The sequence below is a fragment of the Coturnix japonica genome, chromosome 4 (genome assembly GCF_001577835.2).
Source record: "Coturnix japonica isolate 7356 chromosome 4, Coturnix japonica 2.1, whole genome shotgun sequence".
NCBI lineage: Eukaryota > Metazoa > Chordata > Aves > Galliformes > Phasianidae > Coturnix > Coturnix japonica.
This window is the reverse complement of record NC_029519.1, coordinates 2,381,299-2,520,872: the sequence shown is the minus strand read 5'-3', so window position 1 is coordinate 2,520,872 and position 139,574 is coordinate 2,381,299. Positions and strand designations below refer to the sequence as shown.

At 50.3% G+C, this 139,574-nt stretch overlaps 6 protein-coding genes and 1 long non-coding RNA gene across 26 annotated transcripts in view; 3 read left to right on the top strand and 4 right to left on the bottom strand.

Moving 5' to 3' along the window:
- The first annotated feature begins 23,447 nt into the window (after positions 1–23,447).
- Positions 23,448–39,507, top strand: GDPD2 (glycerophosphodiester phosphodiesterase domain containing 2). Of its 4 annotated transcripts, none has more exons than XM_015860238.2 (16): positions 23,449–23,856; positions 31,511–31,654; positions 32,565–32,668; positions 32,756–32,849; positions 33,033–33,092; positions 33,449–33,547; positions 33,842–33,935; positions 34,369–34,514; positions 34,680–34,762; positions 35,305–35,455; positions 35,930–36,145; positions 37,056–37,207; positions 37,509–37,656; positions 37,845–37,927; positions 38,302–38,330; positions 38,617–39,507. In XM_015860238.2, the coding sequence occupies exons 2-16, from the start codon at positions 31,541–31,543 to the stop codon at positions 38,667–38,669; spliced, it is 1,626 nt and encodes a 541-aa protein (XP_015715724.1). In that variant the 5' UTR covers positions 23,449–23,856; positions 31,511–31,540; the 3' UTR covers positions 38,670–39,507. The 4 variants fall into 4 exon arrangements, with proteins under 4 accessions (XP_015715728.1, XP_015715724.1, XP_015715726.1 ...); XM_015860240.2 differs by lacking the exon at positions 23,449–23,856 and adding an exon at positions 25,958–26,060; XM_015860239.2 differs by lacking the exon at positions 23,449–23,856 and adding an exon at positions 29,344–29,514.
- Positions 23,865–25,909, bottom strand: LOC107312627. Its single transcript, XR_001554525.2, has 3 exons — positions 25,820–25,909; positions 24,938–25,225; positions 23,865–24,312 (listed from the first exon to the last, which is right to left on the bottom strand). It is a non-coding gene; the product is annotated as an uncharacterized LOC107312627 (long non-coding RNA).
- Positions 39,508–39,740: 233 nt separating the features above from the next.
- Positions 39,741–96,580, top strand: DLG3 (discs large MAGUK scaffold protein 3). Of its 14 annotated transcripts, none has more exons than XM_015859975.2 (24): positions 39,741–39,844; positions 41,538–41,669; positions 44,255–44,373; positions 45,200–45,343; positions 65,787–65,840; positions 70,376–70,426; positions 72,497–72,621; positions 73,006–73,175; positions 73,402–73,538; positions 73,643–73,787; positions 73,929–74,088; positions 76,334–76,490; positions 76,587–76,689; positions 81,194–81,308; positions 85,272–85,448; positions 85,627–85,702; positions 86,298–86,397; positions 89,553–89,594; positions 89,971–90,021; positions 90,678–90,779; positions 90,860–91,032; positions 91,507–91,616; positions 92,358–92,449; positions 94,163–96,580. In XM_015859975.2, the coding sequence occupies exons 1-24, from the start codon at positions 39,829–39,831 to the stop codon at positions 94,267–94,269; spliced, it is 2,658 nt and encodes an 885-aa protein (XP_015715461.1). In that variant the 5' UTR covers positions 39,741–39,828; the 3' UTR covers positions 94,270–96,580. The 14 variants fall into 14 exon arrangements, with proteins under 14 accessions (XP_015715461.1, XP_015715459.1, XP_015715456.1 ...); XM_015859973.2 differs by lacking the exon at positions 39,741–39,844 and adding an exon at positions 39,929–40,080; XM_015859969.2 differs by lacking the exon at positions 39,741–39,844 and adding an exon at positions 40,146–40,880.
- A 3,552-nt stretch (positions 96,581–100,132) lies between these two features.
- On the bottom strand, positions 100,133–124,690 carry TEX11 (testis expressed 11). Its single transcript, XM_032443972.1, has 29 exons — positions 124,610–124,690; positions 124,387–124,499; positions 122,875–122,959; positions 121,702–121,781; positions 121,171–121,251; positions 120,968–121,087; positions 119,197–119,277; positions 117,696–117,781; positions 116,246–116,303; positions 115,466–115,561; positions 114,175–114,256; positions 113,676–113,754; positions 112,806–112,957; positions 112,009–112,094; positions 111,351–111,488; positions 110,930–111,032; positions 109,682–109,806; positions 108,874–108,959; positions 108,489–108,536; positions 108,237–108,277; positions 107,849–107,935; positions 106,921–106,991; positions 106,341–106,457; positions 105,551–105,623; positions 103,952–104,098; positions 103,426–103,534; positions 102,332–102,452; positions 101,829–101,993; positions 100,133–100,450 (listed from the first exon to the last, which is right to left on the bottom strand). Exons 1-29 carry the CDS (start codon positions 124,638–124,640, stop codon positions 100,379–100,381), a joined length of 2,733 nt encoding a protein of 910 aa, XP_032299863.1. The 5' UTR covers positions 124,641–124,690; the 3' UTR covers positions 100,133–100,378.
- Positions 124,691–124,743: 53 nt separating this feature from the next.
- Positions 124,744–127,883, top strand: LOC107312499 (nuclear cap-binding protein subunit 2). Its single transcript, XM_015859990.2, has 4 exons — positions 124,744–124,958; positions 125,209–125,390; positions 126,078–126,216; positions 126,861–127,883. Exons 1-4 carry the CDS (start codon positions 124,872–124,874, stop codon positions 126,957–126,959), a joined length of 507 nt encoding a protein of 168 aa, XP_015715476.1. The 5' UTR covers positions 124,744–124,871; the 3' UTR covers positions 126,960–127,883.
- A 1,132-nt stretch (positions 127,884–129,015) lies between these two features.
- On the bottom strand, positions 129,016–131,504 carry LOC107312498 (serine protease 23-like). The gene is given in 3 exon segments (XM_032443967.1): positions 129,016–130,878; positions 131,054–131,267; positions 131,343–131,504. Coding segments are annotated over 2 exon segments (1,245 nt in total). The 5' UTR covers positions 131,236–131,267; positions 131,343–131,504; the 3' UTR covers positions 129,016–129,815.
- A 1,153-nt stretch (positions 131,505–132,657) lies between these two features.
- The window catches only part of SLC7A3 (solute carrier family 7 member 3), a 23,483-nt gene continuing 16,566 nt past the window's right edge, over positions 132,658–139,574 (bottom strand). The window contains exons 1-12 of one of the 4 annotated variants that reach the window (XM_015859987.2): positions 138,902–138,977; positions 137,185–137,579; positions 136,805–136,963; positions 136,547–136,727; positions 136,325–136,437; positions 135,493–135,715; positions 135,219–135,358; positions 135,037–135,139; positions 134,399–134,610; positions 133,843–134,009; positions 133,523–133,631; positions 132,658–133,396 (exon numbers count right to left, since the gene is read on the bottom strand). In XM_015859987.2, the coding sequence (XP_015715473.1) occupies positions 133,260–133,396; positions 133,523–133,631; positions 133,843–134,009; positions 134,399–134,610; positions 135,037–135,139; positions 135,219–135,358; positions 135,493–135,715; positions 136,325–136,437; positions 136,547–136,727; positions 136,805–136,963; positions 137,185–137,554 (1,914 nt within the window). In that variant the 5' untranslated portion in view covers positions 137,555–137,579; positions 138,902–138,977 and the 3' untranslated portion in view covers positions 132,658–133,259. Of the gene's footprint in view, positions 133,397–133,522; positions 133,632–133,842; positions 134,010–134,398; positions 134,611–135,036; positions 135,140–135,218; positions 135,359–135,492; positions 135,716–136,324; positions 136,438–136,546; positions 136,728–136,804; positions 136,964–137,184; positions 137,585–137,753; positions 138,694–138,901; positions 138,978–139,574 lie in introns of those variants that run through there. The other 3 variants (XM_015859988.2, XM_015859985.2, XM_015859986.2) reach the window with 3 other exon arrangements.

Sequence of the window (139,574 nt, the reverse complement as noted above, 5' to 3'; positions counted from 1 at the left end):
GTATTCATTGGAAAGAGAGTCACAAGCATATTATTTTTTCTAAAAATGGCACTTGACATAATATTTTGTCACGGTACCAAATGTCAATTTAATAGACAGACTGCATCAAAATCAAAACCTCTCTTCTGTTAACAACCAGGAATTCCTGCCCTTGAGTTAGACAAACAAAGCACTTGCTTCTGAGCGTGGGGGAGATAACAGAAGAAACCACATGCATTCATTCAGCCAGCCCTTAGAGTGCGCGTGATTAGAATGATAAACCCTGCTTCACTCAGACTGGGTATCAGGAAGAATTTCATTTGAGAAAGAGATGTGATGCATTGGCACAGGCTGTAAAGGGAGGTGTGGGAGTCATCATCTCCGGAGGTGTTTAAGAAAAGGACAGATGTAATACTTTGGAACATGGTTTAGTGGGCAATATTGGTGGTAGGTAGATAGTTGGACTATAGTATCTTAGAGGTCTTTTCCAACCTTAATGAGTCTATGAATCACCACAGGTATGACACACAAGTACGACACGTTGTTCTCAGGGAGTTCCCCAAAAGAAAGCAGTTGTTTCTCACTTGTATTTGGCTTACGTGACAAGTTCTGGGTTATACTGGGGGTATAGGGAGCAGGTTCTGTTAACAGAGAATAAAAACTGCCCCGTGGAAGACACAGCAGTTCCACCCTGCTCCAAACAGACCCACTGTTGACTTCTGCAAAGCTTTTGGTAACTAATCATTTGGAGAAAGAAAAAAACATGGATTTGAAGTCTAGACTATTTGGTTGACAAAGAAAAGTTTTGATGGTCACAGCCAAATGGTTATCACCAACAGTTCTATGTCCACGCAGAGCTTGGTCACAAGTGGTGCCCCTCCCCCCCAGGGATCAATCCTAGGACCAGCATTCTTCAATATCTTTATCAACAACACAGACATTGGAACTGAGTGCACCCTCTGCAAGTCTGCTGATGAAACCAAGCTGAGTGGTGCAGTTGATACCATCTGTTGAATAATGTATTGCTTAGTGTGCATGCTAAGGTACATTACAAAAGGAGAACATCAGATTGGATGCTCTGTGAGAGAAAGAACAATACAACAAATGCGTACAGTTGCATCTGCTGGCCAAATGGGCTTATATGGAGATTGTCATTGGTTGAGAATACCTGTTTATAAACTGGAGGGATTTCCACCCAACACTCAAATACTTTTGTTCCTGAAACTTGGTTTTATACACTCAAAAAATAACAGCCAAATACAAATTCCAATTTAACTCAGCCCTGGCAGACAAACCTTCAGAGCTGAGCTGCAATTGCCACAAAGGGGCACTAGAAAGACCTATTACAGCTTGAGAAATTAGTCCCAGCAATCATTCACACCGCAGCAGTGCCAAGGAACTTCACTGAGTGTACCTTTGTGCTGAGCTTGTCTCAGGAGTGCACTTTTGAACTCTGTTTCCCAACCATCCCTATTTAAAATGATTTGGTGCACGCTGTGGAGTCTCAGAGCCCATGAGCTGACTTCCTTCCAGCTGAGCATCACCAAGCTGAATATCCTCACCTGCAACAGGATGGTCACAAGCACTGGGATGACCAGTGTATGGCAGGAAAGTCATGTTCTGTAGCATGCTAAATAAGGGACTCCATTGTACAGACACAGCTTGACAGAGCCACAAACTGGCTTTCCAATAATAATGGCTCTGAGCTATTAGCTGGATTTGCTAAGAAAAACTACAGTCAAGATAAAGCCCTATGAAATAATTTAGTCTCCTCCTTTATCAAGTTTATCCTTACAGATTGCAACAAATCCTAATTACTCCAGCTAAGCCGGTTTAATTGAAAGCACAATCCCAGCCTGCTGGGTTAGTGAAAGAGGAAATAAATCATACGTTTGCATGTAGGATTTTCTTTTTAATAGGACAACAGAGAGGATTTGTTGCAGATATTCATTATTTTTCTGCAGTTCATCAGTAGTCATTTACGTTAATAGTGTGCTCCCAAATTTGGGGGAAAAAAAGGGTCAGAAAGCCACGAACACACCCTCATAAAAAGAGAAACTGGCAACTTCATCTTGCTGTTGGCAAGGAATGTTAGAGCAGAAAGAACAGGGGGAAAAACAGGTTAAGTATGGAGGTAGGGGAAAAGTTACCAGTGCCAAATAGAAGTTATCCATTCAAATACACATACCAAGAGAACTAAAAGCAAACCAACGAGACATCAATAACCAATACAATTAGAGAAAGGAAATTAACAAGAGAACCTTCTGAGGTCTTGCATTCAATAAATCCTAGAACTTAGGAATTGCACAAGTATTTAAAGACTCCTCGTGTAGTCTCAAGATGTAAAAGTGGCAAGACAGATGCCCAGAGTGTTACAGCCTAAATAACATGGCTTTCCTGCCACGGAACAGCTATAGGTTGAAATGTAATTAACAATAGTCAATATGGCTTCCTAGGAAAGCACTTAAAACTTGTATAGATGGGAAGATTATTCATCTGGTTGACTGAGGCAGCTGTTTTGACTTACTACATTTTAATTCCTTCAAAGTGTTAGGTCATCATACATAAGGCAAGCTGGGGAGACAGCAGTGAGTATGGTTTGTTTTTAAATAAGATATCATGTGGTACCAAAAGGATACAAGATAGACTTAAAAACTGACTTAGCAACCGGTCTTAATTGAGTTCCTACTGAGAAAGCCTCAGTTATAATACGGACATCAGTGGAGGTTGCTACAGAGATTAGTGCTCACACCAACACTGCTCAGTATGGCAACAAGATGCTCAAGGCAGTTCAGTAGGGTAATGCATGAACATAGGAAGTGTCCAAACTGCCTATGGAAAGAGTTACAACACAACCACATTTTACCACAGCCAAGTACCAGGTAACTGTTAAGATTACAGAGCACACCTCCACTGTCTCAGAAGATACAGGAGTTACTCATCAAGGTCAATTTCCTTGTGACAAAAAAAGACACCTGAAAGATATGAAAGGGTTACGTGACTATTGCATGACAATTTCACAGCAAAGTAAATATAGCAGTGAGGAACTTTTCCATCTGATGAAAATAACAAAATCCAATGCTATGAAGTTCAAGCTTGAAATTCAGATTTAATTTGCTAGTAAGGAAGGCAAAGAGCTGCATTGATAATGCTCTGGAAAAGAACTTTATCTATTCAGATCCTCAAGGCAGTCAAATTGGTTTGCATTCATCCTCACTGATGTGTGTAAATTGAGCAAACTGGTGACTGAGTTAAGGAAACCTGAGCATGGATTGAACATAACTGAAAGCAGCAAATGACACAGGAGAGGATGGGCAGTGGATGTGTCACTGCACCACACAACTTTCAGTGCTCTTTCAGTAAGGCCTTGTATCTGCTGCTGTTTGTATTTAGGATTCGCCATTGCAGACACTTAGCAAAGAGATTTAGCGTGTTTTGTATTGCTCTATAAAAGGGTAATCACAGCTGAGGGAAATAGGCACGTAACATCTGATTCCAAAATACCTTCAAGCAATTAACACCCGTGTCAATTGCTGCAGAAATGCTGCCACCCAGCTGTAGAAAAGAATAGGAAGACCTCATTGCAGCACACTTCAGCTGGGGGGATGTTCCACCCTGCTCTCTAGAGCACTTCCTTTCCCCTTCCCAGCCCCAGCAGAGTCTCCACACATTGTCTGTTCTCTGCTTTCTCCATCCAGCCCCCTGAGCAGCAGTGGAGCAGTTCCCATCATCCAGTCTGCACAAAATGAAGGGGTACAGCTATGACATTTCTCCATGAAGTCCATTACACATAATAAAGCCCACGCTCTTTTTTTATTTTTTAGGCTAGAAGACATTCTAATCACAATACTCACTGTATGGTAAACAATCAAATTCATTTCACAGCTTATTCCACCAAGTGGAAATCATCTGCAATAGGTTTATGTCACAGAGGTACACAGAGGGCTACAAACCTAAGTGGAAATGATTTACTCACTGTGACGCAGCATGAATAAAGCTAATGATGCACCTACTCAATTACTACCTTTTGCATGAGAGTTTAGTCATGTGGTTGTATCCGCTCAGACAGCATCACAGCAGCATAGAATGGCTGAGCCATATCTGGACCTTTTGCAGAGAGCAGAGTCTGGTTCCATCTTTATTTCCTTCCCTGCCATCATGCATTTATGCATCTGGATGAGACTCTCTCCCCACTCCCTGTATCTTCTTTTCCCCAGGTTGAACCGTTCCAACTCTATCAGCCTCTCCCTTTATGCCATACACTTCAGTTTTCACCTTCAAAACCCTTTGCTGGGCTCATTCCAGTATACCCAATGGTTCTCTTGCACTGGGGATCCCAGACCTGGACACTGCACTCCAGCTGTGGCTTCACCAGGGCTGAGCAAAGAGGAAGGGATCACCTCTTCTGGTCCACTGGCAGCATTCTTCCCAATGTAACCCAGGAGGTTCTTGGCTTTCCCTCCCACAAAGACACACTGCTTGCTCACAGTCATACTGACCCCCCATAACAGGCCATTGGTAACCAGCCTCCAACCAGACTTCCTGCTGCTCATCACTACTCTTGCAATTCAGGCTGAACTTCTGATTTGCAAGCCACATTTTCTTTACTTTCCAAAAGGCACTGTGTTTCCAGCAAGGCAGATGACAAATGCATTTCACCTCCTCAGAAACCAGCTTCATGGATACTGACTACACCCGTGTCAGCACTATATACATGGCAGCCCCATACATAACAGTTTTGTTGGTATCTCAATTGCTTCCCAGCAGTTAAGAAGTAACCTGTAAGTATCAGGCAGCTTTAAACTGTTATTGCTTGAGAACCTGCGTTATTTAATTCCACAAAAACACCAGGTGTTTACAACTAGTGACAGCTTTTGTCCTGTGAACAGTTATCCAGACACAGCAGTTCAGTACAGAGTCAGTGGGATGATAATGACAGGCAATGACACCTGGGCACAGCACAGAAGAGATGGATTAAGCCCTCCAGAATCTGTGTAATTCCTCAACAGCACTCTACAGCGAGGAAATCCCACAGCAGCTTCACGTAAATAGGGAATAGGGGGCACATCCGGAGGTGGTGCTGTCCCTGTGGACGTCTGGAATTTCATCAGTTATTGTTACACAATATTTTCATTGACTGAAAAAACACAATAACTGTTCTGAAGACAACTTTCTCTTACTGGGTAAAAATAATATCAGGACTTTTTTCCTAGTTCAGAAATACACAACCACTTCATTTGCAAGACTCTGTTTTTTGAACTACAAAATACCTTTAACAAGGTATTTTACTAGATACAAGGATTGTACTAAATACAAGGAACCTAGCAATGGGATACTGCTCAACCAGATTGCCCACGTGGCTTAACATAGCACCTCAATATATGTCTATAACCACAAATATCCATATAGGAGAAGCAGAAAGATGCAGCCATGGAAGATAAGGTATAGCAAAAAGCAGAAACTAATACAATAGGGAGACCATGTCAGAGAACAGCTAAAATACTGTTGTTTTCTCTAGCCAAAGCTGTGTTGCAAACCAATCCATTTTCTGAACTTGTTTTCATTATAACTGAATTTATTTAGCCAAAGGAAATAAAGGTCAAATGACATATGGTTCCACATGACACAACCCAGATGAGTTAGAGAAAGCAAGTTCTTCAGTTTGGTCGACAAATGACATTTTTTAATCTCATTTGTTGATCTCATGCCCTTTAACATACACAATGGTTTTAGCTAATGAAGCTAAGGGTGTAATGAGAGAACTGAGTTGTATTCAGGCTTAGAGCCGAGAGAGAACTGTTGCTTTTAGGAGTGCTCAAATACAGCATCTTAACCTATTTCAGCAGTAACAACCCCCCAGTACACCAATCATCAAAAAGCACATCATACTGCTGTTGAAGCTGTTCTGCTAAACAAAAGATGTGCAATAAAAGATGGAAGAACAACCATCTTGGGCCTGAAAGGGCTCTCGTTACCAGGAGATGTACATGATGGAGCACCATATCACAGCAGGACCTTCTGCAGTGAATACCTGGCAATTCACACTGACCCAACCACACCAACCCAGCCCTTTGCACAACGGCTTGAAGCTTCCAAAACTGCTTACCTTCTGCAAACCCCATCAAAAAGTTTTCATCATTCACATTTCAGCAGCCAGCTCCTCTATTATGCTTAACCTGTCACAACTTCCAGGCTAACAATCGCAATTCTTTCTTTGACAGGTTCTTCAGATTTACACGTACGTGCGTGGCAATAAACCAAAAGAATCCACCAATTTCTACCTACTGCTCTGTTCACCAGCTCTGCCATTGTGTTGCATAACTTCTATTCCTTGTTATTTCACTAATTGTTTCTACCAGATATTCACAAAGTTCATTTTGCACAGCAGCTGGAGGATTGCGTTAGGCTCCCACTGATTATTACTAATTGTTTTCTACTATTCACAGTGAGAAAGCTAAGAGCACAAAAATACACTGCACTCCTCAGGGACTCGTTTCTTCAGCACAGTGTATGAGCGGTCTCCTATTAGAAAAATTAGGACCGCATTTGGAAACAAAAATTGGAGGAAGAAAATGAGAGCTCACCTCCGTGCCACTGTACACAAACCCTGAAACAGCATTTTAAGCGTCCTTAATGCAAGTCACGTATCTGCCTGACAGAGGAGTATGCAATCTCAAATCACATCAGGAGCAAAACAACGCTCCTACTGCATGCAGTTCTTTGCTGATGAAGTATCTTGGCTGTATTTGTCTTCTTGACAGAGTAACTGGGCAGTGCGCTGAGCACCGGCACCTCCCAGCTGACTTCCACTGAGCTGCCATGGTGCCACACTGCACATCATGGCTCTCTTCAATTGTCCTGCCCCTCCACCAGCACTGCAGGTGTCTGTACTATGGACCTCTAATGCCTTCCATCACTTCTGACCCCCTTTGTTACACAAGGAAATTCAAAGGTCTAGGCTGAATAAAGAATCCTTATCTACTGAAGAATGAGTGACTTGAACAGCAGCAGCCATGCCCAGAAGATGGAACCAACATGCTGTGGGACCAACCAGGTTCACTCCCATCAGTCCCCATTTAATGCGTCCATGCACAGGTAGGCAGCTAAGGAGCATGCAAAACATCTAAGGAAGTGGTTTCCTCATCCTGGCTGAAGAAGTGAGAACTTTCACCTGCCCCTACAGAAAGCCATATCACAAGAGAGCACAGCTGTGTGGTCAGAAGCTACTGGAGCCTGCACCCCTCACACACTGCTCACAGAATGCAGTGCTACCCACAGCCAGCCCAGAGCTGATGGCACTTGGCCATCCCCTCTGCCCCTCTGCACATTGAACCAGTTTCTAAGCAGCATGTATGATGCCTTGAAGTATTTCTCCTTTAGATCCTCCCTCTGTTGCATGCATTAGAGCCAAGTGCTTTTCTTCTGATTACTTTAACATTTACACATCCAATCATAAACTTAGGGGAGGAAGAACATAAGAGGCTCATTCATAAGCCTCTTTTAAGATCACAGCCCCTGAGCAGTCCATAACAGCATGCTCGTCTCCAGGCTGCAGTAAACAAAGTTGGCCGAGCCATCCCACTGCCCTTCATCCATAATGGCTCACATTGTGTCAGAGAATATGTAAGAGCCCAGGGAGTGAATTAAAACCCACATTTCTTCTGCTAAACTTCAGAAGAGGGCTATCAGACAACAAGCCTTATTGGCTCCAGAAGGACTCTTCAGCTGGTTCCAGCTGTGCTTAATGAAGGAGGGAAAACTATTGTTATTCTGCACTGCTGTTTCAAAAAGTGCAGGGAATGAGAGCAAGATTAGCATCTTCTATGATTGCTGCGGCCAGATGCTGTTGACAGCGATGTTTTACTGCCTATTTTACTTTTAATAGTAACAGAAGCATTTGCAAGGCACTTAAATCTTTGCATTTCTTTCCCAGACCCCAGCCCAAAGTTCAACTCTAATTCAAAGGTCAATAAATGAGAGTTCTTTAGCCTACAGATCCCCAGCAGATACTGGCTGTCACTGTCCAGAGCTGCAGGATTTCCCAGATCCTGTGAGTCAACACTCACTATTGCAGGCACGATATCATACCCTCCTTTTCATGAACTCCACATAACATCTAAATGCTATCTAAATTCCATTTCAAAGTCAGGTAAATTTATGAACCCATTGCCTTTATTGGAAGTCTTTTCCAGACTTTATTGTGCCAATCTTCCCTCTTAGGCTAATTATTAGGGAATAAAGATTTAATCATGCCTTATTTATTTGTACCCATCTGTTCCTGTGCAAATGTCCTCTCACTGCACTTTTTTCTCTCTCTGGTACTTAACTCCTTGATGTAACAAAGAAACCAATCCAATTCTACTCCTTTCTTTTTGCTAAGATTTTTCCAGACTCTTACAAAGCAAGCAATTCATTCATCTGCCTCTGTGCCTGTTCACGTTTGAAGCTGACAGTCCTTCACCTTTGCATCCACCTCCTTACAGAGTCACATTTCACTAAGTAAAGAGACCTCGCTCTTGAGGAATGCACTCACTGTCCCATCCAGCACACCATATTGCAGTATTCCTATGGTTACAAGGAGCAGTTGAGCAGCTTGTACCTTCAAAACATCTCTCTCAGGCACACATTACAGAAAATAAAACCAGAGCCTCACACATCATGTGCAAAGCACATCCCTCAGATCACCTGAGAATAAGAGCTTCAATGAATATGCTCCCAATTTTACAATAGTCATAGAACCACAGTGGTTGAAAAAAACCTCTAAGATCACTTATTAGCCCAACCATCCACCCGCCACCAGTATTTCCCTGCTAAGCCACGTGCCTTAGTATAACATCTAAATGTTTCTTGAACACCGCCAGAGACAGTGACTCAACCACCTCCCTGTGCAGTCTGTGCCAGCACCTGAACACTCTCTTAGAGGGGAAAAAAAAAGATTTCCTAATTAACCTGAAACTCCCCTGGCACAACTTTTGCTTTCAAGCAAGCGAAGGATCTGCCCGTAAAGCACTCACTACCAATATGATCACTGCTGTTAACTCTTAAGCACTGACTTTACCTGCCCACAGCCATCATTACTTATAAATGAATGCTGACACCAGATCTATCTCCAGCCTAACACACACAGTGAATGCCTAATAGCATGTAGGCCAACAGCAGCATCCCTCTGTGCTCCCATGTGTCACAAGATCCCATATTGAACATGTAGGAGCTCATTTCTGAGACTAACATTGGTGTAAACCAATTGATGGTTGGACTTGATGATCTTTTCCAACCTTCAAAATCCTATGATTCTATAAACATGAGTAAAACATTGTGCCACGTTATTTCCTCATCTCAGCTAAACCATTAAACTGTTGAGTATTTCTCTCACCAAAAATTAATGCAGTCATACAATTTGACAACAGAATGCAAGGAGAGAGTTAACAGGGGGGTTTACCCAGGTAGAGTGCAGGGTTCATTGACTGTGCTGTGCCAATTTCTTCACTAACATCAGTGAGGACAAGGTGCTCTCCTTTACAGTGAACCTGTCCACATTCCTGGGGAAAATACATCTATCTATTTTATTGTGGACTGCAGGAAAATATACTACTGAGAATTCACTGCGAGAAATGGAAAAAAATTGTCTTATACTTCAAAATGACAGGAAAGTAACAACATTGATTCAATGGGCACAGAAGAAGGATCTCAAATCTTCTCAGTCACATAACACTGCATTGCTCCTGACTGAAATTTTGGCTATCCTTCTATTTTTATAAGAGACCTGAAAACCCTTCCATGTTCTTCTCCTCCCAAGGTTCACATAAAGGCTTTAAGATGGAATTCTAGACCAACAGTAATAAGTAGTAAAATTCTTATCAACTCTTGTACAAACAAAAGAAGTACTCAAGCCTTTGTTCAGCTCTGTGGTCATCCACGCACACTGAGGTTACCTAAGGACTTAAATAGCAACCTATAAAAATAATTAAGCATAATTGGAAGGAAAAACCAACTTGGGCACAATGCAGCCAACACAAGTTCTGTTATCTGGGAGTGTGATGTTTATAACCCCACTGCTTATCACATTGTTATTCACCACGCTGTTTGGATATCCATATGGACTTCCTAAGTTCTTTAAAAGGCATTTAATGCAGACTGTAGGATTTATATTTTATTTTCAGTGATCAATCAAGCAGTATCTTGTTTAGTGATACGAGAGTTTTTGAGTTCAACCTACCCATGTTACCGCATCCCTTGTATATGCTTGTTTGGGCTTTCTGCATCACTTAGGCTTGTGCTGCCATAAACAATAGCCCCTAAAATACAGCTCCACTTCCCCTGAACTATTAAGTTCAAAATGGCAAAGAAAGCCAATGGTGTGAAATCAAGGAGGAGACAGAGAAAGAACAATTAGAGTGAATCTGCAAAATGCAGAGATTAAAAACAGAGGAACATGAAAAGGGCACCAACTTGGGCTAGACAAATGCAATAAATAAGAAATGGCAATGCTGTGTTCAGTGACTTTCCATCAGTACACAGCCAGCTCACTTCTACCACTCTTAGAAATGGGGATGTCTCTCCATTACTGACACCTTCACATCCTTCAGGTTCAGCCTCACTCCATACATCAGCTGAGCAGACACATTCACTTGCAGCTGGCCCAATGCATCACTGCATTTTCCCTGGGCCATTTGTATTTTTCTTTTAACATCTCAATCGAGGCCCTGCATTTCTTTCTCATCTTCCCTGTGTGAAGCCTGAAAAAATCTAATTGTGAAAGAACTCATCTTTCAGGTTATGTGCAGAACTAAACTCTCCAGAAAGAGAGTTGGACCCCCCAAAAGAAGAAGTTCTCCCAGATTTAATTGGCAAAATACTGATCACACCAGAGAGATACTTTATCTACTGTGAAAAATGTCTTCCATTGCGACATATACTAGCCTTACCTACAGCAAGAAGTATGTCTCCCCTGAATGTACCTGGAAGGATGCCCACATTCAGTGTTCTACAGACTTCCCACTGAAGCCATGCATTAGCAGCTGCCCTCTCCATTTCTATCAGACATCAGCTGATGTGGTTAGAAAGTGCACATTTTGAGCACGGGCTAATCAACAGGAAGCTGTTAGCACCACATGGAGAGGAAGAAATGCACTGACTTTCTCACATTTCTATCACATGCCTACAGACCCATCCCTGCTGGGCAACAGATGATGAAAGGGCACCACTACCCAACTTAAATCACAGCAGAGGAATTTTGAATTCAGTGGGGTTTTGGTAGTCTCTGTGTCTGTAAAATAAAGGGTTTTTATAGCTTGGTTATAGGATGTGTTGCCCTAGATCAGCAGCAGAGAAAGGCACATGCACCAAATAACAAAACTAAAAGATCTCTGTCCCAAAAAGCTTCTGGTTCTTCTCCATGACCAAAGTCCTGCTCAAAATTCGTTTTCGGCAATTCTGTTTGCTTCTTTCCACCCTCTGTGAAGGCTGTGAGGATTTCTTGTCTATAGATGCTTCTTACAAAAATAGGTACCTGCTTGTATTCCCTAGGCTGGGAATCAAGCAGACGCACACAGCAAGAAACTGCAGTCTCACAGAGAGAAGACCCTCAGGTACCCAGTGGTTCTACTCAGTTCACAGCCAGATGGAGCTGCGAGCCAGAGGCAGGATGCTAAGAGCTGGTGGCTGACATTTTACCTTTTAAGAAAGGCAAGTTGTTAAGTAGTGCAGAGGTGTCTAGAGCTGCACAAGTATGCATGCAGTATGATGGGCACGCCAAATGTGTGTTATTTGCTGTGCAGGCACCTGCAACATTGCTTACAAACAAGCACAAGAGCATTGGAAGAACCAGAGTACACGCTGTCCACAGAGATCACTGGCTGGACAGAACACAGCCACTGCCTTTGCTTTGACCCCAAGTACAACCACTCTTTGCTCCAGCTTCTTTAGGAAACAAGCTTTATACAAATGGAAAAGCTAAAAGTAAACAAGAGTATGAATGGCCATCTCCTCTGCATTTTCCAGAAAGCACCATTCCCCTGTTGCATCCTGTGAGCACCTTCTTGCTCAAGCTGCTCCCTCAAGAGTCCGTATACTCAGCAGAAGAAAACCTCAAGCACAATAAATGCTTGCTTGAACCACCCCCCACCCCATCCTATCTAAAGATGGAGAGTAGCAACCCTTTCAGGGCATGTATATCCTCTAGCAGCTGTTATAGCCACTCACTGAAGACCGTCACTACCTCCCCAAGCTGGCTACTCAAAGTCATGCCATTTGTGCTATGGGATCTGGTTTAGTAGCTTAGTGGCAGTAACAGTGATAGGAAGACAGTTGGATTAGATGGTCTTGTAGGTCCTTTCAGACCTTGTAATTCTATGATTCTATAGCAACTCACTTTGGGATGGTGCAGTCTGCAATAAAAACAAGAGCTGGCCCAATGCCCAAAGCTGTCCTGCAGCTCAGTGCCATGGAGAACCACCCAGTCAGAGATAAAGTACCTTACTACAGAAATCAGAGCTGAGAAATGTAGGAGCAGTTGTGTAAATTTAATCACTGGATGTTGGAAGGGCTGAAGAAAAGCTTCTTCATTTGTTACTGGATGTTTCAAGAGGAAGAGAAAAAAAGCTTATAAATTACAGCATTTCAAACACCTTGTAACTTGTTCTGTAAATTCAGCACATTTCATCACATTTTCATTATCGTTTCATGACTCAAAGCCACTGCCAGCTCAGGTGGGAACAGCCTGGTACCACTTGCCATGATTCTTCTAGGAAAAGCAGCACATTTTTCACTCACATCAGGGTTTTTGAATTAGCACAGTATGGCACAGCACAAACATTCAATAAAATGGAAAGAAGGACAAATAACTAAATGCTCCCAAACCTCCTGCTAATCCTAATAAAAATATCAAAGTAATACATAGGTATGCCTTTTTATTCGGTCATCCAGCAGTGCAGTTTAAGCATGCAATTTATTCAACAATTTCTTCCACAGAGACTCCTGAGATAGCAATATATCCAGAAACCCCTGAGACATTCCCACCAGGGGCGTTCAGAAATTGGCTATTTATGATGCTTTACAACTGCTTAATAGAACTGAAGTTAAAATCCCTGCCTTAAAAACAGGGGAAAACTGTATCAGTGCTGCCCTGAAAGTGGCTCCCCACTGCAGGACCAACAGCAGCTCACACTGCTGCAAAGCTGAGAAACAACACAGGGCTCTGCTGATCAGCTTCAATGGTTCAAAACACTTTGCCGAGAATGAGGTACATCAAACAGCAGTTTAGCAGCAGTTCTCAATACTGATACATGAGGTTAAAGAGAAAACTAACTAGATGCCAAAGGAAAAATAAAACAGGGGAGCTGAGATGGACCTGATGAACATGGCAGAACAGTGAGTAGCATCCATGGTGTATCATCACAACCTGACAGCAAAACCAAGGAGAGAAGCAAGCAGGGCCTGCACTTTTCACTGTTTATTACCGTTTTTTCTGCTGCCTCTTTATGGGCTTTAGCACACTGCAAGTACATTCAGCCTTTATCCTGTCATTACATTAACAGATGGTATATTTCACCACCATGCTCTGACTGCAGCGCCATGGAGCAGTGCTGGGTTCAGGGCTCAGCCAGTTTCAGTTTTTATGTCATTAATAACCCATTTATGCCGTTCTCTTAGTAACAAGTAGACCACATGCTCCAGGAATTGGAGCCATGCTCTAGGATACCATATGTGTCTAAGGTTTGTCTACTGTCTGCACCCAAGTACACAGGTAACTTAAGGAGAACAGTACTCTGCTGAAAGCACAGCCTGATCAGATAGGAAGAGGTACAAGTCTCACTGCTCCCAACAGCAAAGAGATTCAGACTGTTCTTAAGCACCTCTTAAAATCCCATTGAAGAGATTTAACCTTTAGTTATCTAAAGAGACTCAAGGATCAGATGTTTGGTCATTTGCTGGCATGGGTCCCAGGTAGTGTCTGTACCCTGATGGTTACTTTGAGCTGTGGAGTTAATCATCACCATCTGTCCATACTGCAGGACACCTGGCAGCACTCACTAGTAGCATCCTTCCCAAAACCATCCCCTGGCACTGCAGTTCCTACACTGACACATTACCAGCGGCAGCTTGCACTCCCAAACAGGTCATTGCTGCCCTGGACCACTTTCTGAGCACAAGAGAGAAGTAGCTTCCAGTGAATACCCCCCACTGATCTGATGGTAAGACACCTGATGCTGGTACAGAAACATTACCAACTAAGTCACTAATCCAGTAGCCTCTCTACCAGAAAATTCTGTTCCCAGCTCTGGAGTCCTTTCATTAAAGTTGTTCACATTTAATTGTCTTGAGGTGAATTCGCTGCCCCAAGTGTTTACAGGGAATAGTTAGTTCTCCAACATGGTGGTGATGCTCTGCAAGTCGGGAGAAGCTGCATCTCACAAACCTGCTAACACTCAGAGTACCCAGGAGCACCAAGACTACAGGAGAGTCCATCTGAGGCTATAGCAGGTGCTCACCTCTCTGCTCTGAGACCGACTTCTAGGCATGTAGAAAGATCATAATTTGCACAAGAAAACTACCAAGTACCCCTGCAATTATTCATACCTCTGTCTCAAACACCAACATGCAGTCAAACCCATTAGCCTATCACATACAGTGAGCTAAAAAGCACAGCTGACATCAGATTGCTTTTAATGTAAAAGACTCAGTTTCTCTATGAATTATCATAGCTGAGTTGTGCAAGTACCCTCCTCGCTATATATCATTTCAGGTGGTTTCATCTTATTAATTTTCAGGCAAGTGCAATCAAGTGATAATGCAAGTGATAACACATGCTGAGCCTTCAAGTACTGAACTTTCTGAATTAAAACCTGCACTTCGTCATTAAGAGCAAATGTTTTCTCAAAAATCAGATGAATCAAATGTATTTTCCAATGCTGCACTGGTACCTAAGGAATGAATTGCTCAGTCTCTTTTAGCTCTTTAATCTCTCTAATTTAAGACCATGGCAGCCTACCAAGATGACATACCCCTTCCCAGTTACCTATGTCTGAAACTTCCTACCCATTCCCATTTTAAAGTGCTCCTATTCAAGCAGCAGACAGGAGTTGCAACTTCCTGCAAACAAGAGCAGGCGTTATTCATCTTATTGTTTAATGATGAACTGAAAAACTAAACACCCAACGACAAAAGTTTTGTCAAGACACCAAACATTGGTTCCTCCCTTCCTGGCAGTGATTGATGAGCCTGGAATTTATTATTTGTTTATGAATATCCTGTTACTGTAAAAGAATGCATAACAAGTATTGCTCCTTGTTGTTGACTCTCGCTGCAAGGAGTGTCGTTTATTTTGCCAGGATCTATGCACGTTTGTCTTGTGCCATCTGGCAACCTCATTTGCACATATCACACTGTCTGTGGAAGCATCACTGAGTATCTGTTTAAGTTTCCTCAACACGGTACTTCATTTTTATTATCAGAAACTGTTCTCACCCTGCTCACCGGCAGTAAATCCACACGTTTCCCAGATAGACATTATTTCACATCCCATTTAATCTCAGGTGAGTTCCTTCCAACGTGCTCAAACAGATTGGAACTTTGTACGCGGATATCATTAATTTTAGGGCCTTCACTTTCAAACAGTTTTATATGCACAAGGGAGGAAGTCAATGGCTTAACAGATTCGAGGTGCCTGGTGTACATCAGGAGCCTCACAAAACATTTCAAGAGGTACCACAGAAAGACTGAATACATTCACTGCCAACACAGATTGGCACAAACACCCCTTTGACTGTTGCCTTATGCAAGGTAACCTTAAGAATCACATCCCTCATTGATAATGTGCTTTTGACGGCCCCCTGACCAAGTTACACGCTGATTACACCAATATGGTGAGCTGTAAAATGGTGTTTATTTGATTGAGTGAGTCCCTTATATAGGTTTCATTTACACCTCTTATACATATGCATGACCCCTTCTACATATACATGACTCCATCTACATATGCATGACCGAGCAGGGGAGGGCCTGTCGCATTACAATACATCTCCCCCTCCCCATGCTTAACAAAACCATGCCTCATTACAACGCGAGCACCAATAAAGTGAGGTATACAAGTAAGTGGTGCAGTGTATAATAATGTTAGTGGTTCTTTAGTTAGTATTTTCAAGGCATCTTGGGCTATATTATACAGTTCATCCTTCTACTCAAGGCTTCTCATATCCGCTGGAACTCCATTTTCTCATTAAACACTCTTTCCATCATATATTGTCAATGATTCTCGGTTGCCAGCGTTTTTGTATCGGGGTGCGCTTCCTTGCATAAAGCGCTGCGCCGATACTTCTGCCTGCTGGGCTACCGGGATCCTACCTCTGTGTGTATGACCAAGGAGCAAGTGGCGAACACAGAAGAACAAATGGCAGATAGCCAAACTGTGGACAAGGATCAGATGGAGGATTCTCAAATCATGGAAAAGGAGCAGAGGGAGCAGAATGCAAATTCTCAAATTCTGGATGACCCCATAACCTACACATGGAACCAGCTCTATGACGTCCCAGCCTGGAGCAGACAGGGAAGACGACCTGCACAGAGGAACCCCAAAATCAATCAACATCTCACGCAGGAATGGTTCCATGGCAGGCTGGGAGCAGGGTGCGGTGGGCGGCACATTGCTGAGTGGCTGCTGACAGAGTACTGCACTGAGATGGGGGCACCTGATGTCTCCTTTCTTGTCAGGAAGAACTAAAAACTCATTGGGGAATGCATTCTGTCCATCTGGCGTAATGGAGAGGTGCAGCACTGTCGCATCCACTGGTGGCAGGATGCCAGCAGCCACAGGTACTTTCTGACTAATAACCGAATATTTGACAGCCTTTACGACCTCATCTCCTATTACCGGGAGACACCGCTGAGGTACAACAACACGGAGATGAGACTGACAGAGCCTGTGCCTCGTTCCAAAGACTGGGTGCCGTGGGACAGCGCCAGAGGAGCAAGTACAGCTCCAGCGCCATCTTCCTCAGGGCAGGATGGAAGATCCAGCACTGCCACACGTGGAAAGAGAGTCATGTTTAATAAGGCACTTGACCAAGTTCATATTATTTAAGTTCATCATTCACAATAAAAGTTTTTGTTCTGCACTAACCACAGAGTCCGTGTCTAATTACTACAGGTAAACCTTGATCGTATTCGCCTTTCTCAACCTGTATGAGACATAGAAGGGTTTTACCAGTGTTCCACTGTTGTAGGTGACACCACCTTGTCATCCCTTGGAAAGTCTGGAGCTTCTTAGCTGTTTGTGGTTCCGGAGTCTGGCAGCTTGTTTTCTTCCTCGCTGTTCCCAAAGGTTCGGGATCCAGCAGTGATTCCATAATGCAAACGGGTTACTGGTGGCTGTGCCACATGGGTTTTCTGTGGAGAAACTCGATAGCCATTAAGTCTGAGAAAGTTTAGTAAACTAATTGTCCATGTTATGCATTATTTCCTTTGTTTTGGTAGCTATCAGGTAATCAATGTCTTCAAATTCAAGGAGTTTCCGTTTTATCTGAATCAGCTGAGTTCTCTGCCTCACTCTGAATGCAAGTGAATACCTCGGGCCTCTACTACCCACACCAAATTATCACTTACTTTGTCTGTAATTCGGGTCCCAGCAGGGGTAGTGATTAACACTAAACTAGGGGCAGTTGCACTCCCAATGTTTTGCTTTTGTCCCCATTCGGAAGTAACGATTTGTTTACTTTCACAAGCGGCGGAGGAGGGGGGTAGGCAGTGAGGGGGTGCGATCTCTTGCTGACACTTAACTGCTCTGGTTAGAGCAGATCATGTTACTATTTGCATTTATATTTTCATATACTATAAACATTTAACAATCACAAAGACAGTGATGACGGAGCAGGGGAGAGCCTGTCGCATTACAATACAACATTTGACTTGGAGCAGTATCAGTTCTGACCTATGCTTTTGTATAGAAAAATCACCTCTGTTCTGATCCCATTTGCACTCCTCATAAGGTTTCCTTCGACATCTATAAAACGGGTAGCTGGGCCCTTCTCCAAAGGCAACAAGAAAGGGCAGTTTTTCAGTATTTTGCAACAGGACATGGGTGGAAAACTCACAAAGAGCCAGAACGAACCATCTGGGTTACCAGCCCCCTGCCATTTAGGAAGCTGTTCCAAATGCTTCATCCCTCTGTCACTGAACGCAGATATTCTTTTCTTGAAACAGAAAAATCACCTGAAGTAGCATTCACAATAAGACTGTCATCTCCCACTGCTGCCTGAGTCACTTCCAACCAGAAAGGTTGGAAGAGACCGCTATGATCATTTAGAGTCCAGTGTTTAGAACAAGGCTGTGTTTGTAGGAATATTCCAAGTCTTTGCCCACATACACACAGTCATAAAACACTCACAGAAAACTTGCCCCTCCTGCAATAAAAACAGATTGTGGATTATAAGTGGTTTAATGTCAACAAAAGGCTACAGCAACCTGAGCTTGTTGATTGCATGCATGAATACTATAGCCAATCAGCAATATCAATTAATATTACAGAACTTTTTTGGCAGCAGTGCTGTTAAACAGAAGCTCAACACAAGCTTTAAAATCCCACTGGTCATACCCTGTTCCTTCACAACATACACCTCCGCAGGATTAGCTACACAGCTCCCATCCACTTAACTCAGAAGCACATGTATAGAACCATAAAGGTTGGAAGAGACCACTATGATCATCTAGTCCAACCACCAACCTGCAGTCCAACCACTGATCATCACATCAATCCATTTGCCATGCATTAAAATATCACCATTTCTATTCACATCATCTATCTGGAGCTTTCTGGTTCTTAAACAGAAAGTGTAATGGAATTACCTAAGCCTCACACAATTAAAATGAAACATCTTCATAAGCCATTAAGAGTATTTCACAGAATTAATGGTGATGTTAAACAACTACCAGTCTGTTGATTCTCAGAGGAATTCTAGAGTGAGCAAACAGGAATAGATTTATTCCTTTCATTTAAGGAAACTGTATTTGAGACTGTCCCAGGGTATCTTCTTTAAGCACAGAGATCTGGCTAAGGAAAACCAACAGAAAGATTTCCAGCCATATCAATTTGCCTCATTTGGAGTTCTAATTATTTCAAACTTGAAAATATTGTGACCTTTTAAGATACTTTTTGTAAGGTATACTATGAAGAGTGAATATTCAAAATAAAGAGCATCACCTACCATTCATAGTGCCTTAAAGAACTAATTCTTAACTCCAACTTAGGGCACCATTACAGGTAAGAAAATGCTTCAGTCTGGCTCATGGGCCAAGTATGACACATAATTAGGAATTAGTAGGGCCGTAGATTCCATACCTCCCTCCAACTCATGACTAAAGTGCAGAAATACCATCTTTAATTGTTTTACCCACTGCCAATTAATAAATTGACAACATAATTTATTAAATTCCCCCCCATCAGTTTTCTCAGTCATTTGACTCAATTCAAACAATCACAGCTGATTTATCACAGGACTTAATTTGGGTTTTTTCCCCCCCAAGATGCATTTTGCAAGTAAACAAATTTATATTCCATGTTCAGCATTCTGATGTTACCCTTAACACCAACATACCAGTTCCATGTCAGGCATTTCTTTATCAGCTATGTCAACATCAAAGAATTTGATCTTCAGATAAGGGGGGTTAGAACAAAGGAAGGAAAGAATAAATCACATCAACATGCAGAACCCAAGTGCCCAGGCTGATACTACAGCTGTGGCTGAATTAATGGATGACTGCATTCCTCAGCCATGAGGCAGCAGCTTCCCTCTTTATTCTAAGTTGGCCACATTCATCAGCGCCAGATGTACCTCTGTATATCTGGATTTAGACTGCTCAAAACTATTCTAAACCAGCTCATCTGTTACTACCACGCTAAAAAGCAGGAAAGCCCACCAGATACAAGATGAACCTAAAAACTTGCTGCCTCTCCATGCTGGCTCAACAGTTGTCCTCTCACCACCTCCACCATTAGGAAAGAAGAGACAAAGGGACAGATTTTACTTGCAGGTGTTACACATTCAGAATAACAAGCACTGGATTATATGTAGCTGCAAAGCAAGATAATTTAACCTACTGCACAACCATCCATCATCCCTGGCACAAAGCTTTTACACTCTGATGTCCCCTGAGCACAAGCCAACAGGCAATACTACAGCAAGAAGTGGGATCCCACCTGGTTGGTACTGGGGCTATGGGAGAACTCAAATGAAGGACTCCCTCACTCTAAACAGAGACTGCCCACTCACAGTAAGCAGCTTGCTCTTTGAGGAATATCATTTAGCACTAAATAGATTACTGCTGTATGAAACCGTTTTTATTGTTGAGTCATGTGGGAATATCCCCTTCTGAATAATGTTTCAGGCTCCCAGCATGATGCAATAAGGTAATCAATACATACATCAACAAGACATATAGTTTTCATTAACAGAGCATAATCAAACTGTTTGGTGAATTCCATCACACTTTCACTTCTTGGACATAAAAACTACATTAATAATTTCATGCAGCATTTGGAGCTACTTGATGGGTATCACAAATACAGTGAGAAAAATCCTACATAAGCAGCCTGCCAAGACTCCTCCCCTATGCGGCGATATAAGTAGTTTGCATACTATAATGTGATGGAAAGCACAGCAATAATAGCAGAGGGGCGAAGTCCCAGGATGCAGCAAGTGAAGATTAACTTAAGTGCATCAACCACAGACACAGAAACAAAAGGAAAAAGCTGCTTACCCTTGGAAGGCCTCAGGCATGCAGGATCTCCAGCAAGATACCTTTTTGCCTCCACTGCCAGCCTTTAAATGAGGTCTTAAATGAGGGGTGGATCCTTGATTGCATGCACCTGAACTCCTCTGCCTTCCATCGCTGCTTAAAGCTGTGACTTAACCTTTCTACTGCACATATACAGTGTAACATTTAAACAGCAGGATACGTCAATACAACCCATTTTGTACCTTGGATTTCAAAAGGACTTGGTCTTTACATTGCAGGAACCTAGCAATCCCACTGTATATATAGTTGATAACACTAAAAAAACCTGATACATCTTCCTGTAGAGTTCCAGAAAGACACAAGTCCATCTACATTCCTTTTCAAAAGGATATCCACACAGGCAAAAAACAGACAGGTTTAGGTTTAAGTATCATTCAAACTTAATACAGGAAAAAGAAAGACACAACTGGGATAGCTATTTCTGTGCACTGAAGCTTCATATGACTTTGTAGTTTTCAAAGCATTTAGAGATATCTCTTGAGTTTAGCTGCTCTTGGGGACTCCAGTAGCCCAGGCACAATGCTTACAGCAGGAATGGGGACATATTTATCTTCTATCCATCAAAGCAAAGAACTGAGCACAACAAGGAGGAAATTAAGACAACTAAGATCAGTGTCTCAGATCACCAGCTCATTGGCAAGCCACCTGCAGTCACCCAAGAATGGATTTGCCACTGGATTGCAAACACTTCTTACAGCTACTTCTACCCTTACTGTTTGCATGAGTTACTGGGCAGGTCTCCAGCCTCTTGCTGCTCTGCTGACCTTGCTCATTTAACCCACTGAATCTGCAGCTCTTTATGGCTAGCCATAATCCAACCAAAGAACCTCAACGCTTTCTCCCATTCTTACTGCATACTGCTATGCGCAGCTAATATCTATGCCATTCATCCCTCCTAAGCATGTTTCCCCCTCCAGCTTCCAGACAACACAGCCATTTACACCAATTACATCAAGGTTAAGACTTACATCTTCCAGAACACTCTGAGGCTCCATAATCAGAGCAGCTTTTCCCACCACCAGCCAGAGCACAACAGTACTGCTTCCCAAGGGAAGGCTACTTGCAGCCCAAGTAACAAGATGCTGATCACTTCCACTTACTCTTCTGACCTTTTAGTTCTATTGAATTGACTGCTCCTGAGCCAGGCACCACTTTCTTCTCCTCTCCCTCATTCTCTGCCATTATATTATTAAACTTCCACAAGCAAAAAAAAATTCTCTCAGTAACACTTATGAATCTTTGTAACACCAACTGAAAATTAGCCTAGGTTAGTCTCCCTTTCTCACCTGTGACTGTTTCTGAGAAAGCAGCTGTAATACAATGGAAAAACACAGCAATAACAACAGAGCAGTAAGGTCCTAGGCTGCAACAAGCGAGGATTTGCTCAAACACAACAGCCCCAAGCACAGAAATAACAGAAAGAAACCACTTACCTTTAGAAGGCTTCAGGTACACAGAGATCTCCAGCAAGATCCCCTTGCCTCCCCTGCCAACCCTTAAATGAGGGCTGGGAAGGGGTGGATCATGGCTTCACTCCTTCCATCACTCAGGTACATTGCTTGCACCTGAGCTCCCCTGGGTTGGCCCTGCCTTCCACCAGGTGCTCCATCACTGCTTCAAGCCCTGACTTTGTATTTCCACTACAGCAGCACAGCTTGATAATTTGAGCAGGACTGATGTAATAACATGCTTGTAATGAGGAAAAGATTTCTTCAGCAGCAGAAGAGCTGATTGCTGTTAATGTCACCAGAATACAGCCATTCAATAACTTGCAGAAATACATTTCTGGTAGCAGCAACCTGCTCAAGCAGTATTCTCATCAAAGTATAGCCAGGATTTCAGGGAGTATAAAATTAGACACCTGAGGTAGTTTATATATCACAAAGTGACCATTAGAACAATGCAAATTAGCACAAGTACTTGTATTACAACAGAACTGAATATCAATAAGCATAAATCAGAGCTCACAGTTAACACTAGTTAAGTGATTCTTTTCCTGATTTGTGTAAAATGATTCCAGAAATTCATTCTGTTGTCAGATTTCTATCCTTGAACAAGAACTGATGGTCACAAAAGTAAACACATAGGGAGAACGCAGCAAATACCCCCTGTAACTTTGCTGTAGTGGGAAGCATACAGCCATCTCTACTACCAACAGAGCTGGTCAAGGCTACATTTCATCCTCAGTCTGCACAAGTCTCTAGTAGGGCTGTAACACCACAACAGTTCCGTCAGCTCTTCACTTTTTTTCCCCCCTTCAAACTATTGATTACCAACAGCATTCAGAAGCAGAATTATCAGTGCCACAGACTGGCTCCAACAGCCTCCATATGCAGTTCCCAATCGATTCATAAGAGTTTACCACACACTGAGCTCTCTGCTTTTCAGCTACTATTGCATCCCTCCATTGAGCTTATTCTATTCACAGTCACTCTGATCGTTCTCCTGCATGCTCCTCTTTCCTCACCGCTTCTTTTGTTTCTCAAACAATCCTGTTTTGTTTCCTTCCATCCTAGCCCGTGAATTCGAGGACTGGCTCCAACACATGCAGTACTTGCTTGGCTTTGCATAGTTCTACAGAACCCAGAAACAAAGCCTGACAGTGAGTAAACAGCTAGAGTGCCAAGACAAATGCCCTTCATGCTGAGCTATGCATATTCTCAGCTCCTCATAACCATCTGTCTGTAGCCATAAAACAGATAAGTACAAGTACGAGAGGGTAGGATTGCTATCCTATAGGTGTATAGCATCCACTGCAATGAGGTATAATCTGAGATGTTAAGCTTTGAGTATAGTGGCAACTCTGATATTAGAAAGTGGTATTTTGCATCTCAACTGCTGAAACTCCTCTCCCAAGGCTTTTTCCAAGCACACTTCCTTAAATCCTAATGCTGGAGTTCAAGACTTTAGGCAACAGAACCCCACAGCTCACAGCTCAGCATCACCCTGCAGCAACTGGGAAAGAAGAGAACCTACTTCTTGAACCTCACAAATCCTAAAAGCCCAGGGCACTTCTAGGGCACAGACCAGCTCAGTTCTGACAGACAACACCATCTCTTCTGAGTATCCAGACACTTCCTCAGAAAGAAGGTAAGTCCTGTGAATGGATGTTAGATTGCTGTGTAAGTATATTACCTTGCAAGCACTTTACTGGCATGCAAAGAGTGCACGTCGCTTAAACAGAGAAGACAAGAATTACAAGTCTATTTTTATTTCTTAATACAAATTACATTCTCTTCTTGACACAGGATTAAACACTTTATTTAGCAGCAATTGTAATTTGACAAAAGCCATAAAAATGAGTTATGATCGTATCAGTCTACATTATGAAGGAAAGCAATTGGCATGTCTTAACTGCACAAGCTTGTTAGCTTGCATGAGCTTTTCATTTGACTGAGATATAAGCAAGCCAGAAGAAAAAGGACCAGACAAAGCAACAACCATCATCTGTGATCAGAACAATAACTCCAGCTGCTTGGAAATCACAGAAGTTCTTCAGATCCACAGCTGGCTGCAAGCTGGTCCATGGTAAGACATCAATTAGCACTAGCAAAAGAAATTACAACCAGTTAGGCAAATGACCACCTAATTGACAGCCAGACAGTACACAACCAAAAGCTTGTGATATTTCAGGGAGCTGAAAGAAAACCTTGAAAGGATTTGCAAGTTGTACATACATTACTTTTAATCCTCCAACCTTTTGGAGCAGTTAAGCAAAAATAAAGCCCGTGGATAACAAAGCTCATTACAGGTGGATGGTTAGGTCATACTCCCGTGTATTTCACCAATCTGAACCCAGTGGACAGTCTTAGAGCAAGAATGTTGCCTCCACAATTATTGTTTATGTAGTCTTAGTACCATCTAGAACTATAGTGCTCTTACTGATTCTGAAACAGAACTAAAGAACATGCATTCCTTTTATTTTAGCATCATTTCCAATCATGGGTTACAATTCATCTGCATGAAGCAGCTAAGAGTAAGCCTCCTCCAACAGATAGCCTATACATCCATAAGTTCAAGATGCATTACCAGCCATGCAAGGTGTTCATATATACTCACAGCATGTGTTCTGTATTCAGCAGAAAGAGCATTTGGATATTCTAAATGTTCACACACCACCCATCCCCTCCCAGCACTCCATAGAGAAACACCAGCTTTGTGCAGCATATACCTGTGCAATCTATAAGATCTAGTCCTAATTTGCCAGAACAGATTGTTTGCAGCAGGTCCCTCGGGCAGCTGAAGCTTTTTACATGTGCAAGCTCTGCCTTTCAGAAGAGCCCCTCCAGTTCCTTGCCACAAGGTTAACAGCAGTAACAGAGTTGTTTTCTGCTGTGCTTTCCTCTACACTTTCCAGCAGCAACCCCTCAACAGAACTGCTCAGCTACATTATTCAGTCTCTCCATGTTGCCACTCACTGCATATTTAAAACCAGCACCTCTTACAGCTGGAGGGAAACCTCACAGGAGAGGAAACAAGAACAGGAATTACTTTTAATCTCTCCTACTTCTAATGGAGGAAAAAAATCTTCCCCTGCCCAAACCAAAGTGTGAATTCAAGAGAGTTTTCTTGCTGCTGCACAAACGCTCCCTGCAGCTCAAGCTGGCTGTTTTTCCCTACAAGCCATAAGCATTTTGATAACAATCACTAAACATAAGAAACCACAATTAAAGTCCTAGAGATGTTGGTTGCACTGTAACTCTGGGGGGGGGGAAACCTAAGTACGGACAACTAACTAGAAGCCCTCTAAAGCTTCCTATAGCAGTTAAAGGCTCAGGAGAAGATTTGACATAGTAGCTACCAAAATAAAGCAATTACAGACTTAAAGGAAGCGTATCTAACAGATGGGCAGCATAAAAAGAATGGAGAGAACTGAAGTTTTGGGGGCTGTTTTTTTAGTTATAGCAATTTAGGCACATAAAGCAATTTAATAAAGCATTAACCTCAGCAAAAATATTTATTACTGAAAAAGACCTTGAACAAGAGCAACAAAAAAAGTCATAAATAATTGCTATAATAAATAAAAGAATTGACAAAACTATTAAAGATCTACCTTCAAAGGAAAAGCTAATTAACCTTCACAGAGCTTTTCTATGAAACTATACCCAACCACTACCTAAAAAGGCCCAAGCACCACCTCCCATCACATCACTCCCCACTCTTTACCAAGGACCTTTTATACAGACCTACCCCAGCACAGTGCTCCAGAGGCTGGTCATATAAATTTGGCTATGGCAGACAGCTGCTGCTTGTATACACTTGGGGAGGTTGGAATAAGGAGCTGCTTCTGTCTGGTGAGTGTGCTACTTTTAAGGGCTTTTCTTTCCAATAGTTCAGCTGGTTGCTCATACTGTTTGTAATATACAAGCTGTAGTCAAACTATACGTATTGTAAAAGTTCCTTTTGAAGAGATATAAATGAGCTGCCTTCCTTAAAACAGTAAGAAGTGTTCTGGTATCTTTGAAAAGCTCTCTAATAACATAAGTTTGTAGTTATGTTGAATAATGTTATGGACATGCAAGTACTATAGGAGTATAAAGATCTTATAGTGTATTCTGACCCTTTAAAGTACTTTTTGTCCTCTAACTACCTATCTGAGGATAAAGAAGTGATAGTGAACTAAACACCTTTGTTCTCTTTCTCTGAGTTTATAGAGGAGACAGTATCCTATATGTTGTGATACTCTTAAAGCAAGGGCAACTTGAATTGTTACCTACATTAATGCTTAAATACAAAGCAAAGTCTTCTAAGTGCTTGGGAGCTGTATCTTAGCAGGTATTTGTTGTTGAAGGCTTTTTGTGGGCTTCTTAAGCTAGTTTTTGACTAAAACACTGATTTAGAGTCTGGTTCTATCTAGAGTTCAGTCTTTAGCGATACTATAACAAAACATATGGCTTAATAGTAAAATTAGCGAGTCATAATGATTTCATGGGAAGCATCTGAAACAATGGGGAAGGGCAGATAGCGTAAGTAACAAACAAACTTTTTGTTCTATGCTGTGCCTTAATATTGTGAACTTGTATCAAATTCTCTATCCTGAAAGGGGGAAACAAAACCCCATGGCTCTACTGTAACCATGACTCTAAACAGAAGATAGAGGCGTGCCAGCAGCAAGCACACCACTGTAAGGGTTTCTCTCCAGTGTAACTGTAATGATATGTCTTAAAAGTTAATAAACAATGGAAACAGAACTCTATACACACTTAATACTGTAGAGGAGCAATTGAAATGGTAGTCATGAGGGGTTTATTCTTACAAAGGAAATGCTGTATTTTTTTCTAAGGAAAAGACATAAATATTGACTAGGAAATAACATGAATCACTGCTACTGCTGTAGGATGTGCTTCAGTGTAGAGCAAGAGGGGCTGGTTCTGCAGAGTCTCTGTGCTGCCTCATTCAGTAAGTTATATGTAGTAGAACTCCTAGTAAAGCAGCTACCCATGCAGAGGAAGGGAATTAACTACTAACATGGCTAATTGGTTTTCTCTATAGAGGAAAAAGAAGCCAAAGATTCAGAAAGAGTCAAAGTTACACATGGGTATATTCTGAGTATTGTTTTTTCATGTCTCCAGTGTAACACTTAAGATTTGGCTTTTGTTTATAATCTTGTGGCTTCAGTTAATTATGCAATAAGGCAAATAGGAAATGAGGAATGATAAACATCTTCAAATCCTAAACCAGTCTAAGTCCCCGATGTAAAAGCTGCACCTAAACCAGAAGGTTATTTCAGCTCAGTGTGTAGAGCTGGGAGCAGATCTATGACAGAAATATCAGCATCTAGTTGCAAAACTGTTTCTAATGGAAGCAAGACTTCCTTGGTTGGATTCTTCTTGCTTGTATCTGCTTCCACTGTGGAGGAAAGTCTTGCATTATGGTGACTTTAGATATGCCGTGCTACCATTCCCTACAAGCCATTTCCTGTTTATCAGCATCCAGCCTGAGGCTCGCCATGGTGTGCAGCATGAACTCTTACTATTTGCTTGCACTTCATCCTCAGAGCTCCTATCATTAATCTCAATTACTGCCCCGAATGATCCCAAAGATCAGCTCCGTGCTGCTTTCACGTGCTTTGGGAGCAACAACCATAAGGACCACCCATGAAAGTTGTGCTCCAGTGTGTTTTCTTCGTATTACATGGGTTTAGTGCTGGGGGCTGAAATAAACGAGGTTCTGCAGAGGTTTTCCCTTATATTTACTGATAACCCTCTGGTGGGGCTGCACCTCGTGTGTTGCGTTCAGCTTTTCAGTGGGTGCAAGAAACACTTGGAGGTGTTAGAGAGGGACCGGAGTAGGGCAGTGTAACTGGGAAGGGGATGGAGCATCGGGCTTATAGGGAGCAGCTGGGGGGGGTGGGCTGGAGGGGGGTCATTAGGGGGACCCTATGGACCCTGGTTAATTGAGATTAGTGCCATGATCCGAACTGACTGTCACAGGTGAGGGAGAGCGGCGGGCCGAGCGCGCCCCCTAGCGGCAATGAGCGAGCAGGCCCGGTGTATGTGCCATTACCCAACATGGCTTCCACCCCTTACCGGAGCTAGGTGACGCCGCCGCCCTCACGCAATATGGAGGGAGTCTGCTGCCGCTAGCGCCCCCTAGTGGCAGGAGGTCTGCACTGCTGCGCGTCCCCGTTGCTCTTTTCCGCAGTGATCGTAGCCCCTGCTCAGGATTTTCCTGCTTACCTGTGTTGTTTCTGAGTTTCAATGCTCCTCTGTCCCTCCCTGCTGCCCGCAGTCATCCACTTGTAACCTGCACCCCTGACCCTATGTCTGATACCTGCTCCTTTGCCCCGCTCCTGCTCTCAGCAGTGCTATCTGCCTGCTCTTACGGGAGTGGAGCAATTAAGAGTATTACAGTGCTGCCATGCTCCGATCCATCTGCTGATAAGGCCCTGCAGATGGACTCAATCAGCACGTTTTGCAGAGCAGTTTACTGGTTAGTTGCCAGAGCTATAAATGATGGTGGAGAACAGCTGTGAGCAGTGCAATGTCAGGCAGGTCTAGAAGATGGCACGCTGCTGCTGGAAGCTTTGATCATCACGCTTTGGTGCCCTCAGCTCAGTGCAAGCTGCAGGCCGTGATGGGAAAACGTGGCTCGTCCTTGAGCTGCATTGTGAACTACAGATAAGGACACAGCTGTGGGAGGGTGGATGCCATAGATGGCTGGCTGTGTCCATCTGCAGGTGGCATCAGGTTGATGTCTGGGAACCTCCTTTACTCGAGTGTGGATGCATTACCTGCAGCCTAAGACAAGAAACTGCTTTTACTCTGTGCTATCATGCCCTAATGCCTGCTGTGTGAGGGCCAGCCCTGGTTGTGTCTGCCCAAGGGATGGGAAAGGAGAAGCCCTCCTGGGCTGCGGGCTCAGAGCAGCTCCTTACTGTGAGACCCAGCAGTGCCTCCATCCTCCCTCCTGCAGCCTTAATCCTCGCTGTGCGTGGGCTGCCTGCAAACTCCCCCGTGCTCCCCCCTAGGGCCCCTTCCTCGCTTCCCGAGCAGCCACAAAGCCTCGGGCACAAAAGGCTCCCCCGTAGCCCTCCCTGACCACCCCCCCGCCCCCTCCTCCCGCCCTCCCTCGTCGGCCTGTGCGGGCCTGCAGGCGGCACCGACAGCCCCGCCGGGCCACGAACACACCCAGCAGGGTGTGAGCGGGCGGCACGGAGCCGAGCTGCACACCGGCATCCGCCTGGGAGCTCAGCCCAGCGCTCACCTGGCTGCTCGGTGCCCGCTGCCGAAACCCGACGGGGAGCAGGTATTTCCCCGCGGGAAGCACCGAGGGGGCGGCCGCGTGGTTGGCAGGGAGGCAAAAAGGGGGTATTGCCTTGAATGGAGGGTGGGGAGGGGAGAGGAGGGGTTGTGCCGCTCCTCCTGGTTGTGGGGATGGAGAGCTCAGGGGGATGCGGAGTGTGAGGCTGGGAGTGGGGTCTGCGGAGCTCTAGAGATGCCCTGGGGGGCTCTGTTCACCTGCCCATGGGGACAGCAGGGTTGAGCTGTGGGCTCACACGGTGGATGTGTGGATGGCCCCCTGCTTGTGCCCACCTGGTTGTCCTATGCCAGCACCCCCAGAGGTGCAGCCTCCCAAATCCCCCCAGGGCTGTGGGTATGTACACTGCTGTTCCAGCAGTGTTATGTGCTGCCATCAAGCCCCCTGTGCTAGGGCTGGCAGTACACTGAGCAGATGCCTGCTGTGAGCTGAAGGAGGACTTCTTGAAGTCCCAATGGTCCCCCAGATGCCCTCCTACGAAGCTGTAGCCAAAGCTGTGCAGCATCTGCTGGCTGTCCAGCCCTCCTCTATTTGGGACCTGTGCCCCGTGCAGGGGTGTTGTGTGGCTATTTCTGGTGCTGCTGCTTGCAGTCCAGCTTCCAGCTGGGGGGATCAGGGTGGCATTTTCCCTCTGAAAATGCTTTCAGCACCCTGCAGACCATGCCAGCAGTGTGGGCATGTGGCCAGCCCCGTGCTGCTACTGCCATGCTTGGGTCCCTGGCCAGTCCTGTGCTGTTCATGTGCAGTAGGCTCAGCTGTGCAGGGCTGAAGTTCAGCTGTAGCCACTCCTGCTGTACTTCATGCCCTGCGTGGAATCCAGCCTGTGTGTGTCAGGGTTTCCCTGGGCAGGGCTGGCACCAATGCTCAGATGCTAACAGTGGGGGGCTGGGAGGAGGATGGGGGCAAGTCCCAGGGGATGCTGGCTGAGCCCACTGCTCCCTGGTAGAAGTGACCTCTATCTGTGAGCTCCAGGGCTTTGGCATCAGTGAGGGGAAACTGCCTGGTCCTTGGGGTCCAGCTCTCCTCACAGGGGATTGTGGTGATGGTTGTGTCATCTCCTAGTCTGTGTAACACCAGTCAGTTCTCATGGTGTGGGGACTGTCCCAGGAATGTGCTCCTAAACAAGTGGAAATCTTGCACTGTATGGGGGTCATGCCTGGGACTTGTGCAGGAATATAGGTATGTGCATTGCCAGGTTGGAATGGAGCTGGGCCCTGCTGGACTGCCTACCCCCCCAGGCTTGGAGAGGAGGCACTGTGGTGAGGGCTGGGAGCATGCCACATGCCATCTCCTGGCTCTCACACTCAGTTCTAGGGTCCAATGGAGTTGCAGTGAAATGGGAATCTAGCTCTGCAAGAGTGATGGTGCTGCTTGGGGTGGGTTGCAGGCTGCCCAGCTCATTAAAGAGGTTGGGTTTGGGGGGAGGGGGGCGGGCAGGGTGGTTCTGCAGCAGGGCAAGCAGTAGTGAAGGTGGGGTTTCAGGGTGTACCTAAAGGCAGACCCTGTTTGGGGCTCTCTGCTTCATCCAGCCAAGAACCAGGAGCATGGGGACCACAGCAAAGCTTCCAGTCCTCTCTCCCATTCCTGGGTCACTAGCAGCCCTGCATTCAGCTATGGTCCTGCAGCTGTGGGGTGCCAGCACTGCCAGAGCCTAGATACTGCATTATGTCCTTGCTCTCAGGCAGAGCCCCGAACCCTGTGCTGGAGCTGGCCCTGCTCCCCGTCAGCTCTGGGCTTGCTGTAGCTCGTTGTGCATAAGGTGCTGGGGCAGCCTGCTGAACTAGTTGGGCTGCATTGCCTGCTCTGCTCCGCTGCCCTGGCACAGTGCCTCACCTGAGGACATGGCCAGCAGCCCCGCTATGTCCCAGGGCTCTGGGGCAGTGGCTGCTACCTGGAGCCAGGATGCTGCAGGGCCCTGTCCTTGTGGGGCTGAGTTGTTTTTGTGGGGAGGTCTGTGCCCACATGCTATGTGCATCTCATGCAGGACTCTGACCCACTGTGACAGCCCTGCACCATGGCAGACCCTCCTGGCTGCTGCCGCCCATGTTCCACCTGCCTGCTGTGCCTCTATAGCTGCCAGTGGATCACTGCCAAGAAGGAGAAGAGGAGGGGTCTGAGAACCACCAAGGTGATACTGTGGGTGATGCTGAGCTGGGGTTGGTTCTGAGCCCCATGAGAGCTTGGGGTGCCCTGGGACCCTCTCTGTCCAGGGGATGCCATGGGAGCAGTGAGAGGGAATGCATAAAGGCATCAGGGTGAGGATGAGCCCTCTTCCTGCTAGGTAACAGTACGGGCAGTGCTGCAGCATGAGGCTGAGCCCATTCCCTGCCCCACTGGGCACGCGTTTGTGGCTGGTTTTGCACGTGTCTGGAACTGAGCACGGTGTGGGCATGTGCTGGGATGCATGGTGCCCAATGAGGCACGTGGGAGGCACAGTGCCTGGGCAGGGTGCGGCCCCCCCTGGGGTTACTGGCAGGGGGTGTCCCCAGTGATTTGTAACCCAGCACAGGGGTGAGGCCCTGGGATTCTCTGAGGTCTCCCACTCCCATGGGAGTGGCTGTGCCATAGCTTGTCCCATCTTGCCAGGTATGTGAGAGTTGGTCCAGGCTGCAGGCTGTCCCGCTTGGCACTTGGCACATCCCTGCACATGTGGGGCTGGGGATGGAGAGCCTGGAGCTGGACCTGGCTTTGGCTGGGTGAGCAGGAGCAGCCTGGGAGCTCTTGCAGATGCTCAGCCCTTCTAGTTAGACTAGTCCATGCTCAGCCCAGCAAATGGGATGGCACCTAGCTCCTTGCCCTTTCCCATGCACATAGTCTTAGCTTGCTCCTGAGGCTGCTGCACGTGGACAGGAGGCCATATCAGCCTTAGGGCTGCTCCCCAGCTTGGCATTAGCTGCTTCTGAGCTTGTTGTGGGAGATGTTTGTTCCCAGAAGAGCTCTCCTGGGTAACTCAGTGCTTGGGTTCTTGCTCCCTGCACCTGGCTGTGGTTTGGATGCCATGCAGATGTGTGCATACATGTCCTCTCTCTGGCTTTCAGTGTGACTGCAGCTGGTTTTTCTTCCTCTTCTGTGTCTTCCTCTTCACACTGGTGTGGCTCTACATTGCCATCATCATCCTCAATGACTTCCACAACTTTAATGAGTGAGTAGGATCCCACATCCAACCTGACCTCCTTAATGGCCCCCAGCCCATGCCACCCATCCTTCTGACCATTTCTTTTCCTTGCAGGTTCATCTTCAAGCAGCAGAAGCTGTGGCTGGACTGGTCCCTAGTTCTGCTGATAGCAACAGCTGTGCTCATCACTTACTCAGCTGCATTACTGGTGAGCCCTGCTGATCCCCTCTGTGTTGGCAGGAGTATAGATCAGTGCTGGGCATGAGCCAGCTGGAGCCTGAAGACCCTGTATGCATTGGGGGAGGGAGGCAGGGCTCCAGTGGGAAGGCTGTGCCCTTTGAGAGTTACATATAGAGCACAGACAAGTTCTGACATCTCCTCCTTCTTTCAGGTCCTTGCTTTGTGCTTACAGCTCTGTGGCCAGCCCTTGAAGCTGCACTGGCTGCACAAGGTGAGGCTGTTGATGCAGGAAGATGATGCATGCCCTGGTTGTCTGCATGCTGGGCATGTAATCTGCCTGGTCCTCCCCCACTGCCTTCTGATCCTTGGCAGCTCCCTGGGCTCCTGCTCCTTGCATTTATGAAACTGAGGCCAGTCTGCTGGGGCTGTGTGTGGGCAGCAGCTGTTGGTCCTTCAGCCCCAGGTCTCTGGGATGGGACTATTCTTGCTCTCAAGTTCAGCTGTGAATCAAGATGGGGGGAAGGATGTCTAAAGAATGGGGGGCGGGGGAGGCTTGGGAGAGAGGGCCTGCTGGTCTAGAAGACATTGATGTGTACAGCCCTAACTGCCCTGTACTGCTCATCACAGATCCTGCTGATCATAACTGCCCTTGTGGTGGCTGCAGCCTTCACTGGGCTGGGAATAAAGTGGGCAGAGGAGTGGAAGAGTGCACGCATCTCCCTGCAGGTGAGTTGGTTCGTCACCAGGATCTCCCCTGCTGTCCTACTGTAGAGGTTTGTGGGGATGAGATGCAGGATGGCTGCGTGCTATGAGGGTTAAGCCCTCTCCTGGCTTGCTCTGTGCAGTCCTGGCTGGAACAACTGCAGTCAGGGTTGGGGGACTGAAAGGGGACCTTGTCCATTTCTCCCTGGCACTGTGGCTGTTCCAGTGGTGCTGGCTGTAGTGGTAGGTCCTTGCTATTGGATTTTGAGGACAGGGTCTGGGCTTGTGATGTGTGACACCCTGCCTTTGTCTTCCCAGGCAACTGGTCCCTTCCTTCACATTGGAATTGTGGGAGGAATGACGCTTCTTGCCTGGCCATTGGCCAGCGTCATCTACCGCACCCACAACACAGGTAACCCCCACCCAGGGTCTCTACCTCTCCCTGCAGCTGGGTGCTTTGTTTCCTGCACCCCACTGAGGCACTGGCAGTAGAGCAGTACAAAGGGACTAGTGATGCAGTGGGAAGGATCGAGTTCTGGTATTGATGTATCACCCCTGCTCCTATTTGCTGCTTTTTATACCTGGGTGCAGCTCTAGCCCACGCTGCTTTATAAATGGAGGAGAGGTGCAGATGGCAGACTGGACCTTGCAGAAGTCCTCTGTTGGGGAGCAAGAGCATGTGGTGGGCCAAGAAGAAACCTGCAGTGTTCTTGAGGCCAGAGATGCAATGCCTGGCCTAAGGCAGCTATAAGAGAATGCTGAAAGAAGCATCACCTTGTTCCCAACAGCCTGCAAAATGCTTCCTATGCAGCTCACCCCTGCACTCCCCCCATGTCTTTCTCCAGGCCTCAAGGTTTTCCTGCTGCTTGCATACTCTGCAGTGATGATTGCCCTGTACCTGGCTCCACTGGGGATCACCTCGCCCTGCATCATGGAGGAGAACCAGCTGCCCCCCAAGCCAGCCCTGATCGGCCACCGAGGAGCCCCTATGGTGAGCAACAGCACCTTCCCAGCACTCAAGGTGTGACGCAGAGCTGTGGAGCACCGGGCCACAGCTTGTGCATGGCTGAGGGAGGTGCCTGGAGCAGCATAGGGCTGCAGGGTATGGGTCGAGGGGGTGCTGTCTGCCCCTTCCTGACACTTGTTCCCTTTCCAGCTGGCCCCTGAAAACACCCTCATGTCTCTGCGCAAGGCAGTGGACTGCGATGTGCAAGTCTTTGAGACAGACGTCATGGTGAGGTAAAGGGGCAGCAGGGCTCAGAGGGAGGAAGGGACCTGTGTGTCCTGGGATGTCGTCTTCTCTGTGGGCACCTGGGGAGGAAACCTGCAGGACTGGCACAGTCCTCATTTGGAGTCTGCCCTGTTTAAAGGGCTCTGCCAATGTCACCACCCCAGCATGGCCCTGGCTCTAACTGGGTGTCCCAACAGCTGTGGGGGGAGGTTCTGGGTTTCTCCTGTTTACCCAGGCTGCCTTCCTGGCCATTAGGAAGGAGGTCCCATTGGGGAGGAGGGCACTGCTTGGAAAGCAGCCTTTGGGCTCTCATCTTATGCAATCCTCTTGTGGGGAGAGCTGTTGCAGGGAGCAAGGAACTATGTGATTCCTGGCTTGGCTTCTTGATGCTCTCTGCTTCCCAGAGGCTGACTCCTCAGTGCAAAGACTCAGAAGTAGGCATGGGGTGGAGGTTACTCTGACAAAGTTGTTGGGAGAGGGTAGAAATGGCAGGGCAGCGTTAGGTGGCAAACAGCTTGTGATGCAGCTTTCCTCTCTGCCCTTTTACTAGTGCTGATGGGGTCCCATTCCTCATGCACGATGAGAAGCTCACCAGGACCACCAATGTGCAGACCGTGTTCCCTGAGAGAGCTGCCCTGAACAGCACTGCCTTCAACTGGACAGACCTCCAGCAGCTCAATGCTGGCAGCTGGTTCCTGGAGGTCAGGATACAGGAATGGGTGCATTGAGGAGGAGAGAGGGGGTGGGGGGAGGGAAGCAAGAGCCCTGCTCTGAGTTGTGCTCCCTCTGCAGTCACTTGAGCAGTGTGCAGGAGCACTTTTCATGCCTGTGTGGATCCCTGGGGTGCAGTTACACCCTGTGCTGGGTGCTGCACCTGGGGTTTGCTCTGAGTCACAGGGAGGTTAGGTTGCAGGGAGATGTCTCATGCTCTGCTAGTGCTCGTGCTGAGCTGCACAGCCTGCCTGGGCATGGATGCAGCTGGGGCAACGTTGTTCAGGTGACTAATGACCTGCTGAATGCCCACAGGTGCTGGGGCTGCTGGAAGAGAGCCATTAGTGCGCAGCAGGAGGGAGGTGCCCTGTGCCCATCCCATAGTGGGGAGGCTGGAGCAGCACTGGTGGGAGGTGAAGGCTTGCAGGCTCTGCCTGTGGTGACTGACTCTCTTTCCCTCCTAGCGGAGACCATTTTCCAGTGTGCAAAGTCTTTCACACAGAGATCGCGTGCAGGCGACTCGGCAGAAGATCCCATCCCTGGAGCAGGTGCTGGATGCAGCCAAGGAGAGCAATATCTCCATCATGTTTGACCTCCGGCCAGAGAACCACAGTGATTACCAGAGCTTCGTCAATGCCACCCTGGAAGTCATCCTACATTCTGGCATCCCACTGCAGCAGGTGAGCTGCCCACCAAGTGCTGGACCCTGCTGTCACACTGAGCATCTCTATCTCCCCACGTGCCCCATTGCCACCTATGCTTCCTGCTGGCCCATCCTGTTGTACAGCAACCCCATGTGCAGCTGATGGTCAGTCCTTGGCATGGTAGCATAGTCCTGAAAGAGATCTCAGGGTTCTGTAGCTGGGAGAACTTGCCAAGAGTTGGGGGTAGTGCATAAAGCTGCAGTTTGTGCAAATACTTGTTTCTCAGAACTGGCCACTCTGGTGTGTAAACAGTGACTCACTTGGTCAAGGGAGGGGAGAATGGGTACAAGTGCATGAAATCGATGCTCCCTGCGCTGCACCACACCTCTCCCTGCAGTTCCTTGACTTGCTGCAGCCACCTCGGTTTCCTTTGCACTTCATTGGCCTCAGCAGTGTGAGTCATGTGCTACCCTGCAGGGCTGGAGCAACACCCAAACTGCTTTCCCTGTAGGTACTCAGGGCATACAGTACAGTAATGCTGGCCTGGGATGCATTCTTGCTGCAGTGTTGTGGCTGAAAGTGTGTTCTGCTCAATCATTCTGGGACCCAGAACGATGTCAGTGCCCTGCAGTGGCTTTCTTAAGCTGCAGTTACTTTCTCCTTTCAGTGGGGTTTGTGCTCACTTCTTGGTTGGGATGAGTTCTTAGGAGACTGCCCTGGCTGAGATCATTTGGGGAGATCGTAGAGCCATAGAATCATATGAGTTGGAAGGGACCCTTAAAGGTCATCTAATCCATCTCCTCTGCACTGAATGGGGACACTTACAGCTGAGACAGGTTGCTCAGAACCTGCTCCAGTCTGACATCCATTGTCTCCAGGAGTGGGGCAGTGTCTGCAGAGCCCTGGAGTGTTTCTTCCTTACACATATTCCCTGGCTCTTTCCCAGGTCCTGTGGCTGCCGGATGGGTTCAGGGAGCAGGTCAAACAGCAGGTCCCAGGTATTCAGCAGATTTATGGCCGGAAGAGACACCAAGATGAGAACGAGACACTGCTGCATGTCAACCTGCCCTACCAAGACATGAGCTCTGATGAGATCAAGTGAGAGCCTGGGGGGGGAAGTGGCTTATGAGTCTGGGGTTCAGAAGAAGTGAGGCCCCAGCAGGGCTGGGAGCTGGACAGAGGCTGCAGCCTGGCATGCCCCAGGGCTGCTGCAGGGGTTGGAGATGGCTGCAGCTTTCTGTTTGGCCAGCAAGTCTGCCCTGGCTCTGGCTCTCCAGACAGTTGCTCTACGTGGCTGCAGTTGCTGGATCGCATCCCAGACATGCAGGCCTCTCTGCCATGAGCTGAGTGTGCCGGCACCTCGCTGTCTGCCATGCTGACCACGGCTCTCCCTGCACAGGCAGTACCGCCAGGACAACATCTCAGTCAACCTGTATGTGGTGAACCAGCCCTGGCTCTTCTCTGTGCTGTGGTGCTCAGGGGTGAGCTCTGTCACCACCAATGCCTGCCAGGTGTTGAAGGAGATGAAACGCCCCATTTGGTTGCTGGTAAGCAAAACCTCTGTCCTGGTGCAAAGCTTCCTGGTGTGAGTGGTAGATCTGGTCCTACAGCTGCATGCAAGGTGGGCTTTGCTCTGTGCTGTGCTGATGTGCAGCATGACCTTGCAGACCTTGCTGGTACAGTGGGCAGGACTTTGCCAGCAGTGGTGCTCAAAGCTTGGCTTGTCACCTTGCAGCCCAGCAGCACGTACCTCATGATCTGGCTTGTTGTAGACTGTGTCTCCTTCCTGATGATCCTCTGGGCCTTCCTCTTGATGAAGTAAGTTGGACCGCTGGGATAGGTGTGGGGGAGGCTGCAGGGTGGTGAGCCCCCATGCGTGTGCCATTTGCTGTCACCCACCTTGGTCTGATGTCCCCCTGGTTGGGAGAAAAACCATTGCACAAGGGCAGCTCTTAGCACCACACTGCTGCTAAAAGCATGGCCTGGCCCTTTCCAAAGCAGCTGCGCTCACCAGCTTGCTGTGCACCCCAGGGCTGAGGTTAGGGGACCTTGCTCTACCCCAGCACCACACACTGAGAGCAAACTGTTGTGTGCTGTGGGGCCCCGCAGTCTGTAGCTGGGAGCTTGTGGGAGGGAAGGAGGAGGGGGTGCCCAGACTGACGTGCTAACATCGATCCTGCTCCATCTCCTAGGAAATGTTCCCAGCGAAGGCGAACGGCTGGTGAGTGCACAGACGCCGGTTCCTCTGTCCCCAGAGGCTCCCTGCAGGCAGACAGCCTGCCCCAATGGAGTGTGACTGAGCCCAGCAGACTTTGAGATGGCTGAGGGAGGGAAGGGAATCCCAACGCAGGGAGTTCCTGCCCTGCCCTTAGCAAACAGCCCTGTGGGATGGTGCTGGGGATGCCCATGTTCCCTATCTCTCCTCCAACCAGCTTATTGGGCAGGTCTGCCTGCCGCTGTGGTGTGGTGGCTGCAGTTAATGACTGTTTGCTTTCTCTTCTCTCCAGAGTCTGAGACGGACGTGCTGCTCACAAAGATCAACAGCCTGATGCAAGACTGACCCCTCCAGCCTGCAGCAGCCGTGGGGAGGGGCAGCTGGAGAAGTTCACAGCTCAGGCAGGGAGCGCTACCCTGGCTGGCTCCAAGGCTCCTTTCCTTTGCAGCTTTCCTGAGCTTGCAGCCTTCCTGGCTCCTGATGTGGTGCAGAGCTGCTCTCATCCACAAAGACCTGGAACTGGTTCCCTTGCTCCTGCAGGCAGCGAGGGAACAGAGCTGGGGCAGGGGGCTGCTGGTGCTGCCTTGTGCTCTGAGAGCTGAACTTTTCTCCAGGACCAAGACCTCAACCCTGGGGTGCTCGGTTGGAGGCTGGTGGGGGTCTGAGTCACTGTTTGGTGCAGGGGTATGGCAGCCTGTTATCAGCAACAGCACTGGTGATGGGGAAGCCTTGTTTAAAGTGCTGCTGCCCCATGGCAGGAGGTAAATAAGAAGGGGAGCACACGACGGAGGGGGAGCAGAGCCCTTTGCTCCCCTGTGCTGGGGATGGCAGCCTCGCCCCCTGCTGCTGCTGGCTTTGTGCTTGCTGGCCGGGCTGCCCGCTCCCCCCGCAGCCAGTCCTGCGGTGCTGGGGACGGGAAGCGGGGGCTGGGGGTGGAGGGAGCCTGGATCCACGGTGCCCCTATGGGGCTGCACAGCGGCAGGGGGTGCGCCAGGGCCGGGAGCAGTGTTACTCAGCATCGGGCACTTTAGACTTGGAGAGGGGAGTCCGTTTTACTTGCTCCTTCCTATTTATGTCAATAAATCAGCTGAGTGGTAGACAGTCCCTACAGCGGTGAGTTCGGCATAACTCCCGTTTCCAGTTCCTCCTCCTCGACTCGGCGTAAAGCAGCGATACGCGGTGTGTCCGTGCCATCTAGTGCCGACGTGGGGAAGCGCCGTCGGGGCGGGGGGAGCGGAGGCATAACTGGATCGGGTCCCTCCACCTCGGGGAGCGGACCGGCTGCGGGGCTCCGAACCGGGTCTGAGGCCGTCGGTACCCGCGGTGGGGGACGACTCGCAGCGAAACGCCCCGGGGCTGGAAGGGTTGCGGGGCTCTCCGGGAGGCGGGGCGGGGGCGGGGGTGGGGGCGGCTCCTCGGCCGGTTCCCGCTGGGCGGGGCAGGCGGCGGCTCGGCCGCTCGTGGGTTGGCACCGAGCGGAGAGGCCGCCGGCCACGGCGGAGCGATGATCCGCAGGGAAGGTAAGGAGAGCCGAGCCCTGCCCTGCCCCGCCCAGCCCGCAGCTCCGGGAACCGCGGCCCGCAGAGCTCAACAAGTGTCCGCCCCGCCGCACCTTGAGCGAGCTGTGCCGGGACGGCGCCCGCGGCTCCCCCGGCGTGGGGAGCTGTATAAGGGGTGCCCGGCTCCGTGCCCTCCCCAGGACGTGGGATGCGTCCTTATAGCAGCGTGGCCGTGGGGTGCTGCGCATCCTCTGCGGGTAGGGAGGCCGTTAATGTGCGGGTCAAGTGAGGAGAGACCCTCTGTAAGTGGGGTGCGCTCCTACAGGTGCTGTGAGGATGCTCAGGCTGTCCTTTGGGTTTGGTATGCAGAGCCAGCACTCCCTGCTCCCGTGTCACCCTCCATGAGGGCCAGCACGGTGCGTGCTGTGCTTCCTGCACGGCTCAGTTGGGTGGGATGGTTACACCGTGTTCAGTCTGCGTCCCAGTGTGGTGGCTGCAGTTCTCCACCTGCTTCTTTAGGCTCTGCCGATGAGGTCAGGGACGAGCGGTGAAGATGACTCACAGGATGCTGGGCAGTGCCTGGAGCTGCTGTCTGATGTTGCAGGGGAAAAAAAAGTCCTCAGTGTTGATACGGGTCTGGGATGCCTGTAAAGCCCAATGAAGGTGGAGCCCTGGAAAGTCCCTGCTCTTCCCAAAGCTGCTGCAGAGCCCAGCTTTGAGCAGGAGCAATTCACACTTCCTTTGGCTCCTTTCTCTTCTGCTCCAGAGATGAGTCAGTGTGGCCTGGTGAGGGGGCAGGACCCCAGCAGGGTGAGCTGAGACAGCAGGTGGCACAAGGCCTGGCAGACACAGACCCCCTTGTTTGGTGACCTGAATTCCCTGTCGAGAGCCCCGGGACAAGCAGGACCATCCTTTCTGCATGAGTTCCTGGGTCAAACGATGAGCCTCAGACAGCAGCAGGACGCCTCCCCCGCCGCCTCGCACAGACTCCCTTTGTCTGTGGGCTGCTGGGGTGACAAAGGGAAATATTCAGCAGCAGGGCCGGGCCGGGTTCAAGGTCTGTGGGAGCTCCCCACCCATCTGTATGGGTCACATCTGGGGTTGGTGCTGGGTTTTGCTCAACTATAGAACTGAGTTGGCTGGAAAAGCATAGAGCTATCCTGGCACAGTGAGCTCACAGCCCTGTTGTTTTAGGGCCAAGGTTGTCCCACAGCTATGGGGAGCTTGGTCACAGCAGCCTCATGGCCAGCATCCCTCTTTCCCAGCTGTATTTCCCACTGCATGGAGCAATTCTCACCCTTCACCTTGTAGAACTGCAAGATTTTCTGCCTGTGGAGCTGAGCTATTTGCAATGCCTTTGCAGCTGCCCCACTTGCATGGCCCACTGTGCTCATCTCTGCTGTGATCCTCTGGCCTTGCACAGGAGAGCTTGTGTTCCTCAGGGTCACACAGCCCTATGCAATGGGGATGCGTCCAGCTCCCAAAAACTCCTCTGTTTGGGAGGTATCAGTGGTTGGGCTGCCTGCAGGGACACCTGCATAGGAAAGCTGCTTTAGTGGCTGTCCAGCTCTTAGAAGTCCAGAGCTGGAAGGCAGTGGAGGTATTGCATGGATGAATGAGCTCTTTGTACTCAGGGGTGCACTCAAGCTTTCCTAGAGGATTTCTGTCCATCTCCCAGCATTAATGCTGTGTTATTCCTTTGTCCTCTCTGCAGACACCGAACGGGCAGTGGAAATCCTGACGAGATACCAAAGCACCCTGCACTCCCCAGAGGAACAGGAGCTGAAAGCCTCCATTGGAAAGATCTCACACATCTTCCAAAGTGAACTCTTCCAGGCTCTGCTGGGTAAGTCTCTTCCTGCTGTTCTCTAGGGCACTGAGGTCAATGGGTGCTCTTGGCCAGAGCAGTCCCACTCCTGGCTGCGTGGTTTCTCTTAGGACATAAATTCTGGAGCTATGACAGAGATGATCCCAGTACAACCCAGGCTGCTGTGAAGGCACAAAGCAGAGGATTTGTGTATTAGAGCACAGATGTGATGTGGAGAGAATAAAGCTGGAAGGGTTGGGTCTATGCTCAGTGTCATATGGGGAGGGAGGTGGCACAGCAGTCCCGCTGTCCTGTCAACACCAACAGCGGGGAGTGCCACTGGGTTGCTGGTGACCTTTTCAACTGGTTGAGCAGGATATTAGTTCCCGGGACAGAGCCAGCTTTCACTTGATGTGTTTACCTAACGAGGAATTTGCATTAATTGCTTCCTCCCCCGTCCCTTGAGTGCGTGTTTGTGAATTCCTCCGTCCTTGTGCAGCCCTGTGTGACGCTGCTGCTCCCTGTGCTCATACGTGGACCACTCGGTGTCCTCAACCCCATCCCCATGGGCACACAGGTGCAAGTGACACTGACACATGGAGGGTGGAGTGCTCCCATTCCATCTGCTTTTCACCCATCCTCCTCCCAGTGGGCTGCTGGAGTTTGCTTGGAGCCGCAGGGCTGGGTCGGGGTGTTTGCAGGGTGTGCTGCGCCTACGCCTGCACCTGTGCTCCTCTTCCCACAGCATGGGGTGCTGCTGCTTCTGTCCTCTCTTGTGCTTTCAGCAGCACCTGCCTGGTTAGTTTTGTTTTGGGGGGGAGGCACAGTCAGGCAAACGCATGGGGCTGATACACAGTCATCCTCAACTTGAGCTCCTGCAGGTAACGCTCTCCTAGACATATGTTGAGTTTGAGCACCAAAGTGCGTTTGTTGGTAGCAGAGCTACTGGAAGTGCCAAATGTTGCAGTGTTTCACATGTTGTTCCACATGAAATATGCAAGGGGTGGGGCCTCCCAGGCACTTCTTTAGAAATAAGCTGCTTTGTGAACTCAGATGCGATGTGCACAGGGCCAAGCACTGCACCGGTGCCCTGTGTTGCCGTGCCTGTGCTCTGCTGGATGTTGTTCCCTCAGGCTTCCCCTGCAGCTTCTTGCATCCTAACAAAAGGTTCATCTGTTTGATGCATGGAGCCCAGGAGGGAAGTATTCGGCCATGCCTGATCTCTCTTCTTCTGTGTCAGTCTGGAGTTTTCTTCCTTATTGGATTCAAAGTGGACTTACGCAGACATCAAATGGGCACCAGCCTGTAAACAGAACATGGGACTCCCCAGGACCCCATCCCCAAGGCTCCCCACTGCCCATGGTGACATTCCTGCCTCAGACAGGGACACCAGCAGTAGTGTTCCACTGCGACAAAACCATCCAAATCCTGTGTTCATTTTTGGGAACTCCTGTGCATTCCAAGCCTAATCCACGCAGCCAGGAGCCCCTGGTATCCTGTTACGCAACGACTATTTTCATAAGCAGAAGGAGAGATGTTTTTGCACAAAAACAAAGTCTGTCTGTCCGGCTGTGAGCCAAACACTGGCCATGACCTCAGGGCTGATCAGTGATGGCTTCAGGAGCAGCTTTTGCCACCAGAGGTGCACCTGGGGCTGGTGCATCCCTCCCTTCTCTTCCCATGGCCTTTGGGTTTCCTGCAGGGCACCCTTTGCTAAGCACCAGGTTCTGGAAAATCTGCTAAAGATGTAGTTTGACAAACCCTCCTGAAGCCTTTGGTTCCCTTTGGGGGTTGCTGCAGAATCACAGTATCACAGAACCAGTAAGGTTGGAAAAGACCACAAAGCTCACCTACTCCAACCCATCCCCACAATGCCCAGTAACCTGGGGCTCCCCAGGCTCCTCTGCAGCGCACACAGAAAATGAATTTGTTTTCCCTGCTGTGGTTTTCCTCCTTCTGAGTGCTTCTTTCCGCCCAGCCCCTTTCTGGCCCCGCAGCCCTGACTGCTTCCAGTCTTCTGTGTGCTGTCAGGATTTATGACTTTGCCATGCTGCATGCAAGGCGTTCACCAAACCCCCTCAGCCAACCTCTTGGAGTGGTACATTTAACCTGGCAGCGTTTACCATCCTATCTGGTTTTCTCATTTGGACACTGTTTCAGCTATTTAGGGGCATGCCTTCTCCCTTCCAAAGCCCCCTTTCCCGCAGTGCTTTTCTCCTTTTTGCTGTGTACCATCCACAAGCCAACGCTGCATGTGTGCTCTGATGTCATGATGCGGAGCCTCTAAATAGGCTTTGCTGCTTCCCACCCTCTTTGTCACCCCTTCCAGTTTCTTTCTGAAGAGCTCCTTGCTTTTTCTGTAGCTCCCCTTATGAAACTGAACACTGAAATGTGGTGATGTGAGATTTGTTGCTCCTGCAGCACTGGGCTGGGGTTGCTGCGTGTTTCCATTAGGAAGTGCAGCAGCCCCACTGCTTCCTGTAGTGCCCCGTGGGTGGGATGGAGAGGAGAAAATGCTCCTGGCAGGGCTGGGAGGAGGGACCTGCAGACCCTGCACCCGATGCAGGACATTGGCACTACACTCCCTGCCCACTCCTGATGATGTTTCTGGTGCTGTTTTGTAGATATCCATGAATTCTATGACTTCACGCTGCGCTCGGCTTCCCTGCAGCCTTCCAGCCCAGCAGTGCATCGTAGCCCAGCCAGGCACCGCAGCCCCAGAGAGACCCACAGCCCCCCCGAGGTAAGAGCCGCTCCGTTTCCTGCAGTGGGGACAGGTTGGCACCAGCTGCCATGCCAGCAGTGTGTTTCCACACCTCCTCTGTCAGAGATTCCCTCGATAATTAGGAAACGTCTCTCATTCATGAGCGCTAATTGAATTATTCCTAATGCAAATGAGTTCAGCTCTAGCTCTGCTTTCTGCTGTGGATGTACTGGGACTCTGATCGAGCCACCTCACAAGCTGCTTTTGATAACTGGAGTTGGGCCTTTCAAGTTTCCTTTCTCAGGATTTTTTCCAGCTCTCTGATAACTTCCACGTCTCTTATTTGCATTCTCTTTAATTTCCAACAGTCTTTTAAGAGATACAGCACCAGACAGAGAGGCAGTGACTGAACAGTAGGATCTGAGTTATCTCCTAGGCACAAAAGCTAATTGAATTGCCTTGATGGAGTGGGGGCAGTTTTGACTTTCCAGGGCTGCTCCAGTCCTTACCTCACAGCTCTCGATCTGGTCTATGGCAATGGATCCGTTTTCAAGTGGGCTTACAACCTGTTTCTGAAGCAACAGGCACCGGGATCCTATTTAGTTTTCTGGGGCTGCAAGAGACTCATTTTCAGCAGTGGGGTCCACCTGCCCGAGCACGCAGACACCATCACACCACTCCTTTCTCTAAAGAGATGCGTGGAGACATCTCATATTGCTGGAACATAGAATGGAACGGGTTGAGTTGGAAGGGACCTAAAAGATCACCTGTTCCCAGGCCAGCAGTGGGATCCCCCTGTCCTGAATGGCATCCCAGGGGCTCGCAGCTCTCCCTACCCACTTCTGTGTCCTGGGTCTCATTGCAGCCACCAGCCCAGGATGATGAGCAAAGGCTGCTCGCGGTGACGCCGGCAACGCCCCCAAGGCTGGTGAGGGTGACAGCACGGCGGACGGAGGTACCAACCAGCATCTGCAGCCTGGTGCTGGGCTCCCGCAGTGCCCTGCCGCAGGTGAGCCCCCGCACCGCGTCCCACCCGGCCGCCGGCTGCCACCGCGTGGACAGCACCGGGGCTGCGTGCCCGTAGCACTGTGGGATGGTGCTGGGGAAGTGCCTGGGGCTGGTGTTTCCTCGGGCTCTTCCCGTTGGTGATGCTCAGGCTGGGAAACGTGGCAGTAACACCAACAGCATCCCCTGTGCGTTAGCACTCATGTGGTCCAGCGTCAGCATTGGGAGGGCAGATGGATGTGGTACAGGATGGAAATCCTCCCAGCCCCATATCTCCATCTCACTCCCACCTCGCAGATTTCCACCTTTTTCTCTCTCCGAGCTCCTCAATGGCAGGTCCATTCCTCAGCATACCAGGAGCTTTTCTCTGCTGTTTGCCATCTATCTGGATGTGGGTCGTAAATCTCAGCTCCCTCCTGGTGTGAGCGCATCGCGTGGGCTCCGTACCTGATGTTGGTTGTAGGGACGAGTGAAGGGCAAAACACACTCTGAGCCTTTAGGGAGGGATGGAGTGGCTGTGATGGATGGAGCTCACCAGACGTAAAATAACATGAAGGCTTTGTTTTCCTTGGCACAGCTTTAATCAGTCCTCGTTTGCTAGGTTGGATTCTTCTTCCAAAGTATTTTAAACGTGAAGATCACGCTGCTGCTTTTCTCCCCATTTTAAGTGTTTCCCTTCTCGCTTTAGACTCCAATAAAATGGGTGATGCCCCATTTTTTTCCTTACTGTTGAATTTCTCCTTTTCCTCTCCCTGCTCTCTCTGCGTCTTCAAACACTCACCAAATCCTTACCATGGAACAGGGGGGGGACTGTGGTTAAATGGAGACAAGAGGTGCAGTTTGCAATCAGCCCAGCCCTGGTGGTGGTCATTTCAGCAGTGAAAACTTTGTGTGTGCTGGGAATCCACCTGCTTTTATTACTTCATCCACTGGGATTTTGGATGGAGCCCTTCCCCCTTGTGTTCCACTCTGGCATCCCTGGGCTGCACTCGTGGATGTGGGGCTCTCAGGGGCAAGAACCTACAAGCACAGCATTCAGCCCCACACACCTGGCTGAGATGCAGACACCTCCCCTCTACTTTGAGGTTTCACACGGTGGGGAATCTGCTCTGTGATAGTCCGGCTCTCCTGATGGTTATTTATCCTTTCCATTAAAAACGTGCACTTTACTGATAGCCTGGATTCCTCTTGCTTTAGCTCCCAGCCCCAGGAGGTTTTGCTGCCTTTGTTTGCCAGGATAAAGGGCCGCAGCCATCAGAACAGTTCCCAACATGATGGTATTTATAGATGCGTCTGAGTTCCCTTTTAACTTTCCCTTAGCTAAACTAAACAGATTGGCTTCCTCACTCACTCGGTGTTGTTCCAGCCCTGAAATCATTCCTGTCATTCTTTTCTGAAGCGTTCCTTTTCTTTTTAGCCTTCTCCTTGTATGGGGTCAGGTCAGGGTGATGGGCACCTTTCAGCCAGATCAGTATACCCACAGCTATTCCCTCCCAACCTGAAAGGGTGCAGAGCAGGGGTCTGGAGGAAAGACCTTTGGGATGATGATGTGCAGTGGTTGGCCATGCTTGGGGCTCTTCTGTCCACGGGGCAGCTCTCCTGGACCATGGGAACAATCAGTGCTGGAAGCTGCAGGCTTGGAGCTGCTTCTCTCCAAGCTGGGACATGGCAGGTTGGCCATGGAGGTGAACCCTATCCACCAGTTGTCCTCATCTGAACATCGTGATCATTGCTGAAGACCTGTTTTGTCTTGCACCTCCATGTGCAGGATGTCATGGGGCTGGATGACCCTCCACACCCAACTCCTGCCCAGCTCCTTGGTGGCTTCTTGTTCCTGGCTTTTGGTGCTGTATTTCTAAAGCACTTGAGTTGCAAATGGCACTCAGAACTGAGAAAGCTTTTATAATAGATTATAGTCAACGATAATAGGGCACTTGGGCACCAAGGCAGAGCGGAGCTGCTGCCTCCCTTGTGTTATCAGCCCACGAGCAAGGGGCACCAGTGGATACCTCACTGCTGAGAAGAGGCCTGGAGACGAGCTGGCATGTCTTGCCTGCCTCTCTTATTGCATCCATCATTGTAAATAAGTTTTCTCTTGTCCTGGCTCCTGCCTCTCCCCTGCCTGCAGTGGTAATGGCAGAGTGAAAGTCACCGTAGGCTGCCTTAATCGGGAAGGTGCACGAGAAACGAATGGCCTGTCTGCACAAATGCTTCCAGGAACAGGAAATGTTGTGTCTGCTGGCACAGCTCCGTGCACTCCGAGTGGCCCCGCTCAGTGCAAATGGCTGCTGCTCAGGAAGCAGGACCAGCACACAGAACTGTGTGCTTCGGGGGCTGAAGGCATCCCTGCATGGAAAAGCCGTGTTCAGCCCACAAAGGGGGATGCATGCGGATGGCTGCAACACCCCGTGGAAGCACAGTCCTGCAGGCTCTTTTGGGTTTGATCAGCCAAATCCTCCACGTCAGCCTCTCTCTGCTTTAGTTTTTGGGGCTTCTTGAGGCTGCTCCTGCAGCGCTGCCTGCCTGTGCCCAGGGGGTGGCAGGAAGGCTTCGTCTCTCTGAAAGCATCATCCTCACACAACCCTCCCTCCCGGCTCGGGGAGCAGAGAGCAGCCAGCTGGAGCGATGAATGCAGGAGGAACAATACCGTTGATGAGCAGAAACGCTTCGCCTGCGAGGGAGCGCTGCTCGGCCCCCCGCGGAGCCGCGTTGACTTCATCTCTGTCACTGTGCCACCGCAGCCTGCCCCGCACGTCGCTCCCCGCACCGCGATGCCGATCCCAACAGCCAGAGCTGAGTGCCAGCAGCTCTCAGAGTGATGGAGGGGCTGCTGCAGCAAGCGGTTGTGCCTTGAGTGCTTCTGCGTTGAAGCTGGATGGGAAACCGTGCCGGCTGAGGTGCTGCCTCTCACCCAGCCGTGTGTGCATGGGAGTGTGTCTCCGTGTGCCAGGTGGGGGCTATTTCGGTAAAGGCCAGCAATGTCCCCTTCCTACCATTGCAGGGAGGATGTGGCCCAGCCCTGCAGGCTCTCAGGAGCCCTCCCTGCTGCTGTCAGTGCTGAAGAAGATACACGCGCCTGCCCTAACCCCCAGCTCGGGGGGCTGCCCCATCGGTACCATCACGCCTGTCTGCTTTGCTTCAAACACCAAAGCACTGAGGCCAAGCCTCAGTCCATCTGTCTGTCCGTCTGTCTGCTGTAACTCGCTCCAACTCAGCCACACACATCAGCCCTTGCAGCACAGACACCCAGCTGGGCAGCTGCTGCCAGTGTCTCAAGGATGCTGCTGTGCAAAGAGGATTTCAGCATGGGCTGTGTCAGGGAGAGCTGTCACTTCAGTGGACGTTTTGGGGTTGAATGGCCTCAGCTTTACTAGAGGCTCTTGCTATTCTTGCTGCAGAGATGAACAAGGAGATGCTTAGACTTCAGTTCTCCCAGCTCGATGTACAGCTTTAGCAGATGAATTTGATGGAGCCACCAGCCTGTCAAACTCAGATCACGTGCAGCCATCTGTTCCTGCTCTATTCAGGGACTTTATGCCTAAAACCAATGGCAAAAGGAAGATCCACAGCAGGCTGCAAGGCTTTTCTGGCTCTGCAGCACAGGAGGGTTCTGCTGGAGATGGGGCTGTTGGTCTGTCCATTCATTCAGGTCATCATTGCTGTTTGGGAGTTATTTTGTTTGGTAATAGCACAAGCATGTGCAGTGCAGGGGCTGTCCCATAGACAGCCATGCTCTCATCACTCAGCTGCATTCTGAGTCCATCTTTCCTGATCCATGCTTCATTGGCCTCCTCTTTCTACCCCAGCAGAGCAGGGCTGCAGGCGTTGTGTGCATTGAGATTCAAGCTTTGCCAGGGCTTAGCTCTGAAAGCGGGAGCTGAGACCACCTGAGCAGGATGGGGACTGAAACACCTTCAGTGCTGGTCGCTGGAGGCTGATTATAAATCTCCCGGGTGCGTTTTTGCAAAGCAAATGGGCTCCCCTCTCCATTTTGTTAAAGGAACAAACCGAGCTGGAAGGCAGAGCCTGGCAGGCCAGCTGCTTCCTAGCTGGAGCCGGGAAAACGTCGCTGCATCTTAATGGTGTTGGGAAGGATGGAATCAGAATGGTGGTGAAAGAGGCATCACCAACGCTGTTATAAATAGAGCAGCCGTGATATCTGCTCAGGAGGGTTTTTTAGTCTTTGGGATTTGGAGGATAAGCACTGAGCTGTGCTGAGAGGTCCATTATCTGTGGCTTTTGCAGGCGTTAGGAGAATCTGCAGGGGAACAAGGGCAGTGGATGAGTGCAGGTTTGGGAATCGTCCTTCTCTTGAATCCGAGTGTGACCCCGTTTTAAGGCTTTCTGCTACATGCTGCTGCCTCTTGCACTGCTCTGCCTGCTCTGAGGTGGTTGTATCATACGTGGCTGCAGTGGTGGTTTCTGGCCAACCCAGAGCCCTGCTGCAGGAATGCACAGACCCTCTGCAGCATCCTCTGTAACCACGCAGCATCATGCAAGAACTTTGCTGGCATTACACCTAAGGAATGATTCCAAGCATTGAGATTCAGGCGAAGGACCCCTGTGCTCTGTGGCCTAGATAGCTCTCAGGGCTGGCACAGCTCAGTCATTCTGGTGCCCGCAGCACTGGCATATGGAGCATCGTGCCCAGCCTCACCACCAGGCACCCACCTGTGTGTGCCCAGAGCTGGGCTCAGCTCTGCCAGCATCACAGCCGTGTCCTGCCACGTGTCACTTCCCCTTTCAGGGTCATTTTCAGACTGGGTCACTTCGCAGCCAGGTTCCTGCAGACCGCATGCAGGAGAGTTTGCAAAGAGCAACCAAGTGGGAAATGCACTGCAGTACTGGGGAGGCACAGCCTGCTCATGGGCTGGTGTCATCTCTGATACCATCAGGTCCCTGCATGCTATGTTGCCGTGTCACATGCATGCAGGGACGTGTTTTGTAAGCTGAATCTTATACGGTGTTTTTGCAGGGGGTTTTGTGCCTTTTTGATGCTGCGGGAGTGTGTTCATGAGGCTGCATTGGTGTAGGAGTGTGGCACTGTCCCAGTTCTTTGCTGTCACCCATCCATGATCCCCCCACAGCAGCCAGACCGTGGGACCTGAGCAGCCTTGTCCCAGCCTGCAGGTGGGGAGAGTCACCTGTAACCCCAGGTTTGTGCTAGGTGGGTCAGTGCTGACATGCAGCTGTCAATGCATCCGTGCCTCTGTCAGTCTGAGCTGCATCTTCTGCCTGACCAAGGGTGGGCACACGTTTCAAGGTCACCTCAGGGCTTCCCAAACAGTCCTGTTCTCGGCGTGCAGACGGCGTGGGGCAAGAGTTTAAAAGAGCCACTGCGCCTTTAAGAGAGGCCCGTGAGCCGGCTGCGGCCCTACGGCACGGCCGCTGATTGGCTGAGCGGCGGGCAGCCGGGCGGGGGGCGGGGACAGCCATTCAGAAACTCGGAGCTGCACTCGCTCCCTTAAAGGGGACGCGGCGGTGTAAAAGGTAGGGCCGAGCTGGGGCGGGCGGCCACCCCCGGTTCATCACGGCTGGCTCTGGTCACCACCGGGTCCCCGCTGCTGCTCTGGATGGGTGAACGCCCCGACCTGGTTGCAGGGACAATGCGAGTGGGCACCCCAAGCCCATGGGACATTCCAGTGCTTTATTGCCGTGCTTGTACAGAACTGAATCATGTTAATGTTTAATTCGAGGTAAGGGCCTTTTCCCTGTTTTTATGGGCTTTCCAGCTGTGCCTTTGATGCTTAAAGCTGCAGTTGAGCTCTGAAATGCATGATATGATTCCCCTGTGGCTATGCATTGCAGACCCCCCAAAAACCCTCTGTCCCATGAGCAGGAGTGGGAGCTTCAGGGCAGGAGCTGAGCACAGTGACTGTGTCCACGCACGATGCCCACTGCAATTGCTTGCTGCTAAATAGAAGCCTCAAAGTGCAAAGAGAACTCGTGCTGTTCCATGGGGACTTACTGTTCATCCCCAACGTGAAGCTGTGGCACTCGCCCCATCAGCTCACCAGGGAATATTTCATAGTTCATTTGCTGCAATTGCAACTGCAGCAAAGGCAGATTGATCAGCTTGGTGCTGATCAAAGAGCCTGCTGCAGTCGCTGCCACAAGTGAGGAGATGGAACTGTGGCACTGGGCAACGGATCAGCTCTCATTAATAAAATGAAAACATTTTTGCCCTGGAGGAGAATTAATTTGTTTGGCAACTGTGCCGAGAGCACTGAGAGCTCAGGATTCCATCGTCCCCAGGGTTACAAGGGTGAGACCTTCCATCAGCCCCTATGCTCTGGCTATGCCGCTATGCAGCGTCTGTCACACTGGGGGCTCTGCACACTAGGAAGGCTGCAGGTTCACCAAACCCTCCTGAGCTGGCTCCAATCCCTTCCTTCACGCTGACCTTGTGATGGTCGGTGCCCATCCCTCACACCTGCCTTCCTCTCCCCGCAGGACTTCGTGTGAGAGCAGCGCCCACTAAAGCCGTGCCACCTTCATGCCGTGTAAATAGCACCAGCTCTGGGATTTCTTGATGCTTTGCTGAAATTAGCACCTGAAAAAAAAAAAAAAAAGAGAGCAGCTGCCAAAGCCACATTTAAATGAGACGGGCAGGTTTGGGGAGGAAGAGGAGAGCGGATCGGAGTGCTTGAGTTCCTTCTTCAAGGAACCCCTTGGCCCCGCACCAACCTCCTCCTGTGCCTGGTAATGCATCCTGAGCCCCTCATGGTTCTATAGGGAGCAATGCAGGCAGCAACCAGGGTTATATTCCTCTTGGTTGGGGCTGGCAGATGACATGTGTGGCTCATTGTAAATGAGGAGGAATGAAGCAACACTTGCACCAAAGACAGAGCAGAGCTAAAGCAGGATATGCAGGCAGGGAGCTGCAAGATGGGGAGGACCTTGTGAGGTTCAAGGGAATTATGGGGCCTCCTTCTGTATGTGGCAATGGGATACCCATAGATAAGTGAGCTGGGGGAGGAAGCAGGAGGTGCAGGCACGGACTTGCCAGGGGAAAAACAGAGTTAATGCTTCTCTGAATTGTTTGTTCCATTTCTTATTAAAGCATTTTTTTCCCTACCAGGTCTCGTCCTTTGCTTTCATGCTCCCTCCTCTAAGTGAAAGCCCATGTCCTTACCTGTCCTCACTGCGGGACTGAGTGAACAGAGCCACACCAGGAGCAGGGCAGCGTGCACATTCTGGGCATATCTCTGATGCTGGCGTGACCCAGATCTCAGAGGTGCTGGGTAGCCAATATGGACTTTGTTCCTCAGTGCTCAGGCAGGAGGTGCTGACCACCTGCCCCTTCCTACAAGGCTTGTTGTGGTCTGTGTGCAGCAGTCCCCTGCCCCTTACAGCTGCCCTAAGCTTAGAGCCAGGGGGATTTCAGTGTGAACACATCACAGCTCTGTGTCGTCAAGAGCAGCACATGAGTGTGAGCATCCACACTGTAACAGGAGCAACTTGGACAGCTCAGAGGCAACGAATTGCAGGCAGTGCTGGGGAGGATGGACTGCACCACACAGTGGGGATTGTGGTGCTCAGGGCTTCTGGGGCAACATAGATCTTAATACAGCTGTTAATAATTAGAAGGTCAGGCTCAGCTTTTCCTTAATGAATCAGATAAGGTCTTCTGCAGTGGTTTTCTTTTCTACCCTTCGAGTCTGTGATGGTGACTCTCTTCCCATCTTTTGTGCCAGAGGTGTGGAACCACTGAGCTGCCCTTCTGCTCACGTAGGGATTTCAGCAGCCCCCAATGCTCTGCTCTTACCATACCCTGACAGCAGTGGTTGGAAGGCCCAGCGAAGGCCTTAGGCATTTCTACAGCCCACAAAGGGCTCACGGGCAGCAACCCCAGGATGTGGTGCTGGAGCGCACGGTAATAGAGCAAAGCATGATGAGAGCTGATGTGGGGATGCACCCGTGTGTGATGAGCTGGGGGTGGGGACAGAGCGAGGACAGCTGCAAGCGAGACAGGGAACTGTTGAGCAAAGGGTTTCTAGATTCCCACAAGCACGAGGTGCTGGGGAGCAGCAGGGCTCGCGGTGGGGCTGAGCGGGCCGTGGGGCTGCACAGCACGGCGTTTTGAGGGCGGCTTTTGGCACCGCTGCCGGGGGAGAAATTGCCCTTTGGTTGCGGGAACCCCCCGGCCGCGCTGCCCCGCATCCCCCGCCTTTCCCCAGCGGCACTCCGGGGGCGGCGGTGCGGGGCGGTGCGCGGAGGCTCCGTGGCTCAGATTGGCGGGGAGCGGCGGGGAGAGGCGGAGGATGCTCCGCGCCGCCGCCGCAGGTGCCGCGCTCCGCGCTCCCGCGCCGTGCCGGACCGGGCTGAACCGCGCCGAGCCGGACCGGGCTGAGCCGCCCCATGCAGCCGAGCGGAGCGGAGCCCGGCGCTGGGACTGAGCTACGCCGGGAGTGAGCCGCGAGACCCCGCGGAGCTCCCTGCGCCGTAACCCCTCCTGCATCCCGGGCCCGGGGGCGCGCCTGGCGCGGGGCGGGGGCCGCTGCCGCCCCCCGAGCATCCCTCCCTCCCTCCCTCCCTCCCTCCCTCCCTCCCTGTCTCCCTGCGCGCATCCCTCCGCGCCGCCTCCCGCTCCCTCCCTCCCTCCCTCCCACCCTGCCGGCTCTATGGTGTGAGGGCAGCGATGCACAAGCACCACCACTGCTGCAAGTGCCCCGAGTGCTACGAGGTGACGCGGATGGCGGCCCTGCGGCGCATGGAGCCTCCCTCCTACGGCGAGTGGCAGCACGAGCAGTACGGCTACGGTGGCTACGGCTCGCAGACCTTGCCGGCACCGGGGGGGGCCGCGCCCGCTGCCCGCGGTAAGGCCAAGCTGGGGCCCCCTGCCCGCGATGCCGCTGCGTTGAAGCCTCCGCCGCCGCCACCGGGGAAGAGCGCGCCCAAGGTGAACGGGAGTGGCCCGGGCTGGTGGCCGGAGTGCACGTGTTCGAGCCGCGACTGGTACGAGCAGGTACGGGCCGGCACCACGTTGCGGTTCCGTGGCACCTTGGGATGGGATGGGGCGGATGGCTGCTGGGGGAATCCTCTAAGGAGCAGTGGGGCCGTGGTGGGCGATGCCGGCATATTGGATTGTCGTGGGTGGACGCCGTCGTCGTTGCAGTTGGTGGCCATCATCATCATCACTTGGGTTGTCCATCATCATCATCATCATCATTTGGGTTGGCCATCATCATCGCTTTGGTTGGCTATTTCCATCTCTCAGGCCGAGCGCTGCGATCCCGCCTAACTTAGGTGTTGTGTGCTGGAGAGCATCCCTGGGGCACAGCTGGGATGGGGCAAGGCTGGGTCTTGCCTGGCACAGAACAGGTGGCAGGTATAATGGATTTGGGGCACCCACCTACCATCCTTGCTGCTTACAGTGCCGTTGCCTGGAGCCATGGTACCATTGAGGGCGTCCCGTGGTGTTGCATTTTGCAGGTGTGGGGCACGCTGCCACCAAGCAGCCTCATGGGCTCACAGACCGGCACCCTCTTGCCGTTGAGTTGTGGTTTCCTCGCTCTGCTGCTACGTCCCTGCTCCCAAAGATTATTACGTAACCCTTCTCTGGTCGCCAGCATGCTGTGTGCTTTCTGCCCCATTTCACTGCCTCCATTTCTTCCCACACGCATTCATTTTATTAGTGTTCTCCTCCAGGACCCGTTTCCAGGCTGTGTTTCTCCTCTAAATGGAGAGACCAGTCTTGTTTTGAACCCACAAGCAAGCTCAGAAAATGGTTGGAGCTGTTTGCAAAGCATTAAAATGGAGGCTAGACCCTGCCTGAAAAACAATTTACTCTGCTTTAGTGAAAGGCATTTCAGTTTGCTTCTTCTGCTGCTTTCATTCATTATGTTCAAACCTCACATGATTTCTTATTGATCCTTCTAATTATTATTTCAAGACGCTGAGGCAGGCAGGCACACAGTAATCAATGGGAATTCTCTCTTCCTTTCCCCTTGGAAAGCACAACCTCCTGCTTCCCTTCCCGTGTTTTTCTTCATTACTGTCTCAGTCTGTAGCTCTGGTTGAAATAATCTGATTCCAGGCTGATATGCTCAGAAGACATTTACGGAGAGTCTCCCAAACCCCGGCACCTTCCTATCAGCCCTCTCCTGCTGCTCTCTGCTTCTCTGCCACTCTTTGCATCAAAATCAGCCTCGTCTCTCTCTCGCCTGCTGATTCCTGGCCAATGCTTTTCAGCTTCCCTTTGCTTCTTTCTGTCCAGCGCAGAGCATCCACTGCAGAGCATCCACCCCTGGGCAGGTGCAGGGAACTGGAGCCGGGTGCTCCCTTCCTGCTTGCAGGGAAGGTCTGGCCCAGGGATGATTGCAGGGGAGGCGGTGGCAGCTGCAGCACAGCGCGGCGCTGGGCAGGGGAGCTGTCGTGTGCTGCAATGGTGGAAGGGAAAGCATTGTCTCTTTGTGGTGCTGCCATCGAGCCCTGGGTCCACAATGGGGACCTCTACTCAGCCTTAGCATTGATGTGAAGGAATCAGTGCCTCCTCGCTGCACTGCCAGTGACAGAGGATGCCAGCGTGTGAGGCTGTGTGAGCATAGTGGGGGTCTGCGTGTGTACCATGTTGTGTGTGCTGTGTGCACTGCCTGTGTCAGAGCAGACAGGACTGCTCCCTGGTGTGTAGCAAATGTATGCATTGAGCAAAGCTTGGCCATGCTCCCCTTCAGATCCATACCCCGAGAGCTCTGGGGAGAGGCAATCTGCCACCTCCAGAGCTGCCCCTTTAAGTGGTGTCCCTGGAAGCTCTCCCAGCAGGAGAGGTGGGAGACAGAGCCAGGACCTGCTCTCCTCCCTGCGAGCTCCCTTACTCCTTTTCTCCCCTTCCCTGCACCCAGTGCATGTGCCAGCGTGGCCGCATGTGCAGATGCTCTGACACAGGGAACGTGCTCATGGCTGCGTATGGTGCTGCATGCTCACTGACATCACACATCCTCACGGAGCCCGTGTGCAGCCCCACAGCATGCAGCCGTGCCCACACGTGCTGCCCAGCACCCAGCACAGCTCCAGCATCAACCCATGCCTCCTGCTGCTGCCTTTTTCCTTCTCCAGGACACAAATTAGCTTGCTCAGGCAATGCCAGTAATTGAGAACCCCTAATCCTGACTACAGGGAGAAAGGAAATCTCCCAGCTCTGGGTTTCTCATTTCTTTCTGCTTTGCTTTCCTTCCCCCTTCCTTTCTCCCTTTGGAGATCTCTTCCATTTCTCCTCTCTTATCTCATCGTTTATTACTCCCCGTCTCCTGCGCTTGCTGCCATCACCACTCCCCATTGTTCCCTTCTCCACCTCTATACATCCATCCCCGCACCCGCCTCATCCCCCTCAATTGCTGCTTGGGGACACGAGCCCCCCCTCCCTGCCATGCTGGGGTGAGAGGAGGACTCCGGCTTTGGGGGAGGAATGGCAGCGCGGTTGGTGCCGATGCGCAGCAGCGAGAGGAGCCAAGTGCTCCAAGCCCCTCCTCTCCCCGCAAAGTGCCGCCCACGGATGCTTGGGAGCGCTGTGCCAGGATGCTCGGCCACATTGAAACCCCTTATCCAGGGCTGGTCCATAAGAAAAGGGCCATCCCTGCAGCTTGGCTCAGCTCATGTCCCCAGTGCAAAGCAAGCAGTCAGAGCAGAGTCCCCCATGGGGCTTCAGAAGAGCTGGCTGGCGTTCTGGTGTATATCTAGGATGGCTCTGGGCATCAGCACCTCCTCTCCAGGAAGGGTATGGCTGTATAAGGTGGGAAGTGGCTGGTATGCATTCTGCAACCATAGGAGCAGCTCCAGCTGCCAGCCATACATGACTAGAGATGGCCTTCCTGCAGCCAGATTGCATCCTGCTGTCTCCCTTCTCCCCTCTCCTGGGATCAGGGTCACACAGGATGGTTGGAGCAGCTCTGGAACATGCTGGGCTTTTGTGGACCTCCTGGACAGAGGCATTTTGTGGATGAGCAATGGAAAAAAGGAAAAGGACCTCACTGCCTGTCCAGGGCTGCAAATGTGTCACCAAGGGCGGTGTTTTTCCATGCACTAAAACTGTTGTTACAGCTCCTCCCATGCACCAGGAAATCACCTGGAGGAGGTGGACATGGTCTTGGTGGAAGCAGCAGTACTTGGTGGGCATAGCAAAGCTCTGGGGCTCTTGTGTTATGGGAGGTTGGGGAGAAAGAGCCTTGGGAAGGAGGTGGCCTTCACCTGGTGGTCAGGCCAGGTTAATGAGCAATGGGGTGGGGAAGGGCTGGAGCCCCAGATGTTCCCTGGGGAGGTGCGAGGGAGGGTGAGAGAAACGGGGTGCTGGGGACACGGAGGCAGTGGAGGTGGTGAGGTTGGCAGGGTGATGTTGCTATGGCTACTCGTGTGCTATTCATAGAAGAAATTAGCTAAATCTTTGCACTGGAAGGTGGAGGAGGAAAGAGAAGGAAGGCGTTCTTGGTGTTTGGAGGGAAGGAAGGAGGGGAGCCAAAACAGGAAAGGGGGTCCGTTTCCCTCCTGTGCTCTGAGCCCGTTCCATGCGGGAGTGACTGTGGAAAGCACTGCCCAGGGTGCAGGAGGATGCACGTCGGGATGAGCTGCCCATGGGACGGCCCCCGCGGTGCCGTGCAGAGCCCCGTGAGCAGGGCGAGCTCTGCGTCACGCCGGGCGGCAGGAGACATCCTTTTAATTAAAGACATCCAATCTGCGGGGAGGTATTTTTGGCAGCCTAAATGTAGATACAACTCTAGCGAAATCTGCCATTTGCAGCTGGCTCCTCACGCTCAGCAGGACTTCTTGGATGCTGGTTGTCCCCCGGCCACCCCCAGCATCTGTCCCCACGTGTCCCCTCACCATCCGGAGTCCCGCAGGGTCTTCCCTCACCACACCGTCATCGCACCCCACTCTTCCCTCATCACACCCCGCTCCCTCGTGAGAGTTTCATTCCCATCCCACGGACCCGTTTGTCACCTCCTCACTCACGATGTGTAAATCTGCGTGTCTGTTCCTAATATATCTCCTTCCATCTGATTTCACCTCTCAGCTTGTTTCTCGGGCATCTCCGCCTGGTGATCCTGCCGTCACTGAGCTGGGTGGCTGGAACCAGGTGCTGAGCTGCTCTCCTTCCCCCAGACTCTGCCTCTCCATCACCCTAAGCCCTCACCCCCATAGACCTGTGAGGCAGCTGCTATTTCTGTCATTCTGAGCCTTCCTTCTTTGCCACCCAGCCATTGCCACAATCCCAATGACACATTCTCAAGATGTTCCTAGGGTCTCCTCATTCCCTCTGTGTCTTCTGCTCAGCCAGTTCCCCTCATGCACCCTAGAGCATCTCCTGTCCTGCTCCCACCTGCCCCTCCATCCTGCCAGGAGCAAGCTGAAGTGCTCGAATGTCCTCAGTGCACCTTCCAAAAGTGCTCATTTGGGAATGGATATCCAAGGACATCTGTCTCCTTAGTTTCCTTATTCACCTGGAAGTCTTTTCCTGTTTCCATCAGGCATCTGAATCCTTGTGTTTGTGCTGACCCTAACAAAACATCATATTAGTTATATTATTGCTTGTAGCAAAGTGGAGGAGGTGGCTCCTTGCAAGGAACATGCTGGAGGCAGGAAGACTTCAGCCAGAGGGATGCTTCCTGTACATTATTGTCTCAGCTGGGCTCTCCTCTTGGCTTTGACATTACCAGTTTGGTGGGACCTGCCCCAGCCCATTCCTGACCAGTGCTAAAGACATGGTGGGGCTCTGCTGGATTCTCCGAGGGTGTACTCAAGACAGAAGACCCCCACAGAGGTCTTTTGTGAGAGGCTAACTGTGGATCAATCATCCATCCATCTCACCCTCCATCCATCCATCCATCCATTCATCCATCCATCCATCCATCCATCCATCCATCCATCCATCCATCCATCCATCCATCCATCCATCCATTCTTCTCATCTTCCATCCATCCATTTCTTCCACCAATCATCCCTCCATCTTTCCCTCCATTCTTCCCTCTATCTCTTTATCCCATTCTATATCTACATCCCTCTATCCCTCCACCCATCCATCTACCCATGTATCCACCCATTCATCCATCCCTCCTTCCCCCCATCCATCCCTCCATTCCTTCATCTCTCCATCTCTGCAACCATCCATCTTTCCCTCTCTCCATCCGCCCATGCAAGTGCCCTGGATTTAGGGGTGGAAGCACAGCAGAAGCCCTGGCCATCCCCAGAGAGCTGCCTTGCTCTGGTGAGGCCGTGGGCATGCATCATGTCTCAATCGGAGGAGAGGAGCTTCCTCTCCTTCCTTTACTGCGGATGCTCATTTAGAGAGAGGAAGTGATTAAGACTAATCAGGCCGCAATCAGCCGTGGCTGCGTTCTGGGCGCTGCAGAGCTCAGCCCCATGCAGGATGCCCTCCCAGTTCCCAAAGGAAAGCAGATGGGGCACCACTCTGGGATGAAGGAGCTGAGTGACATGGGAATCCGCTTAACCCTCTCTCTGCTGTGGTGCTGCTATAAGGTGACATGGGTTGTGTGAGAAAGCTGGTTTGAACACATGCTAACATGGGATGATGCGGAGATCCCTCAAGGGCACTTGCGAATCCAACAATATGTCATGGATTTGTATCTGTAACACGGAGGGGAAAAAACGAATGCAGCATTAAACAAGCTCTGAATGCATGAATTTGAAATGCAGCTCAGTTTAGTCTGCAGAAGCTCATCCAAGGGGGGTGATCGATGATGGACTTATTCAGGGGTTGTAACTATTTCTGGTGACATGTGGCACTTCAGAGCAGCCTGGGACCTGAATTCTCCCTTATGTCCTTCCTATCTGCTGTGAAACAGAAACATCTTTCTTGCAGCGTTGTACTTAGGGGTGCGCTGGAACTTAGAGAAGAAAGCAGGCTGTTTCCAACCCAAAGAAATCCGCGATGCTGTCCTTATTTGCTCTTCTTTCCCTTGTATGTATGTATTTGTTTGAAAACTACGCAGATCTTTCTGATGATAATATCTCTGCCTGCAAACAATAAAAAAAAAAGAAAAAAAAGTTGAGTGGATTCTATTTGGCAGCTCCAGGTCAGAAGGAAGCTGTTGCAGCCCAGCACTCCTGCAAATTGGGTCGCTTATTTTAGCGTCTGGAGCCTGGAACAGGATGTCTAACTTCCAGGCATGAACACACCGGCCTTAATGGCTTCTAATAGAAACTGAAACTCCACAGAGCTTCTGTCTGGAGAAGCTTTCTTCTCTCCCCTCTGAGTGAAGGCTTTTTCCAGTTCCTATTTAAGCATATTCTTAAGAAAAGCACCAAAACAAAGATTAAACCCTTAGTAGCTGTTTGTGTTCACATTGAGCTCTGGGCAGTTCCATGGCTTTGCCAGCCATCCTTGTGACCGTGGAGCTTTCAAGTCCTGGAATGGCTGCGGTGCTTTGAGCCTGTGTCCGTTCCTTGGGGCTGCTCACACCATTGGGGTGACAGAGCTGCGGTGTCCCCAGCACATCCTGGAGTGGGTGATGCTGGCTGGTAACCCAGCGTGGGTGTGTATGGAGCAGGTGGAGCTCTGGGTACTGGGGGCCAACAGGGGGTCTGGGCAACCCTAAGCTCCATAATCAGCCCTTGTATTGTTTCTGAGGTGGTTGCAGCATGTTGTGAGCCATGCAGAGGGAGGGCATGGGGTCAGTATGCAGCCCTCTTTGGGGGTTTAGTGGGAGGGGCTCAGCCCAAATGGTGCCAATGGGCAATAAAAGTGCAAAAGGAATTATTTTGTCTGTCCTAGCAAAAGAGAAAGGAGGCTCATCCCTGGCTGTGGCATTTCACAGCCTCCAGAAGCTTTCAGGCTGTGTTTTCCTCTTCCCACCCCTTGGTCCACCCATTATGTGACCATAGAGAGCTGGGAGAGGGGGACAAGCGTCTGGCAGCTGTGTGTTACCTCTGCCCCTGAGCAGTGGGGTGGCAGGAAGACCAAAGCACAGATGTAGCATTGAGATGTAAGCATAAAGCACTTGGCCAGCCCACCTCAGGTGCTTTGGGAGATGCTGTGAAGGTTCAAGCCCTGTGTTGGTGCTGGCAGGAGCAGTGTCTGTGCACAGGGCATAGAACAGATGAATATGTCAGTGCTGATCAGGGTGAGCTGTGGTGCACGCAGGCTGTGCCGCACTGCCTGGACCTGGGCTTGCTCCAGTGATGATCCTTCATTAGCACATTGTGACCCCGCTCCTCGCTCATCTCACACCAAAGCTGCTCCCCAGTATCCACTCGTGCCAGGAGCCGTGTGCTCACAGCAGGACCCTGACAAGGGTCAGCTGTTCCTGCTGCACATGCAGGGCTCTCCCTGAGGTTTTACGCCCTTGGCAAAGAAGCAAATCGGATGTCCATCTGTCCACCTTACATAGATGCTTCTCTTGGATATCTCCCCACTTGGCCTCTGCCCCGAGAGCTGTTAAAAAGGTGTAGACTGAATTCTACTTATCTCCAGAGCCATTTCCTTCTAAGTGCTGTGATTACACATGAGGTGATTTAAAGCAAGCTGTACTGAAAGGCAGATCAACTTTTCACTCTGATCCATTTCGGGGAAGTTATAAAAATCAAGCAGATATAACTTTGTGTCTGCTTGTGCACAGGCCCAGTGTCACACTGCACTCTGTACATGGCACCTGGGGCATACAGCCTTCCTGCAGATTGGGATTTGTCAGCACTGGATGCTCCTGCTTCAGTTCGATTTCTGGTTGAAATGGAGATGGGTTTGTGTGTGGGCACAATCCAGTTGCTGCAGGTCTCAGCGGTCTGCAGCACATGTATTGTGTCTGGATGAGGTGCATAATCCCCAACCCTGTGTTGGATCTGTGGGGGATGTGAACCAGATGCAAATCTCAGGGCTGTCAGCATGGAGGGAACAGTTTGGGCTGCCAGTTCAGAACCAACCCCATCCTCATGGGAACACTGCAGGATGAGGTTCCCTCCTTCTGTAGCACGCTAACGAACCTCCTGCATTTGCATTTAATTGCAGCTTTTCTTTCTGTTGGAACTTTTGGAAAATGGTCACATTTTGCAAATCCTATCTTCATCCCAGTAGATGATACCAATGAAGGAGAAGGGGTGATGCACTAACAGCACTGTCCACAGGTGACTGGTGTAGTGCCCTCGGGCTGACACTCCCTGCCTTCCTCCATCAGGCAGACATATTGAGCCCTCTGCCATCCAGGGAAGGAAAGAGATTGTCATCTAGTTGTTGGGTGTTTTTTTTTTGTTTGTTCTTGGTTTTTTTGCTGGGCAGCAGGAATGTGCTGGTGAATTAACCATGCCCTCAATTCTATAGGGAATGGTAAGTAATTTATGCCCTAAGGAACAGGGGGTTGCTGCTTGCAGGGAGAAGAGGAAACAGGGCTGTGCATTCAGGTCACATTCAATGAGGGCTGTCAGATCTCTTCCATCTAAAATGCTTCATCACACTATTATTATTTACTGAGCCCTGCTGGTGCTTGGAGATTTGCAAATGAAAGTGTCCCCTCGCCACTTGACAGCATGAGCACCAAAATGCAGTAGAGCTCGAGGTGCCCCAGACTCCCTCCAGCAGGCTGCACAAATCCTCTGCGTTGGAAGGCTGCAGGGAAGGTGGGACTCGAAGAGAGGACCTTGAGGAGTGAGGGGGTCACTGCACATATACAGGAAGATTGATTTAGGCACAAAGCCAGCAAGGCAGAGGACAGCTGTTGGGAAAATCTGGGCAACAACAGGAGCTGAAAGGAATAGCAGTGGAGGGGAACGAGGCTTGAAGGTCAAGATTCAAGAACTCTCTGGTCTCTTGAGGCTCAGAGAAGTGGACCCTTTACCACCAGTGTAGTGGAAATGCTAAATCGTGGCTTGAAGCAGTGGTGGAGCATCTAGTAGGAAGGCAGGGCCAACCCACAGGAGTTCAGCTGCAAGCAATGAACCTGAGTGACTGGAAGGGGTGGAGTCAGGATGCACCCCTTCCCAGACCTCATTTAAGGGTTGGCAGCAGAGAAAGCCTTGCTGGTGAATCCTGCCCACATGAGGCTTCTTTTCCTTCATTTCTTCATCTGTGGCTGCTGCATTTGGGCCCATTTTCATTTGCTGCAGCCAGAGACTTTGCCACCCCGTTGTTATCATGGTACTTTCTATACCATCATAACATTGCGCAACAGGAAAAATGTGGATCTTGGAATATTTGCAAGTGGAAATCAGGGCTAAAATCCAAGCACCTTTCTCGTGGTATCTGGAATAGTTGGCCACAGGAGGCAAATGGGGATTTCCTGGTCTGAATTCCTTCTGACCACGTGTGAGTTTGTTTTAAGCAGCCACTTGCATTCAGCATCTCCTGGGTCCCATCTGGAGCCTGAGTGGGAAATTGTGCTCCTAGCAGTATTTTGAGATGCAAAAGTCACTAGTGTGGAATGGCTGCAAAGGATGCTCAGTGCGCAATGAGCAGGCTAGACAAAATATGTCCTTAGGGCTCACCACTGTGTGAGCGAGGCAATGTGATGTGTGATTTGTGGGCTATTAGTAATTCGACAAAGAGACTGCAGTGGGGCTCGCTGAAGGACTCAAGCTAGACCTGCAAAAGCCTCTGTGGCATTATCACACAGAGCACTTCTCCCCATCATTTGTGGAGTTGAATTAATGTCATAAATCACCGGGCACGTGATAGACTGCATTTAGTTAGGCTGCCTCTTCTATATCCTTCCTGGAAACTCATCTAATAAGAGCTGGCCTCTGGCACACCAAGGTTCAAACATCCACAGTTTGTTAATTGCTGGCAGTAGAAGGCTGCATTTCTTTTATTATTTTTTTTAATGCCTTGAAATGTGGAATCCCTTCCTAGAATTGCACTGGGGACTAATAAAAACCAGTGCCAGGTTTAATATATGCTATCTCACAAATTATCTGGATTAAATACAAGAACTGTGCTCTATCGGAGAAGGGCTATTCCCAGCTTAACACCGCTTCTGGGCCACGGAGATCCCAAGACATTGGACCTGCAAATTATGATTTTCTTATGTGTGTGAGAGTGGTTTGGCAGGAGAGCTTGGAAGTGGTCATATTTCCCTGAGCTGGAGAATTAATTGCCATAAAAACTATGGTTTTGTAACCAATAGTTACAGCTGCTGGAAAGATCAGAAGGTATCCAAATAAATCAAATTAACTACCTCCTTTTCCATCCTTATGAGAGCTGAATTTTTCTGGGCAAGATCAGAAACACAGTTCAGCTGACCCCTAACCTCTCCCACCTACAAAACCATGAGGGGGAAACAGCCAGAAATACAGTCAGCTAAAACGAGAGAAGGTGGAGACTGCCTTTCTGGGTGATGTGAGGAGGTGGTTCTCTGTCAAGGAGACGTGCTAGAGGAGAGCAGTGAGGCCTGCCCCAAGAAAGTCTCAGATTAGCTGAGGCCATTGGGCTGTGCAGTGTGACCACCCACATTACTGGGCAGCCAGTGGTTCCTGTTAAGTGCAACACAAGCTCCACTGTGACTTGCTTGCTCCTCACCCAGACTTTGAAGCTTCTCATGTCCCAGGGCAGAGGGCTCACCTCCCCTCGTAGCTCATGTTTACCAGCATTTCCCTGTGTAGTTCTGGCCATTGCTCTTCACAAGAATCTTTTAATGGTGCTGCATTCCCAGCACACGCCACATTTTGCACTGTTTGCTGTCGTGTGCTGGTGATAAATGTCAGCCTTGCGATTAGTCTGAATGCATTCTTCTTTCGTCACTTCTCATTCAGAGGACAAAGACCTCCCTGAGCTGGGGATGCTTCTTGGGAAGGGGCTGAGGGTACGACGGGCACTGCGCCTTCAGGAGGTTGCGGTGCTGGACAGCTCCAGCTCGGCCCGGCACTACGGGACCCCGCGCTGCGCCCCGTTGTGCTCCGCCCCCCAGCACCGACGCTGGAGCCCCACATGGACCCTCCCCACGCCCAGGGCTTCGGTCCCTCAGCCTGCCTTGTGCATTCCCTGGCACACATGTCCCTCCTGTCCCAACCCCTAACTGTTGCCTCCTCACCTCCCGTGGTTTCTACCCAGCTGTGATGAGCAGAGGGTTTACCTCGGAGTAAGGAGCACGAAGGGACTGCACGCTGTCACCTCCCCGGGTTATAGTCTGCTGGCTATATGTCCTTCCCACAGGATCTCCTTTCCAACCCCTCCTGTTTCCTTACCCCTTTGCAAAGTGGATTTCATGTTCTAGCGTTAATATGAATTGGACCTGAGGCTGGAACAGTTTCCAGTCTTGCCCATCTCCCTTGCTGCGGCTGAGACCACATGTTTGGGGATATGCTGGGCACGAGGAGGGGACCCATGCCTTAGCAATGCTGTGTTCCCATACCCAGCCCAGGCTGCTGGGCACATGGAGGAAGGGCAAGAACAGAGCTCTTCCCAACCTGCCCTCTTCTGCCTGATCTGGAAGAGCTGTGGTGGCATGGCCAAGATGAGGCCGTGCATTGCAGCGGGCTGTGTTCGGTGACATCCCGCTTTTGTCTCCCCACAGGCCAACCCTGCTCCCATTATCGTGAACACAGACTCGCTGGAACAAGGGCTCTCTGTAAGTCTCCTGGTTTTGTTTCAATTCTTATCAATGAACGCTGCATTTTCTTGGCTCAAAGATGCCTGAAAGGCCCCAGCAAGGTGGTAGAATAGCCTGCTATCTGTGCCACAACCCTACAGCACATCCCAGCCCCAAACCCTGCTGGGGCCATGCTGAGCAGAGCCGTGGCTGCCAGCAGCTGAGCAGTGCTTGGTGACAGGGAGTGTTTGCAGCCACTGTGCATTTGGTACTCTTGGCTTGCTGTAGAGCTAATCCTCAGCTTGTTGCAGAGAGAGTCTGCAAGCTGCTGCAGCCCTTACCAGAACATTTGCAGATCATTCATGCAGGAAGCATGGAAGGAGCAGGGTGGCCAGTGTGGATATTTGTTGCACTGCTCCCAAAAGGGAGCTCAGTTGTCAGTTTAACAGGGCTTGGATGGTCTTCGGACTTGAGATGGATGGATTGCTCCTGTTGGTTGAACCTTCCTTGCAACAAGTTTCAGGTGTCAGATGCTGAGCCAAAGCCTCCTGGCACTCAGGAGGAAGTCTATGCTTTCTGTCTCAGCACTGTGACCCTGGGTCCAGCAGCCTTACACAAGTTATGGCACAAGCGAGTAGTCCAACCATCAACCCATCACCACCATACCAGTAAACTGTGTCCCTCAGCGCAGCATCTACCGTGTTCTTGAATAGCTCTAGGAATGATAATTCCAATGATTCCACCACCTCCCTGGGCAGCCTGTGCCAGTTCCTCTCCACTCTTTCTGAGAAGAAATTTTTCCTAGTATCCAACCTCATGGAGATCCAGGCTCTGGGGAAAACAAACCTTATAATATCCCATCGGTCATTCCAGAGTCAGCAAAGGAGCCAAAGTGGGGCTCTCTGTAGAAGAGCACTCTGAAATGGGAAGTCTGGCAGCACGTTCTGTTAGAAGAACTAAAGCCAAAGCCTGCTGGTACAGTAAATGGAAGGGTTAATGTGACATCTTCCAGTCTTTAATTACTTAACTATTCATTGCTTTCCTTAATGATAAACAGATGGATGTGGTCTAGTTCCTTCCTGTTCTAGCTCCATTGATAATGTTGGACTAGCTGCTGGGCTGAATTTGGCCCTGGGTGTTTATTAAGGAGTCTGCTCCACATTTCAGTCCCTCTGCCCACCCACTCACCTCCATCCCCAGGACCATGTGGCACCCCGTACTATTCACTGCCAGGGCTGGTGCTCAGCCTCAGTGCAGGCAGTGCTCCTAGGTTGTAAAAATCCAACAACATCCTCATCAAACTCCTGCTGCTTTGAAGGCACTGCAGTTGAGCTGGGCTCACATGAGCACCTGCCTGCCACCAGTTCACCAATTAGTGTGTTTTGCACACTCAGGAAGCATCAAGAGCACTGTTCCCATGGCAAGCAGCGCTGTCTGTGTCCCAGAGCTGCCTCTCTGAAGCTGTAACCCTTGTGCTGTGTCCCCAGTGCTGCCCAGTCCTGGTGCTGAGATTGTTGGGGCCACACTGTAGCTCAGCCATGTGCCCACCTTGCACTCAGGACACAACTGTCCCCTTCATGTGGTGGCTGCAAGATGTGGGCTTAGAAAGCAGGCGGGTGACTCTTCCTGCAGGCTATTCTCCTTGCAGGCTTTTGGGCTGTTTGGGTTGGTTTGAGGAACTCCATTTTAGCCTTCTAAATTTGTCCCTGAATCGCTAGCAAATTGCAAACCATGTTCCACGTGCGATGGTGCAGTGTTGGCCGGCTGAGCCTGCAGACAGCTTGCAGTAGCACTGGAAGGTGTGCGCGTTTCTGTTTATTCAGTGAGTGTTAACTCTGCAGCCTTCTGTTGATGATTTAAATGTCATCGTTTCTAACTGTTTCCCTGCCGCTTAAACATGAAAGAGAAGTGAAAGCTGGAGAGAAGGCCTCTCCTTGAGACTTCAGGTGGGCTTCCTGCATAGGATGCACTTAGAACAAGCACCATGGCTCTGCTCTGAAACCAGAGCAGAGGTTGGGTTCATGGTGGAGCTGTGTTGGGAACAGCCTATGAGCCCCACACTCCTGGGAGCAAAGCAAGTGGTACCCAGGGAGCAAGCAGAGTGGGGTGGGCTCACTGTGCCCCACAACGACCCAGGGACATGGTTGAGTACAACCGTGTGAAAGCCTGGATCTGGGCATCACCCAAACAAGCCCCACACGAGAGCCACACGTGCCAGCTCTGCACTGCTTTTAGCAAGGAGGCAGCTCCTGAACTGGGAGGGAGCTCGGCAGAGAGTTGGAGGGGCAATTGGGGAGCTCCAGTGGGTGCCACAGACAGGTTTTGCTGTCAATGAGTAACTGGTATTCAGTTTTCCTATGCTGGAACACTTGCTTTGTTGGCTTGTTCCCTTGGTTACATGGTATATATTAAGGGCTCCATTTGGTTTCTTTCTGCAATTAACTGGCGTTCTATTGTGCGGATTTGGGAGACGTAATCAGAGCAGGAACTTCACGTCCAGGCTTGGCTGACCTGGCTCATGCAGTGCTGGGCAGGCGCCAACGTTTCCCATTTCATGACACAAAATGCTGCTCAACATTCCCAAGACTTTGAGAAGGGTTTGCAATGGGGCCACGTCCTGGGGTGTCCCTGTGTCCCGTGCTGTGGGTCCCTGCCCTGGTGCTTCCCATTGTGGGTGGCTGCCACTCTCTGGGCTGGCTCTGCTGGCTCTCCTCGCGGCTCACAGATTGTCAAAGTTTTCTGCACATCCCCATCCTGTAGGTATGTATGTGCTGTTCCTCTGCGGCCGTGGGTGTGCATATGGCTGTCTGTGTGGCAATAGCGTTGAATGCCAAAGCGGAGAGGACAACGTGTGTAGTAGTGGTGGGTGCCAGGAATCTGAGTTGCTGGAAAGCTGGGGGGAGGCAGAGCCATGCACAGAGCCACCAACTGCCCGGGGGCTCAGGCAAGGGAGGTGGGGGGGAGGAAGGTTGGCATGAGTCAGTGTGATGGGATGAGGAGGAAGAGTGAAGGTGGGGGGTCTTGCATCCCCCACCCAAGGAGGTCTCATCCTATCTCTACCTGCTCCCTGCTGGTGCCAGCCAAAGGGATGCAGCATCTGTGCCCCTGGGATGCTTCCACAGCTGTTTATCATAGAATCTTAGAATTGTTTGAGTTGGAAGGGACCCTTACAGGTCATCTGGTCCAACTCAATGCCTGAACAGCACATCCCAAAGCTTTCTTTTCACCCTTTTGCCCCATCTGAATCTTTCTTGTTTCAAGTTCCCAACTCCTTCTGTCACCCTCAGTGGACACTGTGTTCCTGCAAGGCTGACAGTGCTGAGCCCCCACCAGCCTGACACATCCCAGCAGGTTCCTCTGCTTGCATCTGCTTCTCGAATCTGGATTTTCCCTCTGTCAATTCTTTGAGGGCGAACCCACCTCAATGCTTTCAACCTCCCCTCCTGGCCCATGTTCCCAAGCTGTGATGCCATCTCTCTTCTCCAGGCTTTCTCCATCCTCATCCCTCTTGAAGTGTGGTACCTGCAGTGCAGTTTTGCATTCCTTCAGCATTCCCAGTGCTCACTACAAACCCATGGTGTTTCTCTGAGGACTGAGCCCCATTCCTGCTGCCTTGCTACCGCACAGCCTGCTCCCTCATCTTGCAAAAGGACTTCAAGCGTGGGGTTTGAGTCAACCTCATCCAATTTTAAACATACAGTGGTTTTCAGCATTTCTTTTCTTATATCGAGGTGTCCATAGCTGTTCAGAACCTACTCTGATGACTCGGGGCATGCAGAGGGAGAAAGTGTCCAGATGATGTCTTAGAATCTGCCACCTTCTTTTTCTATGCGTTGGTATTGATGGGGAAAAAGGAAGGTTTTGGCCTGCACCCTTTGTTTGTTATTTCAGAGCCTGCAGCTGCAGCTCTTTTGCTTTTATTGTGGTGCCCATTTCTCAGCCCCTGCCCTCACCACCACATTCCATCACCTTCCCCACAATGGCTGTGGGGGTTCCTTCAGGGCAGGGAGCAGCATGGCAGGCAGCATCCACATGGCAATCCCGTGGTGTTTTTCATATTAGGGCACCTTCTGTATATAGCACTCAGCACCCTTTGTGTCCAACTGATTCAACAGAAGAGATGGTTCTGAGTTCTGTGTTAACAAAGCCATGTCACTTGAAGATGTAGGAGTTAGAAGCTACCAGAGCTGTACGTTGTGTTATTACATACGGGCCGTACATAGGGGCCGTAAGCCCCTTCCTTTGCTTTCTGCAGCAGTGAATTCCTGGGGTTAATTACACGCTGGGTAACGAAGGCGTCGTTGCTTTGTGTGGAGCTCCTTTTCACGCCTCGCACATCGAGCTGCTGGAATAAAAGGGCTGAGCTGAAGTGCATTAAAGTCAGCGGGTTTGGGATCGTGCCCAGAGAGAGAAGCAGCAAGTGGTTTGATCCCAGGGCAGGGCCGTGTGACTGCGTTGCTGACAGCACAGGTTGTGGGGTGGATTCTCAAATATCCCGTGTTTTGGGGTGGACTCTCAGTGCTGCAGCAACCTGGGACCTGTGCGGCCGTAACGTGCTCTCTCCCACTCCGCAGGTGAACGGCAGCGATGGGATGTTCAAATACGAGGAGATCGTCCTGGAAAGGGTGAGTCCTCCCCGTGGTCATCTCCCCCCAAGCGCACAGCGGATGGGCTGGGGGGGCTTTGAGGGGTCCGGCTCTCCTTCCCCCGCAGCACAGGGGTGGGCTCACCGCTCCGCTCCCCCCCAAACCCCCGCACATCCCTCCAGAAGGGAGGAGGAGGGTTTCTCGTTCACACCCTCACCCCCGCACAGCCGCCAGCGCAGAGCTGGGAGGGGGGGGGGGTGCTCTTTGTCACCGTCTTTGATGGAAAATGGAGGCAGGAGGAGCTGCGCTGGCGCACAAAGGAAGGGGGGTGGGGGGGTCTGTCTCTCGCCTCCGTGCCCCGGTGCCCCCCCTGCCCCAACGGATGGCTCTGCCTCGCCGGAGGCACGGAGTGCTGTGATGCTGAGCAATGAGGACAGGTTTTCTGGCAGCCCAGATTGCGGCGGGGTGGGGGGAGCTCCTGGCTGTACCTTCTGCCGTGTTGGTGGGATCCTGGCCACGCAGCAATGACGTTGAAATAACAGGGGTTTTGTGGGGATGGGGATGGGAATGTGAGCAGAGGGTCGAGCAGCGGCTGTGAGCAGGGTGGGAAAAGACAGAGCAAACTTTGCCCCAATGCATCAGCCCCATGGGGTGAGCACTGAGCTGCGTGGTCCATCCCTGCACCACTGTGTGCCCCATCCCACCCCACACCCAGGAGCTCCAGCACTGTGCAGGGCCTCCTCCTCACGCTTGGCTGGCAGCGCAGGGGAAGACGCATCACTCGTCCTCCTGTTCCTTTAGTCATCCCCCTCCTCCCCCCGGCTCTGCATCATGGAGGTGGGTGGACGGAAGGTAATCCGGGGCTGCAGCCTCACCCACTGCTTCCCCATTGTGCCTGACAAAGCGTGCCCAGGGGATGGATGCTTCCTTTCTGGGCTGAATGCTGCTGCACGCTCCAGGCTGCTGGAGGAGCAAAAGCTTTGTGTTCGAGGGATGAGAACCCTCAGCCAGAGCAGTGGGCTCATCCTTGCTGTAAAGACAAGGGCAACCATGGCAGCATTTGGGGAGCTGTCTGCAAAGAAAAATGGCAGTGGGTCAATGGGCAGCACATGTATCTGCTGCAGGTGCTGTCCCCACATCTCTAGCAGCCCCAGCGCCAGCAAAGAAATCTCTGAACTTGATTTCTTCTAGATTATCAGAATAATAACAAATGTCTCCTGAATGATGGCCAGAGCTTGACATGTTGTCAGGAGTTCTCCTTTGGAGCCTCTGCTTGGGTGCAGCCATCCCAGCCATAGGTCCATGCAGGGCCCCCAAGGCTCCCTACCCTCTGTGGGTGAGCAGCACCCCCAGGCAGCCGGGACAGAACTTGGCCTGAGCATGGCTGCGTATGAGAGGCAGGCATGGTAGGATGTGACTAAGTGTCAGCTCTTCCGCATGAGAAAACAAGGCAACAAGCCATCTGATTTCCAAGGCAGGGCAGAAAAAAATAAACAGTAATTGTCTGCTTGCATCAAGCACGGCACTGGGAGCAGCGCCCATAAGTGTGTGTGATGGGGCAGGGTCTGTGAGCAAGGACTGGGCAGCAGAAGTACCCCTGGTGTTGGGATGCTGCTGGGACGTGGCAAGCACTGGGACTTCTTCCTCACAGCAAGGCTTCATCTCTATCCTTACACCTCCCTAGAGCAGATTTGGGCACCAGCACTGCAGGGGTCAGCCTTGTGCCATATGTAACACCCAGGGGCTCACTGGACATTAAGACCCACCAGGAGTCACTGGGCTGCCAGCACCCAAACCAAGCCCCTCTTCTCTGCATGGACCATGAGAGTGGTGTCTCCTCCTGGGGAGCTGCCAGCAAAGGGAGGTTTCTCCGCCAAGGACCACCCCCTCGTCCCTCGGCTCAGTCTCTCACGGAGACGTGGTGGTGAGGGAGGTCCTGGCAGCTCCCACGCTCCTGCTCCATCTGTTGGGTGCGCTGCACTGAGTGCCGGGCTGACGAGCACCCATCTTCCTTGGCCACACAGCCACTGCCTGCACAGCAGCCCAGCCCAGGGGCTCGCTGGGTTTTGGGGACAGCGTGGGACAGACACCCCATGTGCTTTCCTGCAGGGTAACTCTGGCCTTGGCTTCAGCATAGCAGGAGGGATCGACAACCCCCACATTCCAGATGATCCCGGCATCTTCATCACCAAAATCATCCCCGGGGGAGCGGCGGCCATGGATGGACGTTTGGGGTGAGTGTGTGGGGCTGGGGATGTCACCATGCCTCCTGGTCCCACTGCACAGCTCCCAGCCCTGCTCTCTCCCAGCCCTTTCCCCTTGGGCAGGTCCCCTCTCCAAGCATCCTCCTGCTATCAGCATCCCATCTTCTCTCTGGCTCTTAACCAGTGCCAGATCCATCCTTCCCCCTTTTCCGGCATGGGGACTGCCTCCCCATAGCCTCCACTCCTGAGGAGGAACCTTGCTGTCACCCCCCATTTTGGCTCCTGCACATCCCAAAGCACAGGATCCATCCAATTCAAGCAGCTCCCTTTGTGCAAGGGTCTGGGTGGCGGAGGTGACCATGGTGGTACAGGGCTGGCGGTGCTGGGGAGCTCAGGATCACTCCATTCCTGTAGGGTAAATGACTGCGTGCTGCGGGTCAATGACGTGGACGTCTCCGAGGTGGTGCACAGCAAAGCAGTGGAGGCCCTGAAGGAAGCGGGCCCTGTGGTGCGGCTCGTGGTGCGGCGCCGGCAGCCCCCACCAGAGACCATCATGGAGGTCAACCTGATGAAGGGACCCAAAGGTGAGCAACAGGAGCAGTGGCGGGGGGTCCCCTTGGTGTGGGGGGCATTGTGGGGTGGGATGCTGTGGGATAGGATGCTACAAGGGGGGTGCTGTGGGTGCAGGGTGTGGGGTAGCCCCGCATCAAAGCTCACAGTGAGAAGGTGTCCCATTGCCCAGGGTTGGCAGCGGGGTTGGCTGCAGCCAACCATCCCTCCTCTCTCTCCTCCCCTCCTGCTCATCCCCAGGACTGGGCTTCAGCATCGCAGGAGGCATTGGGAACCAACACATCCCCGGGGACAACAGCATCTACATCACCAAGATCATCGAGGGAGGTGCTGCCCAGAAGGACGGACGCCTGCAGATTGGAGACCGGCTGCTGGCGGTGAGCCCCAGCCCTCACCTCCACGCTTCTCCCCTGACCCCTTCCCCAGGATCTCAGTCAGGACGGGTCTGACAGCACCTTACTGTCCCTTTGCCCTGTGGCAGGTGAATAACACCAACCTGCAGGACGTGCGGCATGAGGAGGCGGTGGCTGCACTGAAGAACACCTCTGACATGGTGTACCTGAAAGTGGCCAAGCCTGGCAGCCTGCACCTCAACGACATGTACGCGCCCCCCGACTACGCCAGCAGTACGTAGGCAGCAGCTCTGCACTGCAGGAACGGGGGGTTCCACAGCGGGGATGGGGATGGTACATGCCGGAGCCAGGCTGGGCTCCACATCTACACTGAGGTCAAGTCCTGCTCCTGATGCCCATTTCCTCTCATTGCAGCCTTTTCAGCCTTGGCTGACAACCACATAAGCCATAACTCCAGTCTGGGCTACTTGGGTGGTGTGGAGAGCAAGCCTGCATACCCCGTCCCCCCACAAGTGACCCCATCCAGGTATTCGCCCATCCCTCGGCACATGATCGGGGATGAAGACTTCACCAGGTGAGAACTGCAAATGGGCATCCCCATCCCTGCCCCTTCTCCTTCCCTTTCTCTCTCAGACCCTGTCCCTGCATCCTGTCATGTGCTGAGCCTCTGCTGGTGCTATAAAAGCTTCCATTTCTGGGCTCCATGCAGGGAGAGGGGGGGGTCACAACTCTCGTTAGTGCCATACCTCCTCTTGCTGTGTTTACCAATGCCAGAACAGATGTACCCAGGCACTGTGAGCCCCAAGGCCAGTGCTGAGTCAACTCTGGTACCACTGGGGCCAGGGCTGGATGCTGTGTGCTCAGGACTGATGCTCAGGTGGGAGCAGGGCTGGCTCTGTGGTTACGAGCAAGGCTGCCACACAGCGTTGGAGTTGCTGCAGCTTCATCAGAGCTGGGATGGCCCCATTCTGTGGTGCCTTTGGATCCCTGAGCAGGAGGTAGGCAGGTCCTCTTGGAGAGCCCCAGCCATCACATCCACCTCACTGATTTCTCATCTCCTGGTGCTCAGCTGGACCCTGCTGCATGCTGTGACCTCTCTGGATGCAGCCATTCATGTGCTGCCGGGGCACCACGGGAGGATGCAGTACTGCAGGAGCTCCGCATTCTCCACGTGCACTGCACTGCCAAAGGAACTGATTCCCAGTGCCACCACTCCATCTGTCCCTCCTCGGGGACCCCTGATCCTGAGATGGGCCAGAAAGGGATGAGAGCATCCTGACACCTGGGGCATGGTGGGCACAGTGCAGCAGGAGCTGGTGGCCACTAGAGGATGGTGCTGCCCTGCCAGGACCCCACTGCTGCTGAGCTGCTCCCCGCTGCAGCCTCCTTCCCTGCTGTGGGCACAGTGCTGCTGTTAGCATGGACTGCTCGGAACAGAATCCCAACATATCCTGAGTCAGAAGGGACCCACAAGGATCATCAGTCCAACTCCAGGTTACACAGAGGAACCCCAGATTTCAAACCCTGCGTGCACCGCTCAGGTCAAGGTGTCAGTGCCACAGTGTCCAGGATCCATCTGCAGGAACGTCATCCTGCCCAGCATGTCTGGAGCACATACTGTGACTGGGAGCTGAGATAAGGGATTCACCTGTCTGGGCTTTTGTTTCCTCTCTTTGGTTCCTGCAGCATCTCTACCTTCACCGCTGGGCTCCAGCAGCAGGCACTGCTCCTCTCCAGTCCCTGCGCACCCCAGCCTGAGCCTTGAGCTCTGCTGAGCTCAGTATCCTCTGAAGGTCACAGGGGTCGGCCCCTGCTCCATCAGCGATGCACAGCTGCAGGGCTGAGTGATTCTGGAAGGAGAGGTGGCCCCGGTGCAGCGTGGGGCAGGAAGGGGTTAAGCCCACAGGGTCTAACAGGCGCCGGAGTGTCCGTCCTCTGTGCTTCCATAAAAATCCCGGGGGTGGGCATGGCACTGGGAAGCTGAGTGCCCCACGGCCACGCCGGGTGGGAGCAGAGGACACAGCACGGGGCGAGAGCTTGGGGAGCTCATACCCTGTGCAGCAATGTTCACCGTCAACGTCTCCTCCTCCATGTCCTACCGGGGACAGCCGTCCCCTTCCAGGCAGCGGCAGGGCCACGGGAGCAAGTGTGAGCCGAGGTACCGTATGGGGACAGGCAAGGAGCTGAGAGGAGAGCTGGGAGGGTCCGGCAGGGCTGGGCGTCCGTCTGTCCCAGTGTCTGTCTTCTGCTTTCCACGTTCCTTATAAGGTGACAGCCTGAGCGATCCAAGCAGCGCTGAGCCCATCGGGACACCCAGCCCGGTGCATCCACCCCACACCGACATCCCCGGTCCGATGGAGCAGGGAGCTGCTGTCTGTCGTTCTGATGACACTGGTTTCGTTTTTTCCTTGCTGAAAATCAGTGCCGGGTGGCTGCGGGGCCGGGCGGCCTTTGTGCCAGCGCCTGTCTATTGTTTGAGCTGCACCGCAATTAAGTCACCGCTGAAACATCCGGGGCTGCTCGTGTGCTCGTGTATGTTTGGTGGCCCTGCCAGGCAGGGGGGTTGGAACTACATGATCCTTGAGGTCCCTTCCAACCCGGGTCATCCTGTGACTCTGTGCCCCGCAGGGCTGCGCTGTGCCCGTCCTGTGTGCAGCTGCCATCGACCCCAAAGCCTCCACGTGCTCTCACAGCGCCATGTGCCACGTCCACAGCCCTCCGTCCCCATCTGTGCTCCACCTCGTGTCACCCCCAGCCCCTCCTGTGTCCCCATCATTACAAGCGGCCCAGCCGTGATGTCCCTTTGTCTGTCCCCGCAGGGAGCCGCGCAAAATCATCCTGCACAAAGGCTCCACCGGGCTGGGCTTCAACATCGTCGGGGGTGAGGACGGAGAGGGCATCTTCGTGTCCTTCATCCTGGCCGGGGGTCCGGCAGACCTCAGCGGGGAGCTGCGGAGGGGAGACCGCATCCTGTCGGTGAGCTGAGGGTGCAGAGCGGGCCCGGTGTGTTCGGCGGGGCCGGGCGGGGTGCGGGGCTGCGCTCTGAGCCCACGCACGGCTGTGTCCCCGCAGGTGAACGGCGTGAACCTCCGTAACGCCACCCACGAGCAGGCGGCGGCGGCGCTGAAGCGGGCGGGGCAGACGGTGACCATCATCGCGCAGTACCGGCCCGAAGGTACAGGGGGGCGGGGCCTAGTATGCAAATGAGGCGCTGTGGGCGTGGTCTCTGTAATAAGGGGTGGCGCGCTGTATGCAAATAGAGGCGGGGCGGTGACTGGCGCGCGGAGAGCGGCAGAAGGGGGCGGGGATGCGAGGCGCCGATTGGCTGAGAGAGGGGCCGGGGGGCGGTGCCCGGCGGGAAGCGCGGGTGGTGATTGGGCGGCGCGGCGGGGGGCGGAGCCACGGCGTCCCGCCGGCTGTGTGTGCGCGGCTTTGTGTGCGGGCCGGGGGCTGCGGGGGGCGGCGCCGCATCCACCGCCACGGGCTGAAGGTGAGCGGGACCGGCAGCGGCACGGCACGGCACGGAGTGCGGCTATCGGCTCAGCAGCGTGCGGCGGGGCTCGGCCCGCTGCGGGGCAGGCTGGGCCCCGCCGGGATGGGATGGGATGGGGTGGGATGCGGTTGGGATCCCTCCAGCTCTCGGCCCTGCGGCCTGCGAGACAGCGGGGCCGGCTCCCGTGTGCGGGCCGGGCCTTGTGGGGCTGTGGGTGCTGCTGCGAGCATCCCCGGGCCGCGCTCGGTATTACCCTGACAACGACGCTTCATTATTGCCGGCCCTTAATTCACCCGGCGGAGGCGTCGCTGTGCTCCGTCCCGGGGCACGGAGCGGCTGGGGACGAGCCCTGGGGGTCGCGGGGCCGCGCTGTGCCCGCGGCGGACAAAGAGCTGCACGGCTGGGCCGGCATCGCCGGGAGCCGCGTGTGGCCGCGCCGTGTGTGTGCGGCCCGTCCCGGCAGAGCGGGGCCCTGCGGAGCCGTTAGTGGCACCGAGCGCTGCGCTGTGGGTGTGGTTTTGTTTGCTTGGTTTTGTTTGGTTTTGTTTGGTTTTGTTTGGTTTCTTTCTGTTCTGCTCGAGGTTCGGGTTTGTTTCCCTCCCTCTTTCCAGGAAGCGCTTCACGTTCTCGTGTTTCTGGCCCCTTTTGGCCAGAGCCGTTTCCAAATGTCAGATGGGACGGGTTGTTTTGGAAGCTCTCTGGAATCGGGCTGAGCTGTCGCTGCTTTGGAGCTGCTGCTTCCTGGGGCTGTGTTGTGCTGTGCAGCAGCGCCGGGCATCTGGGAGCTGCTGCAGTGATGTGGGGCTGCACACCCCCATTGGCTGCCGTGTGGCTCTTGCAGGCTCAACGTAGCGTGCTCCAGCTGTACTATGGTTTAGTCCCACCTCCGTGCAGCTGTGAGGCTGCTCGCATCGATGTGGGGTGTGAGGGCCCTCCCAGCTGGGCTCTGTGAGCACAGGGGAGCGAGGTGGCAAAGGAGCACAGAGCTGGGGAAGGGCAGCACTGGGAGCTGCAGCCTCTGTGCCTGATACTGACCCAGAGCTGCAGTGAGGCTGCTCCATTCCACGCTGCTCTGGGCTGTCTGTAAGGTCCTTCCCTTCTGAGTGTGTCTCCCTGTGGACTTTGCTGTTAGCGCTATTGCTTAGGTTTGGCACTTCCACCTCCTGAAGCTCCATGGAGTAAAGCTGTGATATCCTTTGCTAAACCTGACGTGGTTGCATAGCGTGCTGATGGAAGGGGCCTGCGGACACCTCACTGTGACTTTCATTAGTTGCAGTGCTTGCTTTGTCTCCGTGCTTTGACACGGCTCAGCTCAGAACATGCTCACTGTGTGCTCACACTGAAAGGAAAGCAATAGAGCTCACCATGGGCTGCAGCTGGAGGGTCTCTGGGACGCGCTCGTGGCTGCGTCCAGCCTGGCCCATACAGGAGGTTCCTGCACCTAAAGCAGCACATGTGCACCAGGCTTTGTGTATGCTTAGGGACTGCTCTCTGCTGCTCTCTAACAGCTCTGTCTCCCCTTGCACTCTTTGCAGAGCAGTCACACAGGGATCAGGGCCAGAGCCTCGTATGGGGTGGGGGGCAGCAGCCGCAATCACACTTCAGCTCTGCTGCTGTACACCGACTCCATTTGCTGGGTTTGTTTGCCATAGAAACAGCAGCTCTGCAGGGAAATGAGTTCTGGGATGGCAGCGAGCGTTGGCCTGGGTGGAAGCAAAGCCAGCGCTATTGAAAACAGGATGTGTTTTCCTCTGTGAGGCCAGAGAGAGAAGCGGACAATGGCCCTGTGGATGTCTAATCCCAGAGCTTTGCAACCTGGGCAGCCCAAATCCCTTTGGGCTTTCTCATGGAAGAATGCAGAGGCCAAAGGTTCCTCTGGGGTGAAATGGGGGCTGTTCTGTGGGCTCAGGGCCCTCCTTGGGAGCACCTGCACGGGGCAGCCCTGATTAGCCCTGGACTGGGGGAAGGGGGGGGGGGGGGGGACATAGTGCTGTGTAACTTAGTCAGCTTGCAAGGTGGTGAGAACAAAGTGCTGCTCCTGCTGGCGTCAGGTCCTCTTGCAACAAGAGGAGTGAGTTCACCTGTTGCATATTTTCGGGGTTGATAAGGGTGTCCTGAACGCATCCAGTGCCCGGGTGCTGTGGGAGTGCCAGAGGTGGGGATTAGCAAAGAGCTGCTGATGCTCACCTCCCTGCTGTACAGCGGGCGTGCTTCCTAGGTGAGGTTCTGCTACACAGCAGCTCTGCTTCCAGGATGCAGAGGCAAAGTGGATCGGAGCCAGTGGGCAGAGATAGAAGCGCTGCTTGCTGGAGGTTATCTGCTGCTAATTGTTGGGGAGGCTGTTCCAGCATGCTGGTAAGGGGGGGTCTGTTTGTAGCTGAGTGCTCACTCATAGGGTAACCTTGAGTTGAGCCTTGCAGGAAGGCTCCAGCTGTGCTTTCAGAACTCGATGTTGGCAGTGCCTGCTGGCACAGGGTGGGTTCCTGCATCCCGTTAGACTGCAGCCTATGCTACTTGGGGTGCTCAGCATTGCAGCTTGCTTGCTTGCTTTCTCCTGAGGGGAAGCCTTTGAGCAGCACACAGCATGTCAGGGAAGGTGGCAGCCCCATCTGTGACACCGTGCAGGACATGGCTCAGGTCAGGAGCCCCAGCAGTGAGCTGCACCTCCCCCTGCCTGCACAGGAGCATTCTTTACAGCAGCTTCTCTATAAGAGCCAGGCAATTGCACCCTGTGTATGAACTTTCACGTCGTGGAGTGTTGCCCATGAAATTTTAACATGCCTCTGAGCATCTGTACTACGGTGCTGACTTACATTATGTGAACCCATCTGCTTCCTTTCTCTCCCCCTGCCCTGGGCTGCCTGCCTCTTACAGTGTGAGCGTTGTGGGGAGAAGCAGCAGCACGAGTGGATGTAATGCTTCCTATGGGGCACAGCAAGTTCAGCAGGTAGATGGACCAGGAGAGCATGGGTGGCCCTGAGCCACGCAGCGGGGCTGTGATTGCAGGGCGAGCTGCTGTCTGAGTGCTGCAAAGAGGAGGAAACCTGGCTTGCTTAACCCTTCTGTTTGAACACCCTGTGAGGCGAGCACAGCAGCAGGCAGCCTGCAGATGGCTCGTCAAGCTGTCCCACATGCAGGTTCACATTGCACTGCATATGCTGGCGTTTGGGGTTTGAAGCAAACCAGCAGAGCAGGCTTCAGAGGCTGGGGCTGCAGCACAGCTCCTCTGTGCGGCTGCGGAGTTTTTGTGTGCAGGTTTAGGGTTTGTGGTATATCTTTAGTAAAAATACAGCAATTCTGTACCGAAGGCGAATCCTTAACTGGCTCTGGCTGCACAGTTTAGGGCTCGATAGCCAGGAAATGCCGACCCATGGTTGCATAACCCCAGCCCCACGAGTGTCTGCACTGAAGGAACAGTCCCTGTGCATGGTTAGGGGCTTTCAAACGCAGCCTGCTGTGCACCAGGATGTGGGATGTAACTACAGTCTGTGTACACAGGACAGAATTGGTGAGCCCAGGTGCTTGGTGTGAGTCATGGCGCTGCTGGGGGCCTTCAGAACCAACAGTTTTCCAAATATCTCCAAGCCTGGCAAGTCTTTGGCAGCACCTTTCCTGTCTACCTTGGCTGAGCGGGGCTGCTGCCTCCGCCCTGTGCTCTGGGGCCGACCTTTACACCCAGCTGAAGGTCGCAGTGGCACAGAGGGAGGAGCTGCAGGTGGTGGCAGCTCCCGTCCTGCTGCTGCCGGAGGTGCTGGTGGCTTCTGAAGGGTCTTGCGCTGCTTGGGATGTAGGTGAGGCCAGGTGAATTCCTCCTCTCCCTTCCTAAGGCCGTGCTCTGTCCCCTATCCCAAGCTACGGGCAGGCTGGGGGCTGCCAGCGAGCTGTGGGCCGTGCTGCACGGCCATGCTGTGTTGGCCTGCAGCTGATGGTCCCCTGTGAGCTCTCACTCTTTCTGCATCTTTTATTTAAGCACTCTGCAAGGTGACCTCAGCCCTGGGACGGGAGTGTGCAGGGCAGCTGCCAGCCCTCCTTGTTTGTGTATGAGGAAGGATGGGCTCGTGGACAAGATGCCCTGTGGGCAGCTGTGGCTGCCTCTCTTGGTGCTTCTGGGGTTCATCTGGTTGTGGGCTGGTGGCAGAGACCTGGGGGCAACCCCTGCCTGCACTGACCCTCCGTCTCCTCACAGAGTACAGCCGCTTCGAGTCCAAGATCCACGACTTGAGAGAGCAGATGATGAACAGCAGCATGAGCTCTGGCTCCGGCTCACTTCGGACAAGCGAGAAGAGGTCCCTCTATGTCCGGTAAGACTCGTCCCGTTTCCCTGTCAGTGCCATCTCCAGACTTGAGGTCATTTGCTGCCTGCAGAGATCAAGGAGGAGGAGGTCACCTTCCTCCTGAGGGAGGGGTTGTTGAGCACATGCAACCATGCGGGACCCACTCCTGTTTTGCCACAGTTCTGGCCAGGAGATCCATTCCTGAGTGTACGTACAAGGGCTGTGCAGTGCCTGGCTGTGGGAGGCGGGTGCTCACAGGGTGCACCTTCCAGGAGCTGCCTGTGCTTCCTCTGGGTGTGCCCGGCACTTGGGAACGAGGAAGGAGAATGTGTCAGTGCAGCCTCGCAGATGAGCAACTCATCCCTGGGCAGGTGCACCCACAGCAGCCGGGATTGCTTCCTTGCACCTGTGGGTGGGCATTGCACCTTTGTGAGGACGTGCTGCCCTGCTTCTGCAAGGGGAGGACAGCGAGCTTTATAAATAAGGCACGGAGCTTGGAGAGCACAGCAGTGGGTTTTGCACTCCTTCTTCAGGGCTGAATGCTCTGCACTTAAATACCTTTTAAACAGGCGACTGTGCAGAGAGCTGGGCTGTGCTGCAGCCAGGCAGCTGCGTCCCAGGGTGAGCTGCTGGGGATGGAGAGGCCCAAGGCAGGATGCAGGCAGTGCTCTCCGCTACCCGCTCTGCACTAACTGGCTTCTCTGTTGCCACTCATGCAGCGAGATCTGGCTGGAGGGGAGATGAGCTCTTAGGAGGATTATGGCTTTGATCCCGAGTTGTGCTTTTGGTTCAGAGCCAGGCACGGAGCACGCAGGGGTTAAGCAGCCGCACGGTGCTGGCTCCGTGACTGCTTCGTGCCCCCCGCCCTGCTGGCTGCTGCCCCTGCCATCCCCTGGCTGGATGCAGTGTCTGCTTTTTGCAGTGAGAAGCAACGTGGTGGCAGCTAATGAGCGATTGTAATTTGCTTATTAAAATCATCCTGCAACTCCTCACCTTGGGTTGCAGGTGGGGGTTGGCAGAAGCAAGGGATGCTTCTCTTTCCCTGCAGGGAGGAAGGTGGGAGCTGAGGCTGCATGTCTTGCAGCAGGGCTGTGCTGTGTAAGAGCGTTTGGGGGTTCAGGGTTCCTGTGCCCAGACGGACACGGGGCAGAGCTGTGTTATGTTCCCACAGCTCACAGTTTCACAAGGCTCTGCTGGATTTGCCATCTGCTGCCCCACTGACACCCGTGAGTGTGTGAGAGCTGCCCCAGCCCTTCTGGGCGGGGTGGTTTCGAGCACAAGTTGCCTGAAACCGGCTGAGCTGCTGCCTTGTGGACAGGACATCAATTATGGGACGTGCTAGCAAACTGCTCGAGTCAGCACCGCCAGGCCGTGGGGTGCACGGGGCAGTGGGGCCCAGTGCTCACAGTGCTCACAGCCCACCTGGGTAGGGCAGGCTCCCAGCACTCCTGCAGGGCAAAGTCCAGCAGGGGCTGGGACGGCTCAGTGCTGGCTCTGGAGCAGGCCTGGCACTGCTCCGCTGCTCTGCAGCCAGCTTGCTGCTCCTGCAGGGGATGGGGCTGAGTGGAGGAGGGCTGGGCCTCGCAGGGCTGCTGTTTGGCTCCAGCAGGCCGGCTTCTCATCCAGCAGCACTGAGTTCCCCGTGCAGGCACTGAGGGGAGCGGGGCCAGGCCTGGCCAGCAGGCACCCTGCAGCTGGGAGCCAACAGGCCGGGCCGTGGGGCTGAGGGTGCTGCTGGCTCTGGAACCTGCCCGGCCGGTTCTCTGCTCTTTCCTTCCTGTTAATTGCACTCTCCTCATTCCTAATGGCGCTGGTCTGGCTGGGGCGTGCCAGCCACGCACACGGCCTTATCTTTTGGCAGGGAGCAGAGGTGCCTGGCAGGGCTGCTTGCCTCCAGCTGAAGGGCCCCGCGGTGCTGCACTGCCGGCTGCCACGTGCTGTGCTCGGGGCCATGCGTGTTTCTGTTCTTGTGGGGCCGAGCACAGGAGCCTCCCAGCAATGGCCCCGAGTAAGCTGGAGAAAGCAGAGTGAGCTGTTGGCTGGGTGAACCTCGGGGCTGCATCAACATATCAGGCCTCAGCCCAGAGGGCTCCCCGTCCTTCTGGTCCAGGAGCTGCTTGTGTCACCGTGCTTAAAGAAGGATGTGACCCAAGAAGAGCACATCCAGCTCTCTGCTTAGTGCTCCATCGCTCATCCATGTCCCGGTTGAAGCCAAGACAGGGCTACTGCAGGAGCTGCTTCTATGCCTGAGCCCAGCCAGGCCCTTCATTTCAGCCCTGTGGCTGAGATCTGGCACCTGAGCTCACCGTCCTGGTGCAGGTGGGTGCTGGTGCCTGGGAGGCAGAAGGCGTGTGGTGATGCTGAGTCCTCGGGTGCTCACAGGGCACAGTTCCTGTGATCTGACAGTTCTCTCTGGTCTGGAAGATGAGCTGGTGCTTTGCAGCCTGCACACTGATACCGCTGCCAGAAATGAGGACCTGCAGGTAGATATTGGCTGCTTAGTCAAAAGCAGACCACTCTATAGCTGTTCCTGCAACAGTTCCACATGGGGTTATAATTTAGCCAGTCGGGACAAGCAGGATAAAACTGGAAGGAACTGGAAACAGCGGCAGCTTTCACAACAGTGCAAGATTTGGTGCTGCTCTTCTGCTTCCCAGGAGAGGGGAGCCCCAGCTTACCTGGAGCCACCGCAGGGAGGGAGACCTATGCTGACCCTCAGCTGCCGTGCTGGCTGGGGAGAAGGTTCTTATTAAATGTAGCAGAGAAGCAGTTTCTGATAGTCAGCGAGGCAGCTTGCTCTGCAGGTGGCTGGTGTGTGGTGTGCCTGTTGCTTTTACTATTTATGGAGCCACAGTTAAAAGGATTCAGCTCGACAATCAGTGTGACTTGTTCTGTGTTGTTCCAGACCCCCTCGGGGTTCCTCATAGTGGAAGGAGGTGATGAGCAGGGCAGAGGGTGGTGTTATTATGGCTTTCCCCTTCTTTTCTGCCTGGATGAGGCCGGCAGCTGGCTGAGAAGTGCTCACCGTGCCCCCACACTCTGCCTGGGGGGAGAGTGGGGCTGACCTTGTAGGAGTGAAAATGGGGCTCCCAGTTGTGCCACCAGTAACAGTGCTCTGAATGGCGGCTCAGCTGTTTCCATGCATTGCTGAAGGATGTGGAATGGAAAACAGGTCTGGTTTGAGATCTGACATTGGTAGGATGAGGCCCCTGAAAGCAGCTTGTGGCAAAGGGCTGCAGTGGAGGCGGGCGATAAGGCTCCAGTCGCTTGCACAGGAAGAGCATTAGTGCTTCTCTTCCTTAGTTTAAAAAATAATCATCTTTTCTGCAGCTGGGTAATTTAATATTGGAGATGAAGCTCTTGTACTATAACTAAATAAACTGTTCTTAGGGGAAGCATTTAAAAATCTGGAATAGTTGTAGAATCAGGTAAGCATTGAGTTGCACTCATAACTCACAGAGCTCTGGAATCAAATACCTCTACACGTAAATAAGAGTGAAGGCTGTGTGTGCCCTGCAGCCCATGGGCATGACTTCCTCCAGCAGCAGGGCACAGTCAGCTCCTGGCCATCTCACACCCTTGTTGCTCATGGCACAGGGCAAGCTCTCCATTCCCTGCTGCAGGGCATTCTGTTGGCCTGCAGCTTTGCTCATGAAGGGTGCTGGGTCTCGCCCTCTGAACAGATCAGCCGGGTTTTCCCTCTTGTGCTGCTTTCCTGATTGGCAGCGGGGTACCATTTACAACCTGTTATATTTTTTTGAGGCTGCTGAACCTGTTATATATTCTTGTTTGGCTGCTTTCTGACCACAGCCTTCTTGAGCATCTGTGTGGTTTGTGTGCTTCTTGCAGTTCATGTCAAGAGCTAGTTTGTTGGCTGTCGTTTCTGTGGGGGGTTCATGGTGAGCACTTCATCCACAGCCTAATGAGGTCTGCAGTGCTGCTGCTTCCTTGGCAGGGGAGGGCTTCACTCCTCTCTGTGCTCCTTTGCAGAGCTCTGTTTGACTATGACCGGACCCGGGACAGCTGCTTACCCAGCCAGGGGCTCAGCTTCTCCTATGGGGACATTCTGCATGTCATCAATGCCTCCGATGATGAGTGGTGGCAAGCCAGGCTTGTGACACCTCACGGTGAGAGCGAGCAGATCGGAGTCATCCCCAGCAAGAAGAGGTGAGTGCCCATCAGCAGGAGCTGACTTGCATGGTGCTTTGGTCCTGTGAGCCTCGGGACCCAGCTTCTGGATCTGCACCGTGTGGCAGATCTGGTGGTATCAGCATGAGGAATACGTGCAGCATTATGGGCATCCCAGGGACTAGCAGTATCTCTCTCCCTTTTAACTTCCAATCAGGGTGGAGAAGAAAGAGAGAGCACGATTGAAAACGGTGAAGTTCCACGCCAGGACTGGCATGATAGAGTCCAACCGGGTGAGTGCTAAGCAGGCATAATGAGCCAGTGTGCTGTAGTGGGGCAGGGTGAGTCTGGGCAGCTCAGTGCTCCCATTGAGAGCAGCCAGAGCTGTCCCAGAGCAAGGAGCAGTGCAACGGACTGTCTGAGGCACAGCTCCCCTCAGCTGTGTGCAGGGTGGGAGCAGAGGGGCTGAGGCAGCTGTGAAGGTGCTGATGACAGACAGTGGTTTGGTAGCGGGGTGTCTTTATGGTGGCAAGGGAGCAGAGCATGTCCCAGCACAGCCCCGGCAGAGCACACTGGTGGCTGGGAGCTGAGTGCAGGTGCCTGATGCTGGCAGAGCTTCCCTTGCATGGAGTGAATGGATGAGGCAGTGAGAACAGCCGTGCTCCTCCTGCAGAGGCTCATCAGCTTCCCAACATCCCTAAAAACACATTTTTCTCCGCATTCAATTATTTTTTTCCTGCATTACAGTTTTCATGTAATCCCCATGATTTCATTCCAGGGTAACCGCCCTTCCACAGCTCCTCATCGTCTCTCCATTTTAATTTTCCTTGCATGCGTTAAACGCCATTGTTTTTTCTGTCCTCCCCTCCATCTCCATCTTCTTCACAGTCGATCAAAACGAAACGTAAAAAGAGTTTCCGCCTCTCTCGAAAGTTTCCATTTTACAAGAGCAAAGAGAACCTGGCCCAGGAGAGCGGCGGACAGGAACGTAAGTAGCAGCTGGCCAGAGAGGGCAACGTGCAACCCCCCAACCCCCACCTCCTGCCTTGAGGAGGGGAGATGTGCCACGTTCCCATAGCCAGCAAGCACAGTGCCTGCCTGTGTTGGCCAAACTGTGCTGCTGCTGCCAGGCAGGCTGAGGCCATGCACGTGCCCTACTGCACTGGAGCCTTCCCAGCCACCGTCAGGCATGGATGTGGCCCAGGGCTCGTTCAGGTTCTGTGCCCATCAGCCCTACCTGCAGCTAGGGAGCAGCCTGAGCCTGAAATCAGAGCGGTAGCTCCTGTAGCACTCGGGGTGGATGCCAACCGAGTGAGGGACCTCCCGGCTGCATTTCTTGTCCCTGTGCACCTGCTGAAGTCCCAGGCATGAACGCCCTGCACAGGCAGGCTCACTCAGCTGCTGCAAGCCCAGCTGCCTCTGGCTGTGTCTCTGCACGGGCTGGCTCTCTTTCTCGTGTTTGGTGTCTTCATCCTTTCATAACTTTATACTTGCCTACACTCCTGCTCTGCCTCTTCCTGCTCTCTCCCATGTGCTGTGAGCTCTGCTCCCTCCCTGTGCCTGCCAAGGGCTGCTCCCCCTCCCAGAGCAAGAGGTGGCTGAGCAGTGCAGGAGCTTGGCCCTTGTCCTCAGGCTGAGGGGGACATCTTGGCTGTGCTCACTGTCTCCCATAGAAGTGACTCTCTGCTACCTATTCCTGACAGTCTCCAAGCCTTTCCTGTAAGTGAAACCCTGTGGCTGTGAGGGAGGTGTGCTCTCGCTGGCAGAAGCACTGCCCACACTCAGCAGCTGAGACACATCCTGGCTTCTTGGCTGCAGATTGTGGGGAATACCCAGCTCTCACCCAGGGCTCCCAGTGAGGGCTGGTTGTGCTGCAGCTCCCCTCTCCTTGGCAGGCAGGGCTGTGCACAGACACATCCTGTGTGTAGAAAAGGATGAGAGAAAGGGGTAGGGGTGTAACCTTGAGACACCTCCAGGTTTGAGAGCTGTGCTGAGTGTTCAGCTCCTCGCTTCAAATCCTGACATCAGGAATGCTGGTGCCTGCAGTAGGGAAAACTGAGGGTCAGCTGCACAACTCCTCTGGAGCAAACTCACTTCTTGAAAGTGTTTTCCCTGTGCAAGGATGGAACAGCCTGCCCTTGCTGGGTTAGGTGAGCAGCTGTGCTCAGCCTCTCCTCTTTCCAGGTGCTAAATTGCATCCACTCCTCCACTGAGTGTTCACAGAGAAGGCTGCAGGTGTTGTGTTTTTGGAAAGAGGAGAGCAAGTGGGCAAGGCGGAGCTGTGTCCCTGCCCAGATGCCAACACATTGAGTGCTCCCCTCCAGCACCCTCCTGGGTTTGGCAGGGGGCAGCTGGAACCAGGCTGCCATGGGGCAGTGCCCACTTCATTCAGCCAGGCTGCATGGAGGTCTCAGTGACAGCAGTCAGCATGATGGCTGTGATGGTGTGTGAAGTCTGTGTGTCCAGGTTCCTGCAGGGCATGTGGCTGGGCATGCTGGAAAGCCTCTGATGGAACAGGACTTGGCCATTGGAAGCTTTTCCTGTCCTGGCTACCCTTGTTTTGTTGTAGGGTGTGGGCGCCCTGCTCTGTGTGCAGGGCATGGCCATAGCTGGTAGCTGTGGGAAGCAGTGAGGATGTGACCTGTGTTGGAGGTGGTGTAGCAGCAGGGAATGGGATGGCATGAGGGTGCTAATGGAGCACAGATCAGCTCAGTGCCTGCAGCTGAAGGTCACTGAGGCACTGCTCTTGGCCTGCCCTGCAGTATGGGACATATGGCACAGGCACAGGGCAGGCTGTGCTCTTTGCCAGCAGCATCAGAGCAGCCTGCAGGCAGCTCCCTTGCCATGCTCTGCTGCACTGCCCATCCTGGTGCCCTGCTTGCAGCAGGGGGATGTGGGCAGCTCATGCACACAGGTGGGGAGAAGCATCCCCCAGCCATGCTGTTAGAGGTGTGGCAGTGCTCGTTTCCCCTCCAGAGGGGCTTAGGGGAGAGCAGAGTTGCACACTGCGAAAGACCAATTGAGGCTGTATGGAGAAACGCTTTGGGGCTGTGGCAGAGCTTCAGGGGGACCCACAGTGGCCTCCAGGCGCAGCCAGAGTGCTGTGAGGGTCTGCTGGGCGTCAGCAGCTCTTGGTGAGATATCGGTGTCACCGCCGGGAAACGTTTCTTAACATCACTTGCAGTTACAGCTCTGGGCAGTTCTGCACTCCTGTCACTAATGCTCATCTGGCTCTGTCTTCTTCTCCCCTCCTCTCTGACCTCCCCTCTCCTGCGCTCTTTTCTCTCCCTTCTCCCCCTTCTCGCTGTCTGTGAAATCAGGACTTCCCTGGGTTAAGTGACGATTATTATGGAGCAAAGAACCTGAGTAAGTGGAATTGCAACACGCATCGTTCACTTTCCATCGCCAACACACGTTGGGGGTGCCTGGTGGCTGTGCTTCTCTGGGTGTGGGGCATGAGGAACCCCATGGGTTTGATTGCCTCTCCCAGCAGAGGGCTCTGAAGGTGCTACACTGGGGAGGGGATGGGCAGTTTGCTTGGGGGATTTGGCTGTACCCTAAGCGCACACAAGGGCCTGCCCACGGCACCCTCGGGAGCAGGTGAAGGTGTCGTGCCACCTTCCTTTGATGGTGTATGATTGCCCACGTGCCCAGAGCTGCTTGGCTGCACACCCCAAACCCTGCAGAGCTGTTCTGAGTAAGGCAGGCAGCGGCCAGCCTCTGTGGGGAGGTCACAGCACTGGGATCAGCCAAAGCAAAGCAAAGCCCCGAACTCTGTCCCATCCTGTCACTGTCTCGTCTCTGTGAGTCCCAGCCCGTCCCTGCAGGCAGCTCCCCACCCCTGCCCTCCGTGTGCATGCTGCACCCTGCCAGCCCTGCCCGCAGCCCCGCTCCCAGCACCTCCCCCATCTCAGCATAGCCAAGCAGAAGAGGTTCCCCCACACATACCCTATTCCCCCTGAGCGTGACAAAGGGCAAGAGTTCTGCCCCAGCACCCCACTCCCAGCCCTCCCCATGGGTGCCAGGGTGCCTTTCTGGTGGTGCCACCTGGCTGCCCTGCTCTCAGTTGCCAGCACTGGGTGCCAGCTTGCGTGCCCTTGGCAAGCGCTGGCTCTGAAGATGGTCTCTCTGGTTGCTTTGCAGAGGGCGTGACATCAAACACCAGTGACAGCGAGAGCAGTTCCAGTAAGTGTGCGTCTCTCCTGCTGTCTCACCTCTGTGTGTGTGTGTGTGCACTCCCATCATGTCCTGTCCCAGTGTTGTTTCTATTCGGAGGCTGTTCCTTCCTGCTGGTGGTACTGAGATGCTGGGCCAGCTGCCATCATGGGTTATGGGGTGCAAGACAACTTGGGTCTGGCCGCAGCCAGTGCTCCCGTTACCCCCAGTGCTCCTCTACATGCCTGCAGTGCACCCACAGCTGTGCCCACTCATATCCAGGCCTGCAGTAGAGGAGGAGGAGGCTGATATGGCTGGGTGTGAGAGCCTGTCCTCAGTGCAAGGGGTGGCTGGGGCTGGGAGGCTGCTGCCAACGCTCACCCGTCTCTCCTTGGCTCTGTTTCAGAAGGACAAGAGGACACTATCCTGTCATACGAGCCAGTGATACGGCAAGAAAGTAAGTCCTTGTGCTGGGTTGTGGGCATCAAACCCCCTCCCCCAGTCACAGCTGTGCTGTGCATGACTAGCTGGGGTGATCTTCAGCTCAGCAGAGCTGGGTTTGGCCCCTGCTGAGGATGGGTTTGGAAAAGGTTTTGCACCAGAAGGCAGTAGGACTGGAACAGGCTGCCCAGGACGGTGTAACAGCCCTGAGTGCTGGAGTTCAGGGGGTGTTCAGGTAATGCTTTCAGTCACAAGGTTTGGGTTTGGAGTGTGGAGGCAGGAGCTGGATTGGTGATCCCTGTGAGTCCCTTCCAATGTGGGATATCCAGGGGTTCTGATCTGAGCAGTACCCCCTTAGCAGTCCGTCCTTGCCAGCATCTGGATCAGTCTCTTAGGGCCCACAGCCTGCATGTCCACATGTCCTGGCTGTCAGCTCTGTGCCTCGAGCAGCAGAGCAGCTTTGCTGATCTTTGACCTATGAGACTGTGGCACCTTCCCTGGAGCAGATCCTGCACCTGGCCCAGCTGCACGCTGCCAGAGGGGATGGAGATGCTGCATTCCAGCTGCCTGTACACATCGCCTGGGTTGCATGTGGATGATATTGAACGCAACCTGGAGATGAACTTCCACAGAGCTTCCAGGGTTGGTCTGAGCTGTGGCTTTTGTTTGCAGTTCACTACGCCAGGCCTGTGATCATCCTGGGGCCCACAAAGGACCGAATTAATGATGACCTCATCTCTGAATTTCCACACAAGTTTGGTTCCTGCGTGCCACGTGAGTCCCCGCAGAGGGCAGAGCCATGTGGGTTCAGGTGGGTCGCACCGGCTCCACTCCTGATGCCTTTTCTCCTCCAGATACCACCAGGCCTCGGCGTGACAATGAGGTGGATGGACAGGATTACCATTTTGTCACTTCTCGAGAGCAAATGGAGAAGGATATTCAGGACCACAAGTTCATAGAGGCCGGGCAGTACAACGACAATCTCTACGGGACCAGCATTCAGTCAGTGCGGGCGGTCGCAGAGAGGGTGAGTGTCAGTGGCACCCCCAGGGATGTGCTTGCAGTGTCCTTCCTCTCCCCGTGCCCATAATGAAGGGTACAGACCGCATCCCTACACAGCCCACGTGGCTGCTTTGCTCCACCTCGGTGCTTTGTCTCGTTTAGCTCAGCTCCGCTCAAACAGCTGCACTGGGGCACCAGCTCTGCCTTCAGGGGTCCGTGGCTGCTCTTGGTGGAGCAGTAGTGTTTCATGCATAGGGGAGCACTGATGGTTTGGGAATGACTTTATAAGTGTCATGGGAAAAAACAGAGTCCCTTCCCGTTGTTGTGATCCTGCCATAAGCAGACAGGAATGTAAGAGCTGTGGGAGTTGCCTGGTGTCTCAGGAGCAGAGTTTCACCTCGGTGGCTCCTGTCTTTGTAAGCATGTCCCTGTGAGCAAGCTGTTCTCTGCCCAGAGCAGACTGTGTGGGTAGGTCTGATCCCAGTCGTCTCCTTTCCAGGGGAAACACTGCATCCTGGATGTATCTGGCAATGCTATCAAGAGGTTGCAACAAGCACAACTTTATCCCATTGCCATTTTCATCAAACCAAAATCCATCGAAGCTCTCATGTAAGTGCAGCGACGTGTTCTGGGGTGGGTGGTGCTGGCAAGCTGGGGCTTTGTACTTCTGCTGATTCTGTGCTTTAGAAAGCAGCAGATGTTGCTGGTGATGCTGAACATTGACTGTTCACTGGAGCTGGGCCCATTGCTGTGTTTCTGGTCTCACAGTGGGTCTAATGCTGTGGGTGCATCCCATCTCCGTGGATTGTTCTGGTTTAAAACCTTCATTTGAACCGAAGAGGATTTACTGTGGCAGTAGAGTAATGCTCCCAAATGTGTCTGATGGGCCCTGCCTTGCTGGGCCCTGAGGCAGCCACAAAAGCTGCTGAGAGCCCACAGTGCTGGAAAGGCTGGAGGTGTTTGCTGCAGCCCGTCCTGCTGCTCGTGGCCTTGGGGAGGACCCGAGTGCACGTCTTCCAAGCATCAACAGTATTATCCGGGGGGACGTTCTGTAGTTCAAGCTGGACTTTGAGGTCAGAAGAGACGCTGCTGGCACCAGGGAGACTGGAAAAACCCTTTCTCAGGCCAGCAGCCCTAGAACTGCTCGTTTTAGCTTTGAATGAACATGAGGCAGCCCAGGCAAGGAGAGTGGTGACAGGATGTGGGAAAGCAGGGGGATTTCTATAGTGGTCCTGCAAACTCACAGGGCTGCCCAGACTTTTCCATGTTATGATGTAACAGAGGGATGGTGACATGGGCTATTTTTTGCTTTTTGTTCATTGCTAAGTTTCTGTTTCTCGCGTGTGGCAGGGAGATGAACCGGAGACAGACATACGAGCAGGCCAACAAGGTCTTTGACAAAGCCATGAAACTCGAGCAAGAATTCGGAGAGTATTTTACAGGTGAGCATCCCGAGTACATTTGTGTCTGATGGATCATCTTTCTGCATTCGGCAGCTGTGACCTCTACCAGCACTGCCTTACTTTGTAGGGCCATGAGAAAACATCCAGCTCCATCAAAACAAAAGGAGACGGCGCTCTGCCAGCACAGCCGTACAAAGGGCCTGTTCAGAGATCACTGGATAAGCGTAAACCAGGTCTAGAAGAAAGGCAGAAGTTGTCAGGCAGGATTTTCCAAGGTTGTGAAAGCCTATCGCTGACTTCAATAATAGCAATAAAAATAAAAGACACAACAGGTAGGGGGAAGCACAAGATAGATTCATAGATATTCTCCGAGAGTGAGAATAGAGTCATGTTTAAAGAGGAAAGATAAGGATGAGGGACCCAAATGATGGAGGCTGCCCTGAGTTATTACGAAATGCCTTCCAAAAAGGACTGGAAGCTTGGCTGGCTTCCGGAGTCTGTGTTGAAGAGCAGTCGAGGGCTGCCCAGCAATTTGTGCTCGCAGGGATGGGCTCATGACAGAGGCATCCTTGTGCGTTAGGGAACTAACGTTTGTGGTGTGATTAATGCTGGAAAATCATGGGCAGGCAAAGAGGCAGAGCAACTCGTCTTCCATCTTTGCCCCCTTTGTGGTGATTGTGTCCTCCAAAGCTGAGGAATGGTAATCCTGCTAAATACTGCATTACTCACCTAACAGCTACTATAAAAAAATATCCTAGGCAGAGCATTTTCCAAATACAGATCACAGCTGAGAAGAGGGATCAGTACAAACAGCGTGAGAGCCTTCCCCAGAACTCTGCCTTGGGCAGCGCTTCCAGAGCTGCAGGCTGCTCCTCCAGGGAGAGCAAACACAAAGGAAATGTGCTCTGCAGTCCTGCCAAACCTCAGCACGCCATCGTTGCAGCCTCACGTGGCCAGCAGGCTTGAGGCTGACCTGGGGAAGGAATGCTCTTGGCTGAAACCCAGCCCGCTTGAAAGGAGTCTGAAATGGGCACTGAGGTGGATGCTGTAGGAAATGCTGTGCCAGGAGCTTACAGTGAGGCACTGGAGCATGGTGCTGGCTTGGCTACAGGCTGAGGGACCAGAGAGCTGTGGTCCATCTCCTGATGTAAGAGACACACGGAAGCCTTTTGTGTTGTGTCCGTGCTAAGCAGCAAGGCGCTGGAAAAGCACTGCTGCAGGAGCAGCAGACAGGTGTTTGCTTTTTCCAGCATGGCAGTGCTGTCATGAAGCATAGAAGTAACAACCAGGAGTGCACAGCAGGGGAGCAGATCTGCATAGGCGAATCCAGCAGGTCGGGGTATCCACTTGGCTAATCCTTGCAGTGCTCCATGCATTGCAGCAGAGTGGTGGGGAGGGGGAAGGCGGTGACCACGGAGCAGAGCTGGAAGTTCACACCCTGCCCTGGGCCCACTGCCCGGAGCTCAGCAGCGCTGGGACACGGCTCACAAAGCTGATTAGCACCGTTGTGCAGAGCCTGGTTGGCACTTCACACGCGCCAGCAGCTCCGCCGGCGTGGGATCAGCGCAGGGCTCGCTAATCCCCTCGGACACACTGCGTTAACCCTCTGTGTCACCACGTGTCTGTTCCAGCTCCTCCAACACGAGCTCCGCATTCACTGTCAGCTATGTGTTGCCGGCCCCTTTGCTGCAGAGAAGGCCTTTCTGTGGTCGTGGCTTTGTTCAAAGTGTTGCTTGTTCTCTTCTCTTTCAGCCATCGTACAAGGAGATTCTCTCGAAGAGATTTACAGCAAAATCAAACAGATCATCGAGGACCAATCCGGGCACTACATCTGGGTCCCGTCTCCAGAGAAGCTCTGAAGCTGTCCCCCACCTCGGGGGACCATCTCTGACGTCCCACCCCACCTGTGCCCTCTGCCCCAAGGGGGGGGGATGGTGCAAACGATTCCTGCCCCCTTTTTTAGATCGTCGCAGAATTGAGTTTTCTAGTCCTGTTTCTTTTGTTGGGATGAACTGCTCTCATTCATCACGTGACTGTTCCCACCATCCCTGCATGGACCTTCCCACTGCTCCATTAGAGACAGATGAGAACCCATTCAAGAGTCGTTTTTTATTACTATTATTATTATTATTAACTAAACCAAGAATCCAGAAGGGAGGAGGCAGCTGAGGACTGATGTATGAAACAAGTGAAACAGCGGACTCTGAGAACACGAGCAGCGTTGGAGCTCCGGGGCATTTTTCCCAGGTGTGACTGCCTAGCAGCTCTGAGCAGCGTGACAGAACGGCAGCAGAAGGCATTTTATTTATCTGTATATGTAATTTATATATAATATAGAGAAAGATATTATATATATATTATATATATATATATATATATCCGCGTGGACTAGGAAACCCGAGGGGACCTCTTCAAAGGTACTGTGTTATTGCAAGGATTTTTCAGTTTCTTTGTCCCACCCTCTGGGCACAGGGAGTCCACTGGGGCAGAAGTGATCCCGGCGGTACCACGAGCATCTCCTGCTGCCCTGCCAGCAGCCCCAGGTTGGGGAGCAGCACAGAGCTTCCCCCCTACCCCTCTCCCCCCTCCTCATCCCCCCCAGAAGGGCCCGGAGCTCTGGGCTGACCCAAGAGCCACAGACTGAGCAGGAGGCTGCGGAGGGAGAGAATGGATGATGCTACATATTAAATTGCACATTGTTTTACACGCCACCATATGTGTTTGCATGAGAGGTTTCCTTTTGGTTCTATTTTTTTAAGCTGATGTTAAACCAAATCCACATTGTGTTGCAGTGCTGGCTTTTTTGTTTGTTTGTTTGTTTTTTCATTATTCCATTATTATTTTTTTTTCCTCTTGTTAATAATGAACTGAACGGGTATAAAATCCAGTTTTTTTAACTTATTTTTTAAGCTGGCTTGTATTGTAAATAGAATCCAGATCCAAGGTGTTTAGTTAGGAAATACTCTACCAGCTTCATGAAACGATGTACTTGCTGTCCTGTGTTGCTGTGCAAAACCTGGGATGTCAGGCTGGCCCTGGACCCGTGCTCAAAGGTGAATGATCCCTTCTGGTGTTGGCTGCTGCCACAGAGAGCCCCAGCTGTGCTCTGGGTGGTCACTCACAGGCTTCCAGATGGGTAGGAATGGAGCAGCAGCTGAAAGCCTTCCTCTTTCTCCCTTCCTTCCCTGGTGTCACACTTGCTGCTCCACTCCCTGCACACATGGTGGTGGCTGTGGGTCGGAGCTCCATCCTCAAGTGGTGAGGAAGTGAGCGCTCACCTCCATGTTCTGCCCTCTCTCTGACACTGGGCTCTATGCCCTCTCTGCTTTACCTTTGGGAACTGCTTTGGGTGCCTCTTGCTTGTGTTTTTGGGGGATGGAGTCGTGCACTGCAGCATCTTGTGGCTTCCCAAATGAGGCAGCTGTTAGTGCTGGGAGCTGGCCTTGTGCAGAGGAACATCCCTTCAGGAGGAAGCTTTGGCACTGGAGCAGAACTCCATTGTGGGAACGGGGCTGTGTGAAACTGAGGGCCAGCTCTGGCTTCAGACTGCATTTTCAGGTGCTGACAGCCAAGGTGGGAGAGCCTTCTTACAGACCGCAGTGTTCTCACACACAGAGGCAGGCACCAGCAGGTAAGTCTGGGCCATCTTCCCTCCCCTTTCTTTATGGGGGTGAGCAAGTGCAGCAGTGCCAGTGCCCATCCCGGAGGTAATGGCTGTGGGGGCACAGTGTGCTGCATGAACATGAGCTGCTGCACAGGTGCTCTGCTGAGACACTGCACTCATCCTGCACCACACAGAGCCTGCAGGGACCGAGCAGCCTGCTGGGCCAGAAAGCAGTGCTGCAAGCAGACACTGCTGTGGGTATGGTGGAGGGGTGGGAGGATTCTGCAGCCAACAGGACCTGCCCTAAAGGAGTGAACTTTGGATGCTGTCGTGCTGGGTCTGCTGTGGGTCTGCAGAGCAGCACAGCGCGTGACACACAGTGCTTGTCACACAGTTCTTGTCTCAGCTGTTTTTCTAATAGCCTGTCTCTCCTCAAGCCCCATGGAGAAAAAGCTGATGTACTCCATGGCATAGCTGACAGTATCAGTTCGATCGCAGCGCTCGCTGGTTACTGGTGTTTCTTCCAAGGAGACATATATTTTTAATAAACAGAGAGTTGCAAAGAACTCTGCCTTTGAGCCCTTCTTGTGGAGTCTTTCCTTCTGTGCCAGCTCTGCTGTCTGAGCTCACCTTAGCAATTGGTGGCAGCAGGCAGAAGTGCTGTAATGCAGTCACTGAGAGCAGCCTGGAAAAGAAAAAAGGAAGCAGCCTTCCTCAGGTGCAGCCCTAATGAGGTCACGAGAAAGCTCTGGTGTTGTTGCCACACAGCTTGATGTGGGTCGGATGACACCATCGTTGTCTTTTGGGCCACAGGTTGAGTTGCATGGGGCTGGTTCTACAACTAGGGCTTATGTGCTGCTGTGTAATGGCTTCTGTGCTGAATGTAAAGGCAGCAAAGGGTGCACATCTATCTATCTATATATATATGTGTGTATATATATATAGTCCCACTAACACAGTGTCCTTTTTCAGCTTAACGTGTTATTTATACATCAGATGACAAAAAAAAGTTGTAAAGACAACCAGAGTTCCTTCTTGTATTTTTAAATACAGGGAGCAGGAGTGTTTGCTGGCAGACAAGTGTGATTAATGGGTATGTCGTTAGCATTCCTGCCTGAATCTGGAATCTGCTGTGTCACTGAGTTCAGCCATCAGAAAGGTGAGAGGGCTTTTGGTTTCTTGAATCTCAAAGGGTCTTTTTTCTGTTCAAACTGCACACTTCTGTCTCTGCAGTGGGTTCATTAACCCTCTGGTCCTCGCTAAGCACAGGAGTGCAGTAACTGTGATGCAATGGGGGGTGATTTAATAATAGCTTTCTCCAAAGTTTTTTTCCTCATTGATGCAGTCATTCAGCTGCCTGCACATCAGGCATGTCTTACAGATGCCTCTTCGTGCTCTCAGTGCTTGGCAGGATTGAGGATTTCTCCTCTCTGCCTTCCTCAGCAGGACTCGGGCATCTGCTGTAAAGGAAGTAAAGTCATCCCTGTTCTTCAGTGCCTCTTCGTATCCCTTGCCTCCCAAATGAAGGGCATGGTGTTGGACTTGGATTTTTTTTTAACACTAATTAGAGCCGTTTGGGTCGGTCAGTGCAGCAGCTGCTAATGGTGGAAGCATGCAGGGGACAATGATGGGGTGACTCACAGTATGGGGTTGGGACCACGCTGGGCCGACTGTGATATTTCCTCCCTATTCTTAGTTCCAGAGCACTACTTGACAAAGGCTTCTGCCCAATCCTCTAATGAGCTTCAGTCCTCTTCCAATTAACTTGATTTCTGTTTACTGTAATCACTTCAACTCTCCTGGGCTTGACCTGAGTGCTGGTGGCCAGCCCAGCTTCTGCCTCTCCAGAGCACTGCAGCCTTTGCACTGGCAGATACTCAAATCCTATGGAGGGAGGTGCTCCCAGCACAGCCCCTGTGGGACGTTTCAAGACTGCATTTCCCATGCTAGTCCAGGCTGCTGCTGCTCCACAAACAGTTCAGAAGTTATCAGATTAGTAAGGGGGAAAAAAAAGAGGGGGGCATAAGTACTGGCTTGAGGCAGGAGGATTTGTGAACTGCTGCCCTGGAAGATCCACCTGTGTGCTCACAAGCTGGGAGGAACGCTGCACTTACAGAGCACACCCTGTAGTTTCCATAGTCATGTACAGAGCAGAACCAACCGCCACAATGCCACCTTCTGGAGCCATCTGCTCACAGCTCAGGACAAGCACCCGGATCCCCCAAGCAGAAACCAAGCTGTGGCACAAAGCTGATTAATAAAAGGAGAAGACATGAGGAGCAAATAGCACTGAGTTTATTCTTCTTTATGTCCCACAGTCATTCTAGAAGGACTAATGGGACTACAACACTCAGCCTACTAAAATAACCACTGCACCAACCAGCCTGTATCTACATCAGCAAACTCAGTCTGCGAACACGGGTGCTTGCACACAAACTACCTATTGGGAATGGTCACTGGGAAACCAGCTCATTAAGGTCTGATTCAACACAGAGAGGCACTATTGCCCTATTTAAAAACTATGGTAATATTAAGGCTGCAATAAAATGCACAATGCAAAACATGAGCAGCAAAGAGGTAAGAAGTACTGTTAGTAGCAAGTCTACTCTGCTAAAGTCCGTAGCATGAGAGAAAACAAACTGAGCTGTTAAAGAAATCAATTCTGGCTGTAGGCAAAAACACATTTAATGCTTGCCCTCTTCCAGTGGCTGTATGCAATTACCTGCCATACTTACTGGGCAGACATGACCTCTTCAGCTGTCTGTGCAAGTCAGAACTGAGAGGCACCATTAGAGGCAGCCGGGCAGGCACTGTGGAGATGCACCAGCAGCAAGGAGCACCTTAACTGTAGGGCATCCCTGGTGCCCACGTTAACGGGATGCAGCATATGTCTCCAGCAGAACTCAGTGTGACTGTTGAGGCCTGGATTTTTAGGGGTTCAGAGGTCTTGCTCTGACAGAGAACACATTGTTCTTTAAAGAGCTGAAAACAGCTGCTGGCACAGATCTAAATCTCAAGCAGCAAAACACTTCTAGCTCTCCAGTAAGCAAACACGAGGGCCCAAAATGGCAGAGTGAGGCACAGTGTCCCTCAGATCTTCAATTTCTTCTTACAGAAACAGCAGAAGAATCCATGTACAGCACACATGGCCAGTTACACATCACACAAATGTATACAGGGCCTACCACATGAAAGACAAAACCTTCCGTGTTTACTTGGTTGTGCCTTATGCCAGCTTACTTCCCATACTGAAAAGCAATCAGCGTGCATGTGCTAGCTATGAAACCCACCACACCTTCCAAACAGGCACTGATAGCCTGAACCTGTGGTTTTTATTTGAGCACCCTATCAGCTATTTGGTGGCTTTGTTTTTTAACTCCTATAATAAATACACTTAGCTGCTGCTAGAACCCACAGAGCTTAGTACTCCAAAGCCTTCATTGGAGCACACTGCCCCTTTCTCCCATTGCAGTCAGTTATTTTCTTCCAAAGGACTGTGCACATCAGAAGATGCACACGCTCTGACCTTGTGCTCATATGCACTCACAGTGCAGCCACGATTTATGGCCTGCAGGGGGACACCAAGATACATCATGGATTGCAGTACAGAAGGTAACACTCAGACCATTTATTTTCCAGCTTCTGAAGCTGCCTATTAAATAGCAATGGTTGCACAGGACTAAGATTTCTTAACCTCACTCCATCATCCCCATCCACTCTGAATTTCAGACAGATAGGATATATCACTTTAGGTGATCCAGCTGAAGTTAGATCCATCCATTTACCAGCCTGTGTTTTTATGTGGATTTGGGGGCACCGACTGTTGCAGTTTGCAGTCTATGAAAAAAGCAGCACGCAGTAAAAGCTGTGGCTTTTTTTCTGTGAGCTGGATAGCACCTGCTCTTCTCCACTCTAAACTGTGATCCTGGCAAACAGCTCTGGATTCTTGTCCCCACTGAGATGGACTGAACACTAAACCATCTGGTAAATATTTATGCAGCAAGGCAGCTATGGCATCCCAAGGAGATGCCTGGACTTGGAATTCTTTTATCATTCACAGTGCCACTTACTACTAAAATCAGGCATTTCAATTAACCTGCGCCACAAAAGCAGAACCATCTCAAGAGAAACTTACGTATTTATTTCTGCTACTTAGCTCTACAGAATGAAATTCTCCTAGAGAGAAACAACAACATTCAATAAACACATCCGGAAAAGTACATAACTTAATTACCAACAGGAGGAAGATCCTGCTTGCTTTTCCACTGCTCCTGTGCCCTCGCACCCTTGCAGAGCTAACAGCCTCTTTCCTTCAGAAGGATGTTTCCAACTGCTGTCCTCCTTTCCTGCAGTTGTGGTTATCATTATTCTTCATTTGGAAGAAACTCTTTTACTCTGTCCAGTTTATCCAGAACCTCACTATAAAGACCAATCATCTGGAGAACAAAAGCACGATGGTTGTCTCAGTCAACAGGGACATATAAAGGAATATGATTCAATAGGTAATACAAAGTAGTGGTGGAGCATAGGAATAGGGAAGTAGGTGGGAGACTGAAGCCAGCTTCTAAATCTAGAATCTTGGATTGATGCAAAGATTTTGGCACAGACTGAAATACAGGGCTTTAGCTTAAATCAGCAGCACCTCACAAAGGTGGGTTTATTTATACTGTCATAAAGCACAGCTTATGGCTGAGTTTTATATCAATTAATAAACCTGCTCTTATTGTACTAGCCTGTTGTAATACAAGAAGAATTTTACAGAGCAGCAGCCATGGATCAAGATAAGGACTTCACAGAGCAGCAGCTGCGGAGCAGGATAAACAGCATGAGAACCAAGGACACCTCTAGGAAAAGAATGAATGGCTCGTGGCTTTGAAGGGGGGTTTTAGGGTTGTTATTGCAGTAGCTTTCCTCCAATTAGCGTGTGTGATTTTTGGACGCCCTTGTCTGTCTGCTATAAAAGTATGGCTTTTCGGGCAATAAATGGACGCAGCTATATTTAACTATATTGGTGTGTGGTTGTTTGAGCTCATTGACCTTTTGCCTTCAGGTTCGCCAGCATTAACCGATGTGCTTAAAATAATACAAAGGTTGCAACCAGCTCCTGATTGATTGTCTTGTACGTAAGAGAATAAACCATGACTACACACAGCAGCCAGGCTGTACTGTGCTGCAATCAAGACAGGAGTACCAGCCAAAACACTGCAGAGAGCAGCTTACTTGATGTAAGAAGAAGCATTGCTGCTTTCTGCAGAGGCTGTAGCTGTGAAATTTCTCCCCCACAGACTAAAGAACAAGCTTGAAAATATTCATGCAACAGGTGATTTAAGGAAACTGGTACAGCACCCTGCCCTCAGTGAGATCAGGCAAGGTACAAGGAATGGTCACAACTAGCCTCACATCTAGTTCCACTCAGCCAGCTGTGCAGTCCTGTCAGTAAAATGACTCTGCATTACTCCTTCTGCTGTGCATCAAACCTATTCTGGCCTGACTTGGAAAAAATCAATTTTGGTTCCCTCAAAATATGCAAGGCCAGGTCGGATGAAGCCCAGGGCAGCCTGGTTTAGTATTAGATATGGAGGATGGTGGCCCTGCATGTGGGGCTTCATGACCCTTGAGGTCCTTTCCAACCCAAGCCATTCTATAATTCTGTGCAGGTGTCAAGCTGCTCCTGAAAACCTTTAAGCCACCAGTAATGGTTTCTTCACTCAGATCCACACCCTCACAACAAAATCTCACTTCCTCCCCTCCACAACTGACCACATTCAGCCCAGACACCCACTTTCATTCTTATTTCCATTTGCTTACACTTACATGGCCCTCATAGCTTTTCTTCAGGGATCCTAAATGATTGAGGAAACGCATTCCTAATCCACACCACTGCTCTGCTTCCTGATATTTACCAATGGTATACTGAAATATTCCTGTGTTCCAGGCTCTTGTCATCAACCAAAGGATCTCCATCTCTGGGTAACTACCCTGGAGTAGCGAACAGAATAGGAGAACAGTGATGCTTTTTTTTCCCCCTACGTAAGGGACAATTCTTTCAGAGTTATCACATACTTCATTGAAACTTGGCCTTAAATATCTCTAAAGAAGCCCTTACAAAATGAAGAAAAAATCATAGTGCAGTTATAAATATCCACAAACCGTTTATACTGAGGTGCATCTTTTACTGAAGAAGTCTCGGCTGCTTCATATATAACACTGTCTAATGTTTTACCTACTAATTATTCTCAATTTGATGGGAAAAAAAAAAAATGTTTTAAATGTGCTCAGAATCATTTCCCAGCCCCTTGTTTTCCTGCTCAACTTACTGTGCTGCTGACTACACTCAGAGCATCTTCAAAGTAGCCCCACACCTCCTGCAGTACACAGGCATCCAAGTCCATCACTCCAGTTGGCAAAGAAAGATTAATCAAACTATGTAAGCATTTGCTGGGAATCAAAACAGAGTGAAAGAGGAAATATTAAATACCATGAGCACAGGGCAAACCACTACATTTTGGCACCAACAGCACATTAACTTGTGCCGCTCTGATTGCCATCCTGATACCTCCACCTCTGTGCTTACTGCATTCGTATCTGTACGGCAGAGCATACACATTCCTAGCATCAGAGCTCACTCACACAAGCTGTGCAAAAAGAGACCCAATAGCAGCAGTACTTCTGTATTTTAATTGCTGGGCTTGCAGCATTTTCATGGGATGCTATGCATGACAGCAAGGAAAAAGAGAAGATCTTTTCTCATTTCACCAACAAGAGCTTAGTACTCAGCATCCTCAGAAAACCAGTAACAAATACACAGCTTCTGAAAACAGGTCTTTCTTTCCCAGTGTGAAAAGAGAAAGAGAGAAGCAATGGCTGCCTCTGCCCGCTGGGTGCAGCACAGAACTTAGTACAAAGGAAAAAAAACATCCACTATGAGACAGAACTGAGAAAGAAGGACACGCCAGGTTGTTTTTCAGTTTCCACAAGCTACAGCTGTTACAGAGCTGGTTACCTGGTAGAATACATTGTGCATGTGTTACAGCATCTTACTGCTAACTTACACCTCATGGCTTTCTTCTTAGCCTTTAATTTGTCTTAATTTTCTAGTTCACTACTTCAGTGCTGCAGAAAAGCATTTGGAACAAAAAATTCTATAACAAGAAACAGACAGAAACACTTTCTAGACCACTTTTCTTCCTCAATAGATTCAGTTATTGTAAATATGACTTTCAGAAAACATGCCTAGCAAATAGGTTGCAGTTAACACACCTGTTAGATGGTCACACTTCAGTGGTAGATTGGTTGGCCAGCAATTAGAGGAAGCTTAAACATAAGCTAAAACCCACTTTTCCCAGAAGGTTTTATTCCCTATCACAGTTCAAACCATGGGCTCATGGCAAACTTCTGTGATAACACTAACCTAAATTTCCCAGCATCAGTGGTAGTTTGCTTTCTGTACAGGTTTAGTGCACTCTTCAGAGCTTTCTTACACAGTACAGGATACCGAGCTGGAGGTTCCATTGCTAATGCTATAAAATAAAATAAATGTTAAAAATTAATTAAATGGAGAAGAAAGAAATGACTGGAGCTAGCATTTAGTCATGGTCAGCATTTGCTTGGTGCCTGGGCTGGTCACAAGCCAGCGCTTCTCTACTATCTTCTTTGTTGTAGACTCATTAGTGAGGACTACAAGCAGAAGAACAGGAATTAAAGGACATCACAGATTACTGGTTCATCATCCATGTAATGCAGTGACATTTCAAAGTGTAGATCTCCTATTACGGCCAAGATCCTAAGTGTCTTTGTTTTGGGACACAATATTAAGCTCATTTTCTGCATTCCATACCATACACAATAATCCCAGTAACCTCAAATGTACAGGAAAGAGCAACATAAGCTGATTCTCATGACTTGAAGAACTATGCAAGTCCAAATACAGCCCTTACATGCAATGATTTCTAGTGTCTTGATCTCGTGTGGTTGCTCCCATACTGACTCCATGAAGTTATTGAGTGTAGGATCATTAAGCTTGGATCTTGCTTCAAATTCATAGAGCAGCAACAAAGTGTCTGTTGGGTCTTTAGAAAAATCTCCTATAGGAAAGATAGATTTCCCTGTATGTAATGATTCATTTTCTTAAAGCTAAATTGTATATAATGTAAATATTTTACTTCTAACAGGCAGGAAAACCATTAACATCCTCCAGTTTAACAGCAGAGGAAGTGGAACTTAGAAGTAGTTGTGGACAGAATCCTCAGATGCCAAATGCATGACCCCACCAACCTCACACTTCAAATCCCCTCTCCAAAATCTGGCTTGTCTGTAATTGGCTAAATGCATGCAACCTGGACAAAAGTAACAGCTACTGGAAAGCCAATGCCATGGACAGACAAAACAGGTAACAAAATATCACTGCCTCAAAAGCTTATGGAAGAAGTTACCATCAGCTTTCAATTCTTCTAGAGGACTCATCCCCTTTCTGGTAAGAAAGGCCTCAGGAAAGAGTGAGAGAACAGCAGAACCACTAAGGCATAAACCCAACATAAATGCCAGAACAGCCTTCACCATCATAAAGACCTTGACTTTTACATTTAAAAAACATTGTCAGCTTCATCCAGAGCAACACGCTTATCCACACACTGGCTAAAGTCTGGAGAATTAGAGAAGGAAGAGCCAGGCTACCATTCCACCAACCTCCACAATAAAAACTCCCATCTAGTGAAATGTCCACATCCAGAGATAATCAACCCAGTGGGATTTTAAGGATGGAGATAAAAAGAATTCCAAATCCAGTCTATATAATGAAACTTCAGTTCAGAAACAATAAAGTCTAGAGGGAAGGGGGAGCAGCAAGTAATATTTTTTTTAACAAAACTTAAATACTAATGCATCTTACAATTGAAACTCTGCAATTTCTGAAGCCTACCAATGAAACCAGACCACAGGTCAGACAAAGAATGCCTAATAGGGCTTTTCTACTGATGTATTACCAAAAAGAGGAAGCACGTAGCCTCTAAGCTAACAGTCACACAGCATGCCAGCTATCACCAGCTGAAAGCCCTCCAGTCTCCTGTGATCAGTCTGATCTACATCGACATGGAATTGTCAAGGAATAAAGATGGGTTCTGGCACTTGAAAATAAGGCAGTAGGTCTTTCTGCATTCTCTAATGCCTTTCCAGGGAAGAGTCGGTAAATCTGTTAAAGCCAGTCTTACTGCAGACTCTAGTGTAAGATTGGAGCCAAGAAAATCATGCAGATCTGGTACCAGCCTAATCTAGAGCAAAAAAGCTTCAAGTTTCCTAGCAGTGAAGACAGAAAAGTCAACTCAGTTCACTCTAAAAGATCATTCTCCACTTCACAGCACCTGCACCACAAAAAGCCAGCAATGACATACCAAAAAAGCCATAGTTGGCACTGTAGATTCTCATGTTATATTGCCACATATGTTTCAACGATCCTTAGCAATGACAGTAATTCCACACACCCTGTATTTTCAATGAATACACTGAGTAAGTGTACCGAACAGACACATTTTTCAGCTTACCCGTTAATTTCAGAACTTTCCATATCTCTTTGCATGCCTGGAGATGTTGGAGAGCCTGATTCCAAAGCTCCACCTAATTTACAAAAAGTTCAGAAGATCTTTTTGTTATAGTTTTACAGGACCGGCTCCTGGGAGGCTTTGTTTCTTTCCTTTATAATTGCCTTCACTACTTAGGCAAAGCCTCTTAATACTGAAGGTTCTGTTACTTCAAAAAGGACCACGTGTCTCCCTAAGGGACATCATCTATTTTCTCTCTTGAACATACAATAATCTTATTGAGACTAACAAACCTCTGAATCCCACAAAACCAATTCCTTCACATCACAGTAAGAAACACACCCTTAGAAAGGATGGATGAGGAATAAAAACATTAAAAAGGTGAGCTTTCTCATATCCATATAACCATATTGGTAACCACCTTCAGCAGTGGCATAATCCTACAGATGCAGTAACTATTCAGCAGCAGACTCCTCACATAAGAGTCAAGGCAGATTGAAGGTCCTTTAACAAAAGGTATTGTCTCGTCTCTCTGCTGATACAAACCTGTTCAAATCTATTTAGGTCAATAGAATTACTTTACAGAAATCCAGTATTTTCAATTCACTGGATGTACTGATTCTACTTAATTATGGAAGGTTCCCATGCTTACACTTTCAATATCCCATTCTACGTAAAACAACTAAGGCTTCAAAATCAAAAGTAAGAAAAAATAATGAACGTTCACATCGTGGATACATATCGAATGACATATATGATATATATCAAGTGAGGCAACAGAACAACAGCCTACCTGCTCAGAAGGTGTTACTTCTTGTCTCCCCAGCTCCAGATCAATTGCAGCTGCCATTAACAAGCATGTCTTCTGAGCAATTAGAACAGCTTTGTCAGAAGGGCAAAACTGGGACAACTGAAAACAAAAATAGGAACAGGTAATGGGAATTGAGCCTATATAAGGCAATTTGCATGCTGAACAGAAGATTGTCAAGTGTCTTCTGTGACTTTTTCAGCACAAAGGGTACAGCAGTGTTGGAGTTAAAAAAAACATGCACAAAAAGCACAATGTTGGTAGAAGTTCTGCATGGGGATTTGGACTCCAATACCTCTCTGCATAAGATGTTTCTCTATTCATGATCCAGTTCCCATACATGAGAACCCTAGGAAGCTCTTACTGAAGTCTACATTTCATGCCACATTTGCAAAGAACAGATTGTAAAGTGTAACAATGTTTAAATTTTATATTACAAGGTCATTTTTTCCTGACAGAAATGCTCCATTCCCAGAGCACACAAGGGCTTCCCCAAGGAGATACATGACATGTATGTAACTTCTAACAGAATTAGACTGATGACAGCATTAGCAAGAGTACGTACCTTGAAAGACAGTACAAAAAAATCCCTCATCTTTTCAGGGCAGTCCTTGAACTGTACAGCTAAGTTCCAAGCTAAAAAGACATAACAACTGAAGACTAGAATAAAAATCTTACACGTTACTGGTTATGCCCATCCAATCTCCAGTAATGGGTAGAACATAATGTGTAATTGAATTTCTTAATCAAAACATCATCAACAGGTCATCTAGTGGCAAGAGATACCTATACTAGTGATTTGTTAATATATCTTACTCCTGCTTTCAATTCTTGTTTTTATGTTTTACAATCAAGGGTCCATTCTAACACATATTCTCCCCACAAGAGTATGAATTGCAAGAAGTGTTTTCTTGTTAGTAAACAAGATCAGAATCTGAATAAAAATACTGACTGGGATTCCCAGGACAAGTAATTAAACAGAACCACAATCCCATCGTTCACTACTGATGGAAGCACATTCACCTTTCTAATGCTGATTTAATCTTCCTAACAACATGCATACTCAGTATTTGTTGCTATTTTTTATTGCCCCTTAGCAGTACATTTTTCAGACCCTAAAGAAAATCATTGTTAGTTTCTATTTGTGTAATCTTGCATTTGACTTCAGTAACATAATCTTGGTAGCAAAGGGCTAAGCAGGAGAAAATATATGAGCCCTGCATAGCTGTATCATGGGCACATACAGCTCCTGTGGTAAAGAGCAGTATTAACTACCCCATCAGTCACATAGACCTCATGCAAGTATTTGAGTTAAAATATGAGCTATACCAGGCAGTTTCAGAAGACAAAAAATGCAACAGATCATTTAAAGCAGAGACTGCCAAAGGTGACTCCTTTCATAATACTGAATCTTCAAATACTTCCTCTTTCCTTAGGATCAGGCTAAATGGAAGTGGAGGTGATTCAGTTTAGATCTTAAGAGTGCAGCTTACCAACTTTTCTAAACCAGTGGGCTTCTGAAGTTCTTACATCTCTCGTCAAATTCTCTTCTGTGAAAGGTTCAGCAAGTCTCTGTTGAGCTGCAGAAAACATGTTGTTTAGGTGACAGGCTGCATTTTCTAAGCAGAATACAAACATTTCCAAGTCCAATACCTACATTACAAATACCATTTTCCCAAAGCTCCCATGTAATCCCTGATGGAGGGTTATTCTCACAACTTACATCTAATATGATTGACCCCCAAAGCTTAGAAAAAAACATTAGAATGGCTAGTATAGGAAATTTCAGTATAGGGCTGAAATAAGGAGTCAGTATGGACCTAATCATATCATAAAACACATGGAGGAACTACAGAAAATATAAACACAACAAAAACATACCCAAGGTCAAATAAGTCAGCATTGACTTGATGTCTTCATCTCTAAAACAGAGGAAAAATCACGCTTTAGATAACATTTGATTAATTTTCTTACAATATTATCTTACATTATTGATGCAGGAAAACAACAGCTTTGTAATAACTGATATGATCACTGCTCTGACAAATATCAGGCATTATTTCAGAAGACAAAGCATACACTACATGTATAATTTATCTACCATAAGCATACATTTTTTACACACATACTCACCTTTTCTCTTCTTTTTCTACTTTTGACAACATAAGAGGAACCACAACTGTGAAGAAACAAGATTTTTTTTTCCAACAGTGTCCTTCACTCTCAGCTTTCAGAAAGGATCCCTCTTTCTTCCTTATGCCATCAGTTCCTATAGCTCACAAAGGAATGTGGTGTCAAGCTGAGAAGAATATTATTACCAAGTCATAAATCTTGGTGCTTGCATGGAAAAGACTTGAAATCTATACAAACACTAAGAGTCTGAGCCTGAGGTACATCCCCAGCACCAAAAGCACTGCTAACTAAGCTTTCATCTGCTCTCCACCTCCCTCAACAAAATCACTTTTGTTGGAAAGAGAAACCGGAGTTCTCTTTCCTTGTAAATATCTCAAACCCTTACTTTAAAGCTGCAAATACTTGTCGGCAGTCTTGTGAATGTTCAGACAGGTGCTCCAAAGCTCTGATGGCCACAACTTGTTGATCATTCTGAAAAACAAGTAAAGCACAATCTGTATGAAAGTGTACTTGCTCAGTTTCTGCAAAACAAAACAACGAATAAAAAAATAAATGGAGCAAAAGACCTACACAGAATTTCTCTCAGAGCTGAAAGAAAACCACAAGGAGGGATACCATTGCACATGCAAAGAGCCTAATGCAATATAGGATCAGTACAATTTGGGAAGGACTTCATGCCTTAGAATGCTCTACAGCCCTACAAAGCACCCAACAGCCTCTCCTGCAAATGCCACTGTCATCAGCCAGTTCAGGCATTGTTGTCACTGATCAGTGATCTCTTTATTGAGGCAAACAGAGGGACAAAAGTTTTTTCACTCCTTCATCATTCCCTTATGTAATTTTGCACAAAGGTTCCTCTAGCATTGCAAAGATAAAATCCCAGAGGTAGGAAGAAATGTAACATTTTGCTGAAGAGAATCTTACAGAAATATGCCACGGCATTTCTAGATATGAACATTTACAATTCAGAATCACTTCTTTTCCAGAAAATAACAGTTTATTCATACATGAAGTCGATTTCCACTTTGCTTTACACAATACATCTCAGAACATATAGTGAGACTTTGTTCACACAAGCATTAAATACTTCAAAGTGCATGAAATAGAAACACTAAAAGTCGGCCAGGTTACAGATGTTACAGCTGTCCTACTTGTAGAATAAGGCAAAATAAGGACAGTGTTATCTGTTCTACCTCTAAAGCAATGTGGGCAGCCAAACTCAGGAGGTTTGTGCTTGTATTTTCATCCACTATCAGCTTGTCTTCATGTTGAGGTGGCTTTTCTGCTAGCTTCCCCATTTCAATAATTGCTTCCACAGCTGAAATACACATAGAGAAAAATCAATCATTGGGCTCTTTGTTTGGTTGGGTTTTTCTTTCATGGAAGCAACGGGAAGGTGTAAAGTTCCACTGTTTTAATAAGGCAACTTATCAAAGGCTGTCATTTTATTTTCTAATAGGAAAAAGAAAGACAAGAAACCCTGACCATACGAGCAGCTCTCCACAACTACGCATTTCTTCCCAGAGGGGCCAATAAGGCATTCTAAGCTCCTCATCTAAGGAAACAAGGATGCCACACAAACAAAACTGCATCTCACATATTCTTAATTTTGCTCTGCTAAACGTCTTTTTGTCACAGAAGACTTTCTTTAATACACTGTCTGGGCAGGCTTCCAAGCTCCCACATCTTGGTTCATGTTAAGGCTGCTGCTGCTTTTATGCTCCTACTGTGCTGTAGTTCCCACTCTGTATTATATGAGCAAATTAGGCTGTCAGTTAAAAGACATAGAGAATAATTAATCAGCACAGAACTCATTGAAGAGTAAGATCTGTGTGTTACTCTGTATTCTAGTTAAGTATATAGACTATATTTCTCAATTCTGATTATTTGAGCTGGGATTCTCATTAAAATATGAAACGGCAGAAGAAAGAGTCTACAGACATATGTCATTCTGTAAGTCATCTCAGTCAGCTCGTTTATTTTCTGGTAACTTCAGGCTCTGCTTGACCAGAGAAATCAAGAGAGGTGATAATGGTTCAGCTAAAGTTCATCTAACTCTGAAGCACTTTTCCAGCTGTACATACTTATAAAAGAACATTAGAAATAGCAAGGCTACAGTGATTCTCATCCTGGGATGCTGCTCTAGTTTTGCCCACAAGATTAGAAAATTCCTAGACAAAGACTTCATCTGGACAATATTCCGGGTGTGAGAACAGACTCCACATGTTACATGCTATGTGTAAAAAAACATCCCCCTCTGACAGCTCAAAATCTACAGCCTGTTGGTTTCAGTGATTTTATAGACCCTTCTCTAGACCCTTCTCTTATCTTCTCCCTATTGTGTCTTTCCCAGAACTAACAGTCCACGTCTGCTGAGTATTATCTACAACTCTCAACACTTCTGATCATGGTAGCGGACCCTTTTGTCTATCAAGTTCTACCTTTATCAGTATCATTCTCCATCACTGCAATCTTATAGACACTGAACTGAGTAAAGATGCTGTTTGGATCACATCTTTCTGCTTCTTTAACTGCCTCTTTAGCCTATACACAGGAGAGATAGGAATTCAGTGCAATGTTGCAATAGAAGAGAGCTTAAAATTGTAATGGTTTCATTATAGATGTTTATACAATTACTGTACAAGTTTGCTTTGGCAACAATCCCCTCTCCCCAGAAAGAAAAGCAATCAGAGCAGAAGATAACACCAAGGGCAGACAATGACTAGAGAAAGCAATTCCTCAATTAGAGCCACAGAATTAGAAAGCAGGAGAAGCCCTGAGAATGCTGAAAGATTAAACTTGTAAGTTAAGTCCAAATGATCTAGCTACAAACACGAAAGCAATGTAATTAAATATATATACCTTGTCAATTTGTTTCAGATGAAGATAACAAGAAGCCATATTTCTCTGCAACTTAGCCAGATTCTGATCTATCTGCCCAGGTGTATAGAAGCTGACAGAATAGTTGTACCAGTTAAGAGCTTCAGAATAGCTTTTTGCCTAGGAAATTAAAAAATAAAAGGAGGAGGCATGATAGTTTGCAAAAATTAAACAAAACCATCATAGGAAATAAAAGATTCAGATAGTCAAGTACATTCTAGTGTAGTCTTTTTTTCCCAGAAGAGTGGTCAATGATCCCAGAGCACAGGCATATGAGTTAGGAGAACAGATATTTTACCTATTCCTGCTCTTCCACTACAGATGTCTCAGTGTAAGGAATATTCTAAGGTTTTTGCACTCTTCCCAGGGCACAGCCAGAAAGGTGAACTGCACAGGTTCTGTGGCTGATCCATTCTGGTATTAACTGTTCCAGTTTACAGACCTGGAGAAGAACCTACCTGAAGCCTGATGTTTTAATGGGAAAGAGCACCCATTGGGATGAAAGTAAAAGTAGTTCCAAATGGAACAGGGATTTTACTAACAGCTTACCCTATATACAAAGCCAGACATATCAAAGAAGACAGAGAAATAAGATCTTCATTTTCATTCATACAAACAACAACACCACACAGTTCCAAACCTCATAATGTTTGGCAGCTGTGTCCCATAAGATAATGTGCAGTCGGTTCAAGGTTTCAGGCAACAGCTGTTTCCCAGTATAGTGACCTGAAAAGATACTGCAAATCATCACTTTACAAGAACTTTAAGAATCACAGTGAGAGAACTACTTATGAGCTATCTACGTTTAAAGCAATTGCCCAGTTGCCTAAAACAAGAAACAAAAACACAGCAATAGCTTCATCCAGGACCCAGTGCTCCATATCCTGCTTCTGCAAAGAAAAAGCAGCAAGAAAGAGAATAACTATTGCATCCTTCAATAATGACAGTGTGGCTTTTATACATAGCTAAATGCTATATAAATCACAGTCTAATTTCAAGCAGATATCACAGTCAAAACGCACTATTGTGCTACAGGTGCAAAGGACCTCAAAAAGAACCTGTAATTCAGCTGCTCAAACAACAAGGACATGCAATCTGTTTTAATACTGGCTTACAAAAATACATTGCGCTGGATGGGCAAAGCATTAACATCACACAGCATTTCTAGCAAATGTTTATGTTCCCACATACATCACATCTCACACAGCCTACACTAAGCAGGAGGAACTGTTTTAGCAAGAGAGTTTAGCCTTAAGCTGTATCATGACTGTCATTCATCATGGGAGCTGAGAGTTGCCATGCAAAAGAAACAGAAGGGAAGGTAGATGTAAACAAGAAGAAAGATGAGAATATATTAAAATAAAAACAAAATCATAATACAAGGTTAGCCAACTAAATGTAGCTTTCAGAAAGTGACAGCAAAAAAGAGATACAGACCTATAATAATTTCTTCAACCTTTTGCTTAGCAAGCAGCTCCCTCTTATTCTGCAACAAGAACTCGATGTAGAGCAGGGTGACTTTTCCAAAGTCAGGTGAAGCTTCAAATCGTTCAGCAACAGATTTCAGAAAATCAAAGCCAACTGATTCCCTGTTCAACATTGACAAGAATTTTAAGAGGCTGCACACAAAAAGCTGTTAATTTTCCATTCTAGAGATAAATGTTCACACCATTCAGTATGTTTCTCATTGGTATTACTGGCACACAACCACACTGACAGAGTGAATCAAGGTACGAATGTGCTGCAGTTCATCTGTTCTGTAGTTACTTCCCATTAGCACACGCTTGTTCTACAGTATTCACAAGACAACTTGCATCTTACAATTACAGAAATTACTACAAGATAGAAGTGCATTTGTAGGTCATCATGATGGAGCAATCAAGGCTGAAATTTCATGCCTCTGTCTTGCGGTCTATTCATACTGTTAATCACTGGGATTCCAAAATCTTTAATTCTCAGTGTTGGTTAGTTTACAGGGGAGAAAAACATAATTTCAGACCTATGGCAAATAGTAAAACTACCTGGAGATGATCCTGATCATTCCAAAGTAAGGCTACAGTGTTGCAAATTGCCACTAGACATTGTTTCTCACTTTGTTCTGCTGTTGTGATAATATATCGCCTTGCTACTGCTAATATGTATCGCCTTGTTACTGCACAGATAGGCTGCCTCTCAAAACTGTTTCCCTGCCTCTGCCAGTTTCTATTTAAAATAAAGTGTCACTATGTAATAGATTATCTTTGCTCATAGAAGAGCAGCTACAAAGCCCAAATATTGTGTTCGCTGCGCTTAGTGGTGCTTTCATACCTTCCATGCTCCAGCAGCAGTTTGGCAGTATTCAGACAAAAGTCTAGAGACATCTCATGGTGCTGGAATTCTGTAACAGCTAGACAGAACACAATGCTGTTGAGATTATTCGACCAGCTTAAGACACATGACTGCTGAATGCATGGTCTTACAGATTCTTTGGGGGCGGAGGGAGGGAAAGAAAGAACAGAGTAGTTCTAAAACCAAGCAAGAATAAGATGTCAACTGTGCTTTGACTTTCCTTCCTCTGTCTCACCATTAATGCAACACTACAAAAATGTGACAGAATGACAGCCCTGGTATTCTAGCCCCTCTGCTAACATTGGCTGTTATGGCCAAAATGCCAAATCAGAATTGTGACATTTAGCATATGAAAACTCTTCTAGAATGTACAAGAAGGGGATGTTGGTTTTGTTCTTTTCAATCAATTTACTCGGGCTGCCCAGTTGGGTATGGAATAGTATCACCTTCCCATGGCACCAATACAGAACTGTCATACCTGAGCTGATATCTTCATCTGATGCTCCACTTTTAAGAAGAATTTTAACTTTCAGAAAGAACCCTGCTGGATGCAAATTCTCCTGCATAGGGAAAAACAATCCATGAGTTGGATATTCTACTGTTTGTAGAAATTTAGGGCAGAGCAACAATGGGAACAAATAGAAATAATGAAGGCTTTATACTACAGCTTTCATTAAAACACTGTATATACCAAACTTTAGAATAAAAAATTTCTTCTAGTTTTCCATATATTACCAAAACATACACTATGTAAATACTCCTCTGTGGGAATACAAGAAAAGCTGTTCAGAGCAGCAGCTGTGGAGCAAGATAAACAGCATGAGAACCAAGGATACTTCTAGAAGGAGAAGAAGGGACTCACAACTCTGATTGGATATGTGCCTGCATGGACAGTTGAAAAGTGTTTAGTAGAATGCTCTGTTGATGTGTAAAGGTGGTTGGGAAAGTTGTAAGGGCAGATGGGAAAGTTGGAAGTGGTTTGAATGCACTGCTACTTACCTCACCAGCATCCTCATCATCCCTGTCTGAAAGCTTTACCACTATGTTGAAAACTGAATGTGAGCTTTCACTTCTAATAGGATTTTATACTTACAATTTCTTTTGTATGAACCAAATAACAGAAGTTTAAGAACGGTCAACCAAAAACAGACTGAATGGGTTTGAATTTAAGTTTCTTCAGTAAACTGAAGACACAAGAATAAAATGAATCCAGCTCCTTACATAGCAAATGGAATTTCTCTAAGAGCATAAGATCTCAGTGCAGTAGCTGCTTAGAGATATATGAACTTTCTCCAGCTACCATTCTTTTCTCCAGTTCCAGAAGAAAAAGTCAAGCTAATAAGATGAAATAGTTAAAATAATTGCTCAAAATAAGGCTGTTGTTTGCACAGAACTCTCTTTGCTGCTTGCTCAAGCATTTGTAAAGGTAGTGAGATGGGGACTCAAAACACAGTATGGGGATATCCTCTGTAACCCAAAGTCAGACACAGCTTTCATGCCATTTACTAACATCGTTATCAGAGGATCTCACTGTTAATAGCACCGCAGGGCAGCAACACTGCTCTGCATCTACATACTGAGCTGCATTTCTCTAGAAAGGTATAAATATCAGAATATACTTAGGAGCATGAAGAGCAAAGCAAAAACACCTCAGTCCTTAAGTCATCTGATTTCCAGGAAAACACCAGTGGACTATACCATGTTAGTAGATGTTAATAATGCTTAAGTTTCAGTTATTGCACACCATAAATATAAGAGAACAGCACTACCTCATTTGCCAAGTTTATAGCCTTCAGTGCCTTGTCAAGATACAGACTGCAATCCCACTCGAAATAGGCTGTAGCTAACAATCGCAGCACTTTCGCCTGGAAAATAAAACAAATAAAAAGTTTAAATCCAATCTACACAGTGGGAAAAACACACATACAGACACAAAAGTCTTCAGTTTTAAGGCCATGAGAAACAAAGCTCTCTCTGTCAAAAGAATCTTTGTCTGACAGCAGGCAGATGAAGTGAATGCTCAGCTCTGAAGCTTGAGCAGCAGTGCTGTGTGTAGTCCTAACAGGACACAACCAGAGAGCTCTGAGAAAGGAGTAATGAGGAAATTCAGAGATGTGGGGAAAAAAAGAATGAAAGAAGAATTTAAAAGAACAAGAGCCACAAACTTTAAAGGAAAAAAAAAAAAAGACATACAAGAGAATGGCCTTCAAACATATTTCAGAAATGACACAGAGGTATGTAATGATGATTTGTAAGAATGGGGAGGAAGGAAGAAATGATGGCCTCTCAGAGCCTGAGTCTTATTTTCTACAGTTAAATCTCTGTGAAATAATAGATTCAAATGTGATTAAGGGCACTTAATAGTGACTCAGCTCTCAGACCAATGCTCATAGCAAGGGAATTTGCAGCTTTGCCAAACTTCGTGGTGGATGGGACTATAAAAGAGGCCAGAGAATTACTGGTTAGATCTGGCACAGTAGAAATAGCTGTACTGGACTTATGTTAACAAAACCCTCCTATCTGCAAACAGCAATTTCTCTATTTCTTACCTGCATTTCTTTCCCAATACAATACTTCACATCCATCTTCCCAATGTCATAACTCTGGCTACCAACAACAAGGGAAAGTTAGAATTACATGTGATGACAGGGATAAATTCAGCCAGTCTTCTGATACGTGCAACGTTCCTACCCTCCCCCACCTCTGAAGCACTCAGAAACCTCATAAATCACACAAACTAGTCTCAGTACTCCACAAGAGAACTGATTCTTTTCCTCTGGATCCTCGTTTAAAAACCTGTACTTCCTTCAACCTATTGCACTACTTTCTCTAATATCTTCCATTTCAATGGGCTCTATCACTTTTAGCTAAGGGTGTTTTGAGCACGTAACTGCTCTCACTCTCACCTGACAGATATTACAGTCATACAGAGAAGGTATGTATGACCCAGTCTCAAGATCACAGCAAATCAGTAGCACAAAAACAGGACCTGGAGGTCATAATTTCTCATTCATTTCCTGAAGGTTGAATGACAGCACAAAGGACCACTCAGGGAAAACACACCAGTAATTCCATGAGAGATTCAATGCGGAACGATGTAAATCAAGCACTGTTAAAAACAGAACAGTTACCTAATCTAACACACTTGTCCCACTAGATGGAGCTAAATCTCTGTATCCAGATAAATATCCACTCTTGGTAAAGCCTTATTTCCTCCCCAGATTTTGTCATTAGGACTCAGTATTTAATTTTCCACTGGAACAAAATATAATATAATATCATTTCTGAAGCACCAGATGTAATTAACTCCAAGCATTTCTAAAAGTACTCTTTGATTGCATATGCGATCTTGAATTAGATGTGTTGGCATTTGTTTCCCTCCTGTGTATATACAACAAAAAGAACAAGAAGAAATAAAAGCAATACTCCTGATCTTGGTATGAGGATACTGCTCCTGACAGCCTCAAGTCTTCTTCCTTAGCAATAACACAGTATCTATTGGATGCAGCCCAAACCATCTCTAACTGCTCATCTCTCACCTTGACGTTTGTGTCCTTCATCAGTCAAGGCTTTGCTGTCAGTGAAGCGACTTTCCTTACTGAGAAATTGAAATATTCCTTAAAAACATAACTATTTGAAACAGAAAAACTCTTCTACATTTTTTCTGAAGTTTTCTATTTTCCATCACTATTGTGTATAAGTGGCCTCTTCATAAAAGCAATCTATTTGGAAGGAGCTTTAAGGAGAACTGTGGATACCAGCTTCCATATGGAAAGAAGGCTTTCACTTCAATGACATGAAAATCAATGTGAAAACAGACATAAAGGCAAAAGAGTACAACAGGTGCTGAGTATTTGCTCAGCCAGTACAGTTCAGTTAAAATCCTGTGTTCTCTTTAATTCCAGTCATCCTTTGGCTTTCCCTTGCTCCCTCCTCTCCTCCACATAGATTTTTACATGACAAAAGCAGGATGTTACTTTGGTTGCCTTGTCACTTTACCTGAGCCAAAAGGAGCTCTGTTCATACTTCTTACAGTCATAGGTTTCCACTCCAAAGTTATAGCAGAGGATTGCCAGGTAACGGGTCTGCAACAAAAGGCTGCTGCTTCTATGATGCTCTCATACAAACATCACCAGACCTATGGCACTCAATCTCACGGTCTTTATAACACTTCTTACTTTAACAACATATCCACAACGATCACTTCTGACCTTGTTTGATAGAGTAATATTGAACATGACTAAAATCATATTGTTCTATGGGATAGTGAAGTGATGTTAGCCAATTTAGGATATACAAATCAGAATTCTTCAAATGCATGAAGCTGAATGGTTCCACAAGAAGCCAAGCTGAAAGCTCTAGAACTGAGCAAAGCATGCAAAAATAAAACTGAGAGGAAAGGATGGAATGTTATAACTTCCTTTTCAAAAATGACTAATGAGCTTTAATTTTGTATCATTCAATGAACAGAACTCCACCTCCTGCATGACAGCCCTTTTTTTCCAGCATGCACCTTTGCATTATAAAAGGATGATCCACACCACCAGATCGAGGAGAAATATGTGTTTGAATGCTTGGTTATTCAGACTGAATGCGTGGTTATTCAGAGTACCATTGCTTTCTGCTTTATCAGTCAGGCCTGACAGTATCTGTTCATAACAACTCGTCTTTCAGCAGAAATGATTTGCAACTGTCATGTTCACAGCTGTCCAAAGAGGAGACAGAAAAGCATTTTCAATGCTAGCAGACTGCTAATATTTGCATCCATTTCGCCTCCGTGGTAACTGTCTTTTCAAAGTACAAAACGTGCTCCTTGCAAGGGAATTCAAACCCTCAGCCAAGAATGAGAGCTGGAGAACAGCATCTTGCTTTAAACTGATTTATTTCTGACCTCATTGCAATCCAGAGACAAAAGCACAGATTCAGTGCGGGTGAAAAAAAAAAAAATGATCGCTCTCATAACTAAAACAGAGTGAACGACTGTATTTCAGGCATGGTGCATAACACAAAGCACTCCCATAAACCTGGCAGCTCTCTGAGCAGTGAGCGTTCCCATAGCTCTGCAGCTTCATTAACATGAAGATTAGTACTGAGGGTAGACTTGCATATCAAAAGCCCAGCAGCTCAGCTCATCTCTGGGCACACCTGTTTCCAGACAAAAGTTCACCGGTAAAAGCAAAGAAGCAAGACACAAGATCAAGAGGCACAGCTGTTTGACTGTCATACTCTATTTAGAAATCCTTTTGCCTGTCTTGGATATTTGCCTTCACACATTCGTTAGGAAGGTTTTATCGTTCTATTTCAAATGATAATCTATGAGCAAATGGAAAAACTCAAAACTTGGAATGAAAAAAAACCTCATCACTTCTACACAAAACTTGCAGTTAAGAAAATCCCAAAGAAACAGTTCTGTAATGTAGCATATGTCATTCTTTAATGTATGGGGAGGAAAATAGACCTTCAAAGTTTGGCATGATAAAGAAGGTATGATTTCACTAACCTCTCTTGGCAGCCTCACCAACATGTCCTTGCAGCGCTGCACACATTGCATTGCTTTCTGAAAATCCCCCTGAGCAACTGCCTAGGAAAGCAGAGCACGCCAACAATCTGTAAGTTAACTACTTGCCTCTAAAATCTGTTACAAGACTGGGTGTCTAAAAAAAAAGACTTGGATTGTAGGCCTTTTTTTGCATTCAGTACAGCCAAGTTTGAGATCAGACATCTGTCCTTATGGTGCTACAATAGTTCAGTACACTTTTACACACTGAAAGGCATCCAGGAGGGCCCTGCAGCCCACAGGTAGTGTGAAAAGGTCAGATCCGTGGCACTGATTCAAACAGATGTCAGATAACAGCAAATCTTGGCCAGCTTAACAAATCTTGCAACACCTTTCCAGTAATGTAAGGTCCTCTTTTTCTTCACTAGGAGAGTGGTTAGGCCCTGGAACAGGCTGCCCAGGGAGGTTGTGGATGCCCCGTCCTTGGAGGTGTTCAAGACCAGGTTGGACGGGGCCATGGGCAACCTGATCTAGTAAAGGTGTATGTTTGGTGGCCCTGCTAGGCAGGGGGGTTGGAACTACATGATACTTGAGGTCCCTTCCAACCCGGGTCATTCTGAGTGATTCTCTTTTGTCTCCATTATCAACTAGAAATTAAATGAAAAATTCTGGCCACTGATTTGGTCTGTTTGGGGAAGCTCTTCATTGTTTTGAAGACAGTGCTCCCCTTCTGGATTCTGAGATCAGCGCTGCTATCAGCAAATGGAAGCAGCTGAATTATCTCATATTTACACCCATACGTCCATAATAGTCTGCAGTGTTGACAAAGTACTCAGAAGCTTCAGTCAGGCAGCAAAAATCAGGACAATGCCTCTCAAAACACAGAATTTCTGATTTAATCTGCCTTACTGATCCCCTGGAAAACACTCAGCATATTTTGAAACCTCTCACATTCAGCTAGACTTCTATCTTTAAATTATCAATCATAATTCCTACCTCGTTGTATGATGACAGAGGCTGAGACTTTAAGGAGAATTTCAAATGTCATGGAACTCATTATTTTCAAATATTGCCTTTTTCTACCCATTCTCCCACTGTTTCAAGGCCTTTATATGTGAAAAGCAGCATGTATTGGGGTTCATGGAAAGGAGGGTATCCATGTATAGGAAGGTTTCTATCCAACAACATTGAACAGTAATACCTTTGATTATATTGCTCATAAGAGTCAAGAAACTTGTAAGGTAGAGAAAACTCTGGAGCTGTGGCTCAGAACATCTGCTTGTCAGACATGAACCACCACCAGCACCTTCTTTTGCTTTTCAAACAGTTTAGTTGCAAATCCCAGCACAGTCTGAGGAGTGCTTTGAAATGACCAATTGTGCTGTGTACATGCTACACAAAAGCAGTTATAGGGACCTAGGCTCTAAGGCAGTTCTATCCCCTTCCTTGGGCAAGCACAGGTCACCTTTGGAATTGACACGTGATTCAGAAAGGCAGCTGTTGTATAAACACCCAAATTACAGAGCAACAAATCTGAACGAGAAGATATAAACAAGGCAGCAGAAATGACTGCGATAAATTAGGCAAATTAAAACCCATTACATTATTGCAACACCACATTCAAACATCACATCTGATACCTTACATCTAACCAAAGGAAATATATCCTTCAGCAAGCCTGCAGTGCCATGCATTCATACAACTAATTAACGGGTCAGAGTTTCTCTCCATACCCCCCTAGGGATTTATAAAGAGAGCTGGGAGGAACACGTACCGATTCAGCCTGATAAGAGAGCACTTTGAAGAGGTCCTTCTCCACGTCAGCTTTGCACACATGAATATCTGCTTCACCATTGCCCTCCTTACGTAATTTCGCATACAGTTTTTCTATGCTCTGGAAAACAAAGCTTAAGCATCACCCCATGGAGGTCACAAATAGGTGTGTTTATGAAGAACTAGAATCAGAAAAGAACTTACATTTATAGCAATCTCTAGGAAACCATCAGCAAGATCAGCTTTGCCAATATCTATCCACCCTTTACCAGTTTTCATCGACATCTGAAGGAGAAAATGATTGGTGCTTTGTGAAAATCCAATCACTTCCAGGACAGCCAGTGTTAAATCCCTTCTTACTGATATATATATAGTGTAGGTGAGAGGTATTCCAGCTCTTCAGTTTGTCACAAGTGTCTCTCACATCTGAATTAACTCTACTTGCAGCACGAGGCTTAAGGTGCTCCACTATACAACACTGTAAGATACTGAAATAAATGAACGTGCTGCTCTTACAACGTCTTAACACACGACAAAGATGTGGTGCTAACTGCATTGACTCAGCAAGGCATCCCTTTGATAACACGGGCCCACCTTCAGCATGTTATCTTCTCTCACTCACTTTCCATAATTTACAGGCATCTCTCACTCACTTTCCAAAGTAACTGCAATAGGTTTCCAAGGTTTCCCACAGCCACCAGCTGTACTTCACTGCTCACCTGCCATCAGCCTTACCAAAATCTGCCTCCGAATGGTTCCCTCTGGAGGATCGCTGCCTTCACAAAGGTACACCAGCCTGCAAGCAACAAATCTCACTGCAAGAAAGTAACGCGTATATTTCTAAGTTCCTTTTTGTTGCTGTTGTTGAGAAAGTCAGTTTAAAATTATGAGAGAGAAACTTTTGGAAGCTTCAGAATTAAAATTTTAGTCAAGCTGCTTTAAATTGCTTCTCAGGCATCAAAAAGAAAAAAATCCATCCCAAGATACCAAGATATTCTCCTCAAAACGTCTATTAAACACTTTAGAAAGAGTTTAAGTCAAAGACACGGCATTCAAAGACTTAATTACATTGCAGGTGCTCACTGTAACATGCCTCGAGCACCTCAAAACAGCCTTCAGCAAAGTAGGGAAATCAAGTTTAATAATCTTTACGTTTTCAAAGTAAAAAGCACAAGTATCTTCTGGCCTTTTTTATACACTGGGGATAGAAAACACACCACTTAATGTATTTAAAATAGCCTCTCCCTGGCCCTTCAGCTGTGATATAAGATCTGAGAACATTATGTTCTACAACAATTATCACTTATTTTGTGTAAACTTACCCTTTTCCCTTCACCTGACATCACTTAACATGATGCAGATTATACTTAATTTTAACCGCTATCCCTTAGGACAAAAATGTAGGCCAGATACTGCAGTCCTGCAGCACCACATAAAGAACTGGTTGACAGCATAGACCAAAAGCTCACTTTGCTTTTCCCCAGCTCTAAGCAAACCCACCAGCTGTATGTAGATGGCTATAGATGGCTGTATATGGAAGGCTATAGATAGAAATTGACAGTCAAAGATTTACATCAGTGTTATGTCCACACATTCACAATAGCATCACAAGGCAATGCAGAGTTTCCTTTGGAAACATCACCTCTTTATTGATGCACTGGCACAGAAAGAGGGAATGATGAGAATACCTACTCTGATTCTGTGCCACAAAGAACATCACTGTTATTCCATGGTGATCCTTCCCAAACTGTTTGTGTAAGTCCAGCTGCTCAGTTTCCTCTGTCTATACCCTATCGGCAAACATCCAAACAACCCACAGCACTATGTATATACCTGTCAGCAGGGAGCTTTTCCTTTCCACACTGCAGCACACAAACACATTGAGAAAGGAAAAGAATGCATACATACATTTAGCTCTTTGCTCATCGTTGATGACAGAACTTGTGTGTTTGGTTACAGCCCAGTTCCACAGGCTTATTGCACCCTCTTCAACCTGAGAGAGAATTCCATTCCATTTAATTTTATCATGCGTTTGGATTAAGTTGAAATTTACTCCTGAAAAAGCTTCCATCTTTCATGTTTACCACGGCACAATGTTTGGACTATTCTATTTTACAGACTGGGTACTCCAAGGGACTGGGAAGCAGTTAGCAGGGATCACACGCTTTTCACAAGGATATTTCACAACATATTCTCAGTCTTCTAAAAGACTATTTCCCATCTTCTGAACGTTTGAGAGTCTCTGAGATGACAAAGGTAGGAAAGAACATGGCTGCAAATCAAAGGCTGCCATGGCCTGAAACTAAGAAGAGCTAATTAATCATAAGATCAATAGCAGCAAGCACATATATGCCATGTCATCCATCAGTGCCTTCAGCTCCGATCTGAAGTTAAACCAAACAGCAAATCCTGTTTGAGAAGTGGTGGACTTCAGAAACATTCAAATATGTTCCTGAACAAATCCCATTAATCTGCTGTATTGCTGAAACAGCCTGACATATGTTTCTGTCAAGTCCTTTTCCAGGCCTAGCAAAACATGACCTGATTTACCCCATCCATCTGGGATGAAGTTTTCTCACATGCATTCATACATACAAAATTTGTGCAACAGCACATCGCCACATCCAAAACACAACTGAATCCCCGGCAGCTTTCAGAACACATTATGTACATTGTAAGCAGATGTTGTGAAATTAGAAAGGGCTGGAAAAGAGAAGTGTATCAGATTTGAAAACACATCTATAGTGTGACTTTAACTCTTTGGCCTGTATTGAATTGTAAGTGGTGGAAAGGACCCTTTGGGGCCATTTGATTCAGCTCCCTGCACTGAGCAGGGACACCCACAGCTCTGTCAATGCTCAGAGCCCACCCAGCCCGACCCTGGGTGTCTGCAGGGATGGGGCACCCAACTGATCTCCGGGCAACCTGTGCCAGTGCCTCACCACTCCTACAGTAAGAAACATCTCCCCTATATCCAATATAAATCTCCCTTCTTCTAGTTTGAAACCATTTCCCCTAGTCCTGTCACAACAGACCCTGCTACAGAGTCTGTCCCCTTCCTTCTTACAGCCTCTATCTACAGGCTGCTCTCAGCCCTCTTGAGCCTTCCCTTCTCCAAGCTGCACAGCCCCAGCTCTCAGCCGGTCCTCACAGGAAGGTGTTCCAAGCCCATGGTCATTTTTGTGGCTCTCCTCTGGACACACTCCAACAAGATTAAGTGGTTTAATCGTCCTCAGTAGCAACCCAGAAACTTCTGATGTTATCAGATAAACAACAAAAGCTATGGACTGGAAACTCTCGTTAAAAGCTGATGCAGCTTTGCACAAAGGTAATAAACCCTGATAACCCAACGTTGCGGACAAGCCGGCAGTGCTGAGCGCCCCATGCACGGGGAAGGACAGGCGGTGCGCGGCCTGCTACCTCCGCCGCGCTGCCGTCCGCCTCACTGAGGGCCCCCGCCGCCTGGAACAGCTCCTCGGTGAGGGCCGCGATGCGGGGCGGGGCCTCCTCCCTCAGCAGCTCACGGAGCAGCTCTGCAAGACAAGCCGGGAGGGAAACGTCAGGCTGAGCGTCGGAGCGGCTACGCAGCCGCAGCCGCAGCCGCAACCGCAGCCCCCGGGCGGCGATATTGAGCGGCCGGTACCTCCCGCCGCCGCCATCCGCCCGCCCACCATGGCCGACACCGCCCTGAGGAGAGCGCCGGGCCACCCCGCGCTGCATGCAGGGAGCGAAGCGGCGCGCGGTGATTGGCTGCTCGGCACGATCGCCCCGCCTTTCCGCCCCGTGTAGCCAATCAGGCTGCGCGGCGGTTGGCCTGCCCGCTAGGCCGCTGTCCTGCGGGAGTCGCGGCGGTTGTGGAAGGATCCCGGGATCAGGGACCTGCCGGGAGCCGGCGAGACAGAGAGATGTCGGGGCTGCTGCACACCACGCTCAGCGGGCTCAACAGCGACTCGTACTGCGAGATCAGCCGATACCGGGACCAGCACTTCCGGGTGCGCGCGGGGCGGGGGCAGCGGGGCCTGAGGCCGAGGGGCCTGTCTGGGGAGGGGGCTGCGGGCGGGGCGGGGCCGGGCTGCCAGGATGTGATGTGCCATAGTGTGGCCCCGTCACGGTGTGGCCCCGTCACGGTGTGGCCCCGTCACGGTGTGAGCCCGTCACGGTGTGAGCCCGTCACGGTGTGAGCCCGTCTCGGTGTGGCCCCGTCACGGTGTGAGCCCGTGCTGTGCTCCGCTTTGCCCTCAGGGGAGCAAAAAGCTTCAGGAGAAGTTCCTGAAGATCTCCTCCACGCTGTACGTGGGCAACCTGTCCTTCTACACCACCGAGGAGCAGATCCAGGAGCTGTTCTCCAAGTGTGGCGATGTCAAGAAGATCATCATGGGGCTGGACAAGGTGAAGAAAACAGCCTGCGGCTTCTGCTTCGTGGAGTATCCTTTCTGGGCCCTATTTGCAGTAAGATCAGCTGTCAAAAACCCTGAAAGGAGTGAAACTCACGGGGCTCCCTTCCAGGCATACTGCTGCCTGCATTCCCAACACCACCCAAACCACCCGCATTGCCATAGGTGAAAGTCGTGTGTGGATGCTGAGCCCTTGTACGGCCCAAGCTATGGGCACGTGTTCACGTTCTCACCTTGGCTTCACACCTGCAGAACCAGCAGGGAGATCCGTGGTGCTGTTCCCAAGCACAAGGCATGTGCTCGTACACGTTGTGCTGCGAGCTGTTTGCAGAGCTCTCCTGTGAGGCCGGTGCCTCCTGTTCAAATTCAGTTGAGTTTAATGTGGTATTAAAAAAAAAAAGCATCAGATTTCTTGCCCTTAGCAAGGCTTTAACGGTTTGCTTTATCTACTTGTGAAATAAGTGATCCAAAGCTGTTTCTTGTCTGTACAGGTACTAACATTGCAGCCAGAACCTGAGGAAGGAGTGGGAGCTATTTTCAGCTTGGATTTATAGAGTACAGCTTTTTGATCCCATAGAAAAGAGCGGGAAAAGTAGAAAAGGCTGGAAGACAGGAAAGGTTCTTCTGCTTCTTAAATACAATGGCTTGATATTGGTGTTTTTTTTACCCTACAGGCAGCAAAGTGGCATGTTTAGTTTTCCTTATGGTATGGTTTAGATATTACACAAGAGCAGATGCTGAGCACGCAATGCGATTCATCAACGGCACACGGCTCGATGACCGCATTGTTCGAACAGACTGGGATGCAGGATTCAAGGAGGGACGGCAGTATGGAAGAGGAAAGACTGGTGGACAGGTAAAGGCAATACCAGCTCAGGCCTTGAATACAGTCCCCCTAGGGCAGTGCTGTTTTGTTTGTTTTGTCTCATTCAGAAGTGCAGACCCAGCAATGAATTTTAGGTGATATTGGTAACTAGTGCTACCTTGGTATAAAGAGCTGGAAGCATAACTATGGCTACAGCTGGACAGGACTCCATGACTCCTCACAGTACAAGCGAAATTTTCCCTGTTCCAGGCTAGCAGTTTTTAAATGATGCAGAATTTGAATGGGGAGGGAGCACAATTTCTAGATCCATGATGGATTCATGATCCATCAGTTTGCCCTGTGAGAAGCTAAATTTCCCTTACAGATTTCTGGAGGGTTGGGGAAGGGAGAAACGCTCTGGAGGCCAAGCTTAGCAGTTCAGAGAGTTGGAAGCTGGATGACAAAGCTGAATCAAAATATTTTGGGATCTTTGCTTCCCCTCTAAAATGATCTGACAGCAGATGTATCCTCATTTGTCACTTGCACCATCTGTTTGGTGGATTGTTTGAAGAGATTTCAAACTGAGTCAAAGTAATTCTCACCTGAACTTCATTTCTCAGACTACGGAGCAAGGAAGTGGTGATGATTCTGAAGCCTAACATGATGCTAATACTTGTGTTACTGCCTTGCTCCAGGTGCGAGATGAATACCGGACAGACTACGATGTGGGAAGAGGAGGTTTTGGCAAGATTATACAGATGCAGAAGGCAAATCAACAGCCTGCAGTCTACTAATTGCCTCATGGGTTCTAGCTCGTAGAGGGCTCTGTTCTTCTTGAGCTAGCCGTGTTCTTGCGTTTTGGATTGGGGTAGGGAGTGAGATCCAAGTTCCAGCAAAAGGTGACCCTCCTTAGACTGTGGATATACATGTGTTCATTCCCCCTTTCTTCTGGATTAGAGAGGATGTTCTGTGCTGATACAGGGCAACAAGGGAAACAAGTGGACAACTCTGCAGGATTCTGGTAAGAAGAAATGCAGCATGTCACACGCACCTCATGTTAGGATGTACTCTTTGCATTACAGCTAGGCGGTTGGCTTCTTCCAAGCCATGATTGCAGCTGTGGTTGCTCTCAGATAGAACTCTGTGAACCGTGCCACTGTTGGAGCCCTGTAGGTGCCCGGGCACCTTGTTGGGATGCACAGAAGTTTCAAAGTTCTAATTTACAAGTTCACCTGCTTACAAAGCAGTTTCACTATTTGGATGAGAGAAGCTGAGCAAGGTCTCGCTGTCCACTTGGAGGTGCTTGCCTGTACATCTAGACCTTGGGTTGGTCAGGGCCTGCAGAGCCTTTATGATGCCCCAGTGCTGCCTGCTTTTTCAGATCCTCACTGTTCGGCATGGTTTTCTTAAAAGTTTCTTTCAATTTTTTAAATAAACAGTGAGTCCTGTACCTGTTGCAGTCTGTGGCTCTATGACAAGACCTGCAGGGAACATTTCCTGATGGTACTTTAAAGTTGCTGTCACTTGCAAACACAAAATGGGGGACATTCTAAAGGAGGGCACAAGTCTTGCTGTATTTCTGTTGGCTTCCCTCTTACTAATAGCTTTTCCTCTTGTGCTTTGCAATAGCTGATGGCTGGTATCAGAGGGAAGCTGCTTATAAAATGCTCTGAATAAGTAGTCTTTATGTTTCATACCAACAGATTCCAGGAAAACTTGTGATCTTGTCAATTATTCCACAGTGTGAGACATATATGAAGCAATACAAAAGTGTAACTTGCATTTAAGAGAAGGAGGAACCAGAAACTCCCCTGTGTTCATGATAGACTTTCTTCCCCATTTAAGAGAAGCATGGCTGATACTCTTAAATTTTTCCCAGGGTCCAACAAGGGAAGAGAGAAGATTAAAACCCCCACTGATCTGTCCTCTAGAACCTCCCAGCCAGGGTTACTGGTTTCATTGGACAAATTAAATTCTGACTAATTTGGTTTAGTGTGATGTAAATAATAGTAGCTGTTCCTTGTCCAGTAATGTGTAATCATGATATTTCATGCACTGTCTCATCCAAGATAGTACATGCTGTTCTATTGCACACCCATGTGTAGACCAGGCATGTAATTTAATGATTTTAACTCTCGCATTACAGCTGAGGAGGATGGTATGGTAGCATTAATGCCTTGAGATGTCTCCTACTTGCTTGTTTTGCAAGTCAGGTTGCTGCATTCTGACAGCTGTCACAAGTCTTGAAGGAGCAACATGTTTAGACCTCACCTGACTGAAGAAATGACAGGGTTGACAAGCCTGTGATACGAGCTGCCCCTGAGATGCAATGAAAGGAGCAGGATGTTGAATTTGAAGAGAAGAATCTAAGCAGTTGTCTGCCAGCCTGGCAGAGCAGCATCATGTGAGGTCCTCTGAGGGGATATGGATTACATAGAAAAATTGCTTGGGCAAACAGCTAGCAGAAGGGAAAATGTGAGAAATACGGGGAAATCTGCTGTGAAACTCTTCTGTTAGCTACAGAATCTCACGTATATGAGGTAGGGAAACAAGGCAAGATCTCAGTTTGCTCCTGATATGGCATGTTGGTCATGTCATTCCTATGTGTCTGATAGAACATGTAGAAATCTGTTCAGTCGAGCACCCGCCTGGGCTGTTTCATGACTGTGGCAGGCATGTCTGTCCCTGCTCTTCAAGATACTATAATTTCTTCTCTGCACTGGTCTGCATGTCCTGCTCGTTTCAGCCTGGAGGGAGAGTACCTCCCTCCTTCAGCAGGTCCCAGACCAGTGTTGGCAAGCTGTGCACTTCCCCTTTAGGCATAACATTTGCGAAGAGATTTGTGCTGACATTTATTCAAATACGTGTATTTGCTTAAAAGAATTCATCTCAAATATTACAGCTGCAGTTAATGCCTTCCTTCTAAAGCCATCCATCCCACAGAGAATTAAAGAGAGATGAGAAGGTTTACAAGTAAGTAGGTGATCCCAGCTCTTAGCCTATGCTGCAGCATGTATGTACCTACATGGAACCACACTGCAGCAGTCAGAAGAGCCACTCTTGCCAGGGGTGTGATCAAAGACCAGGGCTGCCAACATGCTGGAGCAGCCCCTCCTGCCCTGGCTGTACTTGCTGGAGCATTGTGCCCAAAAACCTCAGGCTCCAGGGTTGCTTTTCAGGCATCTTTCATTAGGCACACAAAGGCACCATTAGAAGAAGAAAAAGTCCTTTGTCCTCACAGAACTGGGGCAGTGCCAAGCTGGCAGTGCAGCTAACAAACCAAGACACCTGAAGTGACCCAGGAGAAAAAGTGCAGCTGGGCAGCAAGCCTGTGGCTGCCTCTCAGAACTGCTAGCTGTTAACCTGCTGCAGGCAGCAGCCACCAGACCCAGTGGCTCTTTCAGCAAATGACTCTGACACTGAGTTCACCAAAGGAGCTTGTACACTCCTCAGGCTTAGTTGCGTCTCTCCACTGGATCCCATGTGTTTTGCAGAGACCATATTACTCCAGGACAGAATGAAGTTTAGCAGTGAGTGGAGCAGTTTCAGCAGGCAATGCTCCTCACACTCCTCAGCCTCATGCTCACTCACAAACACCACACTCAGAGCCATCTGCACCGGGGAGGGGAGGAGGAAAGTTCCAATTCTCATTAATTCTGGCAGCTTTTATAGTCCCCTTTGATCCAATAACAAATCTGAGCAAACTTGGGAGCAGTCAGGAGAACAGCAACATTATAGTCCTGCTGCTCCCCCCCGACTTCCAGCCACTGATGCCCGGAGAAGATGCCAATCACCTTCCTCTCCCACTTGTGCTGCATGGGATCCCACACCTTGCCATACACCCCAGAGCCGGAAGCGCCAGGCCTGGCATTGCAGTGCTGGTAGATGAGGTGTGCCGTCTCATCCTCCACCCCACAGAAGCGGTATAGCAGCTCTCCTGGCCGGTCACTGTCAAACCCTGAGAAATGAATCCTCTTCCCAGCCATCTCCTCTGCTGCTGGAGCCACCGTCAGCTCCATGTGCGGGCGCTGGTGTGGTCTGCATAGCTCCAAAAGGGCATAATCATAGTCCATGCTGACTGAGTTGAGGCTCTGGATCCAACCCTTGGGCACCTGCGTGCGTCGCACATGAGCCCAGCGCATCACCGGCCTCCCCGTGCCATTGGCTGGCGTCAGGAAGCCCACCTTGATCTTCTTGGCACCCTTCACATAATCTTGGTCATTGTGGACACAGTGGGCAGCCGCGAGGATGTGCTGCTCGGACAGCAGCACCCCTGTGCACCCCGTGGAGATCTTAACTGTGGTGGAGAAGGGGTAGTCCATCAGGAAGTGGTTCCCGCTGATGGAAAACTGTCCATCCGTGCCATAAATCTGTTGCTTGCGCCGCGTGCGCCTCCTTGGCCACCTCCTCTCCATGCTGCCCTCACCGGGGCTCAGCTCCACTGTGGTGAGGGTGCGGGTGCCGTTGGCGTGCAGTGTCTAATAAAAGAGGTACTCCTGGAAGTCCTGGGGGAGCAGAGCGGCCTCCCACTGGACATACGCCTGGTCACAGCGCGTAGCCAACTCCAACACAGGCTGTGCCAAGAACCGCGCTCTGCCCAGCTGCAGCGTGGACCGGGGAACGAGGGTGGGAACTGAACCCCCAGCTGCAGTGCTGGGAAGGAAGGAAAGCAAGAGGATGGAAACCACCTGGCAGCGAGTCATCTTTCCAGACCTGCAAAGGCAAAGCAAGGAGACCATTAAGCCTGCCCGATTAGAGCCAGCCACCTGCTGCGGCTCACGGCTTGGGGGATTATCACACGCGCGTGGCCCCTCACCAGCTGCTGGGTCGTGCATTCTTAAGCTGCTGCCTGGAGCTGTGTGACTAACTAGAGATGATAGAAATCTACCTTTGATCTCCTGCAGCTCTTTTGGATGGCAGTGCCTGGCAGTGCTGCAGGAGTATTGCAGGAATACCACGAGGGGATGAGTTTCCTCTGTCACGCCAGAAGTCCTGCTGCTCGGATGTGGATCCCCTAGATTCCAACAGGGCATGTCCCTCCCAGCAGCTGCAGCACCTGGTGACCCGCATGGAGGATGAGGAGGTGTGACAGTACCTGCTCCCTGCAGAGAGAGATGACAGCTCTGTCCCACTGTTCCTACAGAGGAGAGGAAGGTGCACAAGCTCCAGGGCTATACCTGAATTGAAGTATTTGGTGTCACAGTGCGGCGAGGACAAGGCAGCTTGTGTTAACTCCAAACTGGATTGCTGCACTCCATCTGAAACTCAATCTGTCATCGCTTCTCCATGTGCCGGGCCCACCCTGTGCCTATTGAGCAGGTTCTACAGCCCCAGCTCCCGGCACCGCTCAGCTCTCTGCTCCCATCCTGCCCTCAACGTACTGAGATGGACACATCAGCCAGAGTGCAGGATGATCCCTGTGTCCCCCAAGGCTGCCGGGGTCTGCGTGGACACGTGGCAACACTCCGGGTTATGAAAGTCGCAGGGGAGTGGGGGTGGAGCCATGCAGGGAGGCTGAGAGCCGCAAGCTCTGCTTTCCACACCCTGACCCCTCATGCTACAGCCGAGCTTCATCCTGGACTTCCCCATCCGCTGCCCCTCCAGGGCTCATCCAGCAGTGCTGTGCTCCAGGAAAGCCCCACAGGTACCCATGGCATTAAGGTCCATCCCTTCACCCCCTAAGGAGTGTCTCCCCAGCTCCCCTCCATGTGAACCACACCCCTATAGAAGGATCTCATCCAGCAAGGCAGTGGTTAAAGCAGTGGGAGCGGCACAGACATTTCCCTGGGGCCTTCAGCTTGCTCAGACTCCAGGGCCTCATCACCACCTCCCCAGCAATCTGATGGCTGGATAAGGAGGCAGAAGGCTGCTTCATGCTGCCCTGGGGCTAGAGCAGCATTGCCCATGTGGGTGAGTGTGGGCACTGTGCCATGCTCATGGGCCTGCACAGGGACACAGGGTGCAGCGGGGTGGCAGCCCCTCTCCTCCCCACAGAGCCCTGGGGCTGAGCCATGGGGCCCTCCCTGCTGGCCGAGCGCTGACCCCGCTCAGCTGCCAGGAAACAAGAAGACGAAAAGCCCACGTAAGATCCATCTGCCCTAAATTAGTTTATTTGTTTCACAAAATAATCTGTCAGGGCTGATTGAGACCAGGCCGGAATCTGGGAAATAGTCTTCTCCCAGGGATGCGGCTCAGTTCCTGGCTGTGCCTCCCCCGCAGGCCCAGTGGGAACCCCAGGGGCTATTTCTGAGGTCTTTACAGCAGCACTGGGACATGATGACACACTGCCATGTGGCAGAGGGCCCAGCCCGCTGCTGTCCCACACCCCAGTACCAGGAGCATGGTGCTGGGTGCCCCACTGCACTGCTCCCCATCAGCAGAGTGACACAAGGACAGACTATTCCCAGCCCCCAGCTCAAGCTGTGGGACAGAGGCATTGAAGTGAGACGCAGCTGGACCAACAGAGCCGAGCAGTTAAAAAAAAACAAAACAGCCAAACCATTTAGACTTCAATAAGTATAAAAAATCAACACTGAAACTCCAATTGAACCAAGGCATATAAGGTTGGACACTTATGTCTACACTGCAGACATCATCACAAGCAGCTGAGTGTGATGCTCACACTAAGCGAACGAGTCCAGCAGCACAGGGCTCAGCACGGGCATGGGATTGTATCGGGGCTGTGGGTGCTGAGCCCTGTGCTGCTGTGGGGTACCGGGCAGTACCAGGCTGAGGTGCTTCCAACCTCAGTCATGACTGCGTTGACACAAATACAGCAGTTACCATCACGTGGAGTGTCTCGTGGGCAGGAGAAGCAGGATGTGACAGCAGCTTTCACACTGGGAGGGCCGTATCGGTGTCATTGCCCCTCGGCAGGGTGGGAATGCAGGGAGCAGCCCCCGGGCCACCAGCATTCCCCCAGCCCGGGGTCTGCTCTCCACAACTGCTGCTCGGCAAGGGGAAAGGGCAGCGCACGGCCGAGTCTGGGCTTGGACCCCACGGGATGGCTGTGCTGAGCAGTGTGAGGTCCCATACCAGCACTGTAATACTGACAGTCCTCTGAGCACAGATGTTGATCACAACCACCACCTCTCTCAGATTGCAGCAGCCCCATGGCTGAGCTCCATCCCAGGGTGCTGTAGAGGGTTTTCAGTTGTGGAACCTCGAAGCTCCTTTGCATTTTTCCCTTCCACACTGTTCCGAATGCCATAGCCAAAGTATATCATAAAACCTGCAAAAGTACCTGCGATGAGACACATGGCAGGAAACGGCCTCCCCGGGCCACCAACAGGCAGAAGCTGGAGAAATGAGATACCCGCAAGCTTTGGGGCACCACAGTCCCCTCCGGGACACCTACCCACAGCCATCCAGATGGCAAAGCGCACCCAGGTGCCGGTACTCAGCTGCACCATCAGCAGGATGTTAACAAAGATGCTGCAGAGTGGAAGGAGTGGGAGGAAAGGTACCTGCGAGGGACAAGAGGTTCCACCTTAGCTGTGCCCAAGGGACCTGGCTAGTCTAGAGAATGCTCTGCCACTTGGGTGCTTCCGTTCCCGGGGCAGTGCCTTAGAGTCGTGTCTCTGGGCTCTGGACATTACTGGATGGAGGAAGCCCAGCAGCCAGCCCAGCAGATCCTGCACCAGCCTTGGGTGCAGAGCTTTTGGAGGCTGCACTCACCTTGAAGTTCAACCGCGCATTGCTCTGCGGCTGCCTCCAAATGATGATGGTGGGGATGAGCAGAGCCATGAGGAGCAGCACCAGGACCAAGATCCAGGCCACGTTGGCCTCCTTCAGCGCCTTCACCTTGAGGGTCAGCACCACACAGATGACCGTAACCAGCACAGCTGCAAGAGAAGAGCCCATCACCACGATGCACTGCATGTGGCTGCACAGACCTCCCTGCCACCCCATGGGCTGCTGAGCTGAGCTGTCCCCTCCTGCTCACGTACAGGTCCTCCAACACCAACCCCAAGGCCTTGGGGAAGCACTTTGCCAGGAGGAACTCACCAGCCTGGCAAGCGGAGGGAAACCTGTGCTCAGCTGGGCTCAAACCCAGTTCTGGCACTTCCCCAGACCCTACTGGGCTGCCCTGCTCTGCCTGCACAATGAAACCATTGATGCATCCATCAAAGCTCCCCAGGTCTGCAGGGACCAACACGCCCCAGCCCCTGGCACAGCAACGAGCCAGTGATGTGGCAGGACATGCAGGAGCCGCTGCCTCCCACTCACTCACCCATGATTGAGACACAGACGTAGACGATGCACCCTGAGAGTGCCGTGGGAGTGTCTGCAGATGGACTGAAGAGTGCTGTAAGGGACAGCGTCTCCTTCTGTTTGGTGCCTGTGGCAGCGATGTTTGGGTTCATGACAGCTCTCTCCTCCTCATTCCCATTCAGCTCCAGCATCTCCACGGCCTTTGGGGAGTTCAGCTGCCCAGGCTGGTACCTGCACACAGCAGACCTGCTCAGTGTTGCACCAACTACAGCACAGTACAAGGAAGTTCCAACCCCAGGGATACAATAGCACCCATTGTTCCCTCCTGCTCCTTCAGACCCATGCTGGAAAGCAGCAGTCCCATGGATGGCACAGCTGCCCAGGGAGTGCTGGGGTCACCATCCTTGCAGGTGTGCCAGAACTATGGAAACGTGGCACTGCAGGATGCGGTGATGGTCCTGATGGGGTGGGCTGCGGTTGGACTTGGGGATCTTAGTGCTCTTTTCCAACCTCAGTGATTCTATGGTGTGCCCGGAGGTCCCAAGCAGCCTTCACTTCATGGCTTGAGCCGTGGCCACAGGCCCCAAGCTGTCTACAAGGTGCGTCCACCCAAGGGACCACGGTGAAGGGACACTTTGCATAAAAGCTGGCACCCACCGGAGGATGAGCACACACACAGCGACCAGGGAGTAAGCCAGCAGCGTGCCGATCGACATGAGGTCCACCAGGTCTTTCAGGTCAAGGAGGAAGGCCAACACAGCTGCAACGAGGATGGAAAGCGTGAGCACAGCCCTGGCCTGCAGGGTGACTGAGTGCAAGATGGCCACCAGGAGTGTTACCCGCGAGCAGCCCTGAGGTGATGGTGGCTGAGAGAGGAGTCTTGGTGCGACTGTTGATTCTGGAGAGGAACTTGAAGAGCAGCCCATCCTCTGCCATGGCGTAGATCACACGCGGCATGGGAAACATCGAGCCCAGCAAGCTGCCATGGGGAGAAGCAGCTCAGGGCTGGCCAGAGGGCCAGCAGCCAGGGAAATCACACAGGGTGAAGCCTGGGACAGGTATCCCCAGCCCTGTGCTGGGCTGGGTGGCACCACAAACAGGGTTCGGTCCTACCTGGTGGAGAGTGCGCAGAGCGAGCCAATGGCAACGGCATAGCGGGCAGGCTCCCAGCCCACTTCCTTGAAGGCCTCGGGCAGCGGGCTCTTCTTATTCAGCATGAAGTAGGGCACCATCAGCGTGAGGGCCGCAGAGACCCCGAAATAGGCCACGAAGCAGATGAGGAGGGACACAATGATTCCAATGGGGATGGAGCGCTGCGGGTTCCTGGCTTCCTCCCCTGCATGGATTAAAGAGGCAGAGTCCATCCCCATCTGTACTTGCGGCTGTGCCCAGCCCCACACCCCAGCCTGCAGCTCCAGCTCCCGGTAAATCCAGCTCTCTGCATAAGCACTAGTGAGGTGATGCAGCAATGCACCCGTGGTGCCCTCTGCCCTGAGCTTTTGCTCCTCGCAGCACTGCGCTCCCCACCAGAGGCTCTGCAGCCAGCAGAGGAGGCTGCAGGGAGGCACAGAGGCCGTGCAGAACAGCCTGTACCAGCAGCCTACTGAGCAGAGTCCTGGGGGAAGGAGAGGAAATGAAGAGGGCTCCCCGCACGCCAGAGCAACTGAGTTCATGCAGAACCGACATCTTAAGAAAAAATCTAATGTTGCTGGAGGCCAGGAAATAAGCAGAAGAAGCAGCAATTTGCAGCAATTCCCAGCACTCGGCTCTGCAGCTGGAAGGCTCCCTGCAGCCCCGTTCTCAACACACCTCGCAGGGAGCCTTTGCTATGGGCAGCCAAGGCCCTTTGTGCGGCCCAGCTGGGGACAGGCTGTTCCCACAGCAGGGAGCACTGAGCTCCTCCCAGAGCAGCTCTGGCAGCTGCCCCACTCCAGGCATTCTCTACCTGTGGTGGCGATGCAGTCGAAACCCACGAAGGCGTAGAAACACGTGGCAGCACCCATCAGAATCCCTTCCAGCTTAAAGGGGACAAACCCACCGGAGCCGAAGGCTTTTCTTCTGGAATAATATTGAGGACAGCCATTGGGGCATCGACACACAACACAGGACCAGCCCTGTGCCACATACCACTAGCCAGACTCCAGCCAGACACACTCGTTGTCCTCACCTGACTTCCTCTGTCTCATGCGACTGCGTGAGGTTGATGTAATCCTCCACCGTCAGCTGCCAGTTCTTGATGTCTCCCTTGATGCAGCCGGCGATGAAGACGAAGGCCAACACCAGCAGGTTCACCGCCGTGAAGATTTTGTTCACCAGGGCGGACTCACTGACGCCAAAGGTCAGCAATGCTGGGGACCGAGGGGTGAACAGGCTGCACCCACACTGCATCACCGCGCTGCCGCCGAGCCGCTCCGACACAACTCACCAGTGAGCAACGCGATCAGGATCAACGCAAAGAAGTCCGGGCGCTCGGCCAGCACCCCCGGCAGGTGCAGCGTGGTCTTGTTCATGAAGAAGGTGGAGATTTGGTTGCTGATGATGTTGTCGAATGCTGCGCTCCAGGCTCGGGCCACGCTGGCTGTGCCTGGCCAACAGCAAAGCTGCTTATCGGTCCGAGCCCTGCACGTGGCAGCGCTGAGACAAACCAGGGCAGGACAGGGCAGGGCAGCACCATCCCCATCACACAGCCATATGGATCCCCCAAGCACTCAGCCTGCACTCTACACCCATGCCCCGCTACGGTGCCGCTCACTGGGACACGTGCCGGCCCCACACTTCCCAGCCCCAGCCAGCAGAGCCACTTACCTATCACATAGGACAGGATGAGGTTCCAGCCAGTGGTGAAAGCCCAGATCTCACCGACCGTGACGTAGCTGTAGAGGTAGGCAGAGCCGGTCTTGGGGACACGGGCTCCAAACTCTGCATAGCAGAGCCCGGCCAGTATCGATGACAGTGCGGCCACCAGGAAGCAGAGGACGATGGATGGACCGGCTGTATCCTTGGCCACTTCCCCGGTCAGCACGTACACACCAGCACCCAGCGTGCTGCCCACCCCCAGGGCGATGAGGTCCAGTGTGGAGAGGCAGCGAGCAAAGCGCGTCTCCTCGGAACTCAGATCCACCATGCGCCGGCGGATCAGCTTCTTCCCAAGGCTGCTCATTTTCCCCCCAAACATCTCGTCCCCTCACTGCTCAGAAGCCCTGCAAGAGAAGTTGTTGTAGCAGCGTGAAACTCAGCGTCCCTCATGGAGCTGGAGCCACGCAGCTATGCCACTGCCACCCCCGTGGGAGGGAGCAGCAGTCCCTTGGCTGACCCATTGGCATAGAGCCCCCATTGCTGGGATGGAGACCAGCAGCGCAGGGCTGCACACCCACCTGCACAGCCCCTGCACCAGGAAAGCCAGCTGGAGGCAAACCCAGCAAGTCCACGGCACGAAACAGGCTCCTTAAGCAAACGCCGTGTGGTCCCAGCCCCGAGGGCCTGGGCACGTCCTGGAGCTTGCCCTGCTGTCTTTGAGCAACTCCCCACCTCTGGCACACAGAGATCCATCGGCCCAAACTTGACTGCTTGGCACAACCCTCCCAGTGAGGCGTGTAGGTATGTGCAGAAGCCAATGGCAGGGAGGCAAAGCGAGCTGGGCTGAGTCACACGGACACGTTTGGTCCTCCCAACATCAGCCTGCACCCTCGCTGGGGGTGCATGGCCAGACACGCAGTGAGCAAAGCAACGAGGCTCCCAGCACGCATCCCCTGCATACAGACAGCCTGTGCCCCAGGGCTGTGTGTGGGATCCATGTGTCACACCCCACAGCCCCGGCCCCACACTCGGCTATCCCCAGAAACGCTCTGGACTGTGAGCATCCCACAGAGCTGCCCACAGGGAATGGCCACGGATGGAGAGATGTGGCTCTGGGCAGCCTGGTCTGGTGGCTGGCAGCCCTGCACACAGCAGGGGGGTTGAAAGCAGACGATCGTCGTGGTCCTTTTTAACCCAGGCCACTCTGTGATTCTACGATTCCATTCTCTGCCCACCAGCACGCTGACAGAACCACGGGGCTTGGAGGGGACCTCTGAGGGTCGTGGAGTCCCAGCCCCTATCGCGAGTTCCTACAGCACGTTATACAGGCGGGTCCTGGATATACCCAGGTAAGGAGCCCCCTACCCAATCTGGGCATCCCGTCCCGCTGCTCCGCTGCCCACGCACTAACGGAGCTCCTGGCGCCGTCGCTACGGAACTTCCTCGTTCCATTTCATTTCCTCGTTCCATTTCCCCGCGCGGAGCGGCGCACAAAGCGCGGGTTGGCGCGAGGAAGGAAGCTCGGAGCGCGCGGAAGCAGCGCCGTTCGGACGGGCGCGCAGCAACCCGCACCGCCACCGACAGCAGCCCTTCGTCCTCCTCCTCCTCCTCCTCCTCCTCCTCCTCTGCTCTCTCTCCTCCTTCCTCTCTTCCTCCCGCCGCGTGGCTGACGGAAGCGGCACCTGTTGCGCTCGGAAACGCCCGTCCGCCGCCCGCAGCGACTCACCGGCACGGTTCGGTTCGGGTCCCGTCGCGCTCCGCCCCGTTTCTGCTGCGACACGCTTGGGGGGGCAACGCGGTTCTCCCGCTGAGAGCGAACGCGCCGAGCCGAGCAGCAGCCCTCCCGTCTCTCGCTGCGCCCCGCGCCCGCGGCCACCGCCCTCGTGCGGGGAAACTGCCGGGCGCGGAGGTGAAGCCCACCCCTCCATCCCTCCCTCCATCCGTCCGTCCATCCCGGCCCTGGCAGGTTGCGAGCAGATTGCGAGAAGAAAACAACCAAACAGAGGACGGGACCGGGATCCCTGCCATGCCCCGGCCCGCCTCGGGCCCGATGGAAAGGGGAAACGCGGGGCGGCGGCAGCGCGGTGCTACCCCACGGACGGCCACGCCGGGGGGAACTGAGGTCTCCCAGCGCCCACAGCACGGGGGGACAGAGCTCGGGGCTGCTCGGGGCTGTGGGGACACGCCATGGGGCACGGCTCAGCCCGACGGCCACGTGCTGCGCGGGCAACGGGTCCCCGGCAACGGAGGCACGGACAGCAACAGGCGGCGCGGGGACGGGAAAGAGCCACCTCCGGAGAACTGCAGGGAGCTACGCCGCTTTTTCCTTACAGCAGCAGCGAGGCACCCGGCAGTTCTCTTCCCCCACCACCCCGCCCCTCTCATAAAGCTCTCCTGAT

What these genes read in the sequence shown, in the direction of transcription:
- GDPD2 (XM_015860238.2), top strand. Translation starts at nt 31,541, where the DNA reads ATGGCAGACCCTCCTGGCTGCTGCCGCCCATGTTCCACCTGCCTGCTG. An exon ending in CTGGCATCCCACTGCAGCAG is followed by an intron (nt 36,146 to 37,055) that starts GTGAGCTGCCCA and finishes GCTCTTTCCCAG; the next exon opens with GTCCTGTGGCTGCCGGATGG. An exon ending in AACGCCCCATTTGGTTGCTG is followed by an intron (nt 37,657 to 37,844) that starts GTAAGCAAAACC and finishes GTCACCTTGCAG; the next exon opens with CCCAGCAGCACGTACCTCAT.
- DLG3 (XM_015859969.2), top strand. Translation starts at nt 40,763, where the DNA reads ATGAGCCTCAGACAGCAGCAGGACGCCTCCCCCGCCGCCTCGCACAGA. An exon ending in CGCGCAGTACCGGCCCGAAG is followed by an intron (nt 76,690 to 81,193) that starts GTACAGGGGGGC and finishes GTCTCCTCACAG; the next exon opens with AGTACAGCCGCTTCGAGTCC. An exon ending in GTTTGGTTCCTGCGTGCCAC is followed by an intron (nt 90,780 to 90,859) that starts GTGAGTCCCCGC and finishes TTTCTCCTCCAG; the next exon opens with ATACCACCAGGCCTCGGCGT.
- TEX11 (XM_032443972.1), bottom strand. Translation starts at nt 124,640, where the DNA reads ATGGTGGGCGGGCGGATGGCGGCGGCGGGAG. An exon ending in AGATGAAGATATCAGCTCAG is followed by an intron (nt 113,755 to 114,174) that starts GTATGACAGTTC and finishes TGTTCTGTCTAG; the next exon opens with CTGTTACAGAATTCCAGCAC. An exon ending in CCACTGGTTTAGAAAAGTTG is followed by an intron (nt 106,992 to 107,848) that starts GTAAGCTGCACT and finishes ATGTCTTTTTAG; the next exon opens with CTTGGAACTTAGCTGTACAG.
- LOC107312499 (XM_015859990.2), top strand. Translation starts at nt 124,872, where the DNA reads ATGTCGGGGCTGCTGCACACCACGCTCAGCGGGCTCAACAGCGACTCG. An exon ending in ACCGGGACCAGCACTTCCGG is followed by an intron (nt 124,959 to 125,208) that starts GTGCGCGCGGGG and finishes CTTTGCCCTCAG; the next exon opens with GGGAGCAAAAAGCTTCAGGA. An exon ending in TGCGGCTTCTGCTTCGTGGA is followed by an intron (nt 125,391 to 126,077) that starts GTATCCTTTCTG and finishes GGTATGGTTTAG; the next exon opens with ATATTACACAAGAGCAGATG.